General features: G+C 37.6%; 3 protein-coding genes across 3 annotated transcripts; all 3 read right to left on the bottom strand.

Moving 5' to 3' along the window:
• Positions 1-583: 583 nt before the first annotated feature.
• Positions 584-6,133, bottom strand: MYF5 (myogenic factor 5). Its single transcript, XM_039571081.1, has 6 exons — positions 5,901-6,133; positions 5,028-5,274; positions 2,626-2,756; positions 1,697-2,186; positions 1,141-1,216; positions 584-1,001 (listed from the first exon to the last, which is right to left on the bottom strand). The coding sequence occupies exons 1-6, from the start codon at positions 6,131-6,133 to the stop codon at positions 808-810; spliced, it is 1,371 nt and encodes a 456-aa protein (XP_039427015.1). The 3' UTR covers positions 584-807.
• Positions 6,134-8,235: 2,102 nt separating this feature from the next.
• MYF6 (myogenic factor 6) lies at positions 8,236-10,296 on the bottom strand. The gene is made up of 3 exons (XM_039571214.1): positions 9,462-10,296; positions 9,123-9,213; positions 8,236-8,902 (listed from the first exon to the last, which is right to left on the bottom strand). The coding sequence occupies exons 1-3, from the start codon at positions 9,975-9,977 to the stop codon at positions 8,784-8,786; spliced, it is 726 nt and encodes a 241-aa protein (XP_039427148.1). The 5' UTR covers positions 9,978-10,296; the 3' UTR covers positions 8,236-8,783.
• Positions 10,297-31,002: 20,706 nt separating this feature from the next.
• On the bottom strand, positions 31,003-131,077 carry PTPRQ (protein tyrosine phosphatase receptor type Q). The gene is made up of 45 exons (XM_039571080.1): positions 131,024-131,077; positions 130,450-130,561; positions 129,549-129,775; positions 127,324-127,393; positions 125,093-125,292; positions 123,462-123,711; positions 122,200-122,328; positions 121,297-121,443; positions 119,331-119,503; positions 116,748-116,961; positions 114,919-115,071; positions 114,621-114,800; positions 113,723-113,830; positions 111,020-111,301; positions 109,655-109,837; positions 108,851-108,952; positions 106,451-106,571; positions 102,579-102,739; positions 100,896-101,041; positions 93,996-94,161; positions 93,239-93,529; positions 92,735-93,010; positions 91,798-91,949; positions 90,840-90,981; positions 88,987-89,256; positions 78,977-79,309; positions 72,532-72,653; positions 68,695-68,881; positions 66,218-66,462; positions 65,534-65,600; positions 64,795-64,953; positions 63,348-63,570; positions 62,828-62,901; positions 57,297-57,396; positions 56,377-56,505; positions 48,876-48,902; positions 48,134-48,215; positions 44,481-44,571; positions 43,020-43,096; positions 40,523-40,657; positions 40,281-40,406; positions 37,981-38,129; positions 35,936-36,071; positions 32,614-32,737; positions 31,003-32,325 (listed from the first exon to the last, which is right to left on the bottom strand). Exons 1-45 carry the CDS (start codon positions 131,075-131,077, stop codon positions 32,288-32,290), a joined length of 6,933 nt encoding a protein of 2,310 aa, XP_039427014.1. The 3' UTR covers positions 31,003-32,287.
• Between the last annotated feature and the right edge of the window lie 13,102 nt (positions 131,078-144,179).

The following is a 144,179-nucleotide window of genomic DNA, read 5'->3' as shown; positions in this document are numbered from 1 at the left end:
CTTGTCTCTGCCAGAGCAAGAAGTAAAATTCCCCAGCACAGCATCAGAGCTAGATCATACAGTTGTTTTAAGAGCAGAGTCACCATGCAATTTTAGGGTCAAATTCTGGAATACACAGTCCATCTTCATACCCAGTGAAGAAACATGAGCTTTGCAGGGGTGGATGGGAAAGGAAGGGGGGGAGGAGAGGATAGAAAAATATTACTACGAAATATTACTTTTACTTTTGCAGAAAATAAAGGAACCGCTGCCCATAACAGGACATATAGTGTGAGTATTTAAACTTCCACGGTTTTGTTGCTCCATGAGGGGTCTCAGAATAATATGCACTGGTGGAATAAGAAATAAGCTGCCAGGCCCCAGCCCAGCGAGACACTCCACGTGCCGGCTTGGGCCCGCCGTGGTGAGGCGGGTGCCCCGCAGGCAGGAGCCGAGGGGCGACCAAGGCTGGGTGGGGGCTCCACAGGGATGCTGGCGGGCGCCCCGCAGCCGAGTCTCGCTGCCCTCCCCCATGCCAGGGAATGCACTTAAAGAACCAGCCGGCCAGACAGCTCTCTCACAGCACGTTTTATTTGCAGCGGGGTTTCCAGGGCAGCGCGTGTGTCCCGAGCCGCGGGGTCTGCCTGCCGGGATGCGGGAGATCCCGGGCCGGGGCCCGGAGGGGCTCTTTGCCTCCAGCCCAGGAGGGAAGCGGCGGCCCAGGTGCTCCGGGGCTGCCCCTCTCGGCCGAGAAGCGTCTGCAGGAGGCGGCCCCGGCGGGCGGCAGCGGCCCCGGAGGCAGGCGCGGGGTGAGGGCCCTCCGGCCCCTCATAGCGCCTGGTAGGTCCGTCGGGGCAGCGGCGTCCCGGGCGCCTCCGGCCCCGAGTCGATGCTGGCGCCGGGCGAGAGGGAGTTGGCGTCGCGGAGGGACAGCCCTGGTTCCTCCGCCGGGGAGAGACGGTCCACGATGCTGGAGAGGCAGTCCAGGCTGGACAGGGCGCTGCTCTGATCGGCGGCGTACCCTGCGCCGAGGGGAGGGACGGGGACACGGCAGCGCGTTACTGCGGGGTGCGGCGCCGCCTCCCCCAAATGCCCCGGGGAGCGGGGGGTCCCCGGGCCCCGCCTCTACCCCCAGGCCGCGTCGGGTCGAGTCGGGCTTACCGTGGGCCATCTCGGCGCAGTAGACGGCGTCGAAGCTGCCGCCTCTCGCCGACCAGACGGGGCTGCCACAGTCGGCCTGCAAGACAGCGAGGGGCGAGTGCCGGCCCGCCGCCCCCGCCCAAGGGCCAGCGGGACGCTCCCCGCTAAGGGAAAGGGCCATAAAGGCCGGCGGGGAGCGAGCGAAGCAGCCGCTCCCCAACCAGGCTGCTGGCGCTGGGCAGCGCCTTCCCCGTCTCCCCCAGCCTTACCCCTCTAAGGCCGCACTAAGCGGGCAGGAGAGGGGACGCCAGAACCCCGGGGGCTGGGGCGCCTGCAGGGTGCCCTCGGGCAGCGCTACCTCCGCCCCCCATGCATCCCCGGATAGCCCACGTGCGTGCTCAGCGCAAAATCTGGGAAGGGGCCTGCTCTGAGGGCAAACCCCCGCCTTTTCCTAATGTCCGGATGACTTCGGCCCGTCCACACCCATGGGACCGGTCCCACGGCGTTGACCCGAGGGGCCCTGCCCACAGGCCGTCCTGGGGTCCCCACAGCCCTATCACTCCTGCCTCTCTCTTACCATCCCATCGGAGCAGCTCGAAGTGGGGCTGGTCGGTTCGGAGCAACTCTGTCCCGGCAGGTGATAGTAGTTTTCTACCTGTTCCCTCAAGAGCTCCTGGAGGCTCTCGATGTATCTGATGGCGTTTCTCAGGATCTCTACTTTGGGGAGTCTTTGGTTGGGGTTGGCAGTGGTGCATCTCTTCAGGGTCTCAAAAGCCTGGTTCACTTTCTTCAGCCTCCTCCTCTCCCTCATGGTGGCTGCCTTCCGCCGGTCCATTGTGGTGGATTTTCTTTTGCAGGCTTTGCAAGCCCACATGAGGCAGTGACCAGCTTGGTGGTGGCCAGTGGGAGCTCGGACATGCTCCTCTTCCTCAGAGCAGGCGGGCTCTGGGGGCTCGTGGGCGCTGAAGGGGGGCAGATCCCTGGGCTCAAAATCCTCGGGGAACTCGCCCTCCGGAGAGGAGAGGCAGGAGCTGTCATAGAAGAGCTCGGACCGGGAGAACTTGCAGCTGTCCCATCACCTCCATCCCTGCTGCGGAGGCGTCAGTGCGGGACGGCGGCCACCGGCTCTCGGCGAGGCGCTCCGCAGCGCGCTGGGGCAATTTCTCCGTAATTAGCGACCCGAGACCAAGTGTCCTTCGGCTGATGCGGGGGCCCTTATATATACATGGAAAGGGAGGCTGGTCCGCAGCGGCCAGTCTTTATTAGCATATCCCACCACAGCCCCTGCCGGGAGCTGTCTGGGCAAGCCCCCTCCAGTCCCCAGGAGACAATTTGCTCCGCACCGCTCCTTTGGAGCGCCGAGAGATGGGCACTTTTCTAATGAAAGACCTCCCAAGAACTGCTTGCGACATCTCCGAATTTTCAACCAAGTCTGTGAATTTGCAGTTTTGGTGTGGAAAGAGAAAGAGGGGCACTGGACGCGCACGAACCACTGACATTTCCTACTGAGCCCTTCCTCGTCCCGATGTTCCCATCTCCCGTTTCCCATGTTTCCCACCACAGTTTTCCTCGGGAGGGACACCTCCAGTGTCTACTTGCATATCCTTACCTCCCGCAGCCCGTGATCCAGATCTAACCTGAAACAATACAACTTTCTTCTTAGACCTAAGATGTGTTTATTTATCTCAAGGAGCGCTTTGTCCTGTAATTAAAGTTCTCTCACCAACGGCTCAAATTTACAAATTCGGGGACAACAATGCACAGCTACTTGTGGCTAGGAGAGACGGGGAGGGGGGAAAACAGATTTTACTGCTGTCGGATCGGGTCACAAGGAAAGGTACTCACAAAAGAAAAGCGTATGTGTTTGCTCCGAGACAAATCCCCTTCCCATTCTTTCTCCTACTCGTGTGACCTGGTGCTGCTAGAGACACAACAGTCAAGCAGTGGCTTGCTAATTTTCTGCTTTCAGGCAAACTTGTACCGTTACAGATGCGTCCCAGCTGCCAGTGCAACAAACCCCTCCTGGAAGTGTAAAATTTCTAACCCCGCAATCCCTAAGTAACTTTACACAAGTCGGGGACAAAAGCCTCGCAGAGCCCCAGCCGCAGCAGTAGCCGAGCGGAGAGGTGCAAGGGTCATTAGAGTGGTAATGAAGCCATTTAACAGGCATTTGCTAACGCGCAGGAATCCTTTGGTTTCATCCAGGTGGCTTTTGTAGCTGAGGAAAATACTATGAGAAGGCAAAGGAAACCTTCTCTACCTGGGAATGAAATTATGTGACCTAGGCTAACTCAAACGGAGAGCAAATGACCCAGCAGCGGTTCAAACGCTACGGAGCCGGTTTGTGTGCCCAGGAAAAAGGCGCCTTCAGTTAGCCTCCCTTCAGGAAGCGGTAATGTGGTGGCATGGCGAGCCGCTTGTCTTCGGGAGCCGCTGATTAAGTGAGCAAGGCAGGTAGGGAGTATCCCCTGAGAGAGATCCCCTAGCAGCGCACACAGCTGGGAAGCCCTCCGATCCACACGGGCAAGGCAGAGAAAGGCAAGCACCTCGGCCTGGGCTGGGGCTGGAGGGAACCCATCCTTGTTTCCCCGCTACCACCACCCCCGAGCCCCCAAAGGCGGATTTCCACTCTTAGGCTAAAATTTTTCCTAAGAAGCAACCATGCACACACCCTTCTTCCTACGAAGGGATGCATAATTATCTAAAAGCTGGAGAAGGCTACACCTGCACTTGAGGCCATAAAGGCGGGGAGCTCTCTTTGAAATGAATACTGTATGAAAAGCAGAGAGTTGATAAAGGAGTAAAGGTACAGAATGGGAAAGCTCAGAATTTCAGGCTTCTGCCACTCTGAGGTGCAGGTTGCTGTTTTGTTGGGCCACATCTGAAACAGGACAGTTCCTATTGTTTTCCTAAGACAGCATCAGTCAGGAGGGGTCCTGCTCGGCAGTAACTTGAACTCTTCACTGGGCTGTGGCGTGCACACACACAGACACACACAGACACATGCACACAATTTGATTTATCACGTTTGCGCTGGCTAAAATAGACATGTTTACATATTTATGCTTCGTGCACAAATAAAGCTGATCTTTAAAGTGCCAGTTGCGGTTCCGATCACCTTTCTGGGTTGGTGCATGCTTGGTTTCTCTCCAAGCATGCACTGTAGATCTCCCGGTGCACAACGCCAAGCCCCTCAGTCCCGCTCTCCTGGCATGCAGAGCTTTAGCTCGCAGATTTGATTCTTAACTCAGCGGAGCTGGGGCTGTTAAGAAAAGCGCTTTCCCCCAAAAGTCTTTGAAGAGCTGGAAAAATGTCTTTCCTTTTTCCTTGAATATTTTTGGGGAAATGGAAGAAAGCATCGAAGCATTTTCTTCCTGTCACTCAGGAAGAAAAAAAAAATCAGTAATTAGTATCCCTTAAGGAGCCCCCGGCTCCTCTGGTAAAGTGATCTCAAAACAAATTTGCAAAAATGCAGTAGGCGAGTGGAACTAAAGAAAGGGGAGAGAAAACACGAACTACAAGGCTGGCTAATGAGGCTGCTGGGGAAGGGCGGGGTGGGGGGCGGGGGAGGATAGTGCTGCATTTCAGGAGGCTCAAGTCTCAAAAGCGGGAGCAGCTTTAGCATCAGACACTGTCTGCTCCTGTAGACTGGTAGAGAGAAAGTGGTAAACGTGTCAGGATCCCTTTAAATTGTGTTCCTCACCCTAGCCCTCCCCGCTCCTCAGGAATCCCCCTGCCGCACCTATTCCTGGAGGGATTCCATCCCGTGTGGGTACCGTTTGCAGAGCGTGCCATTTTCTTCCGTATCCCACGCCTTTCTGTTTAAGAGAAGAAAATCCTACCGAAACCATAAGTCACGGGACTGAGGGGGTGAGAGGTGTTTGCGGTCCCCCCGAGCGCACCCCCACCTCCGGCCTTCCCGAGCGCCTCGCGCTGTGCCCGCCGGCCTCCACGGAGCGCACACCGGGGCCCCGTGCAGGGCGGCGAGAGCGTGGTAACTTAATGCTGCCGTCCGTGGGTGCCGGCAGCCGCAGCGAGGGCTCCTCCGTGATGCCCCGACAACAAAACTGTTTCCCAGTCGGGCTGGTGGGGCCGGGCGCTTTCCAGCCGTGTGAGAAACGTTTGGTTCCCCCCAGCGCTGGGAACCGTGCGCACCTAAGTAAACACATTAGTACCTGCCAGAGGGATTTGTGTAGAGGACAGCTGAAGAAGGCATTGGCCTCTGCTGGCTCCCCGGGACTCCCAGGAGAGATCAAAGGGACATGAGGGGGTTTTTAGCAGCCTTGAGACTGGGAAAAGTTGCTAGTTCCTGCTATCTGAGGGACGTCCCAGCGAGCACATGGTTCAATTATTCAACCTCCACCCTCCCTGCCCCCTACACCCATCCCTAGCTCATTCTCCACAGAAAGACGGAAACTGTGGAAAAATCGTATGGGGTCCCCAAAGCAGCAGTGGTCCACGCAGGAATTCTCCCGTGGAAATAGCTGCTGTGTTGCCTCTTGACCGCCTTGACTTCCACCTCAGAGAATGAGCTAAGCCTGCTGCTGGCTGTCCGCATCCCTCCCTGGACTGCGGCCGATTTTACCGAGGAAAATAAAGATATACAATATAAAAACCAAAACCAATCAATCAAGAAAACCCAACAAAACAAAATAAAATAAAACCCAAAACCTCAAACTAAAAGCAAGGCTTTAAACACTAGGTCACGTCACTTCAGAGAAAAGCGGTGTCAATGCGGCAGCACTGCAGACAGGCACCCCATCTTCCCCCACTTCCCCTGCCTTGCCCTCATCGCTCCCGGTCCCGCAGGCACCTCGGGCGGGCGGCGGAGCTCTGCCACGCCGGGCCGGGCACCCCGCACCGCGGGCCGGCGGAGCCCCGCATCCCTCCGCTCCTGAGGGAGCGAGCAGGTGGTTCCCGGGGGAGCGGAGCAGGTAGAGGCGAGGGGGCCTGCGTTGAGCGTGGGATTTTCAGCCCGCCAGCGGGGAGGAGGGAGCGGCAGGGGCACTTGCATTTGCGTAAAAACTTCGATGACTTTGTACGTGGTCCCTCCGGAAAAAGACTTCATTAAATCACAAACCTCTTGTCTTTACCCAGTTATTGCCCTTTGATTTTGTGATTCCAGGGCCCTGTTTGCTTTGGCTGGGGACTTAAGTAAAGATTATCGTTATTAATATCTAACACAAACATTTTAATTGCAAACACACTGACGACCTTCACTGGGAAGCCCGGCATGTCAGCTGCAGCCGCGGGGGTCACGGAGAGTCTCTTCGGGAGGTATTTTCTTTATTTAATGAAAAAACTCTCCTTTAGGCAAACTTACTCCAAACAATCGCTCAAGTTACCCTGCTGCTGGAGGAGGCACTGCCGTGGGGGTCCTACCGGGCGGACGGGCAGCTTGTTGAGGTGAATGCCCGGCTGCAGGCAAACCTGACAGTCGGTTGCCCCGGTGTCGGCGCGACACTGTGGCTTTGAGGGGTGGCTCAGCACGGCTCCTGCCCTGATGCGGGCAGCGGGTCCCGTGGGGCTCGAATCGCCGTGTGAACTGTGTGTAGCCCTTCCCGCGGACCCAGCGGGGTTTGAAACAAATTAAGAAGGAAGACGACGAGCTACTAACCCGATCGGATATACTCTCTGGCTGGGCAAGTGCCTTCGCTATAGAAGCGAGCTACATGGTCTCCTCTCTCGCACCAGGTCGCAGAGGCGGCACGCAGGGATCCGCGGTCCCCGATGCACCGCTTTCTGAAGAGTCCCAGGGTTCCCCGAGGCAACGGGGTTTAATTTGATAGGAGAAAAAACGGGGAAACTGTTGCATTACCATGCCCACCACACTGTTCCGCCGCAATTACTCCTTACAACGGAGTATCTCATTAGAGAGCAATTAGAGCTAGCACATGACTGGTTTAAAAACCCGGCTGGCCACGGCGACACAGAAAGGGTGGTAAGAAGGCACGGTCGATTGGAGAGCTAGCTCTCAGGGTAGGCTTTGCCCAGAGTTTCCACCTCAGGCGGGCTTACCCGCGCCCGAGATGGCCAGGAAGGGGGAGACCTTCCCGAAACGCGACAGTGACCTTTCAAAAAAACAGAAAAAAAAAGAATAAATCAAGGGCTAAAGTTGACGAGGAGAGCGCACGCAGGTAGAGTTGAAGTGTCCTCCGTTTACTTGTGCAGGCTCTCCGGCAAGCCCCGTGTGTGTGCCAGGGGCAGAACGCGCTGTTCCCTGGTGGTCGCCCCTTCCCGGGGGCACAATCTATTACAAACCGTAACGCTCTGAATGTGAGCAGCTCCGTTCCACCATCCTCAGAGAGGCTGTGTTTTTTTACATCACTGAGTGAAAGGCTTCATATGCTGTTACCCCCCCACCTCTAAACCCTTTCGGTCACTTAACTCTTTCCTCCCCGAAGGACCCCATTCCCTTCTCCCTCAGGCTCAAGGAAGTCAAGGGGAGTTACCTTTCCTGGGAAGAAACCACAGCTCCCTCCAGCCCCAGAGGGAGCGGGTTCCTGTCACAGCCACTTGCTGCCCCGTTAGTGCAGCAGGCCCATCATTTTTGCGGCAGACAAGCCCTTGCGTTCAAGTCCTCGGTGCCGAGAGAAGGTGAGACACACTAAGCTTCTCCCAGCTCAAGAACCGGGGCAGGAGCCCGGGGCGGGGGGGACGGGCGGGGGTATCTTCTTGCATGCCCAGTTTCTAACCTCACCTTCCACGTGCAGGGCAAGGCCGACGAAGCCTCGCAAGGTACTCGAGCGGCACTGTTGGACATTTTAGGGGGGCAGTATCGCTTTCCAGGGGGACGTGCGTTCTGCAAGCACGGCGAGGAACCGGAGCACTGCGGGCGGCCGGAGAGGTGGCGGGTCCTGCCCGTACACCCACCCGTGCCCGCCCGGGAGCCCACGGGGAGTGGGTGATTCACACCGTGGGTGCGGCTCTAAAGAGGGAGAGACTGTCCTTAGAGGAGTAAACGAAGGAAATATATGTCCCCTGTCCTGCCTCCAATCACACGGTTCGTGCTTCTGCTACGTGGGTCTGACTCTTCTGGCCTTCATCTCGCTAAAGTCAGTGGTGGGTTTTAACTCCAGGATCGGGTTATTTTATGAAATTACGGGGAGGGGAGGAAAACACTAACACAAAGAGCTTTATTTTACAATCCAAGAAATCCATCTGTTCTTATATACAGTATCACATTCCACCATTTAAATATATATGTTATGTTTACAAAAGAAAAGACAGTACTGAAATTATTTACAGGAACGAAATGAGGCGGGAACTCTTTAAATATGACTCACACGAAAGGCAACCAACAGCTTCACTCAGACAGGAATGAACTTCCCGGTGAGTCTCAGACAAAGCGGATCACCGGTACACAGGTAAGTATCTTAAATTTTAAAAAAAGGGAAAAAAAGAAAAAAAAAAGGGGGGGGGAAGGAAGGGTGGTCTATGCAACACAATTTAAAGAAAACAAAATTCGGGAAAAGAAAGAAGGCAAGGGGTAAGCCTGGCTCGAGTCAGTGGGAGCCATTTTCTTTGGGGTGGGTGTACCTCGATTCGATCTTAAAAAGGCCCCTGCTTGGGCTTTCCACTGTGTGAATTTGCTTCGTTTCTTAGTTTAGAGGAAAGAGGGTGGGGGCTCCGTCTCCGTTAAATATACTACCACAAAACCGGGTTTATTTCTCCACCGCTTCCTCCGCGCTGGGCAGTTTGGGCTCGTCGGAAGAAATACTGTCCACTATTGAAGAGAGGCAGCGAAGGCTGCTGGAGGCCGACGACTCGACAACGGAGACGCCTGCTCAACGAGAGAAAAGGCATTAAAGAGCAGACCGCTCCTCCTCGCCGGGCCTGTGGCGCGGGGCTCGCGGCTGCCGGAGGGCCCGGGCACAGGAGGGAGCGTGGGAGCCGCAGCGCCGGGGCCGCGGCCGTCGGGGCGGGGGAAGGGGGCTCGGGCCCGCGGCCGGAGGGCGAGCAGGGCCGGCAGGGCTGCGAGCGGGGCCCGCGGGGTGAGTTACCTTCCTTGGGGCTGACTCCTAGGGCTCGGGAATGGTCAGAAACGCTTTGCCAGTCGGAGCTGCAGGTGCTCAGGAAGTCCGAACTGGGGATCTGCGGCACACAGGCGGGGGCGGGAGCGGGGAGACACGGGGAGAGGACGGGTGTTAGAGGGGCGGCCGCGGCTCCCCGGGCCGGACCGGGCAGGCAGACCTCTGGAGGCCCGAGGACTGGCAGGTTCCCCGAGGAGCGCCCGCCGGCCCTCCCGGCTCCCGCAGCGGCCTTGCCGAAGAGGAGGAGGAGGGAGGGGACGGCGCGGCGGCGCTGCCGTGGCGGCGGAGGGGCCAAGCGGCAGTGCTTACATTTCCCTGCTTGGGGCTGAAGCTGAAGGGGTCCCCCCCGATCTCCTGCATTTTCTCCTGCTGATCCAGCCTGTGCAAGAGGTCCTGCAGCCTCTCGATGTAGCTGATGGCGCTCCTCAGTATCTCCACCTTGGGCAGCCTCTGGTTGGGGTTCGCCACAGTCCGCCTTTTCAGAGCCTCGAAGGCTTCGTTGATCTTCTTCAGCCTTCTCCTCTCCCGCAGGGTGGCTGCTTTCCGTCTGTCCGTGGGAGCCGACTTTCTCTTGCAAGTTTTACAAGCCCAGATCAAACACTGGCCGGGGAAGTGAGGGGGTTGTAGTCCCGGGGGTGCCAGCACATGCTCCTCTCCGCTGCTGTCACTGCCAGCCTCTGGCTGCATTTGGTCCTGACATGGAGACAAGGTGCCATCGCTGCCTGGGTACAGCGGGGATCCCTCAGCCATCTCCAGCTGCTGCAGGGCTCCATTCTCCCCGTCCAAGTAGAAGAAATAGGAGCCAGTTTCAAAAAGGTCCATCATGCTGTCCCTCGGCCTCTCTGCCTGCTTGAGTTGGGTGGCAGTCTCAAAAACACCCCGAGGAACAACCCAGATGGAATTTAATTAGTGCAGTGACATAAGTCCCCCCTGCTTTATATAGGAGCTGCTGAAACCCTATCCAACTTTTAGCTGTCGCGGTGTATCACCCTCCAAAACTGATTCCAGCCAGTCTCCCGGGCGCTGTCCTGAGAACATCTCCTATTTAGAAGGGGGTGGGGGGGGAGGACGGGACAGGACGGGACACGAGAGGTGGGAGACAAATCAGAAAAAAAAAAATTTAAAAAGAACAAAAACAACCGTAAAAAAAATACAACCCAACTTTCCACCCTCCTCCGAAAGCCCGTGAGTTCGGGGTGCAGTGAAGGGACGCGAGGCGGGGGCTCGGGAGCAGCGGCCCGGCGCGGCGGGCGGCCCCGGCCCCGCTGCCGAGCCCTCGGGGGCGCAGCTGGAGGACAAAGGCGCGGGGCTGCGCAGGGAGCCCTCCCCCAGCCCATCCTCACACCCCCGGCGCACGCTCCCTGCCCGGGGCTAAGTATAGGTCTATAAGGAGAGATTTCAAAGGCAGCCATTACTTTCCAAATAGGCGGGTTAATATTTTCAGAAGAAGCCCCTGCTATTTTCCCCCCTCCCCGCCCCCTTCCCCTTGAAGCATGCCATTCCTGTGACCCAAGCCACTCGGGCCAGCCCAAGGTTAGGAGCCAAGCTCGCTGTTCCTCCACACATGGGGAAGGTTGCCAAGGCAGAGCTGGGCTGCGATGATGAGGCACCCACAGACAGTGCCCCTCGGCTTAGCCTTTCAGTCTGAACTTTCCCACGTTGCCCATGAGGTGACAGGAGTGATTCCAGGTGACTGGGTTGCAGTGTGACGGGGCTCTCTGGACAGCCCTTGTCCTTGACGCTGTTTAGTGCAAGCAAAGCCCAGCCATATGGTTTAACTGAAGTTTAATCCCTTGGGCCTGGCAGGGTATACAGAGCTTCCTAGACACTGAGACAGAAATGGAGCTTGTGATCACCCTCTGTTAGCTTATACTGTAATGTCACATCATGTCTGGAACTGTCTGACATAAAGAAAGAGGATGGGGAAAACGGCTGCTTTGCCTCTTTTCCAGCACTGCCTTGTGTTCTTTAAGTACCATGTAATGTTTTTATGCTCGTGTAAATATATATATATATGTGTGTGTGTGTGTGTGTATATGCATATGTGTCCATATCTCTAGGCACACACACATGCATATGTATGTATATTTATGTGGATAAGTAAGTACATTCCTGTGTGCTTATGTGTGTACACACATGTAAGCTTTTTATAGAAACAATAATACATGAAGATGAAGCACCTGCAATGGTCTTATAGCTCTCAAATGTAGCTCCAAACTTCATCTTTCTGAAGGCAAATGTAGTGGTATTGTTCATTTCTCTAAAGCTACAATGAAATTAATCGTTGACTTGACTGGGTCTCCAAAACTGCAAACCAATTTTTTGGAGTACAAAAATCTTTAGCACTAAGAGTAGTTGTAGTTTTGTTTTCACCACATCAGTGTTGTTGGAGTGGATCTCATTTCTGCTTTAATGAGGCAGAACAATATCCAGTTTTGGATGAGACAGAGAAATTCAGACTGTTCTCAGCAAAACTAATTTTCATACTATTCCACCACTGAGGTTTTTTTCCCTCTTCAGATTAAAGAAAAGGCAGTCTGGCAGTTAAGGCACTGACCATAAGAAACAGTTTCTCAGTTTCCATGTTTTGCAACTTGCTTTCTGTTTGACCTTTGACCAGCCACTCACTTTTCCTGTGATTTAATTTTCTACCTTTAAAGAGGGATATAATGTTGACCTTTACCCATCCCTTGTGTCTCTGATTTAATTTGCTAACTGTCCACAGAGAAGCTACCCCTTTACATGCTTTCAGGTATTACAGGGGTCTCTGTCCCATAGCATTAATAATGGTAGTAATAAAAAACCCCAAAGCAGCAACAACAAAAACCAACCAACCAAACACAAACAAACCCCTCAACAAACAAAAAACCCCCAAATGCCACAAACCAAAAGAGTGCTGATTGTTTAAATTTTTTTTTCACATTTACTACCCTCATTTTTTTTCTTTTAATCTTTTGCTTCTTCAATACTACTCTGGGAATATTTGGAACAAGACAGACGAGATCAGTCTATTGGTAAGGTGTACAAATGAAAATTTAGTTTAAAGGAGAAAGATAATTACCAAATTGTTGTTGGCCTTTCAAGAGCTTTAAGAGAACTCAGCAAGTTGGGAAACTGTAAGTTTAGGAGCCAGATGCTCCTGCTGCTTTCAACAGATTTTTTTTTAAACAGGAAACAAAATCAGTTCTTTCTTTCCAGCACTTAGTGACAGAGTAAACAGATTCAGTTCCTCGCAGTGATGTGGGCACAGCATAATTAGTCCTTTGTAAGACTAATTGATAGGAGCAAAACTCCTAACAACTGTAAATGAATTTTAATTTGAATGAACACAATGAGTTTCCCCATCATATCAGAAACTTGAATTTTGCTGTATCTCCCACTCCAGATCCTTGGTTTATATAACACAGCTAGAAAACAGCCCTAGCACATATGAACAAAATATCCTCAGAGATGTTCTCCATTACAAAGCTGAGTCAAGCGGAGTGGCCTTTTTTCTCTTCGTGCCTTGTATTCCCAATCGTGTTAGATATAAACATAAAGACATAAGAGGAAGTAAAAGCATGTGAATAAGAATAACTGGACATAGAATTGAAAGGAGGATCACTGCTGAAGTCTGCTTGTAATTTCAGTCCGCTTGATAGAACCTCACAGAAAAACTTACTCTGAAGCCACTTCTTTATTCAATTGTTCATGCTTCCACACGTGGTAGCTCTACTGAAAATACACTTTCAGCATATTTATATAACTGTGATGTGCTGTATTTGGTCTACAAGGTCTATTATCCTTACCAAAGAAGTATTTCAGACAGTCAGCGAGTTGTAAATTCAGTAAGTGGTCAGGATGACCAAATCCAAGAAAGATGCACTGCATTTTAAGTCACAGCTGGTCTCCAGGAGTTAGATCTCTTCAAATTCACTTTTCCACATACAACTTTTCTGGATAACTGTGGTTGAATAATAAGCCTGGAACTGCCTGGGTCACTCTTGACATATTTAAGCAGAAATTTAGTAGAGAACTATAGAGAAGTGTTTTGTCAGCTAGGACCTACTTAACACTTTATACCATTCCAAATATCTCCTTTTTCTCCTTCACTGTTCTCAAGATTCTTCCAACCACAGGCACAGTGCATTTTAAATCTTTGATCTCTTTGGCACTTTGCAGTGGCATTGGTAATCAGTGAGGATCCATCATATCCATTCCTATGTGTCACTGTGAAAGCACACCTGGGTGAAGGTGAAATTTTCAGCCCTTGTTATAGCCCTATTCTACTCATACAATACCTCATTTGAGAGATGGGTAGATACTTTGGCTACGAGGATAATGATTCTTAAATTGCTTCTTGCAGATTTCTGAAATGCAGGTTACCAGTGTAGGTCCAGCTGTGGGCATAATGGGGCTCTCAGAGTTTGTCTTCACTTTAGAAATGGAAATCTTTCTGTTCGCATTCTTACTCTCCTCTTCTTCCTTTTACACTCATGTTCAACAACATCTTTCTTAGCAGAAACTTTCAGTATATTTTATTGTTAATACAGGATGTTGTTCTTCTGCCTTTGTCTTTTCAAAAGGTTTATATTCTTCTAAACATGTTTCTGAAATCCCTCTAACATTTGACTTTATATCTTCTACTCATTGCTATTTCTAACATCCTTTTTCTTTTCCCCACAGGAAAAATAACACCTTTTAAAATTGTAGCATTTTTCATCTAATTTCTCAATAGAAAAAAAGAAAAAATGCTTTCCTCATTACTGTCTCCAGGCAACCACTTGAGTACTGAAAACCTCTTTGCTACTGGAAACCTCTAGGCTCTTGCTCTTGTTGTGTTCTCAGTCTATTCCAGCTTACACAGACCTTCTCAAATGAGTTTAGTAGGTTGTTCAGGTAAGGGTAGGTGGCATGTCTAGAAATATGTGTTACTACCCATGTTTTGTTGTCACTTGTAGCCTGTGTGGTAACATAATTAGGACACCAGTCTAAGCTGTTAGAGGGTTAATTGTCTGTCATTCCTCATGATGTGTCAGTAGGTGCACTCAGATACTCACCCAGGATGTGTTTACATTCTCATTTCAGTTTGACAGGAATGCCTTTGTGGAGCAAATCTCTGACTAGCCCCAACTTACTGCACTTTCCATACTCTTGACAGGGTGCTCTCAAGGGTGCGTCATCTGGGTTCTGTTCATGAGAAATTAAGTTAGAAGGCACCCTGAAATGTTAAGGGGATGCTGGGTCTTCAGCACGGATAGGTTTGACAGATCTGTGCTTGGCTCACCTATATTAGCTGCTAACATTTGTAGTCACAGTTCTTAGGGAACAACGAGACAAGTGTGATTGGCTGCTGAAATAGAATATTATGCTAAGGATTGCAAATGGAGGATTAGAAACTTCATCCCTCCTTTCCCTTCAGAAGGATATTTTAAGCATCTACTTTGTAGCATGTTTGAAATGGCTGACAGATGTGTAAGGGGAGAGTTGGTGCACCAAAGATTGGTAGTTGTTAAAAAGCATGTACCTATTTCTGAATCTACAACATATTACAGAAATGTTTGGTAAATAAAGATTAGAGACTTGCCATGAGTTTTCTTCAAAGTCTGGGCAATGGAGGCTCTATGAGGCACCAACATTTTTTATGCCGACAATGACGTATGGGAAATTTAAGCAAAAGAACCTTTCTGACATTCATGGAAGCATAATTCCTGGTACTGGAACAAAGCATATGGAACTTCATGGCTTTTAGTATGTAGCACCACTTCTCAGCTGAATTCCATTAGCTCTTCTTGCCTTAAACTGAATTTCACATAGGTCTGTAGGGATAATACAGACCAGCTTTAATTCTTGATGGTAATTTATGTATGTTGTTAGACTTATCTGACTTTTGTTTACCTAGAATTTGTTGTTTACTTGACCCTATTCAAATTCTGCTTGTCCAAGGTTACTATTTGATGATATGCATGATATTATTTGCATATCCACTATGTCACACGCATTCTCACAGGAGATTTAGGAACTGATTAGAGGAAGTGTGTGGGTACTGTACATGCCAGTGCTTGTATATAAGTATGTGACACTTTAAAGAATTTAAAAGCACATGGGAGCAACCATCCCTCAAATGCAAGTTTTACAAATAGAGTAGTGAGCAGTGTAGTAGTATATGCTCTGGAGCTGGGGAGCCAGAAAGGTAGAGACCTGGAAAAGAGAACTTTGTGAAAATTTACAATCTTTTTAGGGGAAGACTTAAAAATTCTTATTCACAGAGGTCTTGACTGTTATAGCTGTTCCAAATTATTGCTGTTTGCCTTTGATTGGATATGGACTTTAGTGTTCATATCAGTTACAGTCCTGTTAGTATCTGAGAGGTGCAACCTTGCTAACTAAACAGACTTCTCCAGTTCAATATGGTAAGATAGGGTTTCATTGCAGCTCTCATGTTGGCCAGTTATGAGACACAGTTCTAAATGGCAGATGCTTTAATGCCTGTGTCAGGGTCTGCAGTGACAAATAGTCACCACTGCACAAACACATTTATTTTACTACAAGACGATTTCCTGGGGAGGAGGGAGTGCCTATCAGAAACTGGAGGCCCATTGCACTGTTGCTGGCTGGGACAAGGATTTTCTATGGTTCTATCCTCAAGCAGGGATTCCTTGCAGGAAGAAAAGGAGTAATAACGACAGATGTCTTCTACTTGTGATTAGGAAAAACGCAGGGAACATGAAATGTGACATGAGTACAAGACACATTGTGTGTTGTACAATCACTTGTTACCATGCTTTTTGTAGTTACATGAAAGGCTATTTTTAAAGTATATGCTGATTTGTCTCTTTACACTACAAACTGCTGGAAGCGTAAAATGCATTTTCACACCATGTTGTTTCTGAACATGATGACTGTGGCATCTAAACCTAATCTCAGTCAAGAGGGCAATAGTCAAACCATAATTCTGCAAGTGAAAGGAAGAAAAGGCTATGTGAAGGGGTAGCTTCTGCATCCAGCACTGGCTGATCACATCCCTGCTGTCTATGTACAAAAGAAGAGTTTAGTGCTCAGACTGTGGAAAAACGACAGCTTACTGCTCTGGGCCTCACAAGGATTTTTTGCAGAGCCATGGACCTTCATGGAAAACTGGAATGATAGCGGCTAGGAAGTGGAAGCTCTGGAGATGCACTGAGAGTAATGAATGAACACAATTCCCTCCTTAGCAGTAACACAGGGATTGTTTAAAACAGCACACCACGAAACCACAAAATGATTATGCCAAATGATATTTCCTTTCTTTCAAAAGGAAAATAGCTGCTGGTTTTGGAAAATAGAAGCTATTAAGATAAAGTCATCTGGAAAGAAATTTGCACTGTATTAAATAGCAGTAATGACCTTGAATATTGTATCCTGTTGTTACAGAAACTTATTGCACAGCTGCAAAACTGTTTTAGGCTGTGAAGGTCACTCAGTTATTCGTCTGTGTGACATTTAAGGTACATGCTCATATACAAGGTTGGTTACCTGTGATCTGCCACTGCAAGGAATACAACAGTCTGAACTGTATTCCTTAGCCTCTGTGTTCTGTTCATGTCTCATCATTTCACTTTATAACTTCTGCATGTTTATATACTAAGGTTTTATTTGCTTTGGTATTCCTGAAGGCTCAGAAACATATTAAAATACACTGGGATATAGAGGTTTTAACATGGTTTCTTGAATATGACATGGGTACGTGGAACAATAAAAAATCTGCAAATTTATTTTTTGAGTTTTTTGAAATAAGTAGATGGCTCTGATAACTACTTCTGTACCATGTTAAAACACCCTGGTGATATTCCAAAATCCAAAGTAGTCTTATGGTCTCTCCTAAAAGAGTACATGACATTTCTCAAGGTATGGAAAGAACCTTGGTTGAGCTGATACTCTTCCTTCCCTATGCAATTCATAAAATATAAACAAAGACAGGAATGAAAGTGGTGTAGTACTCAGAGATTCCATATCACAGAATGGGTCTTAACCTTCACATTCTAATCAGATTTCAAAAAAGCATGCCGAAAATCCACTTGTATTTAATTTTTCACTAGACTGCTCTGGACAACATTTCAGAGAAACTGCACAGACTAAAAGATTGCCAGATGCCTTCTTGACCAGAAAAAAATCATCCAAAATAAGGCTTCAACTGAATCGATGTAAGCTTGTGGATTTTTTGAGAAAGTGTATTGATTATATTTTTGGGGCAATTTGAAAATTAAACACTGAGGAAAAGTTTAGAAGAAGAAACATATTCTATTCTGATTAGATAAACCACCCTGACAAAGTAATCTTAGATCTATGTTTTGAAACCAGTAACTGACAACTTATAGCTATGTTTAGACTCAGAGAAAATCGTGAGAAAAATTTTTTTTGTGAAGTGTAAACCAGCTGGCTTATACCAGAATCTGTCAACCTGTTGTGTCATTATTTGTGAATAACATTCATGTATTAGAGCAGCCTAATAGAAGTGTTTGCCTGGAAGTGTATGCTTTACAATTATTACTTTGAAGTATTAGTGACTACTATAATAACTAAGAAATAGAATATACTTAAGTTATTGTTCACTAGCAATTCCTAAATAAACTCCATATGACCAATAATAAATTAATTTTATTTTGATAGGTCCATACCTAGTAGCTTAGTCATGTGCTGTTCAGTGGGAGTTGCTGAGTGCTTTGGACTTCTTAGAAGTCCAGTGTTTAAGTGAGATGAGCAAGTATAGATTATAGACACAATTTTGGGGTAATACAATTAATTGTAAAAACTTTGTATTGAAACTACTGCCTTCAGCTTGGAACAGCCATAGTGAAACAGCTCTAGCTTTCCAGTAGTGTCTGCAGCTGGTTTCTGAAACTGGATGATATTTGAAAAGGGAAGAGTTAGAATTAGATGAGTTCAGACCATGGCATTTACCAGTTCATGTAACTGCACCTTATTTTCCATTTCTTTCAGAATCGGTGCTTGTAGCCATATTAATTAGCAAGTTGCAAATTAAATGGTGAGCAAGGGGTAATGAGAGCAGTTGTGCTTACAGAGAGAGGCAGTCTGAAGGGCATAGCTAATCACAGATTGCTTTCTTCTTGCATTCACATTGCTGTCATCAGCAAACCATGTCTTTCTTTGAGGAATCAGGGTAAGTTGAATTAAATAAAAGATACACAAGACTGAATTTCCATCTGCAAACTACTACAGGAGAAGAAGTAATCAAACTGAACTGGTCATCACAATAAAGAATATGACCATCTCTGATAAAGTTGTTGGTGCAAACACTGAAAATTAAACCTAATTAGCATTCATTGGACAATACAAAATTATCCACATTTCTGCTTTGACTGTGGTGAACAGCATCAGTGTTTATTTTAAAGCAATGTAAAGATTCTAAGTGCTGCTCCTACAAGGTCAGTTGAGCACACTCAACAGTATGAAACAGAATCACCTAACAATGGCTCTCATCTGCAAGAATAAAACAAGTATTTAACAACAGGATAAACAAACTGTGCTGTATTTGGAAGACACACAGTGAAGAATACAAAGGCTCTGAAACATTTACAGGAATGACCATTAGCAGGAACATGGGTAAAAAAATATGTTGTCTCTGATGCAGATTCACCGTGAAGATTTAATCTTTTATCATCTTTCAAGCTGCAAAATCCATGCTGTACAATATACTAACTCTCAAGAATATTATGGTGAAGAACCTGACATTATGAGAAGCCTTAAAGACACTTTTTCTAGTTTTTTTTTCCCAAGGAAATTACTTTTCATTATTACAAGAGAATGAGAAACCAGCATCCAAGGTTTCAATGTAATTAATGAGGAATTACCAAGAAAGATTGCCAATGAATTAGTAAATAGTTAATTAATTGAAATTTATTTTGGAGAAGAGAGCCCTCTGAAGGTTCTGGATCACTAGGATTGGTCCATTTGGATCCAAAAGTCATGTCAGTTTACAGAAAGACTTTATATAGATACATATATATATATATATATAGTCTTGATCCAGCTGATGCTAGGCCTGAGTATTTAATGGAATAAGGAGTTATTAAATGGTCACACAATTGACACCATCTTTACAAACTGTATTATTCATTATATTGGCTGAAAAGCAGTGTGTGAGCAGACTCAAGCAGCATCAATGCCACATGGATGCTGATATTTAGCTTTCTTTCCAAGCAGAGGATGTGTCTTTGCTGAAGTTGATTTTACACAGGCAGCAGCAACAGTTTATAAACAATAAAGAATCTGCAGAGGCTCGGATTATCATCTCTCATTGTGGAGCTTTCTCGGTCAAGCATCTCAAATTTGACGTTTCCATGGTCCCAGGAATTTTGTGACACTTCACATAAACTATTTTCCAGAATTCCAGCTGTTCAGTACTGTATTTATGCCCTGATTCAGTTAACAGTGAACTTGCTTAGCATTTTTTGGAACTGCTAGGCTGCTTGTGAAGTCATGTATCTGAAGTAAGAGAAGAAAATAAGAGGCTAGAAAAAAGCAATGTCACTTTCTTGAGATGTATGATATTCTCTGACAGAAGATAAGTATGTGCTCACAATGTCCCTGAACTGAAAGTCAGGCAATCAGTAGAGAACTGCCTGATGTGATCAAATAATTCTTTTCCTGACCAACATGAGCTATCTAATAAAAAATAAATTATAGCTGCATTTTTATTTCTGAAAAAGGTCACTGAGTCACCTTAGTTATAGCACATTCAAGAACTGCATGCATGCAGAGAACAACAGTCATGCCTGTGACTCAAACTGGTGTATATAGAGAGGTAAATGAGACTAAAGTTAGTCAAACTACTTGATTTCACTTCTCCATTGCTCCAAAAATTCTAAGTAAACCATGATCTAGGATGGTCATATCAACTGTACCAAGCTCTTGGAAGGAATTAGATTTCTGATTGCGATAGCTTTTGGTTTGAAATACTTTGACATTATTTTAATCAAAAATACCTCAGGCAGAAATGTGATTCTTTGTGATTTATTTGCAACTTTATAGTATCTGATAACAGAATTTATTTTCATCTGAAGAGTCCAAGTTATACCAACAGCTTTTTCGTTTGAGCTGTCAGTGCACATTGCTGATCCCAACAAACAGTCTTGCTGAACTATGGTGAAGATGAGAGATGCATAACAGATACTTCTGGAAGAGTTTGCATTATGACTTGCCAAGTTCTCATTGTCCTGCATAGCACTACTTGACCAGTTTATTAGCATTGGTTCAGCAGGGTGGCATCCTAGGTCAGATCTTCATGATCTTAACCCTGTTGTACCTGAGCAAATGCAGTACTAGGAAGAACAGACTGGATTAATTTCGGCCATCCTTACATTCCTTTTTGCCATAAGAATTAACATGTGATAGCAACTATTGACCTGAACCAAATGGCTTCCTTTTACATATATAAGCCATCAGACCAGTCATGTATAGTCTATGCCCGTCATCCACACACCTGCTCTTGGACACAGTGAGCTTACAGAAATAATTAATGGATGAGTGTGACTCTTCCAATTTTCTGTGTTACAGAGCACATCCCTGCCTACTTCTGTTAGTATCTGTTTACAGACATGTTGCCCATGAATTTATCTAATCCCTTTCTGAACATCCCAAAAGTGTCTCACCTCCCAAAGTATTTTTTGCAATTACTTACATCTGATAGGGCTTGCAGGATTGAGTCCCAAAGGACAAGCCATTGAAGGGAAATCTAGATAGATAATCCTTCTTGGACTAGCCATGAGAAGGGTCTCAGAGCTGCCAAGAGACATCAGGAATTGCATATGCTAGCACATGCCAATTAGCACTAATGACATCAAGGGCCTGTTTCCACATGGGATTTATGTGCCTGTGCTCCAATTTGAGTGCCTAAATTCACGTGTATTTTCAGGCCTTGCTGCAAGACCTTAGAGATATCTGGAAAGGTATATGTGCTGCATTTTTCATCAGTAATTTCCAGAGGTACCTAAACAGAATCTTCTGGATGTATGCAGAAATCACTCACTGTTGGCTCGGCAGAGCAGTTAGGTGCATTATTTTTCGTGTGCTGACATATTGACAGGACCTAGAACAGATGGACTCAGAACACACTCTCTAGATTGAACTTCAAATACAACTTCTACTGGGGCATTTTATGTGGCAGTTCAGGACTTACTTGTCATTCTTGATGAGACTGTAACTACCTCTTAGTGAAGCCACAAGATAAATGGCCATCTTAACATACCAAGACCCTGAGTAACCTAATCAAACTTTGGAGTTGGACCTGGCTTAGATGACCTCCACAGGTCCTTTCCAGCCTACGTTATTCTAATACTCTATTTGAAACCTGAGGAAGAGCAGTCATAAACAACACAGGAAAAAAAGGTTGGGAAAGAAAGGATAGCACAGACACATAAGGACAGAATCAGAAAGGCAAGGGACAAATCAAGAAATCAATATCAAAAGTCATAAAAATTAAGAAGAAACTTCTATTAAGGTTTGCAATATCAAGAGAACAAAGGGAACCTAAACAGAGAGAAAGCCATTAACAGATGATGCTGTGCTTAATGCCTCCGTCAATTCAAAACACAATTAAAAAATGAAGTGCAATTAGCTGGTTAACAAAATTATTAGCACTAATGACAAAAGTAGAGGAGTCAGGACAGGACAGGAAAACCAAGAGGTAAAATTATTAGATTAACTTACATGTTAAAACTGGTTTGGCCTCAGTGTAATTAGAGAATTGCCTGAAATGATCTCAGTCCCATTTCCTGATGTCTTTGAGAACTACTGGTGGATGAGTGAGCTTGCAGAGGTGTATAGACGGGCAAATGTAATGCAGAAACAGAAGGACTTGTAGATGAGAAGTTCAGCCCAAGTTTCTGTGAAAATACTGGAAAATGATACAATATTTGTGTACACCTATAAGAATACAAAGGGGTGAATAATGCCAACAAAACAGAGTAGTTTTGTTCCTGTTAAAAAATATTCAATAGTAAGCTGTGCCAAATCGATTTTTTGCCCTACCATAATAGGTGGTTATGGAATAAGCAGAAATATAGAAGAATATAAGGAGAATAAGCAGAAAACACTTGATTTAAATGAAGTTTTCTCTACATTTTCACATGACATCCTCATGTGAACACTATGAAAATGAAGACTATAAAATGAAACTCCTATGGGTGTTCAACTCTTTGCAAGCTCATCAAAGCAGAGCTCTCAAATGAGGGACTTCCCAGAGTTCTGCCCTAGGAACTCTGATTTTAATTAATAACTCATCTGGTAGAATTGAAAATATGTTCATCAAGTTTGCAGATATCACAGAGACACCTTGAATTATCACCTTTTGGAGGACTTCTGTAGATTTCAAATTGTTCATGACCTCAATTCGACAAGGACAAGTGCACAAATGAGCACTTCAGGGAGCCAGATCACTGCAGAAATACAAACTGAGTACCTGGCTAGGTGGTAATTCTACAGAAGAAGGAAACTGATAGTTACAGTGAGTCGTAAGATGGATATATGTCATGCTGTTCAGAAAAGAACATCACACATGCCTCTAGGACATGCAAACAAGTCAGAGGCACATGAGGTAGTCTTTCCCTCCTGTTCCAGGCTGGGAAGACTTAGCTGCAATTCCATGTCCATTTTCAGGGGCTGCACTGCATCTCAAAACTGATACAGCTGGTACAGCTATAGAAAGCACAGAATGGGAAGATGAAAGGCTACAAAGAATCATGAGGTGCTTAGAAACATTGTGTAAATGTTGAATGAATGTGGTGATAAAGGGGACAGAAAAGTCAAGGGAAAGTGCTGGCAGTGATCAAGCAAGCAGTAAACACTGCTGCAAAGAGGAACAGAGTAAACTGATGCTGGTGTTTATATGGATAGAAACAAATACATGCAATTAGGTATAATTAGGCAGATTTATGTCAGTCTCCTGATAGAAAGAAAAACCCAGATAGCTTGGCTGCAGAGAAGCAGCAATATCAACTTCTGCTAGAGGGGATGTTGCTTTCAAGCAAAATATGCAGACTATGGGACAATGAGATTCCTTTTTTGCCCTATTTTGCCATGAAATATATTATAATTGTTTCTTATTATGAAGAATTCTACTTTGTTAGGGATAACTGAGGATCATTAAAGGTAGAAGAAGAAAAGCAGTCAAGGTATCAGTGCTCTTGCAGGAAGGGAGAAGATCCAGCCAGGTTCCTGTAATTTTTTTTATTACTGTACTTTGGGATTTGAACAGCTGCCTTCCACATTTCATGTAAGAGCCTGCCCCCCTCAGGCTACATCCCTTTCTAAAGGAATATCTGAATATTCTTGAAAATGGCCCAGCAAGACAGATAGTGCATACATGATTCCCCAGTATGATGATTGCCTGAGATGTGATAAACAAGGATAAATTGTTCCCTGTTCTGAATAAAGAAGAGGATGAAAGTAAATCAGTGTATTATTTGAGTGTTTAAAATACAAGCCTAGTGGTTTACTTCTGGATTATTTTTGGAGGGGGACATCAGAATTGGCAATTCCAGTTGAATTAGACAACAGTTTTTATCTATATCATCGGTCCTTGTTTTTTCCTAAGTCTCGTTCATAGTTTCTGAGAATGCCTTTCTTAACTTGCTATTTTTCTATGTGCTTTGAGTTTGAGCACTTGCCTGTCAGCTAAGGATTCTGTCCAAGAGTTAAGCTCTGTAACATTTAAATGTCCTTGAAATTCTCTAACACAACCCAATTCCTGTTTTATGTCATTGCTCCTTTCTCAATACCTTTCTCTTTGACCTTCAGTTAAAAAAACCCACAAAACTCCAACAAAAAAAGAAACAGTCTGTGGAATATGAAGCAGATTGTAATCTACCTGGTCTGCATACTGAAAACTTCCTGTGCCCAAGAGCCACCAGTGTTTCTGGTACACAGGGAAGCAGGAGAAGAGCACTCATTTGGAAAGGCTGGAATGCAGGAGATTGCCTTGGTTGTCCTCTGATCTCACTGCTTCTTTGTGGAACATGACTGGGCTGAGTGCCTGGACTATTCTGATGCTGTTGGCCTCAACAGCTTCCCCTGACTCACTTCCTCCCAAAGGCAGGGTTTGGATTACCCAGCAATGCCAGCAGACCATCACTGCCAGTCATGCACTATGTCTTTGGCATGGAAACTTTTATTTGAATTGTGTGTGACCTATGTGCAGCACAAGGCTAGCCTCTGCTGAAATACAAAGCCTAAAATTACTCTTGCAGTCCATCTCCAGAAAGAATTATAGGTATTTCTTCTACAGTATATACTGTATTGATTTCCTAAAAGTGATTGAAAATACCCTATGTAGATTACAAAGGCTTATTTTATAATAGAAATAGTAATAGAAAATCTCTTTTAATTTGATTTGTATTCTCTTAGAAATAAAACCATGAAGTCTTTATCACAGGTTTACATCTTTGAAAGATTAACTTTTTAGTCAAGTTCATCAAAACACTGAACTCTGACTTTTATTTGGAATTTCTCTTAGGAAAAAGCAAAACACATCATATTATGTTGGATACCAATGGAATATAGTATTTCTGTATTTCATTAATACAGTATTCTTTTCTCCTAAAGATTTTAATACTCGTGTTTCAAACGCATTATTCAATGTACTTTTGCTAAATACAAAGTTCTTTTCATCCAGATATTGGCTCAATTAGCATGGTTTTTTCAAGCTCATGTCTAAGTTTTAAATCCTTCTGGAATTGACACCAGCTGTCCATTTTGAAACTTTTTTGCTCGTTTTATCTCAATGGAAGCATTCTCCTTCTTTCAGCTGTTGGAGAAATTTTGTTTCACAAAGTCTACTTAAAGATACTGCTGAACATTTTTTCTGGTTTTGGAGAACCAGAAAAAATGACAGCCCAAAGTTTATTTCTAAAATCAGAATCAATTACTTCTGTAGATTCAAGACTTAATGGTCATCAAGCAAGCTAGTCACACCTGACCTGACTGATTTGGATGTGCTTTTAGTTTCAAGAGCCTGAGTCTCTGTTTGTGCGTGCATACATAATAAAGGATGTGTGGATGTGATATATCATAACTATGATCACACAGCAGAAAAAGTGCTTGCATCTTCAGTTAATTCTTGTAATTCTTCTAGTATTCCAGATACAGATCTGGGAGATTTTTTCCCAAGGACTGAAAAAGAAGGAAGATGCCTTGTGTGACAACTACCTGCTGTACTTCTGAAATGTTCATTTGGAATCTTTCCAGAAAGATGAAGTTAGCTTTATGCAAAATCTCTCTTAGCTAATGCCCTTCATCTTGAGAGCCACTGCCTACCACTAGCTCTTCCTTGTCAAGACAAGCAAACTGAAGGGATGATAAAGGCTAAGCAAAGCATGAACACTATGTTGCAGTGCTGCCATCCATAGTGACTCTTGACAATCTTCTAGCCATTTGTGTGGTTTGAGATAGAGAAAGAATTTATTACTCTAATGTTGTTCTTAGTTGTGATAGAAGGTGCACAAAGACATTTGGGGAGAAATTGCTTTCCCACAGAGCTTTCAAATACAAATACATAGGACACATAAGCATCAGGAAAAAAGGTTTTACAGGTATATTTTATACAGAAATTAAGTGATCTGTTTCAGATATGCGCAGTCTGTGAAAACGTGGAACTAAGAACAGATTTTCTCCCACATTAGCAGAGGACGATCTTTCTCTGACTGCCAGCTGGCACTGGTAGTGATGCCAGGGATCCCTTCTGATTTCAGAGAGAGCACACCAGTATGAAGGGGAGGAATGTTTGACTCATTAAATTTTGACAGAGTTAATATAGCTGATGCATTAATCACCATTAACCAGCAACCTGATATGTCCCCAAAACCTGCTTAGGAGTGCCAGGATAGGATAAGAAGAATTGGAAGGGCAAAAAGAATGGGAAAATCAAGAAGTGATTAATGTATCTGCCTTCATGAGCATTCAGTCACACTCTTGGTGTGCAGGACATTTACTAGGTATGTCCTTACAATAATGGCCACCCCACAGGGTATAGGAGTATTTTTTAGTGATTACAATAATCTGTCCATTATTATAGAACAATTTTTATCAAAAAATCTTCTTAATGGCTGTTTTATCAGGACAGCTCAGTATTTTCCTGAGGCGACCTGTAACTATTTAAAAGTCGTATGTTCAAATTCCCACTTTGAAAGAGAAAAAAAAAGATGTAAAGGACAGAAATATGTCAAAATGTAAGTGCACTTTAAGTGCAAACCATGAAGAAGACAGTAAGTCTTTGTAAGTTAAAAGCACTATTAATACCGGTTAAACAAGAGGTTTCCTTCTTGGTGTCCTAAGCAGCAAAGATGGGTTGCTGACAATGACAGTCCTGAATTTTCTTGTTTATCCTTAGCAGAGAAAGGTTCAGATTAAACTCCTACATATAAATGTCAGACAGCTTTGAGAACATTTTCTGTACTCCCTGAATGGGACAGTGCATTGTCAGATAACTATCCTGTTCTCAAAGGGGGTAGGATTACATGCTAGGCAGCCACTCTCCTCAGGTCATTTCCTTGCCTGGGCCTGAGTGCAGTATTGTGCTAGTACAGCTCAGTGAAGAATTCTGTGCACAATATGCAAGCCCAGATTCACACTCTGTGCATTGTCTCTGTAATACTGACAGAGAATTAGTAGAATTCTGTAAGAAAAATAGTTAGATGGAGCTATGGTGAATCCAAACAGAAGGCTGATAGATGAAAAGACACCATTCTGTAACTGCTTTATGCTGGATTCTGAGAAAGGGATTACCAATATAGGAATCAAATTAAAAGTGAATGAACGCCATTTTTGTGAATGAATATTATTCCCAACTGGTGAGCACATGCAGACAGCAGACTGAGGGAAAGAGAGGAACATACAGGTTTAATTACTTATATGCTTGTGTCTCCATGAGTGGAAGAAAATCTTCCTTGTCTATATACCATCTGTCCATGTTCTACACTTGTGGTGTCAAAGTATTTATCTAAATAGAGTCCTTTGGTTCCTATCACTAAGCTGAATCACAAAGGATGTTACCAGCTGTCATAATAGGTGTTACCTGCATTTGTGTTTTTCAAGTAAGCGAGGGATATTTTATGGTAAAGCTTATTCAAATGCATTCCTGCATGCATGGCAGGAGTTCCCTGCACCGCGCATTACTCAGCTCAAGGGCTGTGTTACATTGTCCCAAAAATGCTCTTTGTGTTCTAGGACACACCCCCTGCTCAGCAGGCTTCATGGAATGCAACTGTGAATGGTACAGCTTTAGCTGCATATTAGGTTTCCAGTATCCAAGCATTCTTTTTATATCATTCAGAACTCCATCGCCTCCAAAATATTTTGGGAACATCCTTGTAAAACTTCCCCCAGCTCTCACAGTATTGACTGTAAAGAGCACTGGAATGGTTTACTCATGATTACAGTGGATAGCTGGGTGCAGCTGTCATCCTACAAAAAGATCACCCTGGTAACACCAATCAACAAGCAGAGTAAGATGATCCAAATATATCTGAAACCTTCTAAATGTTGTCTTTCAACCGAAATACAGACTCACAGCTTCATTGCAAGCTGCCTGATGATGTGGGATCTATGAAATGTGTCATACATTGTTACTCAGTGGTGAAAAGCCATTGATTTTCAGTTTTGTTTACATAGTAGAATCTGAGAAAGGGCCTACATGATAAGGGAGATGTGAGAAGAAACAATTAAAATAAGTAATTAGTTCAGCATTGTTTGGGAAAAGTTATTGGGAGAAGAGAATCACCATGCAAAATATCGAACACTGAATCCATCCTGCTTCCTTCAGCTCACACTGAACAATGACCAGTGCTAAAATTTATACCAGAATTTATTAGAGCAGTAAGAGGAACTTCTGGGTAGGAAACCAGCTTACCCTTACAATTGTATACAGAGCTGATGCTGCAAAGATGTGCCTCTGGTAACATAGCTCAGCTCTGGAACCACAGAAGTAGATTTGCACTTGCCTTGTAATAATAGCCACAGAGAGGATGGGGCAGAAAATGTATTGAACTGGAGTCAGAGCAAAAATGCAGCTGATATTCTGTGATGCCATCTGGAAATCAACTCATAGGAAAGAGATGGAGAGAATGTTTGAAGTATGACCACTACACACCTGTAAGACCACTACCTGCAGATCCTGCCTGCAGTATTGGAATTCAGATGACCCATACTACATTTACAATTCCTTCTAATATAGTCACATACAAGAAACACAACATTAGAAAAGAGAATAAAACATGGAGAACAACGTTGGGAGGACTCAGTTTTTTTGACACCATACATAGAGTGGTGACACAACAGTCACAGGGAAATGGTTGAAACAGAGCATCACCTTTCAGCACATTTTCTCTGACTCATTTCCTTACAATCAAAACTGACAAAGACATGTTCAGTGCTTCGTGTCAATGATTTCCAGCTACAATCTACTGTATTCAATGCGCTACAGATTTTGCAGCACTGAATGGGCACATAACTTAATTATAAAATGACCCTGAACTCATTATTACCATATGTATATCCCCTAAACCAGGGGCTAATTGAATATTTTTCATAGATCTTACAAGAAAAATTATTTTGAATCTCTTTTTCTGTATATTTCCACACATAGAAATGACCTCGTGTTATGCTTAACACGTTACACTCTGAAACAGGTACTTCTCAAATTTTATTTTCATCTGCTGTTAAAACATTTTCAGAAAATCTGTTCACAGAATTCACAGGGCTTTGTGTCCTGAATCTCTGCAAATTTATATCCATATCTAGGATGCTCTTTAATTTCTGTATGCAGCCAAGAAATCTCCCTATCATGCTACCTTATTATGAAATACGATTGACTCATTCTTCTCTGCTGCTTTTTCTTAGTAACTCCTTATGAACATACTCTGTATTGCAGAAATATATAGATGGTGTTACGCAGATTAATTCACATTATTAATCTTTTATATAATGCTATGAAATCAAATTACTGAATAGCTCCACATATGCAGTAAAATTACAATTGAACTCACAATTATTTTTATCAACTCTTTTGACAATTTAAGAAGTGCTTTAAATTCAACATGAACTTAATGTTCTGCTGTCTTTCTGTTACCTTTGTGACCTGAACAAGTCAGTTTCTTAAGGGCACTGACAGTAGCCTCTTGTAATGATGTCCAGCAGAACTGGCTATAAATATATATACATAAATACTGCTTCTTCTCTGTATGCAGACATATCAGTCTCTAGAAATTTCCCAGATAATTTAATAGTGTGACTAGTTTCAATACGATTTTAATAATTCTGCAGAATTTCTGAATTTTTCTCCAATTTTTATTTGTTCCATTTCTAATTTTGGCAGAGTACACTCTTGCTATATTAGTAGTGCCAAGAATTTGTAGAAAATAAAGTGGTGACATTAAAAATGAATTGATGTGCTGCTTCATATATATAAATATATTCTTAAAATAGCAATTGGACAAATTCTGCTTGACTCCAGCTCTGCAATGCTGTCAGTAGCACCACCATAGGTCTCATTTCATAAGAGAAGGAGGGATGGAAGACAAGAGACTATGTGGAAATTCTTCATTCATAACTGAACTGAGGTCTGGAGGAATTTCTTGATGCATAGATTCTCCCCTATCCCTGTAAAGCATTGGCAGACACACAGGAAGGTTCAAACTACTGCTGTGTTTATATTGAAAGCCAGTACTTGGAGAGAATTGCTTGAAGATACTTCTTTCCCTGACCATGTAGCTTCTGAGCTGTGGCCAGTTTATGCTGAATATCGTCTTTTACCCTGGAGATGACACAAAATGTGTCGAGGTAGCATGCATCAGATTGCTTATGTCAAACTGTACAGTAAAGTACTTGAATTACTTTTCATGAAGAAAAGAGAGTCACATTTTCTAGTCTCTTACTAAGTTGTCAGACAAGCAGGTTACTGAATGCAGTGTAATCTGCAGTGTAACCGTAGGCACATCCCCTAAAGGAGTATATAGGATTCTTCACCATTAAGTATTTTATAAAAGGCAGAAAACACTTAAGCACATTTAGAACTTCTGGAGTTCATCTCTATGATGTATAAGGCTTAGCCTTTTCCTCCAGATATTCCACCATTATGGATATAAGATTATACAAGATTCTGACTTTATAATGTCGATTTATCACAGTGCTCCCTGTACTGCTACCAAGTACAACCACAAATCATGAAAAACATCTGTAAGTCCCTATAAGCAATTTGTCAGAATACTTTAAAGTACATGTAAAATAAATGAAGAACACATGTTTCATAGGAACCAAATGAAACTAGAGCTGTACCGAATGCTTTGCCAGAGACTTGAACAGCTGTGGACATCAACTCTCTCTCCCCCTATCAAGCGTTAAAAGGCATTGTTTTCTTTTTTAGCCTGACAGGTGATGTTTACAATACTGTTGATCTTCCTAAAAGACAGATTGCCCAAATATCTCTGTAGACCACTTCTACCTCCTTAAACACAGTGTTTTGATTTTCATTTTAGATATTCGACACTTTCTGCCAAATTACAAAGGGTCTTCACTGTACCATCCTTGTCAGCTTCTAAAACCACCGTCAATTAGTTCTGAAAAAGTACCATGTTACCTTCTGCACAGCATTTTCTGTCTGGAAGTAGTGAAGAAATGGAAAGTTCTGTTCATTGACTATTCTGTTCGGAGTGTGCACACACAAGAACAGTCCTTCATATACATATTTCAAGCTTCTAAAGAAGTTTGTCTGACTTCCCTGATCTTGATGTCTCAACAAGACAGCTTTGATTTCTTTGATGTCTAAACACAATATGAGATGGCAGTTGCATAGTCTCTTTATTATTATGTTTTCCATCTCAGATTAAGGTTACAGCTTCATTGTTATTCAGAATGATGATACATTTCTTTACACTGAGAAAAAATTAGCAATCAACCCTTCCATCTAATAATATCAATTGAATACTGTCACTTCCATGTAAAACCAGAGCACACAGTTTCATTATCTCTCTAGTCTTCCTACTCTACCAGTTTTTGCTTTTCTTCTCAGATACAAGCTCCCTGCTTCTCACATTCCTGTTTCAGATCTATTTCCAATAATCATCATCATCATCGGGAGTGGAAGATGTTTTCTTTTATTAAATCTCCAGATATTAGCTCCTGTAATTTTCTGTGTGTACTGTGATTTGTCAAACCTGAGGAAGGTGAAAAAGCTTTTTTACTTAACAACTTTGTTATAAAATACATTGATATTAAATTTTAAGCAACCTTTCAAAATGCTGAATAGTGTTGTATTCAAGAAAGGTGAATGAATTCTAAACATTCTATTACACAAGCCAATCTAGCATTCATTACAATAGTATATTATTAGTTTTACTTTGTTTTATCTGCTTGAAAAAGTAGCAGGAATGTAAAGTATTTTCTTCTGCACTGAACATATGCAATCATCATTATATATTAAAAAAACCCCAACCTGCTGATTATAAAATGGCTTAAATAGCCCCAAGTGTCCCTGAAGAGCTACTGTGTACTGTGTAAAAGCTGAATAATCCTGCCCATGTCAGAAGGTGACTCTTCAGCTGTTCAGGATCATGGGCTGATATGCTACCACTTGTAAAAAAAATATTCAAAACACAAGAACATAGAGTTAGGTAAAGATCACTGTCATGGTCTTGGAATTAATCTGCAAGAACTGACAACACTGAAGCCAGTCTAGCAAGAATGAGTAAAGAAACTGTAGCTTTTACTTAAAACCAAAACACGCAGAACACAGCAAATTCACACCAAAATAAGTTCAGTGGAAATATTAATTTTTTACGTCCTATTTGGCTCATTTTTCTTTTACAAAGATAGTTTGGAAAAAAAGAATGTGTTCAAATACACTTTATATTTAAATACATACTGAATGCACTATTTATATAACACCAGAAGTACAGCCTCTGCAAAAGTACTCCAAACCATTATTGCTCAGTGTTCTGAATAAAATACTTTAAGTTATTTATGAAGGCACATTGATAGAAGAAAAGATGTTTCAATCATCTGTATTTCGTTTAATCAACAAAATAGGGGAATTCACTTTGGCCCCTGTGCTTAGAAAAATATGACTTTGATTTTCAAAATCTCCTTTCTGTAATATTTACTCCTAGTATTTACATGGTAGTTTCTTCCCATTCAAGCTCCACATCACCTGCAGAAGAAACAGATACATTACATTAACCTACCTTGTAAACAAATATTAACTAACGGCAGGTAACTGTTTTTCACTGAATTTAAAAGATCTTGCATGGAAAAAAGTGGGGAAAGCTTGAGCAATGACTATCACTATAAGGGGGAATAAAAAGCAGCAAAAGGCTAGATATGTATATTTTTGAAGCAAAAAAATGCGTGTCAAAGGACTTTTTTCTGCTTCTTAATCTGGACAAGTCATTGCACCTGCTATGAAAAAATAATTTTGACACAGTCTGTATCTCCTTACCTTCCATGGCATCCAGAGAGTCCATCTTTTGCAGTGCTGAGTAATTTACAAAACATAAGGGCTGACTATTTCCCTTGGTTGTCAACAGATCCAATACACATTGATGTAAAAAAATGTATTGTGCCTGTAAGATGTGAATTTAAAGATGCTTGATTAGAAGAAAAATGTACTTGTAATACCAAATAACCTTTTTACTTTTTCTATAACACCTAGAAATATCTCAAAGTAACTGAAGTTTAACTCAGCAATCTCAGTACTTTGGTGACCATATTGTGTATGCCTGATCTGATTTCAATTATTATGAAGAATAATGCTTTAAATTTGTCAAAACATGTTAATCCTTATGACTAGTAAGATGTATGAAATTAGACTAACCATAACTGAGGGCTACTCCACAATTTTCTGTGACTGTTTATTCTGTGAACAGACATTTTGCCACTAAAGCAGACTGAAGAAACTGAACCATAAGAATGTAATATCTAGATAAGAAAATTTTCCTCTTTCTACCATAGAGAAAACCAGCAGGGTGCACTCAAATGCAGAAGTTCAAGTAAATCTAAATGTATATGTTTTAGTAGAATGCACCAGTGCTAGGAGCAAATCAACCTGGTATTTTGAGTGATACTTCTCGAGCTGTAGCCTCATTTTTAACAGATGATAGCACAAAGAGTGGGCAACTAAAGTTAATTTGACACTTCCAGGACATGAAGTCTGAAAAGAGGAAAACAAAATAAGACAATGTAAGAATGAAATAAAGGAATGAAAACTGATAGAAAGATAATAAATGGATTAAGCATATATTCACATAGGAGAAGCATTTTATATGTAGATGCAGACAATAAGACACGTGTTCAGGTTGGAAGAGACCTCTTGAGACCATCTGGTGCAACTACCCACTGCTCAAGCTGGGTCAGCTAAAACATGTTGCCCAGGACCTTGTTGAGATGGACTGGAATATCTGCACCAAAATCATACTATTACCATTGACTTTTGCACAGACAAAAATATTTATGTAATTTTTCTGCTCAGTAATTGCTATTTTGTTTCAGAACTGCCACCAGTTTGCAATTCAAGTGTCTCAGATGTATGAGAGAAATTTGCTTACATAGATAAGTTTTATGGTCACAGCTCCAGAGCTGTGGGGGTAATTAAAACAGCTTTTCCCAGGCCTCCTGCAGTATGCAGTACCATCACACTTTTCAATAACTTTCTTTCTGAAATAATAGCATGGCATTACTTCAAACTAGCCCTTGTACTAGGCAAGAAGATAAACTTTAACATGTCCGCTGGACAAACATGGACTTTTAGAATGAAGGTCTGAAGTTTCAGTGGAGTTTAGATTGGTTATTCCAGTTCAGAATGCAGACTGAAAGTTCCATAATCTCTTGGACTCATACAGCTACTCCTGATGATGTAGCAATGAAAATCTTTCTGGGTTTGCCAGGGGAGAGTGAGGCAGGCTACCTGGGCATTTTATGTGTAACTAGTTATTTTCCCAGTTAGAATCAATGAGAATCTTAACTATTCTCATCCATTGGCTACAGTAACAGATCAAGACTCTGTTAGAAAAAAACCCATTATTTTGAAGCTATAAACAAGAAAAATACAGGTCTGAGAGCAATCAGCTTTTATTTACTCATAGAACTTACAGACAGTTTGACTGAGGCATTTCTATACTGAGTCCTGGGGAGGCATTGCTCCTCTAATTTATATCTTCTGTGCTGATCACATAAAATCTGATTAATAGGCAACTCAACAGTGTTTTATAACAGAACTCTCAGAACAGTTTGACTTTTGAATCCACCATAAAAATTTACAAGATTTATTCCCTTTGGGCAAGTTTTGTCGATGATCTGACTTTTGTACTGTTGCGAACATGAGCTAGAAATTACCTAGACAGAGAACAGCCAATCTCAGAATTTTACTGCTAGCATACAGATGGATATTTGATTTGTTAGAAAATCTGAACTCTGACACCATCGTCTTGTATTGCATTTGAGCACACATTTTCCTAGCCCCTGCCAAAATATTCAAATGAAGAGGTACACAAAAATCATGTATATTTTAAAAACAAACATTGATCTTATTGAATGTCTCACTGTTTTAAGATTTTATTTTGGGAGCTCGCCTATTAAATTGTCTGCCAGCCTTTGATTTATTTTTAGATGATTCTACTTCTAGTCAAAAGTGTAAGAGAAGGACCAAAAATAGGCCCAGAATTCATCATCACAAGAAAGTGCTGGCCATTGGTTAGCGGCATCAAGATTTCAAAAGGAAAAATTTAGAGCAAATGGTAATCAGACTGCACCTTACAAGATACATCATGCCAGAGTATCACCAGAAGGTCTCAAAAACGTCTGAGGAAGGGTTAACTGCTTTGCATATTCTGACATACTTTTTACATATTCTGATGTGATATGGACTAGCAGAATTGCATTCCCAATGGAGAAAGTCTCCTTACATTAAAATCAATTTAAATCCACCAGTCATGTGGAAGTTCATCCTGAAACTACTCCTCCATACTGAGAAGCTGGTAAATCACACTGTAGACTCAAAGGCTTCAGGCTGCCCTGGGTTAGATCTGGCCTGCAGGAGACTTATGCCAGAAGCCTTATCCAAATAAAGCTGATTTCCATTCCACTGGGCATTTAGGATCAGCTTTAAATTCTTCTATTGTTCCTTTACGTATACTCAGAATTCCAGATACAGCAGAAGGAAGTCTTCCTCATCAGCAGATCGTCAATGACTTATGTTCATACAAAATAAATCTGCCAGAAATGTACTTTTTAGACCCAAAACCCACCACTGATTTTGAAAAGTTTGAAACCTGTACTTAAATCTATCCATATGTGCTATTTTATTTCAAGCAATTGAAAAAGAATCAAGGAATCAATAATGAGTTCAAAGGTAAATGAATATTTTAAAGTCTGGTGGACTATGTGACATATGCATACACAAAAAAATTACACTTAAGTAGTAAATGAAGCCAAATCAAGTAGTGAATGAGCAAATCCATTTTTAATTTAACAATTGTTCTTCATTCAAAACTTGAAATAAAATTTCTTAGAGACTGAGAAATTATTATTTAGCTTCTAAAAATAAATAGCACTCTTTTCAGCACTTGTCAAGACTTTGCTGGCTAAGTATACTTAGGTGGACACATACAATATATTTCCACAATGCTTGAAATAAATGAAAGCAGAGTTTGGTAGAAAATTAATTATACAGCTGATTGTTATGAGCTTTCTAGTCTTGTTTAGTAGATCAGAGGAAGAGATGACTAATTTTTCAACAACAGGAAAACACAATAGATAAATCTTACCAGATTCTGTACCATACACATTCTTTCACTTCTTAGCTCAGCTACAAGTCCATAGATATCCACAAAATCATGGTCATTTATATGTTGGGTTAAATGGTCAAGTGCAATATAAACACCTGTTCTTCCAACACCAGCACTGCAAACATGATAAACAAGATAAAATAAAGCTATTATTTTAATGCTTTTAGCATTTTCTTGGAATATTCTGGATAAAATGTTTATTATGAAAAGAAAAACTTTTGAAAAAAAACCAAAATCTTTTTTCAGTATTTACATTTTGTGAATTCCTTGCTGAATTGGATCAAGTGAAATCTGGATTTGAACCATCTTCTAATTTTGAGTCTACAATTTCACATTTTCATAATTTTTTTTTTTTACTCATTTATATGACCCAAACCTGTTTGAACAGATTCCTATAGCTTTTCTGTGAGTTTTCTAGAGCTCATTAATTGAGAGGAAAAAAAAGCATAAGATTTTGCGAAATCACACTTGGATTCCGTGATACTTCTGGTGTTTGAGACAAAACAACATGGGATCTAGCAAAAAATTTAAAAGAAAATACTTTTAAAGGAGGATGAGTGTGCAAGACATGCTGGTAGGTAGTGTTTTATTTCAAGGTCTCATAATGAATAGGATTGTTTCCAAATTACTGTCAGACTTCTCTGCAATTGGTGTAATCAGTGCAGGGTATATATGGAGGATGAGTGTGCAAGACATGCTGGTAGGTAGTGTTTTATTTCAAGGTCTCATAATGAATAGGATTGTTTCCAAATTACTGTCAGACTTCTCTGCAATTGGTGTAATCAGTGCAGGGTATATATCTCTGCAGATAATCAAGAGATATATAGCAGAACTCTTGAACTTGCAAGATCTAATGAGGAAAAAGTAATGAATGAATTTTCTGGATATGAGAATACATAGTAATGCTCTATAACAATCACGAATTTGAGCACAGGTGGATGTGCCATGCTGGCCCCTTCATACATCTCCGTTCTGAAAAGCGGATAGAACTTGCAGAGAGTCCCCACAGAATACAAGTGTCCTGAAAATATGAAGACCATATTGTTCTCTCCTGTAATAATCTCTCTGGCCCTTGCAGTAGAGGGAAATGTTCATCAAAGAAAACAATATCAAATAAATGAGGCTTTACCACCCTTTGTGAGTGGCACCCATAGGATGCTGAGGACAAATAAAAAGACCTCCCATGCATGATAAAGTGGTTTGGGAAAAGATTTGTAGCATCAAAGCCATCTTTTCCTTCCTCTTATTTCCAGACTCACATCAAGTGAGAATGAGGCAAAGACTCAGTAGCAGACCTATGAGTTCAGATCCCTTTTATGGAGCCCACTCATTCAGTGGGAACACTGACCTGCACAAAATTTGCAAACACACTCATCGGTTTCCTTAAGACTTAGGCCTCCCCACACACTCACTCTTTGAAACAGAAGTTTAAGGGTGCTAATGAAATCAGTGGAAACTATGACAGCTGAACACCTCTAACCATCAATCCGTTTATTTAAGAGCCTAAATATCGGTTTTAGCTGTTTCCAGGCATCCAAGATTGAAATCTGGCCTGTGCAAACCCTTATTCCTATTTGTCATTCTCTGTGGCTTCCAAATAGTTTTTTCCTTATGATATGTGACATGTGCATTTAAAATATATTTTTAATACTTGCTTCTTAAGAAGACCTCTAATTATAATAGAACTAATTTAAACCAACATATGTCATTTTCTATTCCTCTTCTTATGATTAAAGAGGAAAATGGTGATAAACCCAGCATTATTTTATGGTAATTGTTGGAGCAATTATTTCCCATCACCTCATAATCCCACAATGGATTTCCATACATGGAAGCACAGACATTGGCATTTTACCTTCCAGAAGGGAGTAAGATGGACTGCTGGAGAAACCTTCACTGCTGTCCATACTAGAACCCTATCTGTGCAATCAGTCTTCATGGTTGTTCTTCTGGCAACTTCCCTGTGCATTAATACATACTTGAAATTCTAGGCTACCAAATGATGATTTGGTAAATACACTTACCTGCAGTGAACCACCATTGGTGTGCTATCATGTGCTCTACTTGCACGGATGAGTTTTACAAAATGGATAATTGGTGCAGTAGTTTCAGGGACTCCATGTTCTGGCCAAGAAGTAAAGTTACACTGCCGCACCATCATGCAGTCTCCATGCTGAAAAATACAAAATATTGCAGTTTTTACAGAAGAAATGCTACAGAAGGTTCAGTAAGGTATATGTAACCATCTCTGTAATCTCATGTAAAAAATAAAGTTAGAATAGCATAATAATTATAGGATTTACTGGCATGAAGGGATAATTTGTTGTTCACAGAACTTCTGGGATGTTTTTTGAGGGATGGCATCAAGTCCATCTTTCAGGAAGTATTAGTGACTTCAAGCAGTCACTCTTCATTTGACTTTAGTCATTATATCACTGTAATTTGTAGATTGCGGGTTGAAGTTTCTATGGCCCATTTAGAAGTTTATTGAGCTGGGATGACAAATCTGTTCAGGAAAAAGCAACCATTCTAAGACTGATCCAGTGTAGTGAAGGCAAACACACATACATTGGTAAACATAGACACATTTTCTTTCATGCTCTCTCAATCAGAGCAGCAGCAACAGTAAACCTCAAAAAATAGGTTATGATCTGATACCTAGATTACTTTTGAAGGATGTAAAAATGAAAGAACAGGATCATGCCAAAGGACTGTCTAGTTCAATATGCATTTCCAACCGTGGTCAAAAAAATGTTAGGGAACATTATAAAACATGACAACAATATATCTGTAGTTCCCCAGAATATCCTTTCCATTCTTAATAGTTTTTGACTTTTGAGCTGCCTCAGTCAGAGACAGTAAACTGAAATTTAATAATAGTACACGTCAGTATTTTCTTCTACTGATTTATGGAGATTTTTTGAATCCCTGTAAGTTTTTAGACTTCACAATATCCTGCAGCAAGGAGTACCACAGTTTAATCAAACGTGTAATGAACCAGTTCCTATTTTTTTAGATTTCTTTTGAACCAATTGCTTGCTTATTGCAAGAAATATTGAACAACTGTGAACAAGTATGTGTGGCAATTACTTTGTAGTTGTACTATTTTTTTAAAACTGATCAACATGGAAGAGGAGTTACTTTGCATGCACAATGGCAATGGTTTTGAGTTATTTGCTTCACATACGCTTTTTACCTTCACTGGAAGATCATCAAGCATCCACCCACTTGTGAATGGATGTACAATCTTAAAACCAGCAATACAGCACATTTAATGACATGCTTATAAAGGGCATAGCTTCTTGTGCAAGGTAGTTCAGCTATAGTAAATGGATCATCCAGTCAATTCAGATTATCTTCTTTTCAGCCTCACCCTCATTAACACAAGTGACTTTGCATTTCACTGGCATTCATTTTTATTCTAAATACTCCTTTTTCCAGTCTTGTTTCTCTATGCTCTATTTTTAGCTGAAAAAAAGGTTTATCTTCTCTCAATCATTTTTAAATGTTCAGTTTCTCTGTACTATCTGCACAACATACCCTTATGGGGTGACAGCTGAGACAAGCCCCTAGCTGCTGTGTGCCCTTTGGCACGTGCACATGCCACAGGGTGATAATGCCTGCATTTGGACAGACAAGTTCAGGTCCTAGGATCTGGCTACACAACATACAGATCAATGCTGGGAGTGCAAAAGAAAGCTGACCTAATTTTGGGTCATAATCCCCAGATTGCTTTTTGAGCCCGCCTGCTGCTCTGACTTAATGCTGGGTTATAATTTTTCCAAGGCATGGAAAGTGTAGTTGTGGATCATGACAAAGGTGAAGATCTCTTCTGTACCCTTACTTTTCCTTCCCAGCACAAAGCGTGGGAGTAATACTTATATTGGGTGAATCTCCTGGGGGTGGAGGCCAATGGCTGGTGGTACAATGCAAAGCAGCTGCACCAGAGAATCTTGCCCTTTAATCTGAGAGGGATACATTCAAAGAGATTTGTCTGATCCCAGAATGGTTAGCATTACTCCTTTCTAGAAGAGACACTGAGGTGTCCAAGCAGAAACTTCACCTCCCACCAGACCAGAGGTTCAGTAACCTTAAAAGGTCCTTCATAGCATGTTGGACATATTTCTGAATTCTTTGTGACATATATTCTCAGGAAATAAAACATGAATGAAAACAAAATGCAGGACAACCAGGCAGTAAAATGTATAGACACTGAAAGATTAAAAGAAGAATATTGAGGGAGTAGTTGGGTGGAATATAGTATATCTGATGTTCTTTGAGGTGTTGGATGAATTTTTTCAGTCAACTTCCAGTTGTGGCTTACCCTTTCAATTTTTAGATCTCTGATGGTCCAGTCTATTTGAATATCTTCCATCAGTTTAGTAATCACTATATCCCCAAACACAGTCACTGGTTTATTATCTTCTGGCCAGTACTGATGACATCTTATCTGCAGGGAGATGATTACTAATTAAATAAAAATTATCATATTATAATCTTGACAGAAATTACATACAGAATTTCCAGTTGTATCAAATGCTTTTAATTGGTTCACTGGTAACTTACACGCCCTTTTTCAAAACATTGTGTGAGCATCACAAGCGTTTTAGCTCTTGTCTCCCACACCATTCTCCAGAAATCACCCACTGTTCCTGGTAACGGTCCCTGAGTTGCAATAAACTCGTTTGGACATAAATAGCCCTAAGAAAGAGAAAATATTTAATACATAATGGTTGGCAAGGAAACAAAAGAGTTTGCATGTGACTCATAGTTGTGCTTGTATCTGCCATGCCTAAGGCTAAAACCTTGTCAGACATACTAAGCGAATTGGCATATGCCTGGTTAATCACTGCATGGCAGGCTGCCTTGGAAAACTAAGGAAGTAATGGCATTTTTTTTATAGTCCAGTTATGAAACAACACTCTACTGAAGTATGGGAAGTGCCATGGTAATATAAATGCATTTAGCAGAGAAATTACAGGGTCATCAGGTCATCAAATCCCATTAAAAAATATCTAAGCCTTCATATTAGCCTTACCACAGATCCAGCCAGAGGCCACCAAGAACTATGTCAAGAGGCAGCCAGCAAAGTAGAATTAAATAGTGCTAAGGAGCAGTGGAGCCAGGGAAACAACTAAGGAACAGTCTGAGAGCTAGTGCAAGTAATACACCCACTAATGACCTTGCTCTTTGGTGATTGTCAGGGATCTGCTGTAAGTTACAGCTGGAGCTTACTCAAATAAATGATCTCTGATGGAAGGTTTTCAAGAAACCTACTGTAGGTGTTGACTTCTATTTTAGTGTTGGCTTCTGCTCTTTAGTTAATTTATAAATTGGTGTAAAACTTGGGGAGAAGGAAGTTTGTTGAAAAAATCTGTGTAAGTGCTGTGAGTGCACGAGTTCACCTGGATCTGGCTCCTCATAGAAAAGAAGCATACCTACAGGAACTATTATGTACTACAGAAAGTCTAAAATAACAGCAGTGGCAATAATAGCAATAAATTTATGCTGTAGAACTAGCAGTTTACAATATCACAGAGTTCTGCTTATTGTTCAAAATGACTGACACAGTGTTTTATAGCACCACCAAAGCTTCTTGTTGGAATTATAGCCCTATAATTCACAGCTGCCTGTTGCTTACTCCATTTATAATATACAGAACAGGTGGCAGTGGGAAACTATGCTAATCCTCCTTAGTCTAAGAGTGAGGTGAGAAACAATAATTCAGGGAGCTCACAGTTCAGTTACTGACTTTGTTTAACCAATGAAAGCAAAAGTAGCAGCAGAGCTCCCATTTGTTAAAACTGTATACCAGACTTCTCTTTTCCTCTCTTTACAAATGTGCATATGTAAATAGACCTAGGTGATTAGGTATGTAAATACACATACATATTGCATGTTTTCAGCTATATGCATTTATATATTTATACATCTACAAATACGGAAAGTGAGAGCATATAAAGGGAAAAACTTTAGCCTTGAGAAACCACAACACTGGAATTGTCTATTCACTGATGAATGGTCACCTAAAACGTATGCATACGCGCAAAATCTCAGCAGGGAACACTCTGTAGCTGGATTTTGCATCTGTTTGGAAGTTGCTGTTCATGTTCACTGCCTAAGGCTTGGCCTGTCAGTGATAGAAGGGTAAAGACTAGGCCATGCTCCAAGTTGCCTGCTTTCCTTCTCAGTCACTCTGTGTACGGTCCCAGCATCAAGTGGCATGGTTCTTCCTATCTGCTAACCCTCGGACCAAAGACATTCCATAAAAAGGCCATAAATAGCATTTGCTGATGAGAAAGGAAGATCTCTCAGCTCTGTTGCTTATTCTCTGTAATGTCTCTTAGTTACCTGGAAATAACTATTTCTACTTTCCTTTGGGTCGTCTGTTTAGACTACAGTCTGCATGCCTTGCTATGTGTTTGAAAAGTGTTTAGTGTAAACCAAGTCTTGACTTCATGTGAGATCACCAGCCACTGCTAGAAGAGATTAAATGCATAACTATAATTCACACTTTGAGCTTCAATAGGACAAAAATGAGATAAAAATAGAGATGAAGAATTTACTGAGCACACAATAAGAAAATGGAAAGTCTGGGAAGAAAGCTGAGGATAAAAAATACAGTATTACTTTCTTCTTCAAGAAACCTACTTTCATTTTCCTCCATCATAACTTTCACAAAATAATAAGGAACATGCCAAAACTGTTAGCCACTTCTATGAAAATTTTCAGTTCAGTAATCTTTGCATTGTCCTATTCATATACAACAACTTTAACTCCAGAATCAAGAGACCAAATAACACCTATTTAAACAACTGACCTCAGTGGGAGTTCCACTATTGTCTTTAATGATAATGATATGAGATAATTTATAAAAAGGAATTTGCTGGACACAGTTTTGATTATTACTGGAAATAATTTCTTAGCAATGAAAATGGGACATGTGTACTTTTAAATTTTCATATTTAGTGACACAGGAGCCACTTGAATAATGCCATGGCAACAGTGGCTTTCTTCTACCAGAAAAAAACCACAGTAAAAATGTGAGAGACTTTCTACTTACAGACACATAGCTGGCATTAATGTAGTCAGATCCAGGAATACCAGCATCAGGCATCAGCTTTACTCTGTTGTTATTATCTATCATGGAAGTAAAGTCTAGTTAATGAAAAGATTCATTCAAAAACCATAAAACATGTAAAAAGTATTCCTGGAGTGCTAAGAAATAAAAAAATAGTGTTATTTTTGCTAATCTAACAATATTTGACAGAGTAGAACACTAATTACAAAGGTAATTTAAACTTCTTCCATTACTGTATAGTCTTTCTTTAATGTTCCAGACATGTTGTATATAATACTTTTTAATTTAAATGGTGAATGGGCCAAAACCTCCAGTGTGATGTATATATGGGGGGATTCTCTACCTAAAAGTATCCTGTGTACTTCAAGCCATGCTGTTCCAGCACACACAACTTCTGTGTGAATCAGAGAGTAGGGTCAGGGATCTGATAGTTTTTTTCTATATACTTGCTGACCAGGTCTCAGATCTGATTCAGATTCTGGCACTTTTCCATAGTTTTAATTTTTGGATGTAAGGTTAAGTCATTAAAAAAAAAAAAAGAGGGTTTCTGATTTGGTCCCACAGCACAAATGCAGAAATTACAATATCCAAGAAACATGTCATGTGTAACACCAGAATATTGGTGTTTGGTCCCCAACTTAGTAGAGACCATTGGAATAAAAAGTTAAATATTTATGAAACATGTCTGTTTATGTTTTATTGTGTGTCATGAATATAAATTTTTAGTGACTGTATCTTAGAGTATGACTTGAACATGGAAGTAGATAGCAGGAGCAGCTGCTCTGAAAAGTTATTAGCACAGAATGTAGCATTATTAACCAAGGAATCCCATGCACTCCATCTCACATCACAGCTAATGCCTAAAATAATAATGACATTTCTTGTCTTATTAACTGAAAAATGAAGCAGTGTTGAGTATAGAGAGACAGACTCCTGTCTCCTGTGATAATATCTAGCCTGGGCTTATAAGTTACCATACAGTCACTCTGATCTTCTGTGCAACCTTTGTAGCACACGTACACATATCCACAAGAAAGCATATCTAGACTTCTGAGGTAGCTGAATGCACAAACATATGGATTTTATATGTTTAAAAAATTACTTCTTTCTAAAGGGGAAAAAAAAACAATGAGGAAGAATGTTAGAGAGTTTGCTACATGGCTTGAATTACAAAGCCAAGAAACTATTGAGGCTACAGTTTCTTGCACCTGCATATTAAAGCTTGTGAGAGCAAGTTGAAAGCTATTTGCAAATAAAACTGTCTTTAAAAAAACCCACAAAGTAAAAACGGATTACTCAACAGAAAATTATTTCATAATGTGCACATGATTGTACTGCCATTTCAAAGACAGATCAAAAAAAAATACACTTGCAGTCCAAATATCTGTTACACTACTGAAAGTAAAGAGCAAAATTTAGAAGTTGGTCAGTAAACACACATACATGGCTTTATGTTTGGGAAACGATTCTTAGACCTGTTCCAAGGCAGATCAGCATCAGTTGAAGCAAGGTCTTCAAGAAACTTGGGAAGTTCCTACAGAGGAATAAATGTTTGTTGGAAAACTTTTGCACTTGAATGAATTTAAAATATGACACACTCATCCAGTAAGAGGAAAAACTCCAGTTCTGCAACTGTGCATTTCTAAGAATAGCTGGAAACATTACAGAGCTTTCCACCTCACTGTCAACCCCAGTTACACCAGCAGTGTTGGATACAGCACTGCAGACAATGCTGTCAAGTTGAACAATTAAGCTTACATGAACTTTCACCTTTACAAGCCTGGATGAAGTCAGTCTATCAGCTTTTGCAGTTCTTTTCTGGTTTTTTACATGAAGTCACATGCTTGGTTACTATGCCATACTGACTCAGCCTTAGTCTTGAATAATGCCTTTTCCTGACTTCTGTAACTTGGGAGGTTTTGTGGTACAGCATGAGAACTGATGAGAATTTAATTGAGTTGAGACAACTGGCAATTAGCTATTGTTCATGGGACTGTTTGTGAAAGGGGTGGCAAGAGATATCTTGGGTTGTACTGCAGTTTCATAACTGGTCATTAGTTCTGTTACTGGAGGACAGAGAGATAAATCATTCATGTTGAGGCACTTATTTGATGAGGATGTTTGTGTGCATAAACAGGTATAATTTACAAAGTTGATTAAAAGAGTGGAGACAACTTGTTAATGGAGGAAATGTGTTAAAAGTGATGATCTCATCGTGGTGTTAAGAGAATAGAAAACTCAGAAAAGGCAGAATTCCAAATATATTGTTAACTTTAATAGAATTTCCCTTTGCTTGACAAATGTTATGCAAATGCAAATCTGTTTTTTATATCTAAGATATAAATTAAGAGATCCACCTCTTGCTTTGAATGAGTACAATACAAAATTACTCGGCTTGTGCAGAGTAATCCCTTCAAATTTGTATTTTAATATTAGTGGTTACTGTCTGCATGGGCTACTTCCAAAAGTTGGGCAGATAGCCTTACTTTCAGGCTCAACATTAATTATTTTCAAGTGCCCTTTTGCCCAGGTATTTGAGACAGTTTGTATTTTATAAATAGAATTTAATGGGAATCTACTAGCAAATAAATAAATAAATGAGAGAGGTAATGAAAAATGGAAAACCAGGACTGTTTTACTGCAGTGCTTTTCTTTCACTGTTAACTCAAGTATTTTGTCAGCCTTGTGTGTAAAACACAGTTAAAGGGGGAGATGTTAAAATTCCTCTCATTCAGAAAACTGAAACTCTCCCACAAAGTTTCTGTCATTGAATGTTTTCATGAAGGAAGAACATACACAAAATGCTTATTTTGCATTTTGCAAGTGTTTTGGGCTATGGAATCCCATATCATGTGAACTTCAACTTCCTTCATTTGCCTCACTCCTCCAAGTTTTAGCTTGCCAGTTAACTTGTGTAGAGGTAGCACCATTTACTGGTAGCAGTTTGTAGTAGAGAGGAAACAGAGAAGCAGATTTTGTTATTTTCATAGTAATGCTTCCATGGCTGAACAAGTGCTCAAAAGCCTTGTATCAATTCTCTGCATTAGCAGGGATTTCAGCCTTAATTATTATTTTCAGATTTGGGAAAAGACTATTTGTGTTCCCAGACTCCATGACAAATTTTCACAGAAACCATGTTTCTTTGCAAACTCATACAGCTTTGAAATAAACAATTTGCATTTTGTTTACTGCAGTACTTTTATGGCACTGTGGTGACATTTTGAAGTATTTCATTCTTTTATTCATGAACAAAACTTATCATAAAACAAGTATTATACTAGTATTTCTGTTTCAGTAATTTTCCAGCTACTAAAAAAGCTTAAGTTCCCAAATGTATCGAGAGACACAGGAATCAGCTTGAAAGCTGGAAGTGTGAATAGCGGTGAGGTGGTGCCCATCATCAGTTACTTTGGCTTCTTATGGTTTCTTTAAATTTGTCTTCTCTGACAAGAAATGGATCTAGGTCCATTCTGAGGTCTGGATTCCCTTCTCATCACATTTACACACAGGTCATGTTCACATGTGGACCAAGATTGACCCCTGAGGATGTCCTGGCCTGGCAGTTTGGTCAGTCAAGCAAATTAGATGAAATCAGGAATGTTCATGGGTTACAAGACTATGTGAAATGGAAAGAGTCACATTTATACTGGAAAACTCCAAATCATGTTTGTTGCCCACAAATTGCCTATTGTAAATTATCTGTAGACTACTTTACCTACCAAAGCATATCTTAGAATTTTCCAGGAAGACTGCTAGGTCAAACAATCCAAATTCAACATAGGGAATATACTATCAGGTTATTAGTATAAATTATCATATTCACATGTTCAGTTTCCAATACACCTGAATTTACTAGACACTTTCTGGTAATGAATGTTAATATGTGAAAGTGTTACTGATAGTAAAACTTTCTATCTGTTCAGTCATGTATAATGTCACTATACTCATTCTTGCTCAAGTGAAATAACACTTCTGGTTTTAGGAAAAAATGTTCTTACTTTATTGCTGTGAGAATTTTATGGTGTTTTTTATTATTAAATCCAGACCAATTTTACCTAATGAGCATAACAAAAAAAACAGTAGGAAAAACCATTAATCTTTATACACTTTTGTTAGTGTTCTCTTGGAAAGTGAAATATTATAATTTAGCAGAAGAAAAGCCAGTTGTTAAATCTCTATTTTTGTTAATCCAACTGGTAAATTATTCATGGTAAATTTATAAATCCAAAATAATAAAAATCACTGGACACTGACAAATTATTTTTGGGCAAATGACTGTATGGGTAAAGAAAGATAATGATGATAAAGATTCTGAAATAACAAGAAGTTATTGTTGAGAAAAAAAAATGATAGCCATAAAATATTACTTAATGAAGATAGTGAAAACTTTGAGATCTAAATTTGAAATGATACGTGTATTATATTATCTGTAATGTATATTTTGAGAACTAGGCTCTTTTCAGAAAGCAAGACAGGTTGGCTGTGTTTATCTGCTCATGTAAGGAGATGGAGACTATTCACATGGAAGCTATTCTCAAGAGCATAACAAATATGACCCACTACTTGTAGAGGAACAAAAAGCTAGGTACCATGTGCAAACCTTTTACTTTCTGCACCAAAATCTATGAAAGAAAAACATTTCTGAGGCAGTGGCAATATGACTGGGGCCTGAAAATTTCACAGAATGAACATTAACTCTGTTTTTGGAGTCATCGTCACGCAGGAAAATGAACATATTTATAGCAGTTAAATATACCTGTGCATATGATAGAAAACTCTAAATAACTTGTTCTTAGGTAATCTACATATACAACACTACATATGTAAAAACATAAATATGGTGGTCTTGAAATGTTGGAGACTAAAGAAGATCATCTTTGGCTGACACTAAGGTGAATAATTCTGACCAGGTTGCAGTATAGACTGCAGAATCCAAATCAGTGTACTATTACTTTCTAAACAATCAACCTGGTAATTGGGTATTGATTATCAAGGCCAGAGTCCTTCATGGCCTTGCCTGCTTAAAATGGACATGAAATGTGACACATGAAACGACTGAAGGTCTTGCGATGTTGTGACAACTGCTAGCAACATACCGAAAATTCTTCCTGAAACTTTAGGTTGTTGTTTGTGCAAAGCTCTTCAACATGTTGTAGAAAGGATTTCTTGCTTATTGGCCTGAAAATAAGGACAGAAGAATTAGAAACCCATAGGGAATGTCTTTGTCATTCTTTTTATTTAACTGTAGTTTGTTAATAAGCAATGTTTTCCAGTTCAATGGAAACTGATACTTACAGAAAATGATAAATTGCTTACAGCATGCTTATTTGATTTCTTTTCGATCACTTAAAAGGGAAACATTTTATCCCCTTGTTGTTCCCCTTCACAAAATTTTTAATGTTGCTAATGTTAAGAGTACTGGAGGCTATGATTGTTTTTATAGGTAACAGCATTTCAAGGCAAGGTTTTGACATTAAAGTAAATTTGTGAACTTATTATTGCATTCTAAGCTACATAATACTTCTTTGTCACACCGAAAACATTTTATACTTTGCAAGGTTTTAGACATATAAAATATTGCGGTGACCTCATTCTCATAATGACATGGTTTTTAAATCCTGAGGAGGTTAAATAACCCTGTATTACTTCCCAAGCTAAAACACAGACATGCAGGCTTCACCCCAGAGAGAGAGAAAGCATTTCTCCAGTTACTATGCAATTAGTCATGCTTTTATGATTTATACGCAGCTTGGAATTTTTTTCTAATAAACATAGAGGAGGGAACCACACGTTGAGACTCATCAATGAACACAACATAAAAATCTTTAATAAACTTACTTGATGGATTTTCTATAACTAAGTAACCTGCAACAGAGATTTTTGTTAAGTATAGCAAGCTGAGAGATAACCAATATTGTGCATGTTTATAGATTCTAGATTAAATACCAAGTAACTAAAGATTGGTTTCCCTTATGGATTCAAATTCAGGTATTTTTGGGTGATTGTCTTCATTAGTTTTTGTCTCAGGTATTGGCAGATATGGATAACAGTTTCTATCTTTCTCTTTAAGTCACTTCACAGTGCTCTGGGCTCATATGGCCCTGGGAAACCCATACTTGCTGCACACCATTACATATATATTTATAGGCTTTATTTTGCATTCTTTACCCAATATCATCCTTCTAAGGACCATTTCAGAGCATCAGGATAGGATTAATCTAACTGAACACAGACACCTATTTCTTAGTTAGTCACTGGATTTCTTTTATAATCAATGAGGAGAAATAGGTGTAATTTCATTTCATTTGAAGCAGATATCTAAAATGAGTCACAGATGAATCATGCTACTGGTGTACCTCTACAGAAACCACAGCTATGGTAGTTTTCCTAAATACTTTAAAAATTAGTGTCCTGGTTTCATGTTCATTTTTCACATGTTCACTGCTGTTTCTGTATATGTCAATTTTAAAAACTGTGATACATATTAAATCTTTAACTTGATCTCACAGCAGGTTTCATGAAGATAGTATATGAGCATCTACACTCAGGGCACTTTCAGATGGCCTTGAAACTTGGTCACAATTGCTTCTGAATGTATTTAGAAACAAGATTTTGAGCACTCAGACCCACAAACCTTGTCTAAAGGACCAAATAAAAAAGTTTGTAATAATTCAGTTTAAAAGATAACCTGGTCCTTCAAAAAATTCTAAGTACCCCTTTTATGTGTCTGTTCCTCCAAATACACATTCTTGCAGAAAATATGACAAAAAGTATTCTCTAATACAAATGTCTACTCTACTGCTGTCATAATTTTAGTAGAAAAGGAAAAAATTGCTTTAAAATAGTTGGTTTATGAAGTTATTTGTAATTATTTAAATTTAATTGAGATGATAAAATGAGATTAATACAATTGCTGAATAATTTATTATTAAGCTTCAGAGAAGTTAATTTCAAGGCTACTAAGGATGCCTTTGTGATGCATACTTTGTTAGAACTGTTACACTCAAACAAAGCAAACTGGCTATGAAAGCCTCACTGGATCAGTCTCACTGGAGTTAAAAGTATTCACAGAAATAAAGATGCTTACTAAGACAACTGAAGGACAGCTTCAGAGTGAAAAAGAAGGCAATTAAGATAAGAAAGCATGCAACTCTTTTTATTCAGAATGTTTAGACATACAGCTTGTGCTTATTGTATCACATAAGTTATTTGCATTACATGGCAGATGAAACTACCTTCTAGTAGTATTGGCAACATTATAGAGCTAAAGTTTCCTAACAAAAAAGGATTTTTAATAGCTGTACCAAAGTACTGCACACAAATATATATTTGTCTTTGAGCAGAACAGAAACTTTTTGTAGCCTTTTTTTTCAGGACAAAATTATAAGCAGACTTTGAAGGGAGGTTACACTTGTTTTTCCTTTGAATTCACCTATTTTCACCATAGAACAACAGAAAAAAGTCATGTCCCAGTTGGCATTCCAGTAATTTTTCAAATACAGTTAGCTCTCAATTTTTTAGCCATGAGGGGCTTACTGCACATAAATTGCAGTAAGAAAATGCAGCTTGGTCATTAGGGAATAAAAATTAATTCTGTGTTGTACATAAGAAATCCAGGTATGCCATTTAGCACTTCAGTGCTGAAGGTACCTGGATCCAACAGTATAACTTTTTTTAAGAAGCAAGGCATTTATGGGTTGATACTTAAACCTATCTGTGGGAATTTAAGTGAAAGACTTGATTTTTAGAATTACTGAACTGTCACACTTCTGTTAGTAGCAAGTGCACATAGCAGTGGCTTGGCAGCTCAGAAAATAAGATGATTTACTTTAAAATGCCTATAGGAAAGTTAATGTCTAACTTGTCTAACTGCGGCAAAGGAGTTGGCTTTGCTGTGTAAGGATCTTCAGAAGGGATGAATTTTGTATTCTCACTAAATACTTCCAGCAGTGCTCTGTTTCACCACCATCCTTAGGCTTAAAATAATAGTATTTTTTCTATGTCTCTTGACTTAGAATACATAGTAATAATCTTACAGTATTTTGTCAATGAACAAATACTCATCTATCTGTAATCTTGTCCTCCACATTTCCCAGTGTTTTTTATAAAACTTAAAAATATAAATATCACTAGATCTTGATAAGCACAATTTAGAATCAAACCATGAAGTTGAAAATTTCCCTATTTCAGCTGGACCATTTCAGATTCCCACTTGTCTGACTCTGAAATGAGGAAAGAAAAACATTCTCTAAGATAAAGAATGCTTTATTGCCTTAAATCTGATTTTCTTTTAAAACAGTGTATTGTTTCATGTGTGGGGTTTTTTTGAAGACTATCAAAAATCTGAATCCCACTCAGATTACTTGTGATAGAGCTAGAAAGAAGCCATTTATTTGTGTTGGCAGTGATAACTGAAGACATATTGTCACACAGACTCAGCTTTCTCTCTGGGTCAATCATCTGAAATCCACAAGGAATTAAAATTTCGTCCAACCAGAAAACTACAGAAATTACTATGTAGGCAAAAGGCTTAACTCATAAGCACCACTGACACTTCCTAGGACCAACAGAGGAACTAATTTTTAATAAGTTAATTGAAAGCAATACGGAGCTTAACCCTTCCTACATATTAAAGGCCTAAGGAAAGAGAACACATGGTCATTTCTTCCATTGTACCAGGACATATACATTCATAAACATTGTTCTCCTGGGACACAAAATTTAGTAATCAGCTGTCAAAAATAGGCTTCCTGAAAGGAAAGTTGTTGAAGAAAAAGACAAGGCAGAAGCCATGCCTATCCTTACTCAAAGGAAGACAGGTCTGTCTACACAAAGAAAGAATTTGGCTGGTCTATAGAAATTACTGTGTGTGCAAAATTGTTACCTCAAATATAGACACCCACTGAATGCATAGTATATAGGAAAGATAAGATCAGACAATCATTTTCTATACAATACTTTTCCATAAGGAGTTCTAATTACCTAGTGTTTACAGGGGCTACAGTGTCTGTAATGCAGAAATATTTCTTCTGACCCCATTTTCTTGACAAGCTGTCTCACATAGAGTGAAACAAAAGCCTCAAAGAATCAACTACAAGGTGCAATTTCTCAAGGAAAGATTTTAAAAAACTGGAGATCTAAATGGCTTTATCCTTGCTGCAGAAAGCACCACAAAAGTAGAGTGCCAGAGAGGTTGTCTCCTAGGTAAGCACCTGGAACAAGGAAGAGTTACTTGTATCTCACCAAACCTGGCGCACCCTGAAAATTTAGGGACAGAATCTATTCACAGAAGATCAGGGTCTGCTTTGAAGGGTGACTTGGCGAACCCTGTGGAGCTGTTGTAAAAAGCAAGTAATGAGAGCACCCAGTATATGTATATCCAGTGCGCTTGATGAAAAAGTATTTAATTCAGTTTAGGTTGATGGGCTATATATATTTTGAACAAGGTTGCTTTTTACTGTTATTAGCTGTCTCACACCATCTCCACCATCAGTGCAACATATGTCCCAAACATTCAAAGTTAGCATTTTGGGTTCATAAGGAAGATCTAATTTTCCACTAAATTCAGTAGGACTTAATTCCCTGCATGCCCTCTGAAAATACACCCAATTGATAAATTGCTTAACAAAAACTTGGTGAGACAGACTGTATATGTACTAGCTAGTATTAGTAATTTTAGACACTGAAGTTTGTCAATAATTTTTTATTATGATCATTATGTTAAAAGACCACTACTGGAACTGGGATTTTCCTCTAATTTCCTGGTCCGAAAAAAAAATGTTACCCACAAAAAAATTTCAAAGATGTCAAAATGGAATGCTTGGCACATTTAAATTTCTCTTTTTCTACTCAAACTGACTTTTGTAGCGCAAAATACATCATATTCAAAAAGCTATAAAAGTGTGTGAAAGGTAATGTTTTGATTAACCTATACTGAACATTTGCTGGGCTTCAAGCTGTTGAATTTTTGATCTTGGAATGATAAAAAGTATTTCCAGTCATATTCATACAGAACAGAAAAATCTTTTTCTACTTTATTGTTTTTCTCATGAGATACCAGCTGCAAAAATTTTCTCAGAATATGAGCCAAGGTCATAAACCATGATTCACTAAGTATAAGAGAATGTCTGAAGAGACAATGGATGAGGGGCAGTCAAGAAGGATCTCATGAAGCAGGGTATTTTGATTCTGTGGATGAACTGTGTCAGCTGCATGTGCCTTTTTCGATTTAGAGTAGCTAAATAATATAATGTCAGAGAAGTGACCAAAAACCTGGTTTCCCCCTTCAAATGAGCACTGAATGGGATGATTAGTAGGTAGAGGAAAAAAATATATATTATTCTTCTATCACCTAGGATTTTCACACAAACTCCCCATTGCCCTTTCAGGGTAGGAACCTGGACCAGATTTCTGTTGATTTACTGCTATCTGAAAAATACAAACATGCCAGTCTGGTAAAGAGATCTGCCCACCTCTGCCCTCCTCGTACACTTGCAAGATGCCACGAACTGAAACACAGCAAGTTCTGCAAACACAGATGAGATAGCTGCCTAAATGCGGCCAGTGTCGATTGTGCAGAGGCAGTGATGCCCATTCCAAGTGCATGGGAAATTTGTGAAGGTTAGACTGTAGTTATCAACATTAAATACAATAATTAAACATGCTAATATGTCACTGCTTTAACCACAAATCACGAGAATGATAGGATCAACACAAGAACTGGGACTGTAATTGACTTCAACATCGTTTTTCCCCAATGGCAACAGGTACAAAGGTTCTTTCATTATGCAACTGTGGAAGTCTAAAAACAGGAAAAAAATATTTTAGTCATTAAGTTTTGCAGTAAGCTGTCTTGGTAAATGCTGCCATGCTTCTTCCAGCTCCTTGATATAACTCATTGTTACCAGGAAGGATGCTACTATATTAAAGACAGGTACTAGAGACACCTAAAATGTCCCTTTTGGCTATTGACTTTACTAGAACAGAATATTACACATAGTAAAAGATTCTTTGAGACTTAAAAAAAAAAGCCAAAATAAACTGAAATATTTTGAACAGATAAAGGATATCCTGTGCCTCATTACCCCTCATGTTATCTAGGAGAGAACCTCGGGACATTTTCTGTCTTCCAGCTGAAAAGATATCATGAATCCTGTCCTTAGGAGCTCTCAATTAGTGCCTGCACTTCAAACTTCAACAGTTTGTCTAATGTTCAACAAAGGACCTGGGCAAGGAGCCTGCTGTAGCTTCAGTGCCACTACGGTTTGAAAAATAATAATCCAAAATTTTATCAGCTGCATCCTGTACCTTACAATGACAGCAGGAGAGAGTCTTTGCTTTTGACCATTAAAGGACAGTTGGAAGGAGGGAAAAGTACAGATGAAAGGACATGACAAATTGCAAACCAAATTGTGAGACTGACTCATTAAAAAAAGGGTGATGTAACTCAAACTGCTGAAGCACTGTTCAATAAAGGTCTTGCTGTGCATAAATCACATAATGAAGTGTACATGAGTATTAAATATTATAGTTTTCAATTACCCTTTAGAGTTTGAGACTGTAAAATTTTAAAATACACGCAATTTAGACAGAAAAGTGGTAGAATTGTATCTGCAAACCAACAAAGGATATTTGACTGTGTGGATATGTTGCTGAGATTGTAGGGGCATAGTATGAAACAGCTGTAGTTTGTGTACTAAAGACAACTGAGGAAAAAAGATAATTTCTCTTAACTATATATATCCTAACTTCCAAAGAAAAGAAACAGCATGTTTCTTATGTCACATTTGCACTACCTTTATTTCAAGGATATGTTGTGTATATCAGGGCTGTATTTCCATAATGTATTATAATTTCTACTTTAAAATTGCCCTGATTTATTTCAAAATGGTTGTGGAACTCCTATAACTCAACATTAGGGACTAAAAATATACATGATTTCATTATGACAAATACCTTTGTTTGTCATTAGAACATCTGCAAAGATTGACATTTCATTTTGATTAACTATATCATTCAATATAGCACGATAACACACAGGTTAAGAGAACAGAATGGAAAACACACCATGTTGCTTCAATAGTACAAAAACTTACTGGATGACAAAAATCTCCTTGCGTCTAAAGAAAAATGAAGAGTATCTGGAAATAAAATCCATTAATACTTTAGTACATAAACAACATTAGTACTATTCTAATTCAGCTAACGATGTGAAAACAAGGTAATTTTGAAGATACATCAAGATCATTTATCTGAGGCAGAGTTGCTGCAGTGCATTGTCAATGGTTCCACCTTCAGAGGATGCTTTGCACTGTTATTAGCAGGTACTAAATTCTGCTATCTGAACAAGTGCCCTGCAGAGGACATACCCCAGACATTACATCAATGAGTTCCAGATGATTCCCAGTATGTTTTCTCATCTGTTACAAGCAGCCATTCTTGTGTGCTCTATTTTGAACAGGTTTGTACATGCAATCAACTTACTCTGTACCACACACAGACATACCCAAAAATCCCAGGTCAACAACTACAACCTTTCATCTTCCAGCTATTCCTAGTCTGAAACAGTAGGATATTTGGCTACTAGGGCCATTTTAGGGCTATTTTAGGCTTCTCATCTTTAAGGAGACTGCCTACCACAGTGTTTCATCTGTGACACAGCAGGGAAAATACAGGCAGGTGAAGAATGCTCACCAAACATTTCTAACTCAGTTGGTTGTCACATGTTACTGATAATAATTATATTTATTTGGTGAATAATATCAATATTTCTGGCAGTCAAAAAGTGGTTTTCCTTCTGATAAATACCTGTGACAAGATTTCTTGTCAGATAAAAAATATGAATTGCTGCATGCACCTTAAATGAGTAGATAGCCAGTGTGCTGAGCTCCACAGAAACCCAGATGTTATGCCAATCCCTCTGTTTAAAAAAACCCCCACTTTCTAAATATCAATTAAACAATGACAGATTTGTTCTTGAGTTAGTTGACAGGAACTTCTAGGGGTTTGGCCTGTGTAAGTTTGCAGCCTACACAAAATTTGGACCATTAAAAAACTCACAAATTCTGCATGTTTAAAATATGTAGCCTCTCTTTGGCTAACACAATTAAACAGTGATTTACACTTAGATTTTTATCTTGTTGTAAAAAGAGCTTAAGATTAAGTGATTTTCTAAAAGCTAGTGAGAAGTGTCTTGAGGATGGAGGTCATTCTTTGAAAAAGGATCTCAGTGACCTGTGTAAATAAGAACAGCACAAACACTTCCAAACAAGCAAAGGTCAGAAAGGGGTCATGGCTACAGACCCTTTGGACTACTGTTTTGCCTAAGTAGTACGCTTACCGTGTAAATCTCTCATCCTTCAGCTCCAGGTCTGCCACTGTGATCAGCTGATCCAGTTTGAATTTCGTGTCAATAATTTCAGCATCTCGTGGGGAGTATGTGCCTCCCTCTTTTTGCTTTTGCCGAATTCTAAACAGAAAATAGTGAAAAATACACATGCAAAATATTTAAGGACACATAGGTCAATACTTTGATTTGACAGGCTGAAACTGAAAAATGGTTGCCAGGAATCCTTCCTTGGCCTTTCTTCTTGTCTCCCTTCTAACAGTGTAATTTAGTCAAATACTGAATTTATGTTGCTAAAATTCAGAAGAAAGAATCTAGGTGCTGTGCTCTTTTAGTTTTCCTACAAAAATTCTATGGTAATGCCTGAATAAAGCAGCTGAGTAAGAATAGAACTGATGAATGAACATCATGAATGAATGATGAAACTCACATCATGTGTGCAGTATGCAGCCTCCTTCTTTACATGGACATTTTGTTCACTATTTGAATTGAAACTCAATTTCTCTTCCACCTGTGGGACTTCTGTGTATTTAACTGATAAATTTAGAAAATAGAATTTAGAGTATTTACTTCATATCCAGCTGTAAATAGTATTAGGCATCATGATAACTATAACCAGCTGACACTCTGATCTGTCAATAGAGAAGTGGCTCTGAAAGGTTAAGAAAGGCTACCACTCTGATTTACCCTCTGGAAAAGATGGATTTGCTTCTTCATCTATGGAAGATTCCACCCTCACTAGACTAAATTCTTTGTGAGTCTCTCCCTTAGTTTCTACATAAAAACAAAAAAAAAACCCCACAAACCAAAAATCAAGACATTTTGGAATTACATTTATAGGACTGTTTCAACTCTTCTTTAAACCATTTTTGAGTGTTTTCAAACATGCTATGGCAAGGATATGTAAATCTCACCTTGCAAAAGCATATACTGCAGCCACCAAAAGAACAACTGAAAGTATACACAAAGTAACAGCAAGGATAACTTCTACAGATCTTCCTGTCGGTCCTTCACCTGCAACAGAAAGTGGAAAACTAATATATCATATATTCTTCAGAATTTCTAAAATTCTGCCAGTATGAAATAGGGAAATGATGAAAGACAGACACATTTTGTCTCTGTATAACTGCACCCATTTTATGTTGGTTGAAAAGGTTCAAAAAAAAGAAAAATATAACAAAACCAGAAACAGTTTGTGTAAGGGTTCCTAAGCATTGCTGATCTACCTAATACATAATTTTAATACAGATGTGTTAATACTATATGTGCAGATGTCACCTGGTGTTTTTCAGTTTTACCTGCTGAACAGGTTAAGATCAGTCTATACTGCAGTAACATCAGCCTGAACACTGGCCTGAGGTCAGAACCTGCTTCAGTCTTTGTGCAGGACTACTGCAGCTCCTCAAGTGGAAAAGAAAGAGAACAACTCTAAAGCAATGACGCTTGCAGCTGCCACTCACAAACACGATGATATTATTTTTAGTGGAATTCTAAGGGTGCTGAAGGAACTGAACCAGTGGTGAGATCTGAACTTTCTGGATTAATCTGCCTCGCTGACCATTAACTCATGTTCCTGGTTTATGTGAGAATTTGTGATATTGTTAGGAATAACCACCAGTAGGCCAAAAGTAATCATAAAGGCCTCGATGACTGAAAAGTAAAGGTGTTGGTATTCTAATCAGTCCTTCCAGGTGAGAATGAAAGCTCATTCAGAAACTGATAAACTACTTAGATTAGTAGTTTCTAGGCCTCGTCTTGAATATCTTTAGTGCTAAATTTCTGAGACTCATTTATATTTCCCACCCTTCCTGTAATCCTGTGCCTATAATAAAACTCACCCTCATTTTCCCTTAGGCAACAGTGAAAATAAGTAAAGCAAGGGAATACTACTGATGGTACTGTTCACTTTTGTTGACATTCACCTCCACTTGCTGATCCACTGCAGAAAAACTTAGTTCCTGTTTAGCATCAAGGAAAAGGAGAAAATGTACTGTTTCCTGCCATATGAAACTATTTCCCGCTCAAGGGACAACATCCTCCCAAGGACACACTGGGAAACACCACAGTCTTGGTTTTGTTTATCTCAAAAGACTGTGATTTTTGGATTAGAGAGTATATTTCAGTTGATCTGGACTGATGTACCTGAGAGAATGTGATTAAAATGTAAAATGATCCTGATTTATCAGAAGAAATCACCTTAAAACAGTGGGATGGAATTTTGTAAGATCAAGCGCATGGTTCTACATGTAGGCAGGAATAATCAGCTACAATAATACAACACAGTAAACAGTTGGCTAGGTAGAAATTTATCAGAGATTATTATAGACTGACACCAACGTGAATAAGCAATATCATGTCTGTATGAAGTTACAGACAATAGAATTCAGTATAGTTTGCAAAACACCTAAAACAATTCTTCCACTGCATTAGTAAAAGTTTAGATGCACCACTGGACACTACAAGGTAAGAAAACATTTAATCTTAGGTATAGATAGTAGAATAGAAAAGCAAGTACATACAAAAATGTTTCAATGAGTAAATGAATCAAAAAGTTCCTGCCACTCACTTATCACTGTGATAAGGCAAAAATGTCAGTAATGTGAAAGAACAGAAGCATATCCAGAGAAACCTCTACAACAGTTCTGTTTTGCACTGAACTGTGAAGTCTGTGTCAAAATGCACAATTAACATCAATCCGAACAACGCAGATGTTATTAAACAAAACAGTGCTGGTAAAATGCCAACCAAGAATTAAAACCCCACATTTTCTCCTACTTCTTTGCAACAGGGGAGGACGACACATTTCTGTAGACATGTCTGTAGAGATAATCACGGGCATGGGAAAGGAGACCAAACAGAGAATGTCATGACGTATAACTCTGAAGTGCTGCACTCAATACATGATAATAACAAACTGCAATAATAGAATATCATAAGGTCGCTTTCTATGTAAAAGACAGTGTCAGGAAACCCCATTTTGATTCTTTCCTGTCTCATCAGATTTACAATTCACATGGAATAAGCACACTTACACGGGACTACTGATTGCCCCACAGTGATTTGCTGAACTAACCACCAGAGTTTACAAAAGGGTTACAAGCTGCCTTGATGTATTACAAATTTAAACAGTATTTATTACTGTATCTTAATTATCTCATGGAAAAATCCTGACCTTTCACTGTAATAGGGACATTAACTTTGCAATGAGAGTCATGGATTATGAGGAAGAAACTCCACCTCTCCAGCTCAAGAGGAAGGTTGTGGTATGCCTAATATGATTGGGTGGGTGTGCCCTATTAAAATATATCCTTTACTATAATTAAAAAACATTATTGTAGCTGTATATTCCCATAATTTCTGCTTCAGTGGTCCTCCCTAACAAAATTCCTTGTATTTACAAGACCATCTGACATGAGTCACAAAATGATCTCTCAAGGTTTTCCATATTTTTTTTCTGCTTCAAACATGTGACATTTAATTGTACCAAAAGGTTAACTGTCTGATTTTCCAGAACAAAGACCTACCTATTCTCTCAGTAGACTTAGAAACCAGAATGTAGGGGGTTTTGAACTGTTGTGAATAGCTCTGCCAAAATTCAAATTAGTGTTTCATCTAACAAAATGAAAGTCTAATGTTAGAAACCCAAAAAATTTCAGTGGTTATTACTAAAGAAGCTAATTGATTTAAAATAAAATTGCAATTCTGATTTCAGGCAGCATAAATTCCTCTTGGAGAGAGGCTGATGTTAGGAGTGCAATAGAAGTAACTGGGTTGCAAAGATTTATAAAAGCTGACTTTTTTGCATGTTTTCTGAGTTATATTTCTAGAGCAAGCTGGAAGTTCCTGTAACCTAAGTTTCTAGAAAGAAACACTTGGGCAAGGTTCCTCATGCTAAGTGTTTCAGGAGAGTGCTATATCTCCAATACCATTCAACTGCAGTACCTGCATCACTTGTGATGTATCAATTTGATGTTGATTTCACAGCACTTGTAAGAAGTCATGCAAAGAAGTTTTGATTATCTATTCCATGTAAGTTATGTAAGCTCTGAAATTTAGAAGCTAAGGCCAGACAAAAGTATGTTGTAGTCTGGCCTTAAAAAGCAGTGCTTGATGTTAAAGATTAACACAGAAAGCATTGGATGGGTGTGAGGAGACACAGATATCTGAGGAATTTATCCCTCGTTTTGGTTTTTTCCATATTAGATTTTATTCATCATACAAACAGATCTTGCTTATTTATCATGTACAAGGTAGAAAATGTCACAAGTTTTCAATAACAATGGATAAGGCATTGAATTACACTACCTGCTGCCACTAAGTATTGCAGATTTTTCTGTTAGAAAGGAGAAAATTGCCCAGAGGTCTGGATAGAGTTGGACTCATTTCCAGTGAACTTGTTTTGCCTGATTGGACACACTATCTTTCCCTTATTGGGAAAAATATTAGCTTCATTTGCTTAGATCTTTTAAATTCAGAACATATAAATACAACTTTTATGTTGCATTTTCCAGAGCATTCCGGGCTGGAGAAATAGCGCCAGATCCTTTCAGAATATTCAGGTAGTGAATCAGCATTTCAGGGTCTTCAGTATCAGATCATGTAACAAATTCCTAAAATGGATTAGATGAATAAGGGAGCTCATATCACAGAAGATGAATGCCAAATGAAAAATATGTGCCCACTAAAATTCTTCTGGGTACTCATCCAGTTGTCTTGGTGTGCATTTTGAGAAAGTCAGGGCTAATGCTTAGCTAAGTAAGTTTTTGACTTACAAATATATTAAAAGAACTTACAGATCTTATTACAGTCTGCTACAAGAGATGTCATTCCCAGTTTTAGAGGTGTATCAACATGGCCATGAGGGAATTATGTTTGATTTCAGACCAAATAACAACTGACCTATTGGCTAGTGACTTTAGAACCAGATGGATTCTCTTAGACAACATTAATTTATTAATTCAGATGGAGCTTTGTCTACTTCTAAAGGATGAAGGGGCTAAAGGATCATGCTCTCAGATGACCTGCCATTAAGCTCACTGGAATATAACCATAGAATCATTTAGTTTGGAAAAGACCTTTAAGATCATCAAGTCCAACTGCTAACCCAGCATTGACAAGACCACTAAATCCTATCCCTAAGTGCCACATCTACACATCTTTTAAGTACCTCCAGGGATGGTGACTACCACTTTCCTGGGCAGCCTGCTCCTATGCTTGACTCTCTTTCTATGAAGAATTTTTTCCTTATATCTGATCTAAACCTCCCCTGACACCACATTTCCTCTCGTCGTATTGATTGTTACCTGGGAGAAGAGTCTGACACCCATCTTGCCACAACCTTTTCAGAGAGTGATAAGATCTCTCATGAGCTTCCTTTTCTCCATCCTAAATGACCCCAGCTCCCTCACCTGCTCCCCGCAGGACCTGTGCTCCAGACTCTTCACCAGCTCCATTATCTTTCCCTGGACATGCTCCAGCACCTCAATGTTTTTTGTAGTGAGGGGCTCAGAACTGGACACAGGATTCAAGGTGTGGCCTCACCAGTGCCAAGTACAGGAGGACAATCACTGCACTGGTCCTGCTGGCTACACCGATACAGTTCAGCCTGTATTCCGGATACAGGCCAGGAGGCCACTGGCCTCCTTGGCCACCTGGGCACATGCTGGATCATGTTCAGCTGCTGTTGACCAGCACCCACAGATTCTTTTTCCCTCGGGCATCATTCCAGCCACTCTTCCCCAAGCCTGTAGCACTGCACAGGGTGACTCAAGTGCAGGATTTGGCACTTGGCCTCATTGAATCTCATACAATTGGCCTTGGCCCATCAATCCAGCCTTTCCAGCTCCCTCTGCAGAGCCTTCCTGACCTCCAGCAGATCAACACTCCTGCCTAACTTGGTGTAATCTGCAAACTGACTGAAGGTACCCCTGATCCCCTTGTCCAGGTCACCAACAGGGACATTAAACAGGACTGGCCAAATACTGAGCCCTGGGGAGCCCCACTAGGGACCAGCTGCCAGCTGGATGGAACTCCATTTAACCACCATTCTTTGGGCCCGGTCATCCAGCCAATTTTTCACGTGGCCAAGAGTATCAAGTACTGGTTCTACATCCAACAGAGAAGGAAAGAGCAGAAAGAGAATGGCTGCTGGAGGTTTGCCAAACAGGATGAACTATCCTGGCATCATGGTATTTTTATTGTTATAATTGAATCTCTGCAAACAAGCTTTGTCAATGCTGCCTCTTCATTTAACAGTCCAGGCTGACATAGAATCTCTTGACAACCTCAAAAGGACATACAAGGCAATGGATATATTTCTTCAGCCATTCTAGTTAACAAACATAGAGATTACTTACTTCATGGAAACCACTGTATTAAAAAGAAACTGAATTGTGAAGACTCTTTAGAAATAGAGAAATACTTTAGTAAATTACATTCTTCTTACCTAATGTTTTGACAGGGTCAGAATAGTCGGAATCTGTAAACTGTCCTTTAATGTTAGTTGCTCTGAACTTAAATCTGTGAAAGAAAACCAGAAAAACTAATGAAATAAAGTTTATGTGTATTTTCTTAAATATTGTTTCACTTACGAACTAAAAAATATTTTTAAGTTTAGTGTAATATAATTTGGAATCATTATTCACCTGCAAAAGTGACATCATGACAGATATCAATAACTCAGTGCCAAAATCTTAAATTTCTGAAAAACCCTGATGTGAATTATTTATCTTGAATTTGAATTTATTTAATTTAAGAACTCAATAATCATCTTCTTTCGTTTGAAAAATTTTGTAGAAAATTTATCTCCCATATCTGTGCTCAGCCAAAAAATTTTAAATTAGATATACATAATGATAATTTCAATGTCCACTTTTCTAATTGAACTATATGTTTTGAGTGTTTGCATAAATCTATATTTCACTTAAATCTTTCTCTTGGTCAAACATAGAGACAAACGTACTTACAGGTACTGCTTTCTTGGTTTCAGTGGGCCATTACAGATTTTGTCTTGACTGGCTGGTATCATACATGTAGTATCAGCGCCTATGACATATATCTCTTCTTTCCCACTCATGTCTTCTTTTCCTTCTATACATGGTGGGTTTGGAAAGCCTTCATTTGTAAAATACAGCCTCGGTTTGTTGAAGTAGGCATCATACCACTTGGTAACATTCCCATCATGCTGAGCTATTATCAAGAAAAGAAATAATAGATACAATTTACATTCTAACCAGACTGCAATTAAAGAAGTTACATAGGAAATTATTTTTTAAGAGCTTAGCATGCTATTGGTGCCATTTACACAAATAAGTCTATAACTGAATTTGCACTTAAACCCAAACTTCCTTACTATCCACACTATCTGTGTTTTGTTAACTCTGAGTACGCCAACTAAATCACATCTAGAAATTTTGAGGGGCAATTTCACACAGCAGCTCTGCCTTTGGATTATATTATTTATGCAAGACACTTGACTCTGAACATGACTAGCTAGCAAGCCAGTAAAAAACCCTTTAGTCAGAAGACAGTAAAGATTCATAAATTAAATTACTAGATTTCCGTATGTGGATGGAACCCAGCAGCTCATGAGAAAAATCTTCACAATGTTGCTTAGCATGGTATTTGTTCATCTTTCAGCTCAAGAGAATCTTCACAGCAATAGCTATGAAGTAAATGTCTTTAGGACTAGTGTTAAAATGCAAAGTTCAGAAAAAGGTGAGACACTTAAGGTGAGTTCACTTAATATCCATGCTTTACTTCTATACTTTAAAACCAAGAAAAATAAGGGAATTAAATACCTGGAGTTTTTCCTTCTTAGGTAAAGTAAGCATGACCATATGATGTCTTATCATAAAACTCCCACTCTCATTGATAAGCAGTTAGTCAAAGGGTTTCACAGCACTCTTTGTACAAGTAAATACTCATCAGTCCATACAAGGGAATAAACATTCTTACCCACAGTCTACAGAAGGGATTTATATAACTCCCTCTGCCCCCGTAATGAAATGGAAATATCAACTGCACATGGCTGCATTCTTTTATGGGCAACACTAATAGCGACAGAAGAATAACCTTTCCAAACCCCAAAAGTTTCATATTTATTCACATTCACATATGTAAAATGTTGGGGTGTTTTCCAAGGAAACAGAAAATATAGTGAAAAAATTAGGGACAGAATAATATTGGTGGCTTCAAACAGCATAGAAGACCCTTGTCGGCAAATATTCCCAGAATCCAGTACCCAGCCCACAGGTATTGTGAAAGATACTTTCCCCTCAGTGCTGTTGCCACAGCAAAAGTGACTTTGTTGACTGTTTCTTAAAATGAAATTACTGAAACCCAAGAAAATAAATGAAAAAGACAAACAGTTGAAACTGAACACTGTTTTCAAGGGAACTTATTAAATTCTACCTCCAGCTTCCACAACAAGAACTTGTATCTTCTTGATAGGACCATGATCGTCACTGTAATAACATATTGGCATTCTGATTGTAATTGTTGTCGCTGTGACCAGTAGTGCTCCATTGGTATCATAAACTGGTGCTGGTTTCTTTTTAGGCCTTGGCGGTTCTGTTTTTAAACAAAGATATACCACAGAGTTCTGTTTTACAGTATTTTCACTGCAGGTACATTGTTCAGGCCCACAGCTGAGTTGTGCAAAAAAAGATCTCCAGCATATTTTAAGAGACTTAATGTTCTACTTAATGTCTTAAGCCTCTAAAAACTATATTCTGATAAATACCTATGTATATCAGTTTTCAATTAAAAGAAGAAACAATAAAAAGAGTGATTTTCAGTTTTTCAATTAGTTTCAATCAATCGCTTTCTTTATTTCAACAACTGATGCTGCATATTTAGCTATTCCTGTGTCATATTCTAAGCTGTTTGTTGATGATAACTAAAATACTGAACTTGATATGATTACTTCACTGAGTCTGCACATGCTGTACAGTATCGTTCTAATACAAATAGCAAATGATCTGTAAAACTAAACACTACAATTCAAGGTGATCAATTACATATTCCTGCTCCTACATTATGCAGCCTCTAAGTAATAGCTCAAGGAACACAGCTGTGTACTCACAGGTAGAACAGCAATTTCTTCAGAATTTACAGAGATTTCAGATAAAGGGTACTTTATGGGACATACCTTTGATATCCATGGTTATTTTCAATTGAATTTTTGGCCCTGCACCAGCACCATTAATTGCATACACCTTAAAAAAAATATATTTGTTTTAATGAGTATTGTAATAGCATCATATTGGCCAATACTGGATATATCTGAAGCAACAATGAATGCCAAAACACTCCATTTGTCATTCACACTTGGCTAGAAATTACTTTATATTCCTTTAAAATCCTAAGTGCAGTAGCACTTCATTGCTTATAATGTAGCTCTTAAAAAGGGAGCAAGCAAGCCCACTTAAAGAATGATCTTTTCTCCTCTCGTGTCCCTGTCTCTGAGTATTTGAAAGTACTTCATGCACATACTTCTAGCAAGCTCCCCTTGCAGAACTGAACCTTTCATGTCCTATAAGCCAAATGAACAATTCCAGTAGTGGAATTAAGAGAGAGATTTAGTCTTGTGCTTGTGACTATGTGTCACAGATTGCTTTGCTAAGCGCATGAACTGGTCATCCAGACTAGTGATGTGTTCTGCTCCCACTCACTCTATCCTGTTCATTGCTCCCCTTGTTCCTCAGACCTGCCTCTCTTTGCACCCCAGCTAACCTTCTTGGCATGAAAATCTCATATTCAGTCAAAGTTTCAAACTAATCTCACACTTACATCAAAGAAAAAAATACACCCCCCCAACTGTATCAGTTCTTACGCTGACATTATAGGTATGTCCTCCTTTTAGTCCTTCTATCATGGCAGTGACTGACTGATCTTTTTTTTCAATGACACTAAGGTTGTGGATCTGGATGGCAGCAGGGTCATCTTCATTGTAAACCATAGCTTGATACACTTGAATATTTCCATTTGGTTCAGATGGTGGCACAAATGTTACTTGGAACTTTGTTACTTCATCTGGTATCTTCTGAAAAGTTATGTTGTTAGGTGGGTCTTCAGGCACTGAAATAAATATTTCAATGACCCAAAATCAGTTTACTACTATTACTATTAGAGTAAAACCTGAAAAATTAAAATTGTAATTTTTTTGTATAACAGTATTATTTCATTGATAGTTTCTGGTTTTATAAAAAATTCTCAAATACTTACTGCATACGTAAGTATTCATAATCACAATAAAAAGACAAATATCTACTGAAATCCTATTCTTAATGAATGTGGCACTGAATTCTTAATGGCACTGAATGCTACAAACTTTAAAAATAATGATTAGATAACACTCAATAGTCTCTACTCAGAAAATTTTTTTATGATTATCTGCTGAGAAAGCCTGAAAACATCATTATACCTTGAAAGACATCTGGGCTAAACAAATCCTTGCATGGGTTGACAAGCAAGAAGCAAGAGTCAGTGAGTATCCCTTTCTGAAAGGCCTCTGTTGACAGCAAGATCTCTCCTAACATATAAACAAGCCACTGTGCTCCTAAGAGTCTCTGCTTACCATAACTAAATCTTTAGGAAAAATTTTTCCACTAGCTGATGCTCAGACACAAGCACAACATGCATTTTTCCCGGGGGCAGTTTCTTGTCAAATGCTTGTTCCAATAGCTTATTCTCAGGACAGCAAAGGTATAAATCATTTTCCCAATGTTTCTATCTGGAAGAAAAGGCTGTAACATTCTTTCCAGGCAGCTAAATATTTATTGCTCTACCTGAGCAGACAAGTATGTAGCGTGACCTCTAAATAGTGAAATCAAGCAATGGAAGGTAAACACATTCCCTCAGCAAAGGATTTAGATGCAGTTGTCCTATTGCCCAGGTTTTTTATACTAGCCAACAAATGCTTACTCAGGCTTCTCTGGAGTAACTCTGCGTAAACTGGTCCTAACCAAGCTAAGCTGTGCAAAACAGATGAAACGAGATGGAAAAAAAATAACTGTTTCTCTCTAAAGTTACTGCACATCCTAATGTATCACATATTTACATAAGGAAAAGGGCTACCAGAAAAGGTAGCCAGACAGGATGCTGTCTATCTCAGAACAGACCCAGCTACCACATAGTTTACTTTTTAACTTTTCCACAGTAAAAGACCATATCAGCTTCCAGGGATAGAAATAGGTCATGAAATCCCTAGAATTTAACTTATTTAAAGCATTGGAGATACATATATATATATGGATGGATGGATGTACACACTCATATAGTATCATATCAATAGTGACCTTGGCTTTTTATACATCAAAGGAAGGATAAATGATAAATAAAATCACTGTGTAGTACACTTAAATATGAAATTAACCTGAGTATATAACTAAAAAAGATGTTCTGCAGCTAGAGATAAGGGAATTGTGCTTTATACACAGGTGATAATTAGTTCGGATGAAACAAAACTTTAATACCCCTTGAGAAAATATTTTTAGTGTCTTGCTTGTTTTTTTAAAAAATTGAAAACAAATCAGAACCAGCAAAGATAGTAGACAGAGCATAACTGTGATCTATATATGTAAAGTTAGGACTACATCTTCCCCATGTACATCTATTTCTATTTTTCTGAGCAAATGCAAATGCTATCTACTTTTCTGTAACAGCTCATCTCTCAGTTTTATTTCTCTGAGTAACTTAACAGCATCATCTACTTTTGTCACCTTAAAATCTAGCTCATTCTCCAGATTGTTATGAATCTGTGGAACAGCTGACTCAAGCAGAGATTCCTGTGGGCCTTTGCTAGCAACTTCCTTCCACTGAGAATACATAAATAATGTCATCAAGTCAGCACAGATCCCATTTATAAATGGTAAGATGCATTTCACTTAATTTTTTATGTTTAGATTTTGCACCAAAACCAAGGATGTTGTATAGAGTTTTCAGTAGTCTCAAGAAAAACAGGCACCTCCACAAGGGAGTCATGCCTGCCTATGATAGGTGTCTTAAATATACATGCTAATATAGATAGAACCTTTGTTTTCATTGGCTATAGAAGTAATCTTCATGGCTGTGTTCCACATATCCAAATTTTACATGGAGCAAGGTAGGATCCCTGCATAACTAAAGGTAAATCTTAGTATTTATAACCATTCATTTTTTGTTGTCTGACACCTTTTTAAATATTAAAGGAAAATATTGTGAGGACAAATCTGTATTAAAAGCCCATTTTTTGTTCAAATTTCTCATTCATTTGTCAAATTAAAGTAAAACTGTGAAGTTTGATCTGTATAAAGTAGAAAAAATACAAACCTGCTTCAAAAGTGGAGACAATTACTGGGGAACTAGCCTTGCCTTCTAGGAGTGCAGCATTCACATCCCCCGTAAAGGCAATGATTACTACAGAATACCTCGTAAATGCTTTTAAATCAGAAATTTCTAAGACTTTACCCTCCTCATTTGTCTTCAAAAACCGACCTTTATAGTTGTCATTATCTACCTTTAAAAATATAGTAAAAAAAAGGAAAAAAAGTTGTTACAAGGCTTGAAACAGGCAAAAGCAGGAAATTATTATTTGAACACCTTATTTAAATTTTATTCTTCCACTTTTCTAACTAGTTACATAGGAGATTTCACAAGAATTTTCTAGGTACCATGAGTATAAAGTTGTGCTGGGGAGTACATTCCCATCTCACCCACGTGTTGCCTGTGTGGCGTTCCATGCAGTATGCACTTAAGGGAATGGGCTGTTTGGGTGGTGCTGTCTCACACCAAGTGAAGATGGACCAATTTGGAGGCACTGGGCCAAGGCAACTGTAGTGACCTGAAATGGGAATCAAACTAGGCAAAGACCCAGAAGATGAGCAGCTATATAGCAGAAGATTGTTTGGAATACAATTAGAAAATTGGGCAGCAATATATAATGTTGATACTACAGCAGAAAGTGGGATTCTTCTTTGGATGTATTAATTCTGTTTTATGAGAGAGTTGGGAAGGAGTAATTTTCTCGCTAGAAAAGCTGGAAAGCTTTAGGGTTCAATCTAAAAAAGGGAGGATTACAGAAGACCTAGTAATAAGTTTAAAATATAAAATGATGTTAATAAATTGAAGAGAACCCCCTGTTTGCAGTGTTCATGAAAATACAAATAGAAATTTTACTTGCACAAAAAACCAACTGGAATTAAAAATTACACAGTATGCAATGACATACCTAAAAAAGTAAATAAAACTATGACTATTCATTTAGTTATAAACTAAAATAATCTATTGAGGGTTGCTGAGCAATTTGCAGCACTGGATATTACATGGAAAGGGTAACAAATAATTTGTGAGGAATATTTTAGGCACATTTGTTTCTGTGTTAGAGCAGCCTATGTGTTGGGTTACATTGTGGATACCTATCATCCTTACATCTCAAATAATCGGTAGTTCTGTAGAAAAATCTCCAGCGTTAGACTTTTTATCCAACTAATCACTTCTAATGGTAGCTTCAAAAACAAGAAAAAGGAAAAAAAGAGTGTTTCATCAAGTATCATTTACAAAATTCTATTTATGTATATTCCCACTGCTTCAGTTAATAATGTTTTTATTATTGTTTCTTCAGTGTGTAATTTGAAAAGAGGATTAGGTAGCTGTACAGTAGTTTTCCCACTGAACAAAATCTGTATTAAATGCAGCTGATAAAACATTAGAATAGGTCAAGCATACCTTTTATTTGATGGATAGGCATATATCCCCACTGAGAATTAACCTGAACTAAACTTTGTGATGAATTAAACAGACATTCATTTCCTGGGAGGGCCATCAAGAGCTGAAACACTTTCTTCTATCTGACTATCAAAAGTCCGGCATATAAATATTTATTCAACAGCTAAAGTACAATCACAACACTACATCATTAAATGTATTTCTACTCTTCATGAAGTTTAATGGTTAAGTTTCATTTTCCTTACCCATTTCCAGGAATATTTTATTCAGAACTACTTCTAATTATAATAGGCTGTAAGACAAACTAAAACGTGACTTGGAGGAACAATAACAAAAGAGCACTTTTGAGTTTTTCTGATCTTTAAAACTGCAAGGAACATCCTAGCAATTTAAGCAGAATCCTAATACATTCAGTTATGAATACTAATTATTAACTTTTAGTATATAACAGAGTAGAAACCGGAATTATTCTGTTCCATGATGCTATTTTTATAAATATTCAAAGATACTCAGTTGAGAATAAAAATATACATACTGGAAGTTTGTGGAATTTGGAGTCTTCAAAAAAATTTCCCGCTGCGACAATAAAATATATACTAAAAATTTCACTGAAAAAGATTGTGACAGCTTTATTGGTCTTTAAGATAGAATAGATTTGTCTACTAAAGTTCTACAGAACTGGCATCTGTAGTTACTGATCATTAGACAGACAACATCTAATTAGAAGGAATCCATAAACACAAAGCTGGTTATCTGAAATATATTTGGAAAAAAACCCAACCAAACAAACAAAAAACTCACTTTGTAAAAACAAAACTAGTCCTCCAAACTGAAGATTTAAACCATTTTTTAAAGTTCCTTTCAAATGCTGGCAAGTTCACCTGGCACATTCCTCAGTTCATCCTGCTTCAGGAGTTTTATTATAACTTATATTGATAAGGTATTTATAATATTTTCAGAGTATAGATTGAGATTATATAATTTATAATTTTGGAATTATCAGAGAGGAAATTGTTTCAATACAGATTGATAAAATATTAAACCCAAAAAAAATCAAGCTTTGAAAATTGAATTTGTAAGTTTTATGAAAACCATGAAATGTTTTTCTGCTGATGCACTATAATGCTGTTTAGTAAAAAATGACAGGAATTTTTCACAAGGAGGAAGTTTTCCCTAATTTTATTAGAGGGGAAATAAAACTTGCTGTGTAGTTTTTAGCGACCTACCCATTGGGCCAAGGAAACATCCCTATCTGTCCTCCCCTTGTTGTACATCCTTCATCCTGCCATTCTACTGCTGCAGTAAGCATGTTCAGAACTGAGCAGATTTCACTCTGCATGTTGTACAATGAACTTAGAGGAAAATTGCAGGACTACACATTACTCTCTCTTGTAACTTTTCTGAGTAGCTTAAAAATATTTGGTATTTTTTACTATCTCCTTAGAAATTTTGATTGCAGAAATATCTCAGCATTAATATACTAGCAGGTCTGTAATTCTTATGACAGACTCAGAAAAATTAAATATGCACACATAGTCTTACTCTCTTCTCAGAAATCTTAAAGAAAATTTGTGTTTAAAGGCCTTAAATAGTTTGAACTGCTCTTTAATTTTTTTTTTCCTACCATCTAACGGACTGATTCAGAATTTTTGAAACTGCAAACAGCAACTTGTCCTGGGTAAAGTCTCATAAAATACTTCATATTTTCACTTACAGCCCTGTCTATGTAATTTCTGGCAGAACAGGGAACCTATATCCTACTTCTCATGTGCTTGAACTTAGTTGACTATCTTGCCACAGGGCAGGAAATGAGGTTTATTAATGGTGGTTTTAGGAAGCTTTGGAAATGTAGCAGAGGATGAAAAGAGAAAAGCCACCAGAGTTTTTCTTTCATGTCAGTTTTTTTGGTTATAAAGGTCAAGGAGAAAGAAATGTTATTATTGTACTACCAAAATACAGCTAATCTAATGGACAGAGCACCAAGTGCAAAGTGGGAAATCTAGTTTGACTTTAAAGTTTTCCCTCTGGTGCCATGTAAGCTTGTGCAAGTCATTTCCTTTTGCTAGCCTCTCCATTTTCATGGAATCACTACTATGAGCACTTCCCTCCTTTGAAGAAACAAATGTCATGACAGCTAAAAAGAGGTTCACTTTCACAAAGCTCAACTACTGCTTTCCTGTGTACGTTTATAGGCACACTTTTTTTTTTCTCCAAGACCTCTTACTATCACGTTTTTTAATATGAAGTAATTAATTTATCTACCATTAATAAATTAATAAACGTACAATTAATTCTTATGAAGAATTTATGAGGAAATAGACACAACTATATGGTTTTCAATCTAGTTATGTCTGCTCTAAAATCTCTATAAGAATATCTGCTGTGGTATTAATATCCCCAAACATCTGTATAACCACTAACAGTAAAACAGAATTGCCTTACTGAGGTAACATCTATGAGGTAGCTCGTTGGTCCCGTAATGATGGCAGGTTCACTCCAGCTGACATTAATACTGTGAGGAGATGTAGCTAAAACTGTCACATTTTCTGGAGGACCATCTGGAGCTGTAGAAAAAACTGTGTATGTGAATCATGGCCAAAGAAGTGCACAAAAAATAACACAGTAATTTTAATGGCCAGTAGAGATTTGAAAATGAAGCTTTTTCACATATTTAAGATTATACATTGCTTAAATAACTATAACTTTTTCCTTTTTTTTCAGATGTAAGGCGCACCATGTGATTTAGAAATACATCTTTCATTGCAACCACTACAATTTTTCTAGAGTATGGACTACCTACGACTTCATCTTAAATTGAGATTATAGGGTCATTTAATTACAAGTTCTTTATAAGTATTTCACATGACACAAGTAAAATATATGCAAATATTTATACAAATAGACAATCATAATATATTTGTTTATGTCAAATGAATAATTCAAAGAACAAGAAATTGTGAAAAGACATCATATTCTGCATGCTAGAAAAAATTTCCAGTAGTATTGGAAAGTACAAGCAGAAATAATTTTTTACATTTCCTTTCAATTTATTCTTAACATGTTGACGAACTACTGAAAACCCAAACAAAAGAAGTGGTAAGAATTGAAAGAGGGCAAGAATGCTCACACTAAGAAATGGGATTTCCCTAAAATTTCCATTTGTCAGGGTGATATGTGAATTAAGCTAGTTATTTCTTAGTCATGAATAAGAAATTAATGAAATCATAATAACAACGTAGCAATTCTCAGTAAGCGGTATTATTTTTTCATAATAACCTTTTAAATTTCAGGAACATAAAATTTGGTATAGAATGACAACTGATTCATAGATAATTACAAAACTTGGCTCCAGGGTGCCTTGTTTTTGGATCTACTACAAAAAAAGACAACTGTGGTAAGTATCACTGAGCAGCCTGTTATAAAACAACAACATATTTGTACATATTTCCAGAACTTGGCTTTATGGTGCCTTTTCAATCTACCACAAAAATATACATATCAGTTAACAACATATTATAAAAAAAATACTGAAGTGATCATACCTATGCTAATCAGAAGATGCAGGCTCTTTTCTCAAACAAGATTAACATATGAATATGCAGTTTTCCATTATTAATCATTAGGTAAGAGGGCTAAATGAGGAAAAAAATTTGGAGGGCATGCAAGACTACTTAGTTCTCCCGAAAGAACACAGAGTAGGAAAAGAACATGAAAAGAAGTATGTAACTGTTGCAATTATGTGTGAAAGATTAATGAGGAAAATAATAAAATTTTGCACTATGGAGATGAAAATTTGGCACCATTGTTGCAGAATAAAACAGAAGTATTTGGGATTAGGTAAGGCGCTATAGTGAGTTTAGGGTGTTGGATATAGGAATTAGATTCCTGTGCTGGGATTAGCAGGAGTTTATAAGACTTTATAGGCAGGATCAAATTCAACCATTGGAAGCAGTCCCCAAAAATACTGAATAGTATGGAGCAACTGAATGAAGAGTGTAACTAAATGAGCTGTGACTGCACATGAGGGATGGTAAAAGAGGAGAGTGTTCAGAGAAGGCTAGCTGTCAACTGCGGAGGTACAACAGATAAAACAAAATACAAAGGCAAGCAAGTTCCCTGAAAATGAAAATAAGCACACATTTTATTTTTCAGGTAATGCATGTCAGGCTTGTTGCTAAACAGTGTCTTTCAGTAACTATGGCAGTGATATCTATTAACTTTATCGCAAAATGAAATTTCTGAAAAACAGTATAAAATTATTTATATATAGCTTCTTGAGCCTTAGTTTTCAAACCAACCAATTTTCCAAAGACAATTTTCCATTGCTTTTTTATAGAACTAATGGAATATTTAGTCTCTCAGTATTTTTTCAAAAGCCACTCTGCAGAGATGGTGGGGAATAATTTTAAAGCATAATCTAATCTACAAATTATCCAATCTGCAGTTACTTATTCGGTTAATTTCCATATGTAGTTTATACTTGATGCATTTTTAGATATTTGCAAGAAAATTCTGATTGTATGCTATATTTAAGATACTTATCTAAAGTACGTGTAAGCATTAATACCTGGTTTATTTTCATAATGAAAAGTAAAATATCAGACACTAACCAAGTCATACTGAAATGTAGGAATATTTTCTGAAATAACATGTACAGTTGGGGAGGAAACTACAAAATGAAAGGTATCTGACATGTCTCATGTCTTACAAAAAACATCTTTTTAAAAACTGTGATTCAGTGGATAACTGCTGCTTTCTGATTTAGGTTTGTTTGTGAAATGAATCTGGTCAATATGAAGCCATGATATCACTACCCCCTTTCTCTTATAAATCACAGCAATTTACTCTGGAGAAATGACCTAGTCTTATTCTCTCATTCCCCCATAATCCAATCACTTCCTCTCATAAGCACTTTTCTCCTGGTTTTCACAATAATGCATTTTCTGTAACTAATAACCATCATTTCCTGATTATCATGCTTCTATCCTTGCACAGGAATGTGGGTCTTATGGAGGTCAGGGTCATCTTTGCCATCCATCTGTGTCCTGATGCTAAGGCAGCAGTTAAGTGTGTTAGTTTGAAGATAAGTCTGGATAGCCCATCATTTAGCATAATCCTCAAAAATAAGACTGAATACTCCAGTCTTCTAAAAAAATTCATGCTTGCCAATTTGGTTAGGATCAGCTCTGTTTTTCCTTTTTCCCAAAAAAATTGTGTCCTTCAGTTATTTAATTTTTAATCATCTAAGTAATTTTTACATAATTTTTAACAGTTATGTCTTATATTCGTCCATAATTATTCCAATGTTTACTTTTGAGGAAATGTAACAAACAAAGAAAAAGAACTTCTCTCAGGCAAGGCTTTCTAGAAGAAAGAACACATAACAAGACATGAAATCTCAGTACTTTTTATCACAGAGAAGTATTTCTTTAATAGTACCAGGCAACTGGGTATCAGCAGGGATTGGGAAAGAAGGCGCTGAAAAGAGAAGCATAACCCTCTGCCCCATGCTTCTATGTCCTAGCCTTCATGGGACATTCGAGCATCTGGGATTTTCCTTTATACCTCAGTATATCCTGGTATTAGGGGATTTGGCAGTTTACCAAAAAGCATTGTATTGTGTAACTGTACGAGATCCAAAATGAGGTCAGTGATCTCACTGTCATTCATTTTCCATCTAACACTGACCCTCCACAATTATTTTTCTCTCATAAAACCTAAGTTTGGCCAATGCTATTCTTCTTATAAATGTAAGAGTAAAACTGGGGGTAAGTGCAGGTGTGAGGGAACAAAGTTTCCATAGCTATGGAAAACATTTCTTGCTCTTTCCCTTACTGTGAAACAACACTGTGATCTTCTGTGCTGGTAACAATATAAATCTAAGTTATGAAGAACATATTTAATCTTGAAGAATAGATTTGGCTCTTGGGTAATCAATCAGCTAAGTAATAATGGTGCCATCACACTACTTTATGAGACAGTAAGACAATTCCTGTGAGGATAATATGCAAGACAGAAGGCTGAGTAGTTTATCTGTGTGATGTGAGAACTGGACTGTACTAACAATCCACAATATTTTCAACAGAGTAACTCTATAACCACTATCAGTACAGAACACCGCCATTATTTTTTGTTTGAAACTTGCAAATGAGATAAAGAATCATGAAAAGAATTCCTATAGCCTTACATTTGTCTTCATAATGACCAACTGAAATAAACAGCTAAGATCTTCACCTTATTCACTGGATGGTCAGAATTATTAGTTATTTCTGCTTTAGCACAACAATCAAATCCTTAGAACTTGTAAAAATTATTTAGGATGTCTTTTATGTAATTTTTGCTGCCGTTGAAGTTTCTTCTCTTTATATTCTGGGAAATGAGTCTAAGAGTTTTCAGCTTAAATGCTGTAACCTCCTGAATACAGTACATTAATTTTTTTTTTAGGCTTGAGAGAAACACAAATTTCTGAGAACACAATGAATTATGAAGAAAAAATTCTTTAACTATTATTTCACAATGAAGGTAACTTTAACTCTGGTAGAAGCAATGTCTTACAGAGGCACTTCTTGAAAATCAAGTGAAATGGTGCCTAGCTTCTGCTCTCAAATGTGCAAACACAGCTCCCATTGATTTTATGGGCTAAGTACTCAGGGTATTTTACATAGCAGCTAAGCACTCCTAAGCCCTAACAGACCATGTATATATTGGCTGTGTATCAGCAGGCTAATCCAGAGGATGCTTGGCCCTGTCCATGAGGGAAAGGAGAGGGAGATCAACACCTGTTTTCTGCATACACTTTGCAAGGCTGCCCAGTGTGCCAGACCTGTTTGGTGCATTCTGAATTTCTCTTTCCTCCTACAGGCTGTACCCTTTGCAAAAGAAAGAGGGGAACTGAGGGGGGGTTTTAACAGTAATTCTAAAAACTAGGCTTTGAAAACTATGAGGTATCTAGAAACCTGCCCTTGCTAATGATCAACCACTGCTCAGCGAGGCTCCCAGCACTGAAGCACAAAGGAGCTGCCAGCTGGCTTCCCAGCTGTGTCATGTCACCTTCCTCTTTTTTTCCTCCTCAGCTGATTGCTATTACCCCAGGAAAAAGACCAGTGCCCAGCTATGACATTTGGAATAGTGCCCATGCTTCCTTGACTCCACAAGAGTGTGTTTTATAGGCAGCTTATCTCCTGATGTGTCACCAATTTAGCTCACAGGAGACTCGTTGCTGCCTACTTCCGTCACCACAGATATAGGTCAGCAGCCCCAGACACTTAGGCTTGAAGAACTGCTGGAACTTTTTAAACTTCTACCCCACCACTTTTAAACTATCTAACAGAACACGCAGAGGACCTACTGCTGAGAATGACACTGAACTGGCATGGAAAGGGCTTGTGCAGTCTATCGAGATGTTTATACTTTTAGCTACCATTTTTTCAGTGGGACTGGATAGGAAACTAGTTCTCTCTTAAGCCAAATTATCACTGTCCAGAGAGGAAATCATAAGAAGTTCCTAACTTTATGCAATTATATGTGTTTTCATTATCTGCTTCTCCATCCAGTTTAAATCCTTAACTATTCTAAACTCCAACAATTTTTCAAAAATAAGTATTTGCATATGTCAGCAGCTGAGTTCTATCAAATTAATAGTAAGAAATCTCCCCAGAGCTGGTGGCTCAAGAGTTGCACAACTTCTGTTATCTATTTTCTGCTCCATCTGGGTTTGTTGTTTTATTTTCCTTCTCCTTCATTTAAAATGTTGCATTGATTTGCAGGCAGAGCTTCCCCATACAAGTCACTGGACAAAGAAAGTAAGTGTACACGAGAATGACTCTGCAGCTGATTCCAGCACTTCTCAATCCAAACGAGTGCTTCTGTGCTTTATTAAAAAATCAGGCTGTTGTAATGTTTACTATCACAGTGTCCAAAGCCTCCTGCGTTCACATCACATGATTATAAAAACACGAGTGGGACAAGGTAAGTATCTGGACTGTTGACTAGTCCTTGGTACACAGCTGTTTAAGTACTTGGTAGTTCTATTATTACTTTGTAAGGGGAAATGACTGAAAGAGCTGTGATTAGGTAAGGAAACTCATGGTGATTCTCAGTTGTTCTACAGAGGCTATAGGCCAGATCTCAGATATTCTCTATCCTAGGATGGCTGCAAACTGGTAGGGAAGGTCATATATCCCCATGACAACTGCCTAAATAATTTATGTTTCATGTCCCCTTCTCTCAAATATTTGGTGGTGACTTATTTATGACAACTACTTCTTCTCTTACTTGGAAACTTAAATCCTCAGCTGAGGCATGAGAGTTCTAATATGTGTCATGGCAATCCTGTGCATGTTACATGGCTACTCTGATTAGTAAACTCTGTAGGTGGATATGGAATTGGAAAGAAATCTTAATTCCTCTGAAACTATTGCTTAAATTCTATTGCGAAGAACATACAACAGAATTTCAGGAAAGTTTTACAATGTTAATAAACAGACTTTCAGTCAAAGAATTGAAGAACAACTTTTTAAATTGACACACCCAACATGTGAAATTGCATTGAAAAATGGCATATCAACCCAAACTAGCAAAAATTCAGACTTCCCAAGTCTACACGTGTAGTATGGCTGAGGATTAAAAATGTTGTTGGGTAAGCAGTAAATATAAAAGAGTATACAAAAGACACTGAAATATCAAGCAGTGTTAAGTATGTATACCTACTGCACGATTTATATAATATAAATATATATATCATAAGTCCAGAGTTGCAATAAATCCTTATTGACTTCACCAGTATTTTAGGTCTATGAAGAAATAACTTCTACCAAGTGTTCTTGCTTATTTAGATGAACATCACATTGTTACAGCATTGTAAGACACAGCAGACATCCTTACTTACAGCCAGGAAGGGTTTGTGTTGAAATCCAAGGTGAAGAACTGCCATAACCAGCATTCGTACTGGCAGCTACTGCAAATCTGTACCATCTGTATTTTTTCAGTCCATACACTGTGTCTTCTATCCAGTCATCCATGACATTTTCATATAAATACTGATGCATCTCATATTCAATACATTCCATAGCTTCCCAGTCACTGCAGTGGATGGATTGTAGCTGTGTGGTAATCTTGTAGTTTTGAAAGTAGCCAAGAATAGATTTTGGTGATCTCCAATGCAAGGTCACACTTGTTGATTGCACATTGGAAAAAACAATATCCCTGGGAGCACTAGGAACTGAAGGTTAAAACACTTGTAAGATACCTTAATTTGAATGAAAAGTGATTGCTACTATAATACTTTTATCCAGTGTTGAAAAATTATTTTAATAAGCATGTCTAAAGACCAAGAGTCAACTTCATGTGTTTAATAAACAATAATTCCAATGGCATAAATCACACTGTACATATTTAGGTGTCATACATGTACTGTTGTTTTTGAAACAAAGAAAAATTCTTTCGGGCATGGCATGTAGGACCAGCTTTGAGAGGTGTGACATTTCTATTGCTACTTTTGGGGCTAAGTCTCAGCTAAGGGAGGAAATATTAGGCAAAGTTATTTTTCGCCTGCCCATAGCATCTTTTACTGTGGGTTGTAACTGAAATTCTTTACCTCTAATTTAGAAATACTAATTTGTCTCCCTCTCTCTTGGTAGTATATGAAATCCTCACACAACACATCAAGGTAAATTTCGTAAGTCTCCTGTTTCACCTTCTGAATGAAAAGTATTAACAATGTGATATGTTTGTCTGGCATTATAGAAGTGCTTTACAAGAATGCTAAGAGAAAGAGCTGAATAACAGATAAAAAAGAAACTTCCCATAAACTTTGATTCCATTTATTTATATACAGGCTATATTCATGTCCATGAGAGAGAAGCAGCACATATATGTACATAGATAGACACGTACGCACGTTTACCCTGTCTATATTGAGTCAGTAGTGTACTCCCAGCTTTCACAAACTAGATGCAACATATGGTTTTGTGCTATATCACATAGTCATAGAGAAAGCTAACATCTCTAAGACTCTGTAAGATAATACTAATACTCTGTATGGAAAAACTGTGCCGAGAAATCAGCTCAGAAATCATTGTGTGCACTTAGCTTTAAAGAGTGCTTTAGAGTCTTTGGGGGAAGAGGTATCGTTGGTAAAAGAAAAACACGTGATACATCCTCAAACTGAAACTGAAGAAGTCCCAAGGCTTACATAAAGACGAAAAGGATCCCAGACCAACATCACTGGGGAAGAACAGAGAAAACACTCCTTTTTCTTTTCTTTCAACCTTATGGAAATATCTGATCTTTGCTTTTGTCTGCAACAATTTGTTTATTAAAATCATCACAATATAAGAAGCTGAAACTTCTCCATTAAATATGGATATTTAACAAGAAATGTAAATTCTGAGTCAGACAAAGCTGTGTTGATGAAAAGGTTAAGAACTTAAAATCCCTTCAAATGAGCCCAAAGCAGGTGGAGTCCGCAGGAGAGGGAGTAGGCAGAGAACCATGTGCCTTCCCTGTTCTTCCATTCAGCTCTCATGCACAAGTACACAATACCCCAGCATGCAACAGCCTCTTAGGTTCCCACCTTGCTACACACTAACCAGACACAGAACAAGAGCAAACTGTATTAAAAAAAAAAGTCTTTGCTATAGACAACTTCCATCATTTTATGCCATGCTATCAAAATTAAAGTTGTGTTGCTCTGTTGTTATTAACATGAAGATAATTACAGAAAGTAGTAAAAAACCTCAAAACATGCAGTACCATTCTTCCTTGCTCAGATCTGTATATGTAATACTCAGTCCTTTCACTTTTGAAAAAATTAAGCACTGCAATATTTTCGTAAAAACTCTATAAACTGCATTAGCTATCTGTGTAAATTACAAGAAATGGCCTAGTTTGACTATTAGTTTCTGGAAAATAAAACCAGAGAAATGCCAAATGATTAGTAGAAAACACCTGTATTTTTCCTCTATAAATCCTCTACTCTACTGTAGTGTAAGCTATTAATACCTGTTAAGATACTGCAAAAATATAAATTCCTGCACACTCAAATATGATAATGATAAAATGTGGGATAGAATAGAAGACTGACTGTTGGGCTATATTCCAATACAGAAACTGGGGTTTGCCATAAAGCAGATAGTAATTGGGTGCTTGGAGAGTGTCAATAGGAAGGTGGAAATATATACCTTCATTTGCTCAAATGTGCAGCTGGTTTAGCCCTGGATGGCACAACTGCAGTCTCTGCACCTAAAACAAGGCAGGTTAAAGAGGATAGTCACAGATATAGAAAGAGCAGTGCCCATGGTCTAGACACAATGGTGGCCTTTCCTTCTTAAGGAGAGTACCTTGTTCCCTCAGTTTCAACACAGATAATGACATCAAAAATAACTGAGAGTTAGCAATTTTGCAATAAAGAAGGAAAAGAGACTTGGGTTTCATAGAACTAGAAATTATATCAGGCAAAATGGTGGTGGCTCTGATTTGTGCACTCTCCCACAGACAAACAAAATTCTAATGAATCCAGCCTCCATATGCTTTCCTTGTATTTGGAAAAGAGACAAACTCACTGAAAGTGGGGGAAAGAATGGACAGTGGAGAAATTATGTTTCTATCTGTCCTTTTACCCACTGACTACTGAGGGAGCCCATACACACTATCTTCACAAGGCTGAAGATAATGTCTGTGATTATCCCAGTAAGCAGCACTACATGAAAACCACCATTTTAAAAGATAAACTTGCAGGTATCCTGATAGCAGACAATCAGACAAGCATTTCCTCTTTTACACAAAAGCTTTGATAGCTATTTTATGTTGTTATTTTTCCAGTTTATGAAGACCTATATAAAAAAAATATTTTGAACCCACAAAATCAAGGGTCAGTCAGCAGAATTCACAGTAAAATTTTCTGTCAGTGCCTAGACAGACCTTTAAAATGGAATCAGAGCCTTAAATGTTAGTCAGTTTAAGATCAAGCTAATTTTGTCTCCTTCCTTATGTAGACAAATCAAACATAAATGTAACCACTCATTAGAACAAATAAAAAGATGTGATCTGAATCTGGAGCAGATCAAAGAGCTTTGATCCTAGGGCCACAGTGAAGAGCAGTGACACCCAGTGGCACAGTATCTCTTGAACTTGATGATTGTGTTCAGACAATTTCAAGACAGCTATGCTATTGGGTTACAGATACAAAAAGGATTACAATTACTCTAGCATGGAGAATCAGATTTCCATTCCTCAAGAATGACTAAAATTCCCCCAACTTTTCTGTCCACAGATGGTACTGATTTGAACAAACCATTCCATGCTTCCTAGAGTAATCATGCAGCTTGTCTAAATTTTCTAAACGTGACTTAACTATGATAAAGTGATCACAGTTCACACTAAAAATTATGGAAGCCAGAAACTGCATCTTTTTCAATTATTATTTCAGGTTTCATTGGAACTGCATAAAGATTATCTATTCTTATACACTGACACCTTGACATGTACCTACTGGGAACTTTATTATTAATCCAAATTTCCAGAAAGGTGTACTGAAGGAAAAGGCATGAAAAAGGTTGTGAGTGTGGCATTGTAAGGCACTAATTGCTGAGGACTGTGCTCTGATTAGCTAGTGGGAATTCTTATCTTAATCCCAAGTTTGAATTTCCCAAGAATCATACATAAGATCCCTTAAGTCTCATCACATATCTCACAGTCTTTTCCTATTGTATTATGTTGCATTTGCTATAATTCAGCTATGTCTGGGAGTAGGGAGTTTTTCTGAGTCTGAAACATTTGGTGCAATGTACTCCATCTAATTTTCCATTTAATAACTTCTAATTCAGCTTCTGAGGGCCATCTGGGGAGCTGGCAGAGAGGCTAGCCATGAAATGCTAGTGAATTCAGTTTCTGGAGTGGAAGAGGAACAAGGTATTTTCAGGTTCATCTACTATGGTTCATAAGATGCCTAAATTTCAATGAAAAATAACTGAAGTCAGATCCACATGCGATTTTAAGCTCCTAAAACCTATTTACATGCCTGAACTCTCGCTGAAGTTGACAGAAGGTTAAACACCTAAATACAAGTTACTTTGGCAGATCTTGACCCTATGCTTGTCTGGCTGCAATGCTAATCAAAGCTGGTGGAGTGCTCTGAGATCAAGTTTTTATTTGAGAACCTAAATGGAAGGAAATTCTTAGTAGAAAAAGCACTAGCACAGTGCAAAGACTCATATCAAGTTGAAATTGGCCAGTGGAACTGGTTTAAACTAACAAAAACATTTAGTAGAAAAAACCTTATTCACAATGCAAAGATAACCTAAGGGCAGCAAAGGACACACACAAATCTACTGGGAAAAACGAGGTTATGGCTTTCTGTGAAGACTTTTGTGGAAAGCAACAACTACAGCTGCACGGGCCGTGAACAGAAGACAGTAATATGATATGGCATAGTTCCTAACGAAGTTAATAAAAAAAAGTCTGCCTACAGAACAGCTGCTTGTAGCTGGAGTTAGGATTAAAAGAACTGCGGCAGCCTAGAAATCTGTTGGGTGGTATTAAGAGCATCAATAGGAGGAAAGTGAAGAACAAAGTAGAACTGACAGCAGTGGGCACACACCAAAAAAAGTCTTCAGAAAATAGAATAAGTGAAAAGGAAATAAATATTCTGTATTGATTATCTCTATTAAATTTTGAAAGCTTAGTTACACAAATGAGTTCCATGGGTTAAGATGATAACCCTGATCATACTAAATATTAATCTAGTATAGACAGCTAACTGCAGGGGTACCCATTATGATATAAAGTCCTGCTCAGTATGAAAAGGTACATCATAAATAGGACCCAAATTATTTTGCTAACATAAAAATATAAAAAACTGTAGACTATTTTTCCCATGACTTGGGACTGACATTATCGGACATGCTTTAAAGGAAATTGCACAGTTGAGAACACATCTTAAAAGAGCCTCTCTGGACCATGTTTCTCAGTCCTTACCACATATGAAAACTCAGTCTCCAACTGTGGGATCTAAGTACTGAGGAATCAAATCCTGCAAATCTAGAGAGAAATGCACTCCTTTAAGCTAAAAAGAGAAGTACTGAAAAGCTGTCCGTACTCAAGTCTTAAATGTTCAGCTTTCCATTAAACTAAAACACTCTCTGCTTTTCAGTATACATTATGTTTGACCTGTAAGTGCTATCCATGTCAGCTTTGTACATATATGTCAGTACCATTTCTTATAGATCAATGCAGAGTTGACGCAGTCCCTACAAAAAAGAAAAAAATTCCTTTATCCTATACTATATTAATAATCTATTTTTCTCAACCTCCTTATAAAAATAATACCAATACAATTTCATTGGCCAATGAAATCAACCAACTTATCACTGCATTTTTCTAGTGAGGATTTGCTATCAACATCAGAGCCATTAACTTAAATTTGGACCAAACAACTAATCAGAAAATGTAAAAAATCCACATTACATAGAGAAAATTACATCTAGGAAAAAAACCACTTATCTTGGAAAGAAGCATTTGAAGGATTCTTATTCCTGATTCACTCTACAATTTTTGAATGATTTTACTTTAATACGATTTGGAAATGTGAACTTGCGTCATGGACTGAACATGTGAAACACACAGCTCTTACGTGTATTAATGACAGGGGACACCAAAGCTCTGCCATTTCCAATACAGTGGCCCTGCAGCAGGCTGATTTCTCAGGATAACCAGGCCAACACACTGCACTGCACATCTTCCTTGCAGCCCTAAGAGCCACTTGAGGCTTCGGGTTTAAATATTCTTCCAGTACATCACGGTCATCTGTTGTTTTCTTCACTACTTAATGAGGAAAATCATGTAACTCCAACTCTGACCTGTCATGAACTGCCAGATTCTGAGAAAAAGATTTATGGTGAAGGAAATAGCATTTCCTTGGATATGAAGGAGGCTTTAAACTCTTGTGGTATTTTATGCTTCTCGAAGGTCTTGATTTAAAAAGCCCACATTTTCCAAAGGGAACCTCCATACTGGAGATACAAATCCAGAATCTTTAAAGTGTTCCTTGTGCAGAGAGTAAAGCCATTTTGTGCACATGCAACAAAAGATGATGTTAATTTGTCACCTCCACACCAAAAGACCAGAGAAACCTTCCCATCACCAATTCCCTCAGGCACTACTTTATTCACAAGGCATACTTCTATGTACAGCTACAAGTTAGTAATGGCCAGGAAAATGAAGCCCAGATTAAGTTTTAAAATGCTTCTTGGACAAATTTCTAGCCATATTTCTTTTAAATGTAAGATATGAATGAATCTCTATTTAGCAGAAAACAAATGGTAAGGACTGTCACCAGAGTACAATGGGGGCCTCAACCTCTTCTAAGGTTGTGTTCAGGTATAGTATTAAGTATGACTAGCAGTAAGGGGGAGAAGTGGGGGAATTACTCTGTGTGCCTTAATACAATCAATATGAATAATATCCTCAGAAAACAATGAAAAGTCTATAAAGAAAAATCTAAATTAAAAAAATTTAAAACAGAAGCAGTTTTCTTTCTATTTATGCAATTAAAAAGCAAGCAGCTTTTTAATTGTTCTATTTTTATTGTAAACTAAATGACTGTTACACTCTTCCCAGATTTGTGAGTTAGCTGAATATTCACAGCTTTAGTGTGCCTTTTAGAGAAGTTTCCTACTATTTTATGGCTCTCTCGCACTTCTAAAAATTCACTCAACCTTAATGAAATTTCATTTTAGTATGTGAATTATCTTGAAAATAATCCAAGGATAACTATTCAGTCATAAAATCCTAACTCACTTATGCATGTGTATGTATACTATATTGTCTTTCATATCTTTTATAATGTATTTAATCACAAACTAATACTACCACTACAAAGCTGATGGCTTTTATAACATACTGCAGCCTGGCAGTATGTTATAAAAGCAGAAGTGGTTTACCGTGACAGTGGAGCTAGATTAGACACAAAACACTACTAATCTCCTCATAAATTTAAGCTTCGTGATTCATGTTTAATTGTACCCAGATATGAAAAAATTTACCTCAAAAAAAGACAAATAATCTTGCCAAGAATTTAAAGGTCAAATGCTATGCAGTGAGACACTGAGCCAAATTCGATTTCACTTTATGTCAGAAATAAATGCATTGTCAGTGACTCAGTTCTGGCTACATATTCTGTGACTAATCTTAGACCACCATAAATAAGAAGCTGACAACAGCTATTAAACTGTTTCCATTCCCATCCATGAATCTCCGGTTCCTAGTATCCAGTCACTACAAAACAATTCATGCAAACACACAGCTAAGGAAATGTCCTAGTAATAACTAGTTGGTTGTAATTATGACTAAGCAACAACAAAGCAAGAAAGGGACTGTGCAGTGTATATGGCAAAAAGTACATGTGTTGTACTATAAATCCTTCACTTAGGAAAACTCCCAGTGATAAGACACATGAAACAAATGTTGCTACAAAATAAAGACTGGTTTGGTTATTTTCCCTGCTACAACTCTTTATAACATGGACCACGAGACACTACTAGTCTCCCCCTCAAGCCCAGGCTTAATCTACAGCTTTCTCAGTCTTTCCTCAAGGACTACTTAAAAGATAACCCCAAATTTCTCAGAAATCCCAACAATTAACTTTCTCAGGTGTCAGGCTTCTTTAACACTACGGGAAGACTTTCCCCCATCTTCCAAGATGTGAAGCACCTGGGAAGCCTCCTGCTCTTCTCTGTTACCAGAGGGTAACATCCCACCTATACAACTATCTCCCAGTCTGAACTCCATCCCCAGGTTCAGTCTTGCTCTAGATCTGAGGGTTGGCTGTTCAGCAGCCAGGGTGTAAAAGAAAGCTTTGAGAGTTCTGACTGCATTTGAAAAGTGTCCGGAAATGCAGGAGCACACACATCCACATCAAGCACAGCAGCTAAGCTCACTACATTATTTCCAGCCAACACTGTAAAATGTTATGTATGCTCATGTCTAACACTTAAACAATGCCTTTATCTTTTCAAAACTGGATTTTGAGCCCTACTGATGAGCATAAGTTTCTGAGCAAACAAGATGACCCAGGCAGAAGTCTTAAATTACCAAGGTTCTGGACAGAAAGGGACCAGGAGGGATCACAAACTGGCAGCATTTCTAGGCAAGCAGTTGATGAGGAAGCCAATTAGGAAATTTTCATCAGAAATGCGTAGGAATATGCCACATCATAGTTCAAATAAGAGACATGGCCAGGCTTTAGTGGGATAGACTACATCATGAAGAGGGGCAATCATCAAAGTACAACCCTGGCTATTTTCACAATGTTGGCCAAAATCTGCCAGCAAGTGGACACCCTGCTTGTCCTCATTTGGAGCTCATCCATTTGATCTGGAACCAGAGCAGCAGTAGTTCAGCTGACAGCACAGACATGGTCTAGATTCATTCAGACATGCACATCCATAAGTCTAATTTTAAGAATTGTGGAAATCAAAGCTCATAATGGGGCACCGAGGCTTTGTAGACAGGAGGGATCCAATGGACGTGCATGCTACTCAGGAAACTAGAAACAAGAATTCTAAGAGTAGGGCTAAGTCTGATCTCCTCCAAGTTCAATGTCTGACTCAAGTCTGCACAGCAGAGCTGCTCCCCGCCACTTGTCCTCCTGAACCAAAACCTTGTTGCTGACACAGATTCTTGTGTTTATTATTTGACAGATCTGAGAAAACTCACTCTTTCGGTTAAAGTATATATGGGAATGGGTGCTGCAACTCATCTTTTAAGTTATTGAATAACTTAGTAATAAAGTATTGCAAAAGCTAGGTTTGGTTTCTAAGTCTCGAGGGGTAAAGTTGTGGTCCTTTATCCCACCCCTGTGTTTCCTAATTATCCAGCTGTTCTGAAACAGAGACCTCCTCAACTCCATTGCATAATTTGATATCACTTAAGAAAGCACCAAAAAAGGAGCTAAATGCAGTAATTGCTCCTGTAATTTAGCAGAAAAGTAAAATCTTTTCTGAATCTTTCTTGCTGAAAATAATTTTTTAATTTTTATATTAAACTATAACCAAAGAAGAAAAAAACCCCAATAAATAGTCCCAAGAGTAGAAATCATCCCTGACTGAAGAAAAGGCCTGAAACAGGCCTTGGCTTCCTGGATTGATATTTGAACTCCTCTCCACTTTCAGTTTAGAAGGTAGGTACATAGCTGTTCACACAGAATTAACAGTGTATTTTGCACAGAATATCATCTCCATGTTTCATATGTCAAGTGAAAACACAGCCAAGATTAGGTGAAGTGTGAAGTGTGTGTGTGGAGAGAGAAAGGAAGACAGATTTTGGGTAAAAATTTTTCACTTCAATGCCAGAAAACCTGTCTACATTTCTCTTTGGATTTAGCTCACAATTTTCTTTATTGTTTAAAAAAATCTTATCCATCAAAAGTTATGAGAAAGTCTGCTTGTAGAAGTTAAATTCTTCTCAATTTCCTGAATTCTGAACAGCTTTATTATCAATGAATTCACACCACTGTCAGCTAGTAAAAAAACCAACAAAAATTCACTCCCAAAAATATTTTCAGACTTACAGTCTCCAATATCCTAAATACACTAGGAATAAGGCAGATACTATAAGAAAAAAAAATAATAGTTGATCATAAATCAATAAAATAACTATTCAAACTCACACAGAAAAATGTGTTCTCTCTGTGTTTTTTAAAATGGCAATTTATTCTCATCACTAGGCAGGTTCTAAAACAGGACAAAGAGGAAGCCCTGTTTCTATTCATTCGCTATTAGCAAGAAATTTAAACAACAGAATGATTTAACTGCCTGTATTGAAGCAGGCTTTTTATGCCTGCTTGTTTCATAGTCATCATTTAAATTAAATAAAAAAATTAACTTGAATAATTTTAGTTACCTTTTTCTGGAAGGGTGCTGGCATTGCATATCTGTTCTTCACCATCACCAGCAGATGTTGCAGCTTTTATTTTAATTTCATAAGTAATATTGGAAATCAGATTTCTAAAAGTATGCAGTGTATCATAAGATGAAAAATTTGTAGAATTTCCTTCAACAGTTATGATGTAATGTGTAATTACACCGTTGGCTGAAGCAGGAGGGTCCCACTGCAATAGGATTGATTGCCAACTCGTTGCAATACAATGGAAGTTCTGTACAGCATCTGGCACTTAAAAGATGCACATGCACCAAAGATTAACATGCATACACAATTAAAATTGTAGTCACAGAACAATATCACTAGAGAAGCAAACCCTATGTTCATAGCAAGAGTCAAACACTACAGTTTCAGACAAATTAATAAAAGAAACACATTAAAGGAACAAAAATATGTCTTCATCCTCATTAGATTGTTCATTTCCAACTACTATAAATGTGACCAATGTTAGTCCTTGAGACAGAAGAGGCCATCTATCTGGCTTTTTCCTAGCTGTGTGCTTCAGTTTTGTTTTCCCGACAAAACTTTTGCTTGTATTTTCACCATAATTTTTTAAGCACAGTGTTTATAACATACATAATATACATACTCCATATACCTATTCCATATACATAGCAACCGCATCAACAGCAGAAATTCCTTATTTATCTGTTTCCGTATTTATTTCTTTCAGGCACTATATCGCACTTCTCTGTACATAAGTCACTGGGCAGGTTTCAGAGCTTTCATATGCATCATTTTATCTTACTGTTCCCCATCTATTTGCTGGTTCCAGCAGAAGAAAGTTTTTAAATGCTCATAAAAAATTAATGAAGGTAGAAAATATAATAATCATGTTGAAAATAGAGCAATTACTTATGAACAATTGGTTAAAGAGAACTGAAAAAAGTACCACAAGTATGGAATGTCAGTGATGAAATGAAACAACTGACAGATGACCATGGTTCTTGAGTAGGACCACCTTCAGCAGCACGGGTCCAATAGCCAAACTGAACCAGCTTAGTGATGGTCCAGATTTCTGATGGTGTTGTAACTCTTGGGTACAATAAACAGCATAACTTTTTCCGAGAACCTCTGCTTTACCAGTTCTGGAAAGAACCTCTCACTGGAAGCATGATCTTAGCAAACCTGTAGTCATTATATGGGATCTTTTGATATTTTGTCTGCTCCCTTTGCTAATGGTGTAAAGGAACCTGGGAGCCCCCTAACCCATGCTAGTCCCCTGGCACTGACAACCCTTACAGAGCCTGGGGGTTGCTCTGACCTGGCAAAGGAGCTACAGTTTTGCATGATGGCCTGTTTCACAAACCCACAGGCTCTCTTTAGTGAAAGTTAGGTATTTCACTTTTAGTGGCTAGCTTCCATCCTAAAATAAATTATAAAAAAAAAAAAAAAGTAAAAAATTTCTATTTGTCTAATACAATTTCCAGTTCGTTTGCCAATCTTTTGTCCAGCTGCTTTTGATACTGCTAATGTTTCAGTTATTTTCATAGGGATATGAATTACTGCTTTGATCTGCAAAGACTGATACCTATCTAATTTTCCTCCCTTTATCTGTGTTGCTATTAAAAGATTTATAGTAGCCATATAAGCCTCTCATTTCAGATGAGGACATTTTTAATTCTACACTTCCGAAATCAAACTTCAAACCCAGTCTACAACAGGAATGTGGATTGGTGCTACACAGGCAAGAGACAGTGAGATAGTGTTAGGTTGTGTTTTCTTTGGAGAGATGAGGAAGACTTTTGTTCAGCCATACAAGGAAAATAAATATATTTAAACAGAACTTCAGCTTAGAAAAAGTCACATCTAACCTGATTCCATCGTTGTAAATTGGACAGCATTGCTGAACTGATTGCCATTCCCAAGCTTGGTAAATGCAGAGACACTGATAAAATAGGGGCTGTATGGTTCTAACCCAACAAGGTTTGCCTCATGGTTTGAACCTGAAATGTTCTTAAGGAAGAAAAAATTATTAGTACACAATTAATCTCTAGAAACTTTGCGGGCTTCACCTTGAACCTACTGAAATGAACAGAGGATTTACAGCCATAGTTTTGCCTCTTCCACTCTGAGTAGCTTTCAGTCAAATACTGAAAACCCTTTCCAGCTTCACATCAATCCCTCTTACCTTCTACTTCCTTACTACACCTCTGCAGTGGAAGAGATAGCTTCTAATTTCTTTACCTTAACTAGATACATAGATTGATGAAGACTTTTTTTATTAAAAAAAAGCTAAAACCTACCACTCAATTCCTTGGACCTGTTTATGCAAGGCATGTTTGAACCTGAACATTTATATAGCAGCTATTTCAGTTACAATTTACTCAGTTATTCTTATTCTGCATTTTTTTTTAAGTGAAGACCTCTGAACAGTTTTACTATTTTATAAGATGACTAGGAATTACTGTCGTTTTGAATCTTGAAAGTCCATAGATATTAAATAGCTAAACAAAGGTAGCCACAAGGCAAGTAACTACTGTCATTTTCTAACATCAAGCTTACACTAAAATACAAATTAAGATTAATAAATCTCACCATTAGTGAAACATCAGAAGCTCAAAGCAAGTTAACATCAAACAATTTTTTTCTGTTTAATTTGAAAAGTTGAATTACAGGTATGGTGGGAAGGGAATTAAACTGTCTTAGCAAATAGGAATTTATAGGAACTTCATAATTCTAGGAGCATGATATTTAAAATATTTGCCATATCATTTTTCCTAAAGCATGAAAAAATATTTTAAAAAATTATACACTCAATTAAAAACGTACCCAAAAAAATAGTTTTTCAGTGTTGTTCTGATAAATCTTAAAATTATATCTCATAATAACACCATTTGACTGGGGACTTGGATCCCATTTTAGCCACACAGAATCTGCGGTGTAGTTGATAATGGTCAAGTTCTGGGGTGGAGATAATGGCACTGGAAAAGAGAAATGTTATTGAGTTCCAAATCACAAATAATCCAGACAAAACAAAACACTTTGCACATGCAGAGAACATAGGTACTTTTGTTTACATTTGTATCTAAACTCAAGCTAACAGTACGTCATTGTTATTTCAATCTTTCTTCTTCTTCTTTGACATGAAACAAATTCCATTAATCCAGAATACATGTTTAGTCAGCAAGGGATCTTCTTAGAGATCTAACAAAACTATTAATCACTTAAACATCCCTATTGTCAGAACTAAGACATTTAACAAAAGCCATATTACATATATAACTGGAATGAGGTATACTTTGCTTTCTACACCATATATGGAACCCAACTCATATATTTAAAAGATATGTCATTTACCATGCAGCGGAGAGGAGGTTAATGTAAAGGAAAACTGTGTCAGTGTGTCAGAAATATTTACATGTTTTATCATTTTTCAATTGCATGAGCACATGAAGAGAAAGGTACTGTTGCTTGCTTCAAAATCCCTGACATTTTGGAAACAATAACACATTCCAAAGGCAAAAGATATTTCTTCATGGAGTTATTTTTGTAATCCTATGCAGAATGTGACCTCCTCTTGCACAGTGTGGCAGGAGGAGGAGCACTCAGAAACACTTGTCTTGCAGTGTTTCCTTCTGAAAGCTCTTCACCCACAGACCAATGGAAAATTAATTCTTCATTTCAACAGGTCTGATGCTCAGATCTAAGATGGATGCAGTAACATAAGGCTGATATTTTGAAGTTGGTTACAACTGAATTTTCTCACCTGACTCATCTGTGTAGAACTGAAGCACAGCGGATGGACCGGGTCCTTTTATTGTTCTTGCAGCTGCATAAATGCTGTACAATGTGAATGGCAGAAGGTCTTCCAAGATGATAAAATTATTGGTGGTAGAGAATGAGTTATTCCTTTCTGGCCCATATAGGTTTAAATCATAACGTTTTATAATACCATTTGGCTTAATAGGAGGGTCCCATGAAAGCATAACTGAGGTAGTTGAGAGATTTGAAAATGTTTTGATTACAGGTGCAGATTCTGGGACTATATGAAGAAACAATAAAGAGAAAAACAAGGATAATCTCAGAAAAATATGAGTTAGAATGAAAAATTCCATTTCATGGTGTCAAAGCAGAAATGTGTAGCAGCTGTTTGTGTCACTGTATAACAAAAAAACTTTAAGTGACACAAGAAAAACACATTTTTTTTTCTTTTAGAAAGTTATTTGGGGTTTTTTTATACATTTCCTTAGGAATTAATAAAAAATCTTACCATCTTCATCAGTTCTTATATGAAGACTTAGAGCATGCCGTTCAGAAGATCCTTTATCAGTGGCTGGTGTGATTTTCAGAATGTAATCAGTATATTTCTCCAGATCATCAAAAATTATGCTCATGTTGTAAGTAAGGAAAGATAATGTCTTACTGGTTCCCAGTTGCATTAAACTTAGAGAAACATGAAAGAAGACTAAGCCATTTGGCTGGGATGGTGGAAGCCAGCTTACATTTACAGAAGATGAGGAAATGTTTTGATAGACCAGATTTTCAACAAAACCTTCTGGGACTATGAGAGATAATAAGCAAAAAATTAAATGCATGGATTACAGTAATAAAACATCCAAACCCAAGCCAGAAATAACTGTTCAAAATATAATTAGTCTGAAAATGTCAGTTGTCATATTTTTTACAACTTTTAAAAATGATTTTTGTTTCAATATCAAAAGAAAAATAGTTGAAGGCATATATGAATAATCATCTCTGTTAAATTTGTTTAAGAAAAGAGTTTTAATGACATCTTAAGACAATAATTTTATTGCTTGTATACACAGAGGCTTTTGAGCTATGTTAGTATTTCAAAGACTTAGATCAAAATGCCCTCCTGGCAAAGATAAATATTGCAGCATTCAAAACCACTCAATGATATGTTTTTGACTTTGCCATCATAACAGTAAAATAATTTTTAAGTTAGAGAATATTTAATAAATATAAGCACTGATATACAATGAGCACTAAAAAAGTTATTAACTTACTATCCTGATCTGTGTACACATCTATTTTTTCACTGGTTTTGTTTCCATCTCCAAATGCTGTGCTTGCAGTTAACCATAAAATATAATGGCTGTATTTTGCCAAGTCATCCAGCACTACAAATGGAGACACACTGACGTTGCTGTCATTACCATGACTTGTGAAATTCTAAACGGAAAAAAAAAAAAGAAAACGTTACCACTTAAAATGTTTTTAATCACTGATTTCTCTTTCTAGTTCCCCATTTAGCCATCACCACCAGCACCAGCAGCAGACATGATTCACCATAGCATTCAGAAGACATAAACCTGTACTTTGACTCCTAATGAGTACTGATTTTTTTCTGAAATACTCGATTGTATGATGTCTATTTTTACTGCTTGTAATACTACAGAGTACATAATTGTCTTCTCCTGTTGTTTGTAATTGTTGAATGCCAGTTCAGAGATTAAAACTGTTATAATGCAGTGTGTTTATCCATATTTCATCCAGAAAATTACAAAAAAAAAAGCAACATCTACTAATTGCTCATAGATTTCCTGAATCACGCATGCCTTGGCTGATCATTATTAATCAAAACAAAGGTCTTCTCTCTCTAATCTATTTTTATGAGAGTAGATTTTGAACTTAAAACTTTCAGTGGCAGAGATCTCACTGCATCACTTGATAAACATTTCCTTTTGTTAGTTGTCCCTCCCAATAACAACGTGCCATTATCTCTAAGGAAATGTCTATAGTGAGTGGACCATGTTAAAACAAAGGCATCAACAGAATTTTTTTCCTTTCTTCAGTTACTTGCTAATGAAAGGATAGCAGCAGAACCTAGACCCACTTTCTTTTGAACTGTGTAAGAAAATGTCACTAATACTGTGACTACAGCAATAGGTCAGTGCTTCAGATCAGCACCTCTAAGGAGGCTATTCCTGTTTAGGATCAACAACTTTGGAAGATGAAAAGAAAAACTATAAAGCATATTATTTATGTAAGTTCAGCTATACCACATAAGCAAATGTGTTGAATCATCCACTGCTTTACAGGAACCTGACTTAGAGGATCCAACACAGTTTGTTTCATGATTTGAAAATTGTTGAGAAGTTATTTAGCCCATAGGCATATTCAGATCAAGCATTAGGTCAAATCTTCGCTGCTGATTCAAAGAGCCAGTAGCATTCCTCTCTGACAGCCACGTTGCTCCATTGAGCAGATGGCATGGACAGCACTTCTCAGGACCAAAGAAGTCCTAATTTTTCTACATAGAAACATTTTCAGGGTGAGATTTATTTTTCCTAAGCCCCTGATGAATTCCAGCTATTTGGCCAGCCTCCTATTTTTGGTGTTAGATCTAATCCACATCCTCCACTTCTTTAAAAACCAAGTTAGCTTTCAAGTAAATGCTTTTCTGAAAAAGTGAGGCTGTGAGAGCAAACTTACTAAAGCAGGAGAAAGGCAACAGAAATATTTGGGTGTTAAAATTTAGAAATACCACATATAAGCACAGACATGCTAAAACTGCATACTGAAAAATGGATTGTATTTCCCATGAGGAAAGTTCCTACTGAAGAAGTCACTGTTACGTGCCCTATCACAGCTGAATCAGTACTGTACAAACTGATAGTTCAGTACACAATCTTGGTATCTGTCACCAAAACATATCAATTTATATATTTAATGCAACACATCAGCAATATTTTTTATGGGCAAAATATTTTTATTTTTTCAGAAAACAATAGGTGACACTCTCAGCCATTTCCCTGAGATTTTTATACCTGTACCTGAGACCTAGTTTTCCTTGCAGTCAATAGTACTTACATAACATAAATAAGTAAACAGTTTGTTTGGCAATGAAAATTTAAGCCTTTTTTTTGAATGCAGAACAGAAGCTGCACAAATTGTGAGTACAAATTTTTATATCCACTCCTATTAACTGAATATAAGCACACTGTTAGTTTTGCCCAAAAGATTAAGTTAAGCCAACATCAGTCAAAATACAAAAAATTCCACCTAAATATATTACTTTCTTCTAAAATTAGTTTGGATTTCACACTAGCTTCATACCTAACTGAAAAAGGCTGGAAAGAACTTTGTGTTACATTTGGTAGGTTAAGATACAGGAAACAGTGGATCCAATTCTCAGGTATTTAATTAAACTTTCTAATACTTAAGCAGAGTATGACAGAATACATCATCTGGCCCAGAAGAAGCATTCTAATGCCCTCTTTTTGTTATTGTTATTATTATTATTACTGTTAGCAATGATTAGTAATTTATAACATCTAATAATGAGACTTTTTTTAATAAGCCCTTAAATAACAACCTGAGTATTCAAGGTAAAAATGGCAAGGCTACCACATCAAGTTTTGATCCTAGATTTAACAGGAGTTTATTGGTATGAACAGCTGAAAATTCAACTCTTAGTTTAAAAAGCATACCTTTACAATTCAGCCAGCTGTCTGGCAGTTAAAGACTCAGTGAACCAACGTCAATATTATTAACGGGGTTTTGGTGGGTCAACAAACACTATTTTGAGAGGTAGTTCCTTTACTTTGAGGAGCCCAAGGAGTGGAGATTATCTCAAACTACTGACATGACAACATATTAGGGAAAAAAAGGAACACATAATTAAGAGTAACAATGAGCAGGAAGAACTGTGTGGGTACAAACTGAGAAGAGATGAAACTTGTACTAATTGTACCCTGGGGATAGAACACTATAGGAAGTTTTACAATTAACTGTGGCTGCAGATGAAAGGAAACAGCTTAGGATCTTTGGCTACAGCTGAAGAAATTCTTCCTTCTGTCCCTTTCTTCATCCATACATGAAAGAAGTTTTGACATAGCAAAGTATCAGATTATTAAAAGCAGCTAAGTGTAAGCAATACACTCAAGCCATGAAAGTGTCAGCAGAAACTAGTATCTTCTTCACCTCAGGAAGCGGCAGATATTTCCAGGGGCATAAAGCTGTAATTAGCTGTATATGGAAATATGGTGATGCTCTTCTTCACTTTTAACCTTTTTCCCCTGTTCTGTTTTCTTCTTTAGGTTCATTGTGTTGCATTCTTGTTTCAAGTTGGAGGATCACACACTTGACTCTGGCAATCAGGTGAGTGGTGACACTGTGAGGGCTAATCCAAACCATCCTTCAAGGACCGTAATAGTCACTGTTCCAGTAAAAACCTAAGTGAAGTTATTTCCTTTCTGTGTGCTCTGCCATTCTGAGACCAGCTTTTTAAAAACTTGCAGTTTATTTTAGGGAAGTTCCCCTTTTTATCCCTACTTTGGTCATATTGGTGAAACAAAATGTTTGGTTGTTAAGTAATATAGCACATTGTTTGCATCCCTTGTCTGCATCCCAAGGGTAGACCAAGTTGAATTTCACTCTGAACTGTATCCAGTCATATTCACTTCAATTGGCTTGAGGTAGAGGTTGGATGATTTGGGGTCTGATGTTCAGTTGCTAGAAGGATCATAGGCTTTTTTTCAGTACTTTGCTCCTGGTTCCCCTGTCTGGTTTGTCAGAGCGGGACACTTTTCATCTGTACTGAAATTGCTACACTGGGGAACTTTATTGAATCATAAATTTATATTTGTAATTAGCACCTTTCCCACTTTCTTGCTAATCAAAACACAAATATATAGAGATTGAATAGAAGAGTTTATTCAAATCAATGATATTTTCCATAGGTTGATATTTAGCCATGAGACAATTACTTCCATAAAGTCTTTGACTTATTTCCTTGATAAGACTGAAAATGTGGGCAGTATGATTGCTTCAAGCACCAGGCAAGGCATCATGGAGCAAAACTTGCAAAGCTGCTACTGCAAACAATGAAAGCTTGAATTGTAGGAGCCCAGTAGTGTCACAGAGAAGTGATGTGAAGAAAAGGTACAGTGTCATGTCATCTGTGAAGGAAGTACTCTTTGTCAGCATACCTGTCATATCTTTACAGCACTGGGACAGGATATATATACCAAGAAGTAGCATACTCCCTAGACCTATGACAGCAGAATATGAAAGATAAAGCTGAACTGGAACCTAGCCTAATGCAGGTAATGGTTTCTTCTAGCTGGCTACCAGTCATTCCTCCCTCTCTGACACATTTTCTTTTACAACTGTCAGCATCCCCATAGAAACAGCCCACTCATCTACCAAAATCCTTAAATCTAATCTCCATCACTAAATATTTCCTTCTGCTATTCTGGTTCTGTACCTTACGTCTGAGCATCCCAGGCCTTCTGACTGGACAGCTGCAGTGTTATTTTTCATGTAGACCAGTAAAGCAAAGAAACTATATATTATTTTTCTGACTTATGAAGGTACATAAATTTTCCCTTTGTGAAGGAAAACTCAAGTTTCTGCATCATGTAAAGGAGTAAACTGTATCTTTTATCTCAGGTCTTTTTTATATCCTAAATAAAACACTCTGCAGATATTAACTTCCTAGTTTTAACATATTAATAGTCAGTAGTTTATATAATTTGGTTTTAATATGCCTGAGAAGTTTGAGAGTGTGTGAGAACTGAGAAATTGAGACAACAGAATAGCACCAGTTTTAGTATGACTTCTTAATCTATTTCAGATTATGAAAGCACTGGGAGATGTTAACTTGCTTGATAATCTTCAGCAAGGGTGGATTTTCAGGCATCTAGAAGATATTCTTTAAGACTTGGACCTCTGGAATTATGTCCTGACAAAGAAACAGAGGAAAGACTGATAGAGAATGGCTGCCTACAACATGAAAATGTGAAACGTGAAAAGATACCTACTTTTCAAATTCTCCTGTATAATTTCTCAAACTGAAAATACAGTTTGGATAAACATAAGCAGAATGGTTACCTCGATGCAGAGTATTTCAGCTGAGGATTCTTTCTTTCCAAATGTGTGCAATACAAAACTTAGCAACAGATCCTACAATTACATGGTTATACTTCTAAGTTACAGATAGTTGTAAGCTATACGTATGCATACTCGTGCAGCTTACAACTGTCTCTATATGTCATATAAATATATAAATAGTCACATATCAGGCTGACTTTTACACATGCATTTCTCTCTTGTAAAAAGAGTAATATAAAATATCTGACAGAAATGAGTTGGCTTTTTTTACCTGTTCGAAATCTGTCTTGCACCCACAGGCATGCCAAGGTACAGAATAGGACTGCAGCGTAGATACGGTAGTTGTTATGCTAAGCAGTGAGCAGACAGGATGTGAAGGGCAGAAGAAGTTAAAGAGAGCAGACAGATTAAGATTTGATCATGATTTGAGAGATTAACGTTCATATCCCATGGGCAATAAGAGACAGATGCAACAGCAGCTGAAACCTATCTTCAGACGGCAGAGGGATGAGATAAAAATCAAAGTCAAAATGATGAAAATGGTAGTTTCCACACACAGAAGTAGAGCTACTGTCAGCACTTTCCTGCTATCCACCTCATAATATGCCAAAGCAGCATTAACTTCCACTTGTGCCACTGTCCTTTCCCTGCCTGACTGCATTACAGGATAATAAAACTGGACCCTCGCCTTGCTGGGCCAATGCTACCGTCCTCCATCTTCCCTATCTTCCTCCTTTATTTCCAGAGTCCTGGGCACATCCTGGGGGATTTTCTCTTCCTCTCTCAGAGTAAGCTTCACCTTACTCATTCATCTCAGAGCTGCACCTTCCTAAAGGCAGGAATAGTCCAAGTCCATAGTCCTCCTCCAAAATTTCTTGAGATGTACTTCATAGGATGGGCTAGTTCAGGCGCACTGATGTAAAGGTTTGCCCAGAGATTTGTTAAGAAAAATGCTGTTGTTATAGCAGTGTGTGCAAACAGAGTCTACATTCTGAACTGTAGCCCTGATTTCAATCTCAATTTTAATCAGAATATGAACTCATGGCACAGTCCTGCTTGCACCTGAAACTATGCAGAGCCAGGCAACCACATACCTTCACAGAAGTCAGAGAAGTGTACACACTGAAGTATGGCAGCAATTACTCACTCACAGATATTTGTAACATTTGTGAACGCTTTTTCTAGTTATCCTCAAACACATGCATACTTCACCTTAGACATATCTTGAGCATAAATTTATGCAGTCAAGGTTATTTTCCATACATAATTTTCTAAATGAATTTATATTTTTTGTTTTTCTTCCCTATGTGTAAAACTTGTGACAAAAGACCTGTAAAGGAAGCTTATTTCCCTTATTATATTTCTGTACCATAAGATATTCATAGAAAGGAGAACAGAAAGATTATATATAAAATTGATGTGTAGTGCATAATTAAGGATGAAAGCAGCAACAGCAAAAAAACCTATGTGAAAATAAATCACCAAAATATTATTTATAAGATTTTGCCTTTTAAGCTTTAACATCAGAGTATCAATATCTTTGCTTCAGTATAGTAAACAGTAATTTCCTCCGGAGAGTAAGAAAAATATGAAGTAAAAATGTGTTCCCTACTTTCATATTACCTTCATATTTTCAATACTGTACAAACATGTATTAAAAAGTAAAACCAGAACCAGAAATTTCATTGCTAGATTAGACTAAAATAAATACTCTTGAGGATGTGCCATGCATGTAGTGGGTCTTGAGTCTATCCATTACATATGTTAAGCGTATATGTATTAAGCGCACGTGTGCATATATTTATATAGATACATGTACATATAAACTTTGCATAATGGAATATTACACAAAATCTACTGGCTTTAATGATTAATGATATGAATGCTTAGTGGGATACACAATGTAACATGATTACAAGATATGCTTCTGCCTTTGTGAGCTAAAATACTACATCATGATAAAGGAAATATGAAAAACCAATTTATTGATAACCATAAAATTGATTTAATCTTTAAGTAATTATTAGAACATTTCATTGACTTCTACAAAAGAATATAAATAAGCTTACCTGTATGAATATTCCTGAATTATTTTTGAAATAAACTGAGTAGTACAGTATATTTCCATTAGGCTTTTGAGGAGGAGACCAGAATAACATTATTGATGTGGAAGTAAGGTTTCTGTATGTAACATCTTTCGGTGCATCGCTTGGTGCTGGAAAAATGTTAAGTTTTAGCATACCTAAAGCTTTTCTGTCTCAGGGTTTTGTACATTTTAGTACCTGAGGAACATCCACTATGGTAGATCTTACAGTATCCTATGGCAAATTAAATGTATTTCTGATTATGGTATAGAAAATGCTTCACAAAAAAAATTAAATAAAACTGTAAATGTAAAAATGAATTTTTAAAACACTTTTTCAACTGTATTTGTATTTAGCTGCATTTGTGAACAGACAGAGTTTTCTTATAGAATTTGTCCTGTACTTACTGCTTTGTGCACATAGAAAATCTAATTGGCAGACATTGAAAGTTGACAGAGTTAGGTCTCTATACTCCAAATACGGTTAGTAGGGAAAAAAAGGACTTGTTTTACAAAACCTAAATTAAAAGCCTTGCTCTCTCTGATTATAGACAGAACTTAGTCTCACAACCTATGTGGGTAAACCAGGTACATAACTTGGACAGTATGATAATTTCACTTTTTTCCTCTTTTCTCAGCCTATTAAATGTGCAGGAGGACTCCTGTAAGACTTCTTCAATTAATCTCTCCTCCTGTTTTATAAAGAATAGCAGCATATGGTTCTTCTCAGTAACACAGTGATGTAGGAGAGCTAAATTCAATCCCTTAAGTCAGCTTAGGAGAATTTAAATCAAGATTTCTCAGCATCCAAGAAACTGCTGTACAGAACATGCAGTAGAGTACTGAACACTCTAAGTTATGTACCTCTCTTGCTTTGTGCTGCTCTAGTTTGTGTAAAATACTAAAATATTAATTGGAGGGGGAACCCCAGGACCAGTAACTAAAAGTCTGTCCCTATAAAGTCAATTCTTATTTCCATAACAGCTTTAATAGCAATGACTGTAAATACCTACAACCTGATGATGTAGACAGACTTTGGAGGGATGGCTTCAATAGATGCTAATCCTGCCAGTGGTTGTGAGTTGGGGAATTGCTTTATCTATGCAGGATGATTCTGAAGTATGCCTACATACACCTATTTTGGAACCACATCAATATGATTGATGCAAAACCAGACACAGTACTTAAACTGAATGACTTTCAAAGCACAGTATACACTATGATCATATAAAAGTCACTTTCCATGTTGGAAGTATAAAATAATTAAAATAGAATAAACAAATCAATGTACACTTATAGAGCTCATTTTCGAATTAAAAATATTTCAGATTTAAGAGGGATACTCTAAGGAGTATTTTCCCTATCAGAAGTTGTGTCACGGCAGCTTAAAGTAAGGATCTAGTAAAATATATTACAAAAATAATTTATTTCAAAGTTTAGAATGAAATTATTTGGATCTTACCTGTTCTGAAGAGAAATGCTAATTTCTTCTCAGTATAAGTTAACATAAATACCAATCATAATTTTATAGAGCCACAGATACTTGTAGCACGTCTCTTCTTGACAAGTCAAATGTCACTTCTACTTCAGTGGCTTTATTAACTTAAATAAGGCTGACAGAATTTTAAGGCTGAATGAAAATAAAGGTTCATAGTGTATATAAGCTTACCTCCTTCAGAAGTTCTGAATGTTATAGTATCACTTTTTACGTTGCCATCTCCAAATCTTGTGCTTGCTGTTAGGTAAGCACTATACTCATAGTTATATTCTAGGTCTGTCAACTCCAGTGATGTTTCTGTTACATTTACACTCCTCTTTGACATTTTATTCCTAAAGAAAAAAGTATTTTATTAATTATATACACATGCCATATCTCTCTATATACAATTATGGCATTCGTTGTAAAACTGAAACATGCAATATTGTGTTAAATACAAGTAGTTTAGGTTTTTAAAATAGGCTAGGATAACTTTTTGTCTTTTATGGTGAAAAACTAACTTTTTACTGTGACATCGAGGTAGGGCTCTTCATTTTGTTCCTTAAAATAATAACACCCCAATACTCCACAGAAATATGCTTATAAATTACATCAACAAAGACAATGGCTATATGAAATAACTAAGGAGGAGTATTTCTATCTCTTAGCTGCTTTCAAATGGTTATGTGTACCCTTGGGAAGGACAAAGTAGGGCATAACTAAACTGTCTCCCTGGACAGGAATAGCGAAATATAAAAAGATTATAGCAGGGAGCATGCCCTACTGTGACACTGTGAAATTGGTCAGAAGGCTGAAGTTATAAATGGAATAATAGAAGATGATATGGAACAGGAATTAGCTGGTGCTGAGTTAATTCTGGTGGAATGTAGCAGAGGATCAGAATGGAACTCTAGTCAGGTCAAAACCCGCCTAGAAAGACTGTAAGATGTAACTTTAATAAAACACTGCTATTAGCATAGGTATGAAATGATTATCAGAAAGTAAAATAAGATACAGAAATAACTAACTTGAATTCAAAAAGTCTTTATTCATTGTAAAGTCATTATTCTTTGTAAAGTTAATGTAATCTTTTAAGAAAAAAAAAAAGGAGGAAAATAAAAACCTAACATTCCATTCCTTCAAAGATTTCTATATGAGTAGGTGTCCTGTGTCTCTAATAGGATTTCATACAGAGATGATAATTTGATAAGTAAAACAAAATGTCTTACTCCAGGAGTCACTGTGAAGCTTTTCACAAATGACAATGTGTTCTAATACTAAAAAAAAGAAAAAAGTTATTAAAAACTACTAGATTTTCATCCTTTGATAACTGGATGACTGTCCTATTAGCAAAAATCACCATCTAATATATCTGAAATAAGGTTACATTAACAAATAAATGGAATGAGAAAATGTATGAGAATGAAAAAAAAATCCTCCTTAACCCTCAGATTTTGAGTGGAATGTCACTTGACATGGGAAACACTCTTGGCAATAGAGAAAGTTAACATTTACATTTTTCCCAAACTTCTGACATTTTTAATAGTCAGTAAAATTTACAAGAGATTGCAGCTGTGCTTATCAAACCCTATACAAAGAAAGACATCTTTTCCTGGATCTTTGCCCAGTGTATTCTTAGTATGGAAATACGTATCTGGTTATAATTTAAGTAAGAAGAAAATCCACAGCTTAGTGCTGCAAACATTTCTACTCTTGAGTAACTACATTTTTACATCTGAGTTGTCAAAAACCATTTCCACAACTAGGCACAGAAAGAAGAACAAAAGCTTGAGGTATTTCAAGGGAAGTTGATTTTCTGTTCAGAAACAACTGAGATTGCAATAGAAATAAGAAATCACTAATCAAAGTGAGTGCAGTCTTCACAGACAGCAAGAAAGTACTTAGCAGAATAAGTTAAGCCAAGAAATCTTAATGAAGAAAAATATTACAAAAAGGTCTTAAACAGCATTTTTCAAAAATGCAAACAACAGAGATTCTAAGAAATTGCATACTTTCATTTGATAGATACAGGTACCATATTTTCTTAAAAATCTGTACTTGAAAATAGATCTAGTCAACAAGTATCTCACAAAAATTTGTAGAAAGGATAATGCCAAAAAAACAATGGCTACATACATGTTCAGCAATTTTGTTAATTGCACATTTAATACTCAAAAATTACATTTAGGGAGTATGAGTTTGTAGGCTCAAGGCAGGAAGAAAGTTTCTTTGATACTCCCTAGCACACAAAACCACCTTGTCTTCTGACCAATTCCATGAAATATAACTGAAAACATTGCAGATTATCACCCTCTCTATTCTCTTTGTTGTGGATTCTTGTTCCAAATCAGCTAAAGAAAGGTTACCAAATTCTCTACAACTGTCGCAAAATATTTAAGTGAAGGAACACTTATTTAACATCTGTAGTAACCTTCTTCCTTCTGCTTTATTGAGAAGCACTGGGATTAACAATCTCCTCCAAAATATATTGAATACCTCCCAAGAGCAGCAACTATATGGCACTACAGTTTGCCTTGTCAAATCTCCCCCTGCAATGCATTTTATGAAACTGTAGAGACAACTCTGTTAAATGCTTGAAATTTCTCTCCTTCCTCCACCCCCCTCCCTCCCTGCCAAGGAAGGAGTGAAGTTATGGCCTCTTTGAAGGCAAAGGGAGTTTTTCTCCAATGTCCTTGCCTTAACATGGTACATAAAGCCTCTCTAAATTTAGGTATGGCACAGTAACGACAGACAAGACAGAGCAAAAAGAATATGGGGCAAGGCTTACAGCAAGAGATTATGTGGTTGCTTAATTGAAATATTTAGAAAGACGGATCATTTAAGAGTTTTTTTAAAAAATACTTCTGGTTAAATCTTTTCTCATAGTAACAAAAGCAGTAAGTTATGAGGGAACATAAGGATGAAAACTTGCATAACCTCAATTCTTTGAACACAGTATGTATCAAAAAACATAGCCCTTATCATGAAGTAACTCTTCCCTAGCTCGAGGACGGTCATCATTTGAAAGAGCAACAGACATTTCCAATAGAGTAGAATTAACAAGAGAAGACAAATTTAACTTTTCTGAAAAGAAGACCTTGCTCCTCTTCACTTTATCATCAACTTAACTAGAAATTACAATTAAAAAAAAAAAAAATGTAGTGACTGAGGCCAAACCCTACCCCAAAACTGTCAAATAACGATAAAATAATGTAAGCTCAAGAGCAGTGTGCCCATAACAACTGCAGATTTGCACATCTGGTTTACATCTTATAATGTGCACTTTAGTATTTGATTCCTGCACCTTAGTACTGGCAATAAAATGGTAAAGCACAAATGCAATATATTAATAGTGATCAATAAAAAATATTTTCACTCCCAGTAGAAGTTATAGATCTTTGAAGAGATGCCACGTCACTTGACCAAACTATGTTATGCAAGGAATAGGACAGAAGCTGCAAGTTTTAAAGTGACAAAAGTCCTTTGTAAAGGTGAGAAAATATCACAGCAGGATGTCAGGAGGGAAAAAATGGGAAAAAAAGGTTAGATAGAAAAAACTAAAACACAATAAATGAAAAGTATCTGTTAAAAATACTCTTTTGCTATTAATGTAATAAAACCAAAATATAACAGCAGATATAATTGATAGCTCATACAAAAACTCTGAACATGGCTCTTACTGTCTAAAAGAGGAGGCAATATTTCTCTATTTTAAGCCTATTTCAAATCTCCTTGACAATTCAGCATGGGTTTGTGCCCTGCTGTGCAGCAGGCCTAATCAGAATATAATGAAAATAGTCACCATGCTCTAGTTTAAATTTGAATTCACTTACTACAGCATAATGTTTGGAAAAATGTTGAGGATTCTTACAAAATGTTGAAATTGTTCCCCCAGTTTTTGGCTACTCTGAATTTGCATATGCAAAAGTCTAGTATTTTAAGTGCTGGATGAATATTTGTTCTCCCAAAACATATAATCAACATATTGTGTAATAAAAACCTAACATTCCTGATAGGTTACAGATTAACATTTATCCTCAGAACTACTTCCAGAAAAATCTTACCAGACATAAACTGTGTAATAGAGGATAATTCCATTTGGCTCCAGTGGTGGTTTCCATGACAACTTCACAGTGACACCCAACAACTGTTGTACAGAGAGGGCTTGTGGAGGAGAACTTGGAGCTATAAAATGAGAGAACAGGACACAACATCTTGTTGAACAGCTAAGATCGATGGGATACACAGCATCCTTAAATGGGCTTTTAATTATTTGTGATAGAAAATTAACCTTGTACCACACGGGTACAGTATCCATCAGCTAATGTTAAGGCACAGCTTCTTTTCCTTTTTCTGACAGATGATAAAAGAAGATTTTGCATGGTGGTGTTAGAACATCTGTTTCTGTGATTCAATGGAAAAAGTACTTCATGAGAAAACAGAGCGGTGGCTAGGTCACAGTGACTCACCTACTGCCCGAGTATATTGCTGTAATTTTTTTTCCCTTCTAATAAAAACAAGACCTTTATAGATATGAACACATGTAAAATACAGCATAATAGTTCCCCTGAGGAAAAAAAGATGCTGTAAAGAATAATACAAAACACCAAAAGGTGGAAAAACAGATAAGCATGGCATTGAGAGATTATAAAATTGTGGGATACTAGACAGTGATAAAATCTATTCACTCCATCAGATAAGGACCACATTCATACATTTAACATGTCACAAGGGCAAATTAAAAGATAGACATTCACTGAGACCCTTAAAATTCATTTTAAGATGATCTCTAGATGACACCCTATCCCAACTCTCTAGGGAAACATTGTAAGTAAATGAAAATGTTAGACCATGTTTGATTTTTTTTCTAAGGTTCTTATTAATTTTACTGAGGAAAAATAACTCATGTATGCATAAGCAATACTGCTTTATTGTCAGTGTGTTATTGAGAAATGAATCTTCATCTTGATTCACAGACCTATGTATCACTAAAAAGTAATATTAGAATTACATTTGTTTTTCTCAAATTAAACTGAAGAGCATCATGCACTAAAAATTCAGATCATAGCTGTAGTCATGCATGAAAATTGAGAATATGAGCATAACTATTAGCAAATCTATGAAACATTTGGTCTGAACCTTGGAACACTGTGTTCCTGTGAATACGGAACATGTGGTGTATTATAAATATTGTTGTTTTTCACTTCTTGTTGCTTTCACTAATTGAAAGTTGGCATAAAGGTTTTATAACTCTTTATATTATAGGAAAAACTCTTTTATATTGTTCATTAACAAAGTTTCACTGAATTCAGTGAGTTTATATGCCAGTGAAAATTGTTAACAGCTGTATTTTGTTTTACTTGTTATATTATCCTCAGTGGCTACATAATAAAAGGTCTGTCATACAGTGAATGTCATCTTTTTGACATGTCTAGTTCATTCTACAATTCTTATTCAGAGGATTTTTTTCCTAAAGAATAGAAACTTCATTGCTCTAAATAAAAATACTCTCTGCTAAAAAAATGGATTTATCCAAACGAGCTCTTTTCAGTCTGCTCCACCAACATAACTCTTGAGCAAAGTTTTTATACTGATGGTGTGGCTGGTGGGTTGCTTGTGTCAATGCCACTTTAGAATAGATTCCCAGAGATTTCCTCCCTAATCAGTGGAGAGGAACAGACACAGCCTTCTCCAAAATGTGTCTCACAGCACCTAAGTTAAGATTTTTGCTATGAATTTTTTTTTCAGAATTCCCTGGCAGAATTAGAGAGGTGACCAATGATAACTTCCCACAACTACATTGTGTACTGAAAGTACAACTATAATTTTAAGGTTACTCTGCTGATTTGTTACCTACTGTACAAATTAGCAGGGGTTGCAACAACTGTCTTCTACCCTCAGCCTGCAGTGCAGAACACTCCCCTGCTCAGTTTGGAAGTCTAGTGCTACAGATGATGGACTTCGGTCATTTTCATAATATTAATAATTTCATATCTATCTATGTGTATCTGTACATGCATCTGTTTAGAAGAATGCAAAAATCTTTCCCCAAAAAAACCCACAGAAATGTCCCTGGGCAATTCAAACTGGCTTTTTGTGGTTTTCCTTTTCCCCAGCTCTCACATGACTGAAAAACCGAATACAGTATTTAATTCTACCATGTCATGTATCAGATTAAAATAATATGAGTACATTAAGATTCTTCAAATTCATAAGATATTGGTAAGGCCAAAAGTCCATGCACAGCAATTGCGACATTTCATATAGCTTGTATTGATAAATCTTTTGGTAGATAGATAGATAGATAAAGTATGTTTGTGTGTAGATACATAGACACAGATAGCAATGGAGAGACATAACTGCCAAAAAAATGCATAAAACTTAAAAACATCTGACATGAAGTGTAAGAGTAAATTAAGAATACAGGTAGACAATAATGTACTGAAACTTCTGTTCTGACTTACCATCTTCATCAGTTAGTATATGCAGAGGTGAACTACGAACACCCTCCCCCACTGTGGTACTAGCAGACACTTCTACAGTATATTCTGTATATTTATTTAAATCTAAATAAAAAAGAATAATTCAATAAAACAACTATTCAATGGGACAAAATAATACTGTAAGTATTTTTGAAGTGGTGAATAAGCCTATCACACTCAACTATATCATTAGAGACTGAAGTAAGCGTTGGGAAAGCTTGGAGCACAAAGTATTTTGCAAAAGAAGGGGCAAAGCCCTAATTACCAGTTAATACTTCATATTCCTAGAATGCTTTGCAGTTTGTCCTTGGCTGTACTCGGAAAATGTTGCAGTGAAGGTACTGAGATCCCAGCACTAATTGCTGTGACATGCCTCAGCAATAATGACAGAACTTGGGAAAAGATGCAAAGGTGAGTGGAAAAGGAAGTTTTTTATCCAGAATGTTTTACCCAGTATTTTTATCCAAAATAAGTTCATAAAAATATGCAGGTGACTTGAGGGTTTACTTTGTTACAATGATAGGTCTGCAAATATAGCTATTGAAGTTCCTTGTACTTTAAACATCTAAAATACAGTGAGATATATGTTAGACTATACCATTTAATGCCCATTTCACCACATTATGGCAAGACGCAAGTTATTTCTTAGGACAGAGAGCAAAAAACTTTATGTTAGGGCAAAAAGGATCAGGTCCAACCAATGAACTAATATACCTCTGTCTGTCTGTTGCATGCTTCTCAGAACAACTTACAGTTGCCGTAAGTTCCAGATTATTATATACTGGCCTGTGATACGTAGTGTCAGAAGAGTAGTGTTTATGACTCTTTGCTCAGTCCCATTAGTCCTCGTGAGATATATTGTGTAGGTCTGTACGATTCCATTGGGAACAGATGGTGGAAAAAATGATAATTCAATTTCCATGGATGAGATGTTCCTATAGGTTATGTTTTCTGGTGCAGAATCAGGAACTAGAAGAAAAAGATTATGGAAGGTTTCAGTGAGTTTCGTCGATTTGGAAAGAATTTTTATAAATTGGTTTCAATGAAACACATTGTAAACATGTGGATTTGTATCCTATTTTTTTTATGAAATACATTTTAAAAGGGGATGGATTGGAAGATCAAAACCACTCAGATACACACAGTAACAGCAAGGTAATTTTTAAAAAATGGATAGAAATCATCTTAATATGCCATATTAAAAAACCTGGAGCATGACACTAAACTTTCCTTCTAACACTCCAGAACTATCACTGCAATTCTTCAAGTTAGCTATTATTAGGATATTTTTCATGTTGTGCTACCATAATTTACACTTGCAACATGCATTTTCTTTCTTTTGCCTGGGTCCCCTACACAAACAGTATAAATACTCGCAGGAAAAAAAGGGAGCCAAACATGCTGCTGGAAGGGCCCTGAAAGTAACCCCTCTCTTGGATGCTGGGACTCAGGGCCAGTGTAGTCAAGGGCTGCCTCCTCCTTCTGCCAGGCAATGCTGTGGGGAGGCTGTGGCCAGGGCTGACCACTGCCCTCGGGGAGCTGCTTTCAGCAAGGGCTCTCAAGTTTTTCCCCCGTCTGAATTACAGCTCCTGCTTCGCCGCTGTCATGGCTGTGCTTGGCCATGGGCCCACTGATCCAGTCCCTGCCTTGCATCCAGTCCCTGCCCTGCATCCAGTCCCTGCCTGACATGGCAGCCAGGCCTCAGCTTGGCTCTCCCCCTGCAGGCCTGCAGCTGGCACTGGACTGTATCTGGTTTGGTTACCATCACCAAATTTGTGAACTTTCTTTCCTGGCTTGACCTCAGACCTGCCATGTCAGCATGAAGTGTTTGGCACCCCAGACTGGCCCTGGCTGCTCCCCCTCACCCGCCCTGCGCTCTTCACAGCAGGGTGGTGAGATGAGTCCTGGCAAGTGAGGCCTCTGCCCAGCTGGCCTGAGGACCCCTGGGCTCTTGGCTCCCCATCCCTTACCAAGCACCTGGCCTTGCTTTTTTGCTTTGTATATAAGAGAAAAACTGGATTCAAACTTACTGCCTTGCAAAGCAAGCAAATACTTTTTAAATTATTAAATCTTATCTCCTGGCCATCAAAGGTTATCATAAGCAGATTCTTCTCACAAATTTTCACTTTTAAAATAATATAATGTACTCACCAGTTTCAGAAGTTCTGACCAGAAGTGGAAAAGACGACTGATTCCCATGGCCAAGTCTGGTGAATGCCCTTACTGAGATGTAGTAAAGAGTATATGGCTTCACTTCACTTAGTGATACACTTGTAGATGAGGCATTTTTAATGAAAAAATCATTGGAATCGCCGTACAGAACTTCATAATGAGTTATGAGACCATTAGGCTGCTCAGGTGGTAACCATCTCAGATTTATTTCTGTTGCAGTTACATTTATTAATTCTAAGTTTTGAGGTGGGGAGTCTGGTTCTGCAATACAGAAATCAGAAAAAACCCCATTTCAATTAGTTGAATACAGAACTGAGATCATAAACCTATTGGATCCTGACATTGGATCCTAACTGTACCAAAGGGGCTACACTCATTTTCTCACTCTCCATCTCAAAGTCTTACTGCTTTTTACCTCAGTTAATTTTGGTATGTCTCTTTTCCACTCATAAAACTAGGCATCTTTTTGAGCTATGACACTTTAGCTTTTCTGGAATTTCTTTTCTCATCCACGTCTAAATCTATCTGAAACTGCATTTATTAAGAAAAAAGTTTCTTCTCTCTACCAGTCTCATGCAGACTGATCTTTCAAATCCTCTCATTGTCTTCTTCATATTCAGTTCTTTAAATTTAGATTAATGTCCTCTTACTGCTTTCTATGTAAATAACCACGCTTTGTACTTCACTCAACCAACTATTGAATCAAGAAAGGGACTGTATGCACAGTAACTAAACTCCCTTTAGTGAACCCAGTGTAAATCTTACACACTCTGGTGTGAAGGTCATGCACAAAACAAGTCCAGCTCCGGGGTGATGTGTTGGCTAAATCTACTGGCAAAGCATGAGTTCATGTGACTCCAGTGAGCTAATAAGGCATGGAAGTGTTGAAGGAGTGAGTGGGCTGCACTTACGAATAAAATCAGCTCTGAATGTCAACTTTGATTCCACTGAAGGCTTCACCACTTCACCCCTGAAATAATCTGTAAAATCAAAATTAAAATATACTACCTACCCAGAATCATAGGATTCAGTTTGTGTACGAATGCCCGTAAGCAGGTATTTCAGAATTCATCATAAATTTTTTTGCCTAAAAGGTCTCACAAATTGCTTTCATTCCTGATTTCTGAGCACATGAATGGAAAGTGTTAACTGTAACAGATCACTGCTCTCTGGATGACAAGACGGCCCACATGGATATTTCCCATGTGAAGAAGCTTAATTTTTAATTGAAATGCATTTTGCAATTTATCTGGCATGGTAAAATATTTAAATGCAGCAGCCTAGTTCCTTCCATTCTAATGTAAGTTATCTAAGACAGTTGTAGTGAATCTTTTATTTGGAGGTATCTCTCTTTTCAAGAGTCAAACAAATTGTTGTTCGTAGGTTGGCTAAAATTAGGAGACATAAATCTCAGCCTGAATTACCTCAGGAAAGCTAAACAACAAGAAGTAGAAAATTAATTACGCAGAGCCTTATAAAAAGGCAAGAATTCTTGATGGGTTTCTCCCTGGTTTCCTCAAGGTTTGTGTGGCTCTTTTATGAATGAATGAACCGTTGGCCTGAAAGTCTACTCTGAAAAAATTTCTTTAATGCTCAAAGGCAAGGGATTGCAAGTTCTCAGAGGAAAGAATGTTTATATAAGTAACTTTCTATTATTGTGATATGCCTTTCCTCTGTTAAAAAAAACGTAACAGCATAGAAGCTTGTAAATTAAAAAAAAAAATTGCAAGTATTTTAAGTTTCACAGTTTAATTTGATATTTTGCATGGTTATTCAAATCACCTAAGCTTCATAAATACCCATGTTTTTTAATCCTGTAGTCCTTCCTTTCCTTTATTGACACTCAATTGTTTTTCTTGTATTGTGGTACATTTGACAATGAGAGAGAGAAACGACAACAGAGCAATCACACCCTATTACTTCAGTAAAAACTGGAAATAACTTTGCTGAAACCAGTGAAAATACAAACTTGATACAAAAGAGAAAAGACTAATATTCATGACTCTGCTCTGCAAATCAAATTCCCATGTTTTCTTTGCAGAAGCCAATGACAACTCCAGCTCTTGCCCCAGTGCTTTCATGGGTTGAAACTGCCTCGCAAGTAAGAAAGGAAGATTCAGAAATCTTCCTAATGTAGTATTATACTGTACATTAAACCTATTGATCAGTCTTAAAATTAATAACACCTATACAAAAAAAACTGCATATAATATTAAGCATAAAAAAATCTTCATTTTATCAGCTTCTTTGCCTACAGATAGCAAAATGGCCTCTGAATTGTTGAAAGCTGCCATGTCCATACGCTTCAAAACCAAACTAATTTACACATGATAACATAAAAAGAAAAAGAAATAAGACTGAGTCATAAAGATTATGATTTAGATGGATGCTAGGGACACATTGTTTTGAGAGAGGGAGCCTCAGCTCTGCAGCTTTCCTTCCATTTGTCTATCACAATCAAAATTAGCTGATTCCAGGTCATGCCGCAGCTTTCATCATTATTTTTTTAGCACTTACCTAAAAATGGTCTGAATGAAGTCACTGACTGTTAGAAGACTAATAATTTCAACATTGATTTTATTCATACACTTTCTTCCCCCTTTATGTATGTGCCAGTCTTCTTTTTGAACAAACACAAACTTCAGTACAGAAAATAAATCATCATTGCAAACAATGTATTACCGTCCTCAGGGGTTCGCACAAAAACATCATTCTCTTCAGACAAAGCACTTTCTCCAACTGCGGTAGAGGCTGCGACTCTCATTTTATAACTTGTGTACTTTTTTAAACCTGAAAAGATTAAGTTAAAAAATTTAGGCTCTTAACTTCGTAAACAAGGCTGTCAACTTCTTTTGTCATAGCTACTTACAAAACTATAATACTGGATACTGTTCTCAGAGTTTTTGATACACCTTTGTCACCTAAAAGAGTACGTGCAATACCATTCATTTGGTGAAGTCAAACAGGCATACAGTTTGAAGTAAGTCAACTAGTTTCAACCCTGTAAACAGCTTAAAGAATTTGTCAAGGCAATCAAAGAATGTATATATGAACATCCAAATATGGGGGTTTAGTCTGTATGCATTTTTCTGATTAAAATCAATATATGCCTGAAACTCCATTAGGAATATGTTTGCTTCAATTACTATAAAAATTACCACCTTAAAATAAGAAAACTGTTATTAATATCAGACAAATACTGTGAAAGCGTGAAAACAACTTGACAATTTAGGAAAATTTTCCTATGGAGACACAAGAGACTGAGGCAAATATTCCAAGGAGAAATCCATTTCACAATTTACTACTTTTACCATTTCAAAAATTACTGTTTATCTTACCTAGTCCTCTTCTCCCATCTCACATACTCTACATATTGCTCCACAGTAGACAAGTGTGAGTAGTGTCCCAGCCCTGTTTTTACATGCAGTTTTGTTGTGTGTGTGTGGATGTGTGTGAATGTGTGAGATTTGATCCACCTACATTTTAAATGGCTACATTATATAAAATTGGAGAAAGTAATTTTGTAAAGTGTACTTGCAAGTTTAAATTTTTATATTTTTTTCACGAAATGACACTGTACCTGTCATGAGTAAGCTGTTGTTTGAAGTTGTTTCATGAAATGCTCTTTTTGTATCCAGTTCCATAGCATAAACAGTATAATGAATGATTTTCCCATTGGGATTTGCTGGAGGATCCCAATACAGCAAGACAGAGGAGGAGCTAATATTCTTGTAAGATATATTTTGTACTGAGCTTGGAACTTAGACAAAAACATAAAAAAATGACAATAAGTAAATAAATTAATAAAAAAATTCAAACATTCCATGAAATAAGTCATGTATGTTAACTTTGATAATACCAGAGTTATAACAATTTACCTTGTTCGTGTGTCCTGACTGTAAGAACTGATGGTGGTCCTTCTCCAACAGCAGTGAAAGCAGACACACTAATTGTGTAATCTGTGAAAGGTGTGAGGCCCTTTATAACATATGACAGGTCTTCAGACAAAATGTCAATGTTATATTGATTATCTGTGAATAAATAGAGAGAAATAGCTCTTACTCATAAAGTCATTTTATTTCTTATGCATTCTGAATTCACCTTGGCATGATTCACCTTTACGAACTATTTTGTTCTAAAAGAATTAACTTTCATGTCAATTATAAAAATATAAAGAAAAGTCTACATTCCACCTCTTAATTCCACAAAGGAGTGTCTACTATAGGTCCATTTTCATGTGTACAGTAGATTGGGCTGGGTGAAGGAATGAGTGAACAAAAGTAGAATTGTGAGGTTTTGTGAGTTATCCCCTAGAAACTAGGAAAGGGTACTTTTGTATGAGACCTAGTCTCTCCAGTGATTTCAGAACCATGGGTCCTAGATTGATGGAGCTTTTGAGGGGTTTTAAATATTTTTAATTGAGAAAGACAGATTCCCTCTTCCTTGCCCTCCCAATGGGGCTAGAACAACTATACTTGGAAAGGCTGCTTGCACAGATCCCTTCATGCTGGTATTTTTAGCAGAAGAGTTGTGGTCAGTAGAATGAAGAAGCCATGCATGCCCACAAAGAGATTTTGGCGCACTTATGATAAAGTTCAAAGTCAGCCACGATCCAACTGTACCAACCAAAATCATCTGCTATAAAGCAGTCATTATGCCAGTGCAACATGAAGAAGTTTGGGTGCTTCACATACCTGAATATCAGGCTCAGAGTTCAGTGAGAAGGGCATTAAAATGAAGGCATTGAAAAATCAGCAGACCCTGTTGAAAATTTGGCTGTCAACAGCTTTAACTACTATAATAACTCCTATAAAATAATACTTATATGCTAGATCACAACAGACATTGGCTGAAATCAATTTTTAGCAACACAGGCATCTTTTAGCAACTTAATACTTCAAGATGAATGAGGCCAAAAAATATTTACATTTAAAACACTGTACATTTCCTGTGTATGACAAAGAAGATTCTTCAGGCTTAACATAGCACAGAAAATATCCACTGTAGGTTAAAATAATGGATTAAATACTGGTTTTAGATACTGGTGCATATAAATTAATTCAGTGACTTAATTAAATTAATTAAAAAAAATAAAACCTTTATTTTCTCCCCACTGTTTAAAACACTGTAAAAATTTAGAGTGGTATTTGAAATCCCTGCCTGTCAGCTGAGACCTGCTTAATGATTTGTAAATATCCATACTTGGTAAAGAAACAGTGGTCCATTGATAATACAGAACAAGTGTACTCACTAATGACATCACCATGTCATGGGGTCATCTCCACCTGTTTGTAACCCATATAGCAAAGTTGTAACTTTTTGACCTATTTACCTTCACTGACATTTGAAAACCTATTAGTCAAAAGGCTTAGAGAAATCAAGGTCTCTGAAGGGCTTGGAGGTATGTTAATCCCTGACAATCACACCTGCTTTGGCAACTGTAATAACTGATTGTCTATGCAGCTTGGCTGATGGCTTTCGGGTGCTCCTTTCACTAGGAAGAAGGTCAGCTGGGTGACAAGGGGCTAGTTCCTGCCTGTGTGGCATTCCCATTTGTTTCAGAAGGTTATTTGGTAGTAAAAAAATTCTGACTCCAGCAAATGACCCATTTATAATTTGCTTGAACCATGTGCTAAAGATCATGGGACAGTGATGGGGGTCCTTCAGAACAAACAAGCAGGTAGAAAAATACCCTAAAATATCTTACCCAAGGAAGAACGTAATTCTGCAGCTCCAGTTATATCAGGCAAATTATCACCAGATACACTTGTAAACATTACTGGGGAAGCTGTCTGAATGCTGGAAAACATTTCAGCTGAACCTTCATATAAATCATTGTCTGCTTCCATTGAATTCCAAGTGGGAGAAGGAGGTCTGATACTTTCATTTATTGCATATGGTTCCAAAGTATCAATCAGATACTAAAAATTAGACATATAAAAAGAAATCACAAACCTAGTCATCAGTAAATTACATAATTTAATTTATATATAATATAGAAATAATGCTTGTATATTTGTGTGTGCATATACATACTATATAAATGTTGGCATACAAACATGATTGATCATTAGAATAATTTAAAATTATAATCTTTATCATAAAAATGCTCAGCTTCCAGTAGCCTATAACTTTTTATTCTGGTTGTTGTTTAATCAAACACCCCTTTTTAAAAAAACTCTTAAAATATCTATTTTATATTAAGGTGGTAATTTAAGAGTAAAGCCTTTAATTTAAAAGCTATATCCTTGGAGCAATATTGAATAGATACACATTTGAACTTGGGAGATTCTGTTTGTGCTAACTACATTCTGAAAGAAGGCAGCAGGCATTGAAAACAAGAGGACTTCAGATGGCCCTTCCTGTCCCTCAAGAAAAGGATTAGCAGGTTGACTAGACCTCTGAGAGGGAATAAGAGGAGAGGGAGAAAACCTGAAACTGATGAAATAAAAGGGAGAGGAAAAATAAGGGTGTGTATATGTGAAAAGGGAGAGTGAAAGGGAGGTAAGTTATACAGGGGACTGTAGGACAGAGGAGGCAAAGAACAAATGTTGGAAAAGGATGGCAGTAGATGTAAGTGGAGCAAGAACAACAAAGAGAGGAGAAACAAAAGCAGAAAAGAGAGAGAGGCTAGAGTATAGGTACAAAATGGTGTGTTAACACCAGATCTTCATGCCCCTTCAAAATCTGGGACCAAATCCAGGACTCTGGTGTCTCTGAATTGTTCTGCTGTCATGTGAAACACTCCCCACTCACACATATGGCCCATCTCATTGCCAGAAAGAGATGCTTTTACAGTGATGTAACTAAGACACATTAGTTCTTTCCCTATGGACCCTGGGTAAAGAGAGGGCAAAGCCACTTTTTTTACTCCTTTAACTGAGGGTGCATTAGCCACAGGCACAGACAGAGCATCAATCTCAGCTAAGTACCAAGAGGCAAAAACTGTGTATGACTCATCTTCACCAGCATTTTATAGCAAAATTTAGGTCACATGGAAATACTTTTTGCTTGTGAGGATTTTCCTCATATAAGACAACAGCTTTTTATTGCTACTGTTTGTGGAGTACCATTAGCACTGTGGGTCTGCCAGTTCAAGTCCTATAGATGCTCTAAGCTTAGGTCAATGGGGTTCTAAATAAAGCAAGGTGATTTGTATTGGTTTTTAATTAGAAAATTACATTCAATAAATTATAATAAAGCAGCAATGATGCTGCACTAAGAACTCAAAAATTAGGAAATTCCATCACTAAAACATTTTTGTGCAGACTACTTTAATTTTTTGTGTCTGGACTATGATACAATCTTTAATTACAGAGTTATATACTTTCCTTTTCCAAGGATGCCTGCCTGGTTTAATGAATGGATCCTTATCCTAACTTTTTTTCCCATTACTCCTTATTTAATGTACTCCAGGGCTCTATTTGATGCTTATCATTCAACTTGAAAGTGAACTCCTTCCTTGAGCTCTACATCATAAACTTAGATTCCAATTCAGATCCAGTGAAAGATGTCACTGTCTGAAAAAATAAGGAACTATACTGGCTTTAGGCACCTGTATTTAAAATTCAGCCCAAAAAGCCCTGCCTCAGAAAGAATTCAATCCTGAGCTGAAAGTTTGCTAGGGGTCTACAGTTCTGTGCTGCATACTCAGAGCTGCTCCTCTAAGCATGTAAAGCACATCAGCACCCAAAACCCAGAAGCTAGACTGATTGACAGCGTAAGTCCCCTAAGAGATATGATCCCATAGATGTGCACACATATCCTCAGTATGCAACCACAGCATGGAGTTCAGCATGTAATATCACACATGTGAATTTAAGGATACAAAAGGAGCCAGAAAGTCTAGGCCTGTCTGCCTTGCTAGTAGAACACTTAACCAGCCTTTGGACACTTCTGATGAATTCACAGGGTTCCTACCTGCATCTTCTAGAGGTTTGACTGAGTGGCTGTGTATCAATCTTGGCACCTAAATCTTTACTCTTATAGTCTGGCCACCCTATGCTGCAAAGAATTCAAGGACTCAGAAGGACAAGACTGTGGGCTATGGCTTTCTGCCTTCAGTATCATTCTGCCAGAATGATTTATTTTTTCACGTTGTGGAAACAGCATTATTGGAATTCTTTTGAAAGCCAGGCAGAGAAAGAGAGTGGACTGAGGAAGGTGGTTTTTAAAAACATTAACAATTCCTCTGTGGGAGCTAGTTCCACATTCTGTAAATGTCAGATAAGGCAGAGAGCAAATTTAATCTAACAAAAAATCCATATTAAAAAAAAAAAGAAGAGAATACCTTATTTTTATCTCCAAGAATAGTGTTTTCCAGAGTGACGAGTGTTTCCTGCACATGTACTTTAACTCTGTACTGGGTAATGATTCCATTTGGTTGTTGTGGCTTCCTCCAAACAATTTTTATATATGTGGCTTCCACTTCTGATAATTGTAAATCTGACACAGCACCTGGGACTAAATATTCAAGAAGAAATTTGATTTCCTTAAACACTTGTGATTATTACAAGGTTTTTCAGCACTGTATGCAAAGTACAATAGACAATCAAATTTCACATCCTTATCTTTTGATTTGACCCTGTGCAGGGTAGACACTTACTTCACATGTTTTCTTAGCAAACAAGCTACAGTTCTAAAAATATGCACACTTTTTTTTAACACGTAAGACGTGTATGAGTATGATCAGAGACTAAGATTATGTAAAGCAGGATAGTTCTACTGAAGTCTACTTGATTGGAATCAAGCAGACCTTTGATATTTTCCTATATGGAATCTTATGTACACTTGAAAATGAAAGGTTAGCTCTAAAAACATCAAAGCCATACAAGAATGAAGTAAAAAGCTGGGGAAAAAAAAATTAACATGATACAGCTTGTTAATTTCCCTTTTACAACAGGTTTATATAATTTTATTTAGGTTGATGTAATTTTGTTTATATTATATAGATCATTTATATATATAATTATGTGTAACTATAGATATAAAATCTATATCTATATAAATTACAGATATAAATTATATAGTTCATATAATGTCTTCATTAAACATTCAGTCTTAATTATATTGTCATATCCATAGGACCACCAGAGATAAAATACATTTACATTCAATAGACTGATATTCAGATTTGATACAAAAAGAAATACTTTTTTTTCTAATACACTTCAGTAAAAGACAATTTTGAAATTCCTTGCATAAGGAGGATTTTTAGATTTGGCATTAAAATAAGACACTCTATGTTACACTAAAAGAACCCCAAACCCAGCAAAGTTCCCTTTGGCTTCTGACAGTGCATTTCAACACAAGATGAGAATGACTGTAGTCAGGCAGGCCATCTTTGGAAATTGTCTCTGAGAGTTGCCAAAAGCATATCAATAAGGAAAGAGTACAATAAATAAAGATAGGTTTTCCTCCCAGTGTTACACCTTGACAACAAATATTTCCAGCAATCAGTGAGGCAGAGATTTTCTAAATTTGTGTTCTGTGTCATAAATGTAATACAGAAATAAGCATCTTGTAACTGCCTCTCTATTACACACCAAATCTCAATTTTTCCTCCTTGCATCCTCAAATGCTGACCAAGAATCCCGCACAATCTCACATACACATAAGATAAAACTGCATTTCTATGCAGCCAAGGACTCTAACCTGGAGAGTTGACTATTTGGGACCACAGGTCCCAAACCACGGAACTGAGGGCTCGGGGGCAGAGCCAACCACTTCACTCCACCAGGACAAGACCTCGATGTTGGGTCAATCCCAGAGCCACGGTCGCTAGTAAGGGTGGCTCCATCAGAGACGGGGATGGGGCCTTGGATTTGCTGAGAATTAGTCAAATGAGAGGTTTAATAAGGAACGTGGGGGCTGAAAGAAACAGTCGCGGGCATCTGCGCAGGTCTTTCTTTTCCTCTTGCTGCCATCTAACGGGGGATAGGGGGTCCTGCAACTTAATTACTACATCTGAAAATAACTTCTCATTTAGAAAGAAACATTTCTTTCGCAATCTCTGAAGGCTTATGATAGCGGATAAATGTACTGACAGAGTATGAATTTGACAAAAACAAAGAATAAATGACATAGTAATCTTCGGCCGACTTATTTTCTTTAGGATTTTTAATCTATTTTTTTATCTCTTGCAGTGCTCTTATACCCATTCTTTCTTTTGCAAAGTACCTTAAAGGCTCTAAAGGGAAAACTGAAACCCTTTATCACATCCAGTTCATTTACTTTACCTCTCTATGCTTACTTACCGTCTGCAGGAGTGAAAACTGTAAGGTTGGTCTTTGGCCCCACCCCAGCACTTGTCTCAGCACCGACATACACATCATATGTTGTAAACGGCACGAGGTTACTAAACGCAAACTTCTGGTCTTCTGTACTGTTATCCAGAATGTGACCTGGAATTAAAAACAAAGAGGTTCTAGCTCAAAAATAGAAACAGTCCATGGCTGCTTTCCAGCATGATGAACAAATGAAAAGCCACATTAGTTTGGGGAAAAGCTAATTGGGAATCAACTTCGGTGCAATAATGCTGAGTAAATGGGGAATAAAACAACCAACCAACCAACCAAGCCACTTCAAGGAGGTATGAGTTTCAAGAGAAGGAGATTTTTTAAAAATGTTTCTATTGCTTTTCCTGTGTGGTCCCATAAAAACAGAATAGAATACAGCTCATGTCTTACATAAGTACAGGCAATTCTATAATTGCTTTATCTATACATGTCTGAGTTTAAACAAATTGCAAAAACTTCATAACAGACTTAAGGAGTTGATTGCATACTGCATGAGAATGAAAACTCTCCAGAAATCTTTAACAGAAAGAGAAAAGAGTAAAGGTAAATACAGAATGATTTGGATATATAAGCACAGTAATTCAGATCTGCTTAGCCTATCATCTCCTGAAAGAGTGAGGAGAAGTTAGTTTTCTCCATTCTTAAGAACAACTAAAGTGAATTTAATTTTATACTCTTCCTTGTGATGGACTGATTTTTCCCTTAAAAGTAATCTACAAACCATTAAAATATGTAATAGAAAAAAGGGATACATAACTGCGTTTGAATATTCATTTTTGATTGTCAGGCACAGAAGAATGTAAGTGTAAGGAAATAACCACAAAAAAATCAATAGAAATGTTAACATCAACTCTGACTTACCAGATGGTCCATACAGCTCAACTCTGTAACTAAACTTCCCTGTTACCATGGTTGGTGGGTCCCATATTACTGAGAAAGACTTTGCTGTAATGTTGCTCTTGGCAAAATTCTGTGGTGGGTCTTCTGGAACTTAAACAACATTAGAAGAAGTCTTTGAACGTACAATACTTTATATTAGGATGTCCAAGAACCCCATATCAGACAATTCATTTTACACATAAACATGAAATATTTTGAAGAGAAGTTATAAAAGCATATCTCATTAAAATTACTTAATTTCTGTTTTAAGGTAATTGTCAGGAAAGGTATCAAGAGAGCTGATAGTATGCAAATAATCCCTAGGAGACAAAGGTGAAAAATAATCTGGAAATTAGCCCTGAAATCAGAAGAAGAGACACTGACCAAAATTCCATAGACAGGGCAGCAAACTAAGGCTATTGAAATTCCATCAAAGGAATTCACATGAACATATCTAGGAGGCAACGAAATTTCTTTTCATCTGGACAGTGCTATCTATTTTGTTTGTATGAAAGGGAACCAAGTAACATCAAACCATGTCAAACAAAAGAATGATGTACCAGCAAACAGAAAGCCAGAAAAACATTTCTCTGGAATGCCTTTTTGGTATAGCTCTATTAGCAGCGTTGCCATTATAAAAGTCCTGCTCCTTGACCTTTGTTTCCAATTCTAACTTCTCAATTCATTGCAAGTAATCAAAAATCAACTCCACCTAGTCCTTAAAGATTTCTTCAGCACTGAACAACTTTCTGCAATAGATCCAGATTGGGAACATAAATACAGGACTTTTCTTTATATTGCTTATTTGTCTACAAAGGTAAAGAAGCATTAAGTGCATTACTATGTACACAATACACATACTTTTAGAATACTATGCCTGACAGCTTTTCCCTTCATCTTTGTTTTTAATTCTTCTGCCATTATGCTATTAATTACAGTTCTTAAATTGTCCTCAGTTTTCCATAAGATTTGATCTGTCCTGAGCATAACTTTGGTATCTTTGACTCCTAACAATAACTGAACTCCCATTCACTGTACATTATTAGATACATTAATACATATATATTTTCCATTAATTCCATCAGATAAAATTAAGTAATCATGCAAATACAAAAGCATGATGCAGATAAAGACAGATTAGGACTGAAGTATCTTGCAGCAGAAAATCAAACCTCTATTTTGAAGTTTTTCGCATAAATCTGAGACCGTTACTGCCATTTGAAAGCAGTGTGTATTTTATGTACCTGATTCTGGTGTCCGGACAATCGCACTGTCAATGTAGCCTGCTTCAGTGGTGACTGCAGAGACCTCGAAAAGATAGGTGGTGTATGGCCTGAGGTTAGTTACAGCAAAGCTAATTGGTTCACTCCAAACAGAGCTCATTTGACTTGGTGCTTCTGTGCTTTCTTTCACTGTAGACTGTGAAAGAACTGTGGATTTCCCAAAAGTAGTTGAAGGGGTGGTAGTACTCCACAAAAATGATTCACTCTTATCCTAGAAATAAAAAATAGGAAACATAATAAGCTGCATCTGTAACCTATATTTGTCAATATGTGTAGATGAAAAAAAGACAGACCATCTTTGAGACAATTACCCTAAATTGGTTCTCCTTTTTATACTTCAATTTCCAGATTTAGGTAGACGTTGCTAGTACATCCTATTAGTGACAGTATTATAGTTTCCTGCCTTATTCAAAAAGATCCCAAATCTGACTGAACAGAAGCATCTCTCTTGGATTCATTTATTTATTCCCAGTTTCTATTTTCAGCATTCAGCCTCTCTTGAAAAAAGTTCCCTAGTGAGGTCCTTTTGCATCACCTGTATGTTCTATGTGTGTATGTGCATACACAGGTATAGCATACACATATTCATGTATCATGGATAAAACCAGACAGAAGTTTCTTAATCCACAGTGTCAGGAGACAACTCTGAAAAATTACTAGGCATTATGGTGACCAATGCTGATGGTTCAGTAGGTGGCAGCCTGTCTTCTCAGTGCTGAATTAAATCAGCCTGGTGTCAGGAACCTTTGTAATGCCTAACATGATCTTCCAAATAAAATCTGAAAACAAAGTTATGATGATTTTTGTCATTTAAAACTTCACTTTTCATCACAGAACTAAGCGTAGGAAATTGGGAAAAAAAAAATAAAAGGAAAAAGGTTTGGTTACTTGACATTTTGACATTTGGGTAATTGCAAAGCTGTGCTCAAAGTAAGAAAGAAAAAGAGAAAAAAATTCTAGAAGAGAGAATTTTCTTCAAGAAATTCCAGAAGGTTACAATGGTTACAGGTCTGAATTCAATGATAAGAACAATTCAGGCTACAACTATATTTTTGAAAATCACTCTGCTAATCATGTTTGGTTTTTATTTTGGTATGAGAAGTATTTTAAAAATATTGAAATAAGATACACAGAATAAAGCATACTTTTAAAATACAAAAAGCATTGTCATACTATATAGAAAATTAGATGTTAACAATAATATATGTCTGCACTGACCAAAACAAACCCTGTAAGTTCTTGGTTCTTTCTAATTGAATAGTATATAAAACAAAAAAATAAAAACTGAAAGCTGAAAAAAATAGAAGTTTTCTATTTCATTATTTTCTGTTAAAAGGATGCCAAATTTAACCTTTTTTAGCATTTTCACTTTGATTAAACTGAGCGTTTCAAGCAAAAGTGTTCCATTTAAACTATTTTGAACAGAAAGGTTTTTCTTCATTCATTTTATCCTGTTTTGAGACTAAGTAAGTAAGGTTTTTGGAATTTTTCTGAAAATAAAGCCTCCACATTTTTATGTCTCAAATTTTAAATGTAAAACTACATTTTGTGGATTGAGTCTATTACTAATTTAAAAGGTTTACAGCACTTACATTACATTCTGGTAACCTCCCAGACAGAAGGTCCTCTACTTTAACCAAGACATCTTTCACTACAATTCCACTTCTTGCATGTTTCACACTAATCTTGAAACTAGTTATCTTTCCATTTGGTTGCCGAGGGAGAAACCAGATCAGATTTACAGCTGAAGAATTTAAGGCTTCAACTGTGAGATTCACTACTTTACCTGGAGCTTGAAAACAAAACAAACAAAAGCAGTGAGATAAATTTTTCTTCTCAGCACTGAAAAATAACAATTTTTTTTTTTGTAATGCTATTTCTAACTTCCAAATTCTGAAGCAAAAACATAAAAAATCATTCACAAACACATGTAAAGAAGCTGATATACAACCAGCTCTTTTTCAATCTAGTTTAAGTGAGAAATACAATTATTTCAATCTCATAGTATATATAGTAACTGGCTTGGTCAAATTAAAAATATTCTTCTTAAAAGCGAGTTATCTACTCTTCCAGAAGCAGAAAAATTTTGTCCATTTTTTTCTGGTTAAGAGCATCTGACAACACTGTGTGATTTATTTCACTTTACCTGTGTCATCTTTTCAGCTGCACATAGATTTTTGGTAGCTTTAAGTAACTCAATTAAATTGGAATGCTCACAATTATTGCATATACAGTGCTCTTTGTACCAGTGACAGTTTCTGTGGCCTTTTGTCAGAGCATCAGTATTAATCACAGCACAAAGGAATGAGATGCAACATCTAAATCGTATTTTACATGCTATTTTACATGCTGAACTCTCCTGTGTCTCCCTCTTAGTCCTGCCTACACATGGCACAGTCAGCAGCAGGTCCCGCAATAGCTGCCTTAGTACTAAGGAGAAAAGGCTTTTCACACTCTCTTAAAAAATAAAGCATTCCACATTTACAGACCTTCCACAGGTGATTTGTGACAGCTCCTCCAAGCCTCATATTTAGCTCTTTCAGTCTTGCTAAGTGTTTTCCAGATCTTTCACCTTCTTTCCCCTCCTCTCAAACCATCGCCTTTATATTTAAATAATTTTAACTTCTGGCTAACTTTCTTACTTTAAATTTCCCATCTTTATGTTGATTAAAATGTTTGGCTTTCTTTAGACATCAAAGCAAGAATTAGAACAAAAAAAGTTGAGAAGGTAAAAGTATAAATGCTATACCAATGACACATAAGTCACCTACAATTTGAAGAAACCTTCCAATTACATTTATAGTAAGGCATTTTAGGTTTAATGAAAATGCAGACAGAAATGCTTCCAAAACTAAAAAGCTTACATTCTCACATGGGTATATGCCAGTGTTGTACTCTGTCAAACATGAGTAAATAATAAAGCTCACAGAAATAAGGTTTTTTACCAGCAATAATGCACAAATAGTGAAGAATAATGATTCCACATAGATCCATGCGGCAAGTTTACTACTCCTCCTTATATTGGGCTCATAAATTATTACGTTATTTTACAAATCTCCGGCAGAGTGATGATTTTCTGCCATTAATTGAGATATCTCACTCTGCAGTTTGCGTACAAACAGAAATCAGCCTAACACAGATGGACAGTCTGCCCTGGCAGCACGAGCTCTGTACTCCATTGAGACTGGTTCACACTGGCGCAACTGGACTGGTGCCAGCTCTTCAGCCAGGGCACAACTGCTCCTGGAGCATGAGCGAAATCACAAACACTAAATTAGTAAAGATTGTGCAAACTCAGACTATGTTGTTTAATCTTCAAAACCACCAACTCAAATTTTCATTTCAGACCTTTTTTTTTTACCTTCAGAATTAATACATAAAAATTTAATAAAATACATTCTGTCCTGAGCTTCTTAGAACCCATCACTAAACAAATACAGATCAATTTAAGTAGGCAATGGCAGAGATGATTCCACAGCAAAATCTCTCTCCTAGAACTGCTGCAGGAAACAGCAGACAGATCCACTTGATAGGTATCTCTGCTCTGCTGTGACTTACTTTCTGGAAGCTGCCTACCTAGAAACTGGCATAGGAAAACTCCAAGAGAAATTACTTTGTGTACATAAACGCCCCTATGGGCACATCTTAAAGGCTGCTGTTAGCAAATAGAAAAAAATGAACCTTTGTCATTGACAGAATAAGAATAAGGATTTTGTTCTAAATGCATTGGAATTTGCTCAAGTATGAAATTTGCCATGGATAATTTATTTGAATGAATTAGAGCAGCTTTAATCGAAATAATTAACAGCTTTATTAGATTTACCACTTTCCGCAGTCTGAAAAAGGAAAGGATCACTAAACACTCCAATACCAGCACTGTTCTCAGCAGCAACCTACAGAAAAAAAGGAAAGAATCCACATTAGAAAATCTACAGTATATACAGCTTCAGGGAAAATGAAAATCCTAAGGATACACAGAGATACAGCTTTTAGCTTTTAAACTATAAATATGCAAATGAACATGCCCTTTTTAGTTGAGTTTATACTCAATGTTTAAGTGTAAAAAAATAAAACTGAAAAAGTATGTAACAGCATAAGAAATTGAGAAAAGCACACGTGAATATCCACACATCAAAAGAGGATCCCTAATTTATGAGCCCTTATTTTATGTAAAAACCAACAGCAAGAATAACATCAGTAACACTTCTTTTTCCTACTGCAATACACTTAAACCAGATTCTGCATTCCTATTTTACTTAGTATAACTTATAAGAGTAAAAAGGAGAAAAAGTTCCCTTTTATTTCTCTGTCTCCTGAAGGCTAGCAAGAGCAGGTCAACCTTCCTCAAGGCAGAAACCCAAGGAAAGCATGTCTTTTTGCAGAAACGCAATAGGTCAGGGGACTGTAAATGCACTTCAGTGCTCATGATCACGGCACAGTCTTCCCACAGAAAAGCAGTACATCAAGACTTTGGTAGAATTTATGGAGATAAACAAAACAACAATGCCATTTGCTCTGCAATATAGGATTTGGTGACAATTCAACTCAGCAATGGGCCATGGCATACAACAGTTACAAAGAAAAAGGAACACGGTCTAACTTCTTATTTTGAAAAGAAGTAAAAGGGACAACAAAAGGTAAACATGAGCAAAATTCCAACTGTGTTGATGAGAGGTGTGTGAAAGAAGAAGCAAAGGGAAAAGCTCTCCAGCACGATTATAGCTGGCAATATTAGGCAGCAATGGTGTGGCTGTGGGGCTTAGGGAGCTGACAGTGCAGACTGCGGGCAACGCAGGGTGAGAAGGGGTAGGTGCGCAAAACTAAGTGTGGATCACTGTAGAAGTGACAGACAGCCCACAGAGGATAAAAAAGGGCAAAAGAAAGCAGAAGGCCTCAGGAGAGAAAGGGAAACTTTTTCTGATCACTTCTTGGCACTAAAACGTGCATTTTTTAAAGACTGTAAATATTAAGCAAAGGACAAAGCTACAGCAGACAAACACAGCAAAGAAATACAAGGTAGCATTGAAGAATTCATCAAGGATGTCAAGAACCTGTGTCAGTGGCTATCTCCTTCTTAAGCCATACAAACACATGCACATCCACCTCACGACTACAGCCAACCCTACCTACTTATGCTTCACAGGGACAATGACTTGAAACATCCTTAGGCATTGATGAACTCTACAGTAATTGCAATAGCTGAGGAAATTGACTGGAGATCTTCAGGGGGTTGACATGCAGTCAGGAAATTCTGACAGTACTTAAATTACACTATACAAATCTGAAACTATGCCCTCACCTAAACATTGGTTTTTAATACCTCATCACAAGGTAGGTATTGTAGAAAGAATTCAGAAACAAAAACTAGCATTAAGATAGACATGGAAACTCCTTCCTCATATGTACAGTTTCAAGGCAACTGAATGGAATGAAGCAAGTCAACACATAATTTCAGTTAATTCTTGGTTTTGAAAAGAGGAACCTCTCCAAGGTTCTTATGAAAGCGTAAGGCAGGCAATGAATTGCTTGGCAAATTTTGCCGAAAGAATAGCAGTTACTTTCTGTCCACCTGAAGTCATCTGTTGCTGAAGAGTTCAGAGATGGATCAGGAGTTCCTAATCTCAATGCAAATAAGTTCCATGTCTAGACTACATGCTTTTCTGGATCTGGCTGAGATGATTTAGTAATCTGCATGTAATATGCAAAGCACACCAGTCATTTGAAAGATTAAATCTCAATGAAGATAAGGAAGGATTTAGATGTTTCCAAAAATTCTACCCTTTGCTTTTTATGTTTTACCACACAATGCCATGTGTCAATACAAATATCAGTAGAAGAAGGTACATTTCAGAACAAGTTTGACTGGAATATTTTTAAGTAGATATAAAAAACACTACTGTAAACAAATATCTCGTTAATATATTTTGTTATATGGCAACAGTAAATAACATCGTCCTTCAGAAAACTCTACAGTAACCTACTATAAACTCACACAATTTACAATAAATCAGAATTCAAAATACTAAGAGACATTTGTAAGGCTTTTACCATAATTTCGTAAGTTGTTCCAGGGTTAAGACTGGTGAGAAGAACTTCCAAACTATCTGGCTTTGTTGTGACCTGTGTATAAGCTGTTTGCATCCATGGGCAGACTTCTTTATATTTAACAACATAAGAGACAATTCTCCCATTTGGATAGAGTGGTGTGTTCCATGACAGCAGAATCCCAGCAGAGCCCACTCTTTCACCTGCAAGGAACACAGGGGGCCCAGGATCTAAAAAAAAAAAAAAAAAAAATTAAGAATATATTTATACACACACACAAGCACACACAAGTAAAACAATTTTTAATTAAGAATCATCATAGTGAAGACACATTCACAGATTTTATAGGGAAATGAAATCATCTGCCAGCATAAACCCATAAAACTACTGAAAACTGATATATTTTTGAAAAAAAGCTTTTTTTCTGGAAATAGTCCTGTTAAAAATTATTAAGTTAATTTTGGAACACCAAAAACATTCTTCTATAAGAATATAAAAAATGTATTGCTCAAGATCTTTGTTGAAAAAACAGAGTTTATTGCCAGTTTAATATCTGACATATTCTAGCACTCAATTAAAGGGCATTCTCTTAAAAAGCACATCTGCTTTGGCTACATTTTTTTTTGGAAATAGCTCAGAACACTTCTTTATGTACCACTATAGATATAAATCAGAGTCTGGATATTATTACATGACACAATAGCAAATTTTTCAAAAGCTTGTAAATTCTTAAGGTCTCATACAATGCTTCAGATTCAGTATATTTTTAAATGGTTAATGATGAAAAATTTTAATGACTGTTCAAAACTGATTATAGTTTCTTGGACATTAGTGTGCACATAATAAACATAAAAAAGCATAGTTTCAAAAATAGAAGAAATTTCATCAGTCATTTTTAACTCACTTGTCACATTTGTTGTCACAGTTCTACTCGCAGGTGAACTATAGACTGAGGAAGAAACTGCAGAAACTGTAACATTGTATGTTGTTCCAGGAATAGTATAGGAAAAATCAGCCTGAAACAGAACGTAGTTATTTCAGCCTTTTACCAAGAACCACAAAAATGACCCCTCCCCCAAAAAATCCCAAAACAAACAAACAAACAGAAAAAACCCTACAAAACAAAGCACAAAAAAACCACAGAAAAGTTTGAGCAATTCATTACTAAAAATAGTTGTTTACATTTTAGCTACAGTACAATATTTTGCTGTCAACTACCCTTCATATGATGTGTGAAACATTCAATATTAAAGAACAACAAAATTAACTATTAATTTTATCCCAGAGTCCCCTATCAGTATATCTATAGAGGTTTTTCTCTATTATCATTATCAAAGTAAATATGCAGCATTAAAAAATTCCTTTTTGAGAGAATGAACAAAAAAGCAACCTGAAAAGCAAGTTTTTGAACCTTAAACTAACCCATCCCTTGCAGTAAACGTAATTAAAGTTATTTAGCAAGAAATTATATAAAATACCTGTATCTTTGCGGTTCCAATGAAAAACAAAAGCAAAACAACCAGAACAACCATTATTTCTGTTAATATTATATTTTCCAGACAGCAGAATCAAGAAGTGTTCTTATATCTTTTTGATGGCTTAGGAGTGAAATGTTGCCTGCATTAATGATTTAAGCAGAGATCTTCCTGGCAAGTACACAATTAATGAGTCTGTACTACTCAATAGCTCTGCCCTTCCCTTGTTAAACTATTCATGAACCCTTGGATGACTGTCTGCATCCTTCTAGTAGACTTTAAAAAAACAGTAAGTTCACTCACTACCTGTTGTTAGGTAACAAACTGTGAATGCTGAAATTTGCTCCCATCCCACCAAATTTTCATTAATACTTTTGTATTCATAAATGCATTAAAACATCTAAGGAGGAAAGCTTGAATTTCTCATCAGCGCAGTGCATAAGGAAAAGCCGGCCCTGCAAGTCCTAGAATAAAAGCACATACTTGATACTCCCTAACTCCAAGATCTAGGATAACAACAGAAGCATGGTCAGGAATAAGATCCACATGAAATCTGTCTACAAGTCCATAAGGTAGTCTCCAATACAGTGAAAAATAATATGATGAAACATTGAAGAATTTAAGTCCTTCTGGCTTTGCAGGTTCTGAAAGAGAATTGTAGAATAGAAGACATTAACTTAAATAACTCCCTATAAAATATATTAGTAGTTACAACTGAATATAAAAGCATCCAAGAAGAATTTACTTTCTATATGAAAGTTTAGTCTGGACATGGCAGCATGTGATCCTACAGTTGCTATGCTACCTCTGGGTCTTGGGTGAGAGTCTCCCAACTCTGCTGAGATCCCCACTCACAGAGAGCAAGCTCAAGTGTCTCTATACAGTGTTCAGTTAGCAATAAAATCTCTGCACAGTCCTGGGGTTTCTGCTGTCCTCAACCTTAAAGTTAGCACTACTGCTACAGTTGAAATTCAAGATATAGCTGGTGCTTGTTCTGCTGGCAGCCACAGGTTTGGTAACTCTTTTATACATTTCATATATTTGGAATCCCAGTAATGCCATGAACTCTAGTCAGTTAAGTACCCAAAATTTGAGTGGTCTACTCCTTTTATTAAAGCCAAATTTCCACCTGCTCATGTCACAACATCTCATTTTATTCTGCTTTTAAATGCACCTTTAAATGTGTATTATTCACTGTAAGCCTAATAATTAACAAGATTTTAAATTCTTCAGTAGGTCATTAAAATGTTGTCTACATATAAGACTGCGTATTTGTTCACCTGTGCAGTCTCTAGCCACGTGCATCTGTCTCCTTTCTACTTTAGAACGCATGTGCAACTATCAGCTTTCCCCTTGCTCATGTCTCAGAGCAAGCCCTGTCAGTGATGCTCTTTGTCTCATTTCAGATTCACCCTTGCACTCAGACCTCTTTCTGCCTTTCTAACACAGTTCTTCAGACTAAATCTTCCACTACTGTTTATACATTAGTATCGTACTGTGCAGTCTGAGTAACATATAGGTTCAGCTCTGAAAGACTTCTATTTCTTTCTTATTTGCTGTAAATCTGCTAAGATTATATATCTTTCATGAACTATTTACACTATATTTAGGCTATTCAAAGCTGAAGAATTGTTTCAAACAGTTTACTCTGGTTCTGCCATCAAATAACCTGAAATATTAATATATCCATATATTAACTTTAGATTTTACATTCCATCCATATTTTTCTCATATGTAGGATTTTTAACTCATGGTTTTATTTTTACATTAACAGAAAAAAAAATATTAATAATATATATGGAGGTGTGCAAGTTTAACCTAGAGCAGAGGTTCTTCCTTTTAGTATACTCATAGATTTTGAGTCCCACTGCTCTCATCGCTCCTATTATTTGCATGGATCTCAACTTCCATTAAAGCTGGATTTTATATTTGCAGAGGTCTTTTTGTACAGACCCACAATTAATTTCTGAGTGAAGTTTACAATCTAAAGCCTTAATTCTACAAACACTTCTTAACTTCTAAACTGTTGTTTAACTTCACTCACTGCAAAAAACCTATTGAAATGAGGTAAGGTAAATTTCAGCTTGTGTGTAACTCTTAGCAGGATAAGATCTGAAATACTAAAAATGGTAAAAAGAAATCCAGCACAGCTAAAGACATTATGCTTCTGATAGTGAATCACTACATGCAGGTTGAATAGGTTGAATAGGCTATAAGTAATATATGCCCACAACAACAGCAAACTATTACATGTACAATCTCTTGAAATTTCAGTCTTATTCTACAAAGTGAGATGTACAAAGCTAAACATGCACTGCTAGGGACAGCTACCACTCACTGGCAAGGAGAGGAAACAAGAAACCATACAGACCTGTTACAAATTCAAGGGAAGCAGAAGCTCCTTCAATATTTCCTTTTAGTCTTTTCAGTGTAAAATTATAAACGCCGCCAGCAGTCAGGTCTGTAACACTGAAGTCAGTCAGTGTTCCTGGAATTCTTAACTTTTTTATAAAGGTGTTGTTTGATAAAGATGCTTTATAAGAAGTGAAGTTAGTCTTGGTTGGATTCCACATTAGAGTTGCAGAAGAAGTATTTACCATTTTTAGTGTCAGACCACATATCCCAGCAGGTCCTATGGTAAAAATTATTCTGATTAATAAAGAAAAAATTAATCCTTAATACTTAAAACATAAGAGAATAACAGCTTTTTTTAAAAGTGGTTTTTACTTAAATGAATGTTTTGAGACTTCAAATAATCATGAAATATGGATACAAATTTTAGAATTGTTTGTACGGATATATAATAAACAGTGTCATTATGTTGCACAGGGTAAATACAACCTGGAGATGTACCTCCTGTGTGCACTATGCAATTTATGGAAGAAAATTCCAATTTTATCAGAGCTTCTCTAAGAACGGTAACATTTCTCACTGGTGTAACAGAATGAGAATGGAACACTTTGTAAGCAGAATTAGAGATTTTAGTCAGTTTAAAGTTTTCTAAAATACATTATATGACATATAATTTTAGGAAACTGCTTGTTTGCTCACTTAAGGACACAGTAAATAGCATAGTCTCAGTGATTATCCTTTTATTCCTTTCTAGATAATCTTTTTTATTATATTAAGATTCCTGAAGTCACAGAACATTTACTAATAGCACCTCCATTAATCTGTGTAGCACAGATTCTTAGGTAAGAAAAGTGTTACAATTCCTCCTAAAAAGTGAATCTCCCAGATAATTGATTTATCTTGCTTGAAGCTTTATGAAAAATACTAATTAACATATGCCTATTATTCAGCCTGAAAAAAATCCTAAAGGTTTACCATTAAAATTATAGAGTAAACTTTCCATAATCTAGGCATACTCTGGACCCATCCACAATTCTCTTGAAAATATTTACCTGAGGATAAAAAGAATCCTCAGGAACATGATAATGAATATTCTGCTGCACATTTCATTCACAAGAATCTGCAGGACTTGTTCTGGTTTTTTTGAGAGATTCACTTATCTTTGAATAACTAAGTGCATAGCCTCCTTGACTATCAACTGAGTTAAGGAGTTACAATCCAAACTGAGTTAGGGAGTTATAGTCCAAACAAGCCACAGAACAGAATATCTGTCAAAGAGGAGGTCTATGATATGCATGTGTATAAACCTGGGAGATTGTTTATTTTCTGATTACAACTTGCTGTTCTTTATCTGCTTTGGCAGTCCAGAATTCAATATAAATCTTCTTCTTCAGATCTATGCGACAAATAAATTTCCTTCTTTTTTATGTTGTATCACAGGAGCATTGGAAAATACATGTTTGCTCAGAGACAGAAAACGAGTGCAAGATTCTGGTTTCTGGACCTTGTTAAGTTCTCTGAAGCACAATTCCTCTTACTGTCTTAAGCATTCTGGGGCCTTGTACAGGAGAAATACTCCAATCTGAGACCATGGGCTTGAAAGAACTTAGGAGATGCAGGAACAATTATAAACAAAATGCAAGGTAATTATGAAAGTACAGGAAGCTATTCTGGCAAGATCTTACTTTGTTATAGCTGGAAGCTTTTTTCAAAGAGCCATGTCTAGACTCCTCAACCTCAATCCAGCGAGTTATGTACAAGTCTCCTATTCAAACAACTATCGCAAGAAGAAGCACAACTTTTCTCCCACAGTTAAAGTCTCATTTTGAACCCTGTGACCTTTGTTAGTTACTTACAAACAATGATGTAAACGTCTCTGAATATTTACTGGTTTTCAAAAGGCAATTTATAAGGTATTTCCTTACTCGTGATGACTTTTTTCACCACAGCCACAGAGGAATCCAAGCCTTTAATTGTCCTTAACTGAAAAATGTATTCTGTCCCAGGGGTCAGATTTTTCACTACAGCTCTGCTGTCATAAATAGTTCTGGTAAGCATCTTTTCATTATTCATCAGACAATGTGAAAGCTATTGAAGAAAAATAATTTCTTGTATTAGACTATTAAAGTTGATAAAAGTAATGCTCAGAGATTGCAACTACCTGTTAATATAAAAATATTTAGAATATTTTCCCCATTTTAAACACAAAAAGGATCAAGGAGCTTTATATTATGTTCCACCAATGTAGAACACTTACTCTAAGATTCCTTAATAGCGAAGTAGTGAAAGCAATGACTTTAACATTTAAAAGTAGATGGAGGAAGCAAAGTGAAGTTCAAGCTTACAGGTTTTTGCTTTTGGAGGAAGGATAATAAGGCACACTCTGACTCTTCAGTCTCACAGCTATACTGATGAACTGTACAGTTAAGTAACTCTGTATCTTTCTGGCAAAAAAACTCAAAACAAAACAAAAAAACCAAAACAAAGCAAAACAAAGAAAAAAATCCCAAACAACACCTAAAAGCGCTCAACCAAAAAATACACACGTGCACTGTTCAGAGGTGAGATTCTGAAGGAATCAGTCACTCAACTCTGCTCACTGCTATACCTTCAAAATTCATCTCTTAAGAGCCACTGCAGACAATAAAAGAGCTGGAGATATCAAAACACTGAAATCTGGGGACTTAACTCCTAGAGACTGTGAGGATTCCTTCTGACCTTCCAAACAACTCTAAGGTGACAGAAACAATTCCTGTGACAGTTCTTTCTGTGAACATAGAAAAGTGTCCCTGCAGACTGGTTCCTATCTGCACTAGTGAGAGGCAAGATGCAGACCATGCCTGCGCTGCAGAGGAGAGCACTGGACGAGCATCTCCCACACACACACACGGGTTTCTCAGGAGTGGCAGTTAATACTGAGACCAGGAAGGGTTGCAGCTGCCTGAATAGTGAGTCCTGTCCTGTCACAAGTAATTTCCTCCAGCAAAAGGGGATGTTGTACACATGGCAGTGACCTGAAAGCACTGGGGTTAGCTGCTATTCATCAGGGGAGGAAAGATCCACTTCCCCTCTGTCTATTTTACCAGCACAGTGCCTGTTTATACAAACAAAATCTTGGAAGCTGTCATCACCTTATTAGAATTACAGCATTGCAAGATGCTAGAAGCAAAGCTATAGATTAAAGATTTACATCTCATATAAAGAAGTTAGGAAAGGACCTTTTGTGCACTCTTTGCTCTGAAAACTGCAAATTTGAAAAGCATAGAAAGTTGGTGATCAGGGATGATTAATTTTAAATGATTAGTAAAATGATCTCTTTTATGTGGGTGCACCTTACTAAGCAACCAGTCTACGAAAGCCTTTCTCATTAAAGATTTAAAGATAAGCTCATTTGTACAGACAAAGCACTGTCTAATGTGGCTACTTGCTCTATGAGATGCTGAACAATAATACTGTGATGCAAAGATCAATATTACAGATGACAATTATTTTCTGCAGGGTAGCAACAATAGCATTACCACATTCAAAAGTGTATCTGAACAGGTTCAAACATGAACAAGATAATTAAATTTAATTTAAAAATTTTTAAATATGCTCCAGGCTGCACCAGAAAATAGTGTGAGAGGTTAACTGGCTCCATTGAGATCAGTGCAGCTTTACTCTAATGAAGAGAGAAGAAACGTCAAGGAACTATCCTAAGGATACTCAGATTTCAGGTTTAGGTAAGGATATAACTGAAGCCACGGGAGAGCAGAAGGAAAAGGATTGGACACTGTAATATGGGGTAAAAACTGTGCATACCATTAAAGCAAAGTACTTTGTCTCATGGTAGTGCTACATACCAAAGAATATCCCAGTCAAGTAAGTTAACTAAAAAAGATTATACCTAGGAACCGTATTGATTCAAGTGATGTGCTAAAACAGCAGTATACTGAGTTTTATTGACCACATGTTGACAAGTGGCTACAAAATGCTAAGGATAATGCAAGACAGACTGCAAAAGCCAGGATACAAAAGAGAGACTGGTTGCATTTCATAGTGAAACACGATCTGTGGGCAAAGTATTTAGGTGCCATTGTGGATTGTTTTTGACAGAGAACTGAAAGAATGACTGATGAGAAATTGAAGAAATTGAAGTTTATAAAATCATGAAAGGTATGGGTATGGTGAGCAGGGAAGTACTAGCTGTTTCTAATGTATCAAGAACCTAAAGACTAACAGGTTTAAAAAGAAGTGTAATTTTTTAAACAGGACATAAAAAAATTGTGAAGTATAAATAACAAAAAAAATTCAGAAGTAGCCCCTGTTTTTCTTTATGTATATCCAATTTAAACCTATCACTGAGGAAGTCCCTAAACTACTTACTGCCCAAGGCCGGAAGGATATGGGAGGCAGCAAAAGTTTGCAGTTTTGTCTAATAAATTGCTATATTTAAAAAAAAACCTCCCCAATTATTCTGTAACTTTCTAAACAAAACATTTAGATTCTTCTATATGGAATGTATTTTTTATTTTTCACTTCAGTTAAATTAATTTGCATTACAAATTTGAAAAGCTGAGAAAAAAAGATTACATTGCAGTTACATTCCACCCTTGACCTGTGATCTTTTTTCACACTAGTTGAAAAATCAGTTTTTGAAAGCTATTAAAAGCATATTCTAAAAATATTTTTTAAATTATTATGTAATATGAAGTACATATTTATCTGACCTTTTCCAGTAGCAGTATTTCCTTCCAGTATTAACATAGGTTATAAAATTAAATATTTATTGCCGGGTTTGCAGTACATACAGAATGATAATTTAATTGAGAAATTACCCAAAAAAAATTTGCAATGGTTTCTTCCCATTTTCATCTCACCTGAAACATATCAAATCCTCCTCTTGGTAGTTTCCAAGAAAAATAGACTGCATTCTCTTCTTGTCCAAATACTTGTAAATCTGATGGTGGATCAGGATCTGAGGATGTAAAATTTAGATTTAAAATAATCTATATAAATTTTAAGGAAGTTGATATCTACAGAATACACAGGTTTAATTTATTATTTTTTAGTTCCATCTAGAAAGAGATTTTATTTTGTACTTAAAAAGAATTTCAAATAAATGAAAATCACCTCTATATATTAGAAACAGAATCAGAAATAAAGTCAACATTTGTCAATTTTTATGGAAAAGTTTTATCATCCTAACATTACTGCTGATTCAGTTAGTGGCAAAATATCACTCAATCCAGAGGAAACTTGTTTGTGTTTTAAAAGCTTTTATATATAGTAATTTTCAAAGATGTTTAGATTGAAAAGAAAAACTTATATGCATTAATTCAGACATCGTTAAGATGCATGGATTTAATAAGGAATAGCTTTCCTTAGAAAACACCTTAAAATGTAAAAACCTTAATTATCTGAAACCATGAAAAGTCATTAATAAACTGAACCTACGGGTGCTAGTCTTGAGGACAGTAGGGCGACTTCTTTTTAATCCATTGGTTGTCACAATATTGATTAAGAAATCAGTGCCTGGCAGAAGATGCTCAAATTTGTGCATTCTACAAAGATTAAAAGAAGAGATTGTGTCCTTTAGGATTCTAAAAATGCATGTGTGCTCATATGTTAATTCTTTATAGTTTTATGGATATTATTTACACATGATGTATGCATACATGTTTATATGTTGTGAGTCAAAAAATATTTTAGTACTATAAAATTTTAAATAGGGTGCATTACACTATGGTTCACAGCAAGTTCCAGTACTAGAAAGTCTTTAAGTATTGAATTAAATATCCAGAGTGGCACACAGGTTTTACTGGTGCTCACCCCAATGCAGTATTTTGTTTGCTCCTCTTTGGATAAAAATATCATATGAGAATTACAATTTGTTTTAAAATTGCAGTTCTTAAAATACATGGGCATAGTAATGTATATCAACTAAACCATAAAAAACATATAACATACAAATAACAGCACAGGCTATTTATTTTAAATACACAGGGAAACAGCTGCTTTGAGTTTATGTCAGTTATTTTTAAAATGTAATCATCCTACCTCACACCAGAAGGTAACATTTTCTTCTCATTGAAGACCTTACTGTTTATTGAGAGAACATATCCATCAAACATACTTTTGGCTGGTGGCCAGGTAACAGTTATTGACTCAGAATCTCTGCTACAGTTCAGGTATTTAACTGCACTTGGCACTGTGTGACAATAAAACAAAATGCATTGATTCAAAAATGCATTTTAAACACATTTCTTTATGACAGGCCTCTCATCACCAGAATGCAATGAAAACTCCACAAAAATTATGTCATGTCCTTCCTTATCTCAAGGACATGCAGACTACTACTACTGCAGTAACCTGTACAGGGACTTTTGTTATCCAGGAAATCCAGAGCCAAACTGTTTATTGTTCAGTAATGCTGCTTAGCACAGTTCTGTTATCACTGACGTGGAGTTCTCCAAAACTAGAAAATTCCTTAAAAAAAGAAATGTCAGTATAAGAGGTAACATGCTCTGCAGAGACCCAAGTCCCCACTAGCACAGTATCTTTTAGTCAACAGTGGCCAAAAGCTTATGTCTCCAGAAAAAGCAAGAATTGCATAGAGTGATAATTCCTTTCAGTTTCCCCAGACTGCAGTTTGCAGCCCAAGGATTTCATGAGGCAAAGGAGATTTCTATTTCATAAATCTCAGCAGATTTTTATTTTATGAATGTCTTTGGTCTCCACTTGAACCTATGATTGCAATCATCAGGCAACATACCTTGTGGCCAGAAGTTCTGCAATTTATCTACAAATTTAATAAATAACCATTTGCTTTTGCTTGTTTTCTATTTTCTGTTTTCTAGTTTCAAGTGTTAGTTCTTGAAAAGGAAATGTCAGAGTATTATGATTTACTTGCTCCATAATTGCATCTCCATGATTCATCCTCTCACAAATGCTTTTATGTTGTTCCTGTATAAGTTTTAACTCAGTGGTTCCTTGAATGCAAAACATTACATATCTTTGATCACATATGCTGAACCTTTTCAATCGTATCTACTATGCTTGATTTTTTCACATTAGTGAGCTGTTAGAGGAAACTATAACACGTGAGATCTAATAGCCTGAGAGGCTGTGTCTCCAGGTTCAACCAGTTAGAAGTACTGGAATTGAGGAGAACTATACTGCTGAGAATCAAATGTACTAACCCAAAGTAAAACTAAACACAGAAAAGCCCAAATTTGCTTGTGATGTGAGGGGAGGCCAATGAGAAAACATGATAAAACAAATTTAGTTCTGGACATTTAAGTGTGTTCAAAGTCATAGCTGAAGAGAAAAATTAAAGCATTAAACAGAAGCCTAAGAAAAAAAAATTGTTTTCTCTAATGTTGGTGGCAAGACACTGTGCAAGTATCAGGTACTGGACTGTACAGCTGCTTGAATCAACATGAAGTTAACATTGGTAGTTCATTGTACACAGGAGCACTATTGAGATTCTTAATGGTCCCTTGCAGTCAAAGAATAAGAAAAATAACAAGGAAAGAGAATAAGGAGAAAATTACAAAAATGGCTGAATTATTCTTCTCTATTTGAGACAAAAATAAAATTCAAGAAGAAAGCAAGAGATATAGATGGAGTAAAACAAATGCTGAATTTGACAACATTGTGGTCTTACCAGTCTCTATTTCTTTTGTCACAAAAATACTGTCTCTGAAACCTTCCTTCTCTGTTCGAATTGCAAAACTGTACAGCTTACCAGGACTAAGATTGGAAAACGTTGCTGTTTGTTGCTTGACCTTCTGGACCTAGAAAATCAAGTACAGCTTTCACAGAACTGCTTACAAAATTCACTTATGGTATGTAAACTGCACACCCAACTATTTTAATGGGAAATAAAGCTTTTAATTCAGCCTCTGATTACTTAACAGAATACTGAGAAGTAGCTGCAGTGTTTATCCACAGGTGGTGCTGTACACAGCATACCTTGAAAGCACTTTCACAGTTTGTACATGTAACCTCGTATTGCTCAAAATCTCCATCAGCACGGTCCCAAGAGACCTGTATTGAAGTGTCAGTGACGTTACCCTCTTGTACATTCAGGGGAGCTGCCAGACCTACAGAAGAACATAAAACACATGGCTGTTCAATCCCAGGAGCTGTTCAATCTAACACTTTTCATATCTCCTGGAAAGACGTGAAAGTGAAGATAATCGGTAACAGACAAATAGAGGGTAAAATCTGATCTCAGGCATGCAGACACACAGCGATTCCAAGATAGAAAAAGAAAAAAATAGAGGAAAAAAAAAGATATATAATGCCACTATTTAAGAAAATTTTCTCGCTTTTTTATCTTAAAATTAGATGAGGTTGAATATGCATTTCTCTCTGAGGACAGAGCTGGCCCTCCTAGGTGGGAAGGTTCTCCAGGATGAAGTTAATTCCTCCAAAAGCACCACCATAGTGGTCAGGATGCACCTAAATTTTGTCCAAATGCTCAGCAAAATTGGGTGGATCAGGCTAGACAAACACACTTCATCCCTAATTAGTATAGTCTTGTCAGGTACAATTCAGATCACATTACAGGAAAGTTTCCACTCTTCTCTACATCTCTTTCATCCCCATCACAGCCATTTCTGTCTGGAATATACCAAAATTTACACATTTTCTGAGGAAAAATTGTATACATGTAAGGGGTCAGGATTTTTATTTCTTCCAAATTTTTGAGGCCCGAGAACAAGACTAGGTTTTCTAAGGCAGTTTACCACTAAATTTAGGAAATACTGGCATAAGATTGACTGAACACCAAGTGTTTATTAAAACTATTTTAAGAAAAGTCATCTTTCAAGGCTTTCTTTATTTTATTTAGATTTTTTTCTGTCTTTCCCTCTTCTCTTCTTTCTTCCTTACTTCCTTAGATTCTATCCTAATTTTTCCTTTTATAACATTTCTACTCTGAAAGAAACGGGGCAAAAAAAAATTTTAAAGGAAAATGATAAAATGGGAAAAGAAAAACTTGAGGAAGTATAAATACAATTAAAAAATAAGAAAGTCAAAACACAAAATTTCAGCAGGTATTTTTAAACATTTTGAAAGTTTCTATTAAAATTCCATTTTTAAAGGCCTTGCTAGAAGCAGTCCTTTCCATTACAGCTCTTTTAATGTCTTTTTAAATGAATTTATTACCTTGGAGAATCTCAACACTTTTATTTGTCACTTAAATCTGCACCAGGATGAATAAACTTAGTAATTTCAAGGCACAGAAGTAACTCCTTTAATACTCATCTACTTGTTTAAAATAAGTGGTCAAAATGTGTCTTTTCTCCCATAAGGACAATAATTTAATACAGCCTAAATTACTGAAATGCTTGCTAGACATTTTATACACAATATAAAAAACACAATTTAGCACGTTTAGAACTTCTAAGGGATTCATAGTCTTGCTTAAAAAACAGCTAGTGTTAGTACAACTGCAAATTGCTTACACAGATATATTAAGACAATTTTTGAATAGCATGTCTTTTCTATTGCACTGAAATACCAATAAAATTAAAAAGGTTCAAAAACTAAGATTTTGTATGGTGCAATTTTATAAGAACTTAAAATACTCACATGTTTTTACACCATTTATATGGTAAAAGGAGCTCAAAATGTTTCCACTTTTTGTGGAGACACAAAAATCATATTCTCTTCCTGCAGTAAGGTTTTCAATTGTTATTTTACCATCACTTTTTAAAGAGAATGTTGCATTAGGTCCTTCTTTACTTGTAACATAGACGCCATCAAATACTCCAATATCGGGCATGCGAACAAATAGTACCACAGCATTGCTATGGAGCACATAAGGAACTACAATTTGAACAGGCTTGGGCTCTAGAAGAAAAAAATTGCCACATGTTAAACCAGTTGAAAATAAATTAAACGAAAACCTCATAATGGACCTGAAGCAACTGCCCTGAGAAATACTCTTGCTGAGTGCAAATTCATAGCTACGATAGTAAAACATGTCTTAGCTCAGAAACAATATCTTTTAAGTATTTATTATTAGAATTTCCTTCTCAGCCACAACTGTACCAAGAAGGTAAGCAGGATAACTGGAAAACTCCACAGAAATGTAGATGTGGACAGGGAGACGACCAGGGAGAATGAGATGCATTTGATGGATACAACATTGACATGTTTAGTTTTCTTCCCTTACAGTTGGCTCTGACAGCTGTGAAATATCCCATCTAGAATTTTGTCATCTGTGTTGTGAATGAGGTATTAAATCTAATCCTATATAAAAAATTCTGGAAAAGACTTAAGACCGTTACCCTCCAAAATACTGTAATCATTTAGAAAAAAAAATGACAATGCAGCATTTCATAAATCTGTAACCTGACAGCTGCAGCCTTTACATACTACATGTATAAGTGAATCCTGCCCACTTCTTTCACATATGCAAAAAATTTATACTGTACCAAAAGCGTTTCAACATTTTGGTAAACTAAGACCCTTCAATAAACCCTTTCCAATCGATGGGAAATACGCCTTAACAAACGATGCAAAGCTTTTATTTTCAGCTATTATTACTTCAATTCTTTCCTAGCAGCCTCTCACTAATGGTAAGGCAATTTCTTTCTCACCGTTCACAGAAGAACTAATGTATCTCCAAAAAAAAATAATCTTTTGCAACCATTCCAATATTTTCCTATTTCAATGCAAATCAATGCTTCACCCAGTTTCTTCTGCCAGTGGGAACAAGATTTCCAGCTGTGGTCCCCATCACAGTTGTCACAAGTACCAGTATGTTTTCAAAGGCTGCACTCTCTTTACAAGAATTGTTAATTTTGCTGTT

The sequence above is a fragment of the Corvus cornix genome, chromosome 1A (assembly GCF_000738735.6).
Source record: "Corvus cornix cornix isolate S_Up_H32 chromosome 1A, ASM73873v5, whole genome shotgun sequence".
Classification (NCBI taxonomy): domain Eukaryota; kingdom Metazoa; phylum Chordata; class Aves; order Passeriformes; family Corvidae; genus Corvus; species Corvus cornix.
Note: the sequence above shows the minus strand (reverse complement) of the source record. Positions and strands in the feature narration are given on the sequence as shown.

Excerpts from the sequence above, each read along its gene's own strand:
- MYF5 (XM_039571081.1), bottom strand. The coding sequence starts at position 6,133 with ATGCAAGTGCCCCTGCCGCTCCCTCCTCCCCGCTGGCGGGCTGAAAAT. Across the intron at positions 2,187-2,625 it reads TCGGGACGAGGAAGGGCTCA|CTGCAAGTTCTCCCGGTCCG; the intron begins GTAGGAAATGTC and ends GTGATGGGACAG. Across the intron at positions 1,217-1,696 it reads CGAGCTGCTCCGATGGGATG|GCCGACTGTGGCAGCCCCGT; the intron begins GTAAGAGAGAGG and ends GCTGTCTTGCAG.
- MYF6 (XM_039571214.1), bottom strand. The coding sequence starts at position 9,977 with ATGATGGACCTTTTTGAAACTGGCTCCTATTTCTTCTACTTGGACGGG. Across the intron at positions 9,214-9,461 it reads TCAGCCCCAAGCAGGGAAAT|ATCCCCAGTTCGGACTTCCT; the intron begins GTAAGCACTGCC and ends TGTGTGCCGCAG. Across the intron at positions 8,903-9,122 it reads AGGAGTCAGCCCCAAGGAAG|GCGTCTCCGTTGTCGAGTCG; the intron begins GTAACTCACCCC and ends CTCGTTGAGCAG.
- PTPRQ (XM_039571080.1), bottom strand. The coding sequence starts at position 131,077 with ATGGTTGTTCTGGTTGTTTTGCTTTTGTTTTTCATTGGAACCGCAAAG. Across the intron at positions 90,982-91,797 it reads CTGAAAAACTATTTTTTTGG|AACATTTCAGGTTCAAACCA; the intron begins GTACGTTTTTAA and ends TTCTTCCTTAAG. Across the intron at positions 68,882-72,531 it reads ACCTCATAGATGTTACCTCA|GTAGATAATGACAACTATAA; the intron begins GTAAGGCAATTC and ends ATATTTTTAAAG.